General features: G+C 52.7%; 1 long non-coding RNA gene across 1 annotated transcript; it reads left to right on the forward strand.

The window, feature by feature from the left end:
• The first annotated feature begins 795 nt into the window (after positions 1 to 795).
• On the forward strand, positions 796 to 110735 carry LOC144807993 (uncharacterized). The gene is made up of 2 exons (XR_013606555.1): positions 796 to 946; positions 110605 to 110735. It is a non-coding gene; the product is annotated as an uncharacterized LOC144807993 (long non-coding RNA).
• The last annotated feature ends 25020 nt before the right edge of the window (positions 110736 to 135755 follow it).

The following is a 135755-nucleotide window of genomic DNA, read 5'->3' on the forward strand; positions in this document are numbered from 1 at the left end:
CCCATCCATGCAATGACTCATTCAACCATGCATCTACTCACCTCACCACCTCTGCACTCGCCCCATCTATGCAATGACTCAGTCAACCATGCATCCACTCACCTCACCACCCATGCACTCGCCCCTCTATGCAATTACTCATTCATCCATGCATCCACTCACCTCAGCACCCATGCACTCGCCCCTCTATGCAATGACTCATTCAACCATGCACCCACTCACCTCAGCACCCATGCACTCGCCCATCCATGAAATGACTCATTCAACCATGCATCCACTCACCTCAGCACCCATGCACTCGCCCCTCTATGCAATGACTCATTCAACCATGCATCTACTCACCTCACCACCTCTGCACTCGCCCATCCATGCAATGACTCATTCATCCATATGCACGTGCAGTTATGCACCCATTCATTACTCCTCTATCCTCTCACTCACACATCTGTTCATCCAATCACTGACTCACCTGCACATTCATCTGCTCTCAAGACTTCACACCGACCAAACTCGACAATCTATAAAGAATCACAAAACTTTTTTTTAAAGGTTTCCAAATCTACTTTACTGCTTGCTGCCTCGGGGAGGTTAAGAAATGCTTTGAGGTTCAATTTATTATCTATCATTCTGGGCATTCCATTATTTTTTAAGAAACACTTTAAGTGAGTCAGGCAGCTGCTCTTAATGTTTGAAGCAGAGGAAGGAAGGACTCAGAAAGGCAGAAGTGTCACTTCCCTTGGAGGGTGGGTGGAGAATCCACTGCGGTGACGTGAGTCTGCCGCCGGAAGTGGCGTTTAGAGAAGTCTCTGCCTTTCATCCTCAAGGAGGTGGGGATTATGATGGACCTCGAGGCGCTGCAGCGTGGAGGGAATGATGGGGAGAAGAGAGATCTGCTGTTAGAGCCACAACTTCAGCAGAGCTGAGGATATCACAGCCGCCTCTTGATGTGAGTAAAATGAGGAACAACAGATGTCTGAGAATGAAGGGCCCGGAAATGACGTGGGCAAATTGTACTGAGTGTGATGGTGCCAGGCGAGGCTCCCTCGGGCAGGGATACCCTGGGCATATTGTACTGAGTGTGATGGTGCCAGACGAGGCTCCCTCTGGCCTGGGATGCCCTGGGTATATTGTACTGAGTGTGATGGTGCCAGGCGAGGCTTCCTCGGGCAGGGATGCCCTGGATATATTGTACTGAGTGTGATGGTGCCAGGCGAGGCTCCCTCTGGCCTGGGTTGCCCTGGGTATATTGTACTGAGTGTGATGGTGCCAGGCACGGCTCCCTCTGACCCGGGATGCCTTGGTATATTGTACTGAGTGTGATGGCGCCAGGCGAGGCTCCCTCTGGCCCGGGATGCCCTGGGTATATTGTACTGAGTGTGATGGTACCAGGCGAGGCTCCCTCTGGCCTGGAATGCCCTGGGTATATTGTACTGAGTGTGATGGTGCCCGGCGAGGCTCCCTCGGGATGCCCTGGGTATATTGTACTGAGTGTGATAGTGCCAGGCGAGGCTCCCTCTGGCCTGGGATGCCCTGGGTATATTGTACTGAGTGTGATGGTGCCAGGCACGGCTCCCTTTGGCTGGGATGCCCTGGGTATATTTTATTGTGTGATGGTGTCAGGCAAGGCTCCCTCTGGCCTGGGACGCCCTGGGTATATTGTATTGAGTGTGATGGTGCCAGGCGAGGCTCCCTTTGGCTGGGATGCCCTGGGTATATTGTATTGAGTGTGATGGTGCCAGGCGAGGCTCCCTTTGGCTGGGATGCCCTGGGTATATTGTATTGAGTGTGATGGTGCCAGGCGAGGCTCCCTTTGGCTGGGATGCCCTGGGTATATTTTATTGTGTGATGGTGTCAGGCAAGGCTCCCTCTGGCCTGGGATGCCCTGGGTATATTGTAGTAAGTGTGATGGTGCCAGGCGAGGCTCTCTCTGGCTGGGATGCCGTGGGTATATTGTAGTGAGTGTGATGGTGCCAGGCGAGGCTCCCTCTGGCCTGGGTTGCCCTGGGTATATTGTACTGAGTGTGATGGTGCCAGGCACGGCTCCCTCTGACCCGGGATGCCTTGGTATATTGTACTGAGTGTGATGGCGCCAGGCGAGGCTCCCTCTGGCCCGGGATGCCCTGGGTATATTGTACTGAGTGTGATGGTACCAGGCGAAGCTCCCTCTGGCCTGGAATGCCCTGGGTATATTGTACTGAGTGTGATGGTGCCCGGCGAGGCTCCCTCGGGATGCCCTGGGTATATTGTACTGAGTGTGATGGTGCCAGGCGAGGCTCCCTCTGGCCTGGGATGCCCTGGGTATATTGTACTGAGTGTGATGGTGCCAGGCACGGCTCCCTCTGACCCGGGATGCCTTGGTATATTGTAGTGTGATGGCGCCAGGCGAGGCTCCCTTTGGCTGGGATGCCCTGCGTATATTGTACTGAGTGTGATGGTGCCAGGCACGGCTCCCTCTGACCCGGGATGCCTTGGTATATTGTAGTGTGATGGCGCCAGGCGAGGCTCCCTTTGGCTGGGATGCCCTGGGTATATTGTATTGAGTGTGATGGTGCCAGGCGAGGCTCCCTTTGGCTGGGATGCCCTGGGTATATTGTATTGAGTGTGATGGTGCCAGGCGAGGCTCCCTTTGGCTGGGATGCCCTGGGTATATTTTATTGTGTGATGGTGTCAGGCAAGGCTCCCTCTGGCCTGGGATGCCCTGGGTATATTGTATTGAGTGTGATGGTGCCAGGCGGGGCTCCCTTTGGCTGGGATGCCCTGGGTATATTGTAGTAAGTGTGATGGTGCCAGGCGAGGCTCTCTCTGGCTGGGATGCCCTGGGTATATTGTAGTGAGTGTGATGGTGCCAGGCGAGCCTCCCTCTGGCCTGGGATGCCCTGGGTATATTGTACTGAGTGTGATGGTGCCAGGCAAGGCTCCCTCTGGCCTGGGATGCCCTGGGTATATTGTACTGAGTGTGATGGTGCCAGGCGAGGCTCCCTCTGGCCCGGGATGCCCTGGGTATATTGTACTGAGTGTGATGGTGCCAGGCGAGGCTCCCTTTGGCCCGGGATGCCCTGGGAATATTGTACTGAGTGTGATGGTGCCAGGCAAGGCTCCCTCAGGCAGGGATGCCCTGGGTATATTGTACTGAGTGTGGTGGTGCCAGGCAAGGCTCCCTCTGGCCCGGGATGCCCTGGGTATATTGTACTGAGTGTGGTGGTGCCAGGCGAGGCTCCCTCTGGCCTGGGATGCCCTGGGTATATTGTACTGAGAGTGATGGTGCCAGGCGAGGCTCCCTCTGGCCTGGGATGCCCTGGATATATTGTACTGAGTGTGATGGTGCCAGACGAGGCTCCTTCTGGCCCTTGATGCCTTAGGTATATGGTACTGAGTGTGATGGTGCCAGGCGAGGCTCCCTCGGGCAGGGATGCCCTCGGTATATTGTACTGAGTGTGATGGTGCCAGGCGAGGCTCCCTCTGGCCTGGGATGCCCTGGGTATATTGTACTGAGTGTGATGGTGCCAGGTGAGGCTTCCTCGGGCAGGGATGCCCTGGATATATTGTACTGAGTGTGATGGTGCCAGGCGAGGCTCCCTCTGGCCTGGGTTGCCCTGGGTATATTGTACTGAGTGTGATGGTGCCAGGCGAGGCTCCCTCTGGCCTGGAATGCCCTGGGTATATTGTACTGAGTGTGATGGTGCCCGGCGAGGCTCCCTCGGGATGCCCTGGGTATATTGTACTGAGTGTGATGGTGCCAGGCGAGGCTCCCTCTGGCCTGGGATGCCCTGGTTATATTGTACTGAGTGTGATGGTGCCAGGCACGGCTCCCTCTGACCCGGGATGCCTTGGTATATTGTAGTGTGATGGCGCCAGGCGAGGCTCCCTTTGGCTGGGATGCCCTGGGTATATTGTACTGAGTGTGATGGTGCCAGGCACGGCTCCCTCTGACCCGGGATGCCTTGGTATATTGTAGTGTGATGGCGCCAGGCGAGGCTCCCTTTGGCTGGGATGCCCTGGGTATATTGTATTGAGTGTGATGGTGCCAGGCGAGGCTCCCTTTGGCTGGGATGCCCTGGGTATATTGTATTGAGTGTGATGGTGCCAGGCGAGGCTCCCTTTGGCTGGGATGCCCTGGGTATATTTTATTGTGTGATGGTGTCAGGCAAGGCTCCCTCTGGCCTGGGATGCCCTGGGTATATTGTATTGAGTGTGATGGTGCCAGGCGAGGCTCCCTTTGGCTGGGATGCCCTGGGTATATTGTAGTAAGTGTGATGGTGCCAGGCGAGGCTCTCTCTGGCTGGGATGCCGTGGGTATATTGTAGTGAGTGTGATGGTGCCAGGCGAGCCTCCCTCTGGCCTGGGATGCCCTGGGTATATTGTAGTGAGTGTGATGGTGCCAGGCAAGGCTCCCTCTGGCCTGGGATGCCCTGGGAATATTGTACTGAGTGTGATGGTGCCAGGCAAGGCTCCCTCAGGCAGGGATGCCCTGGGTATATTGTACTGAGTGTGGTGGTGCCAGGCGAGGCTCCCTCTGGCCCGGGATGCCCTGGGTATATTGTACTGAGTGTGGTGGTGCCAGGCGAGGCTCCCTCTGGCCCGGGATGCCCTGGGTATATTGTACTGAGAGTGATGGTGCCAGGCGAGGCTCCCTCTGGCCTGGGATGCCCTGGGTATATTGTACTGAGTGTGATGGTGCCAGACGAGGCTCCTTCTGGCCCTTGATGCCCTGGGTATATTGTACTGAGTGTGATGGTGCCAGGCAAGGCTCCCTCTGGCCTGGGATGCCCTGGGAATATTTTACTGAGTGTGATGGTGCCAGGCGAGGCTCCCTCGGGCAGGGATGCCCTCGGTATATTGTACTGAGTGTGATGGTGCCAGGCGAGGCACCCTCTGGCCTGGGATGCCCTGGGTATATTGTACTGAGTGTGATGGTGCCAGGCGAGGCTCCCTCTGGCCTGGGATGCCCTGGGTATATTGTACTGGGTGTGATGGTGCCAGGCGAGGCTCCCTCTGGCCTGGGATGCCCTGGGTATATTGTATTGAGTGTGATGGTGCCAGACGAGGCTCCTTCTGGCCCTTGATGCCTTGGGTATATGGTACTGAGTGTGATGATGCCAGGCGAGGCTCCCTCGGGTCTGGGATGCCCTGGGTATATTGTACTGAGTGTGATGGTGCCAGGCGAGGCTCCCTCTGGCCGGGGATGCCCTGGGTATATTGTACTGAGTGTGATGGTGCCAGACGAGGCTCCTTCTGGCCCTTGATGCCTTGGGTATATGGTACTGAGTGTGATGATGCCAGGCGAGGCTCCCTCTGGCCCGGGATGCCCTGGGTATATTGTACTGAGAGTGATGATGCCAGGCGAGGCTCCCTCTGGCCTGGGATGCCCTGGGTATATTGTACTGAGTGTGATGTTGCCTGGCGAGGCTCCCTCTGGCCTGGGCATATTGTACTGAGTGTGTTGGTGCCAGGCGAGGCTTCCTCTGGCCCGGGATGCCCTGGGTATATTGTACTGAGTGTGATGGTGCCAGACGAGGCTCCTTCGGGCAGGGATGCCCTGGGTATATTGTACTGAGTGTGATGGTGCCAGACGAGGCTCCCTCTGGCCCGGGATGCCCTGGATATATTGTACTGAGTGTGATGGTGCCAGGCGAGGTTCCCTCTGGCACAGGATGCCCTCGGTATATTGTACTGAGTGTGATGGTGCCAGACGAGGCTCCTTCTGGCCCTTGATGCCTTGGGTATATTGTACTGAGTGTGATGGTGCCAGGCGAGGCTCCCTCTGGGCCGGGATGCCCTGGGTATATTGTACTGAGTGTGATGATGCCAGGCGAGGCTCCCTTTGGCCCGGGATGCCCTGGGTATATTGTACTGAGTGTGATGATGCCAGGCAAGGCTCCCTCTGGCCTGGGATGCCCTCGGTATATTGTACTGAGTGTGATGTTGCCTGGCGAGGCTCCCTCTGGCCTGGGCATATTGTACTGAGTGTGTTGGTGCCAGGCGAGGCTCCCTCTGGCCCGGGATGCCCTGGGTATATTGTACTGAGTGTGATGGTGCCAGACGAGGCTCCCTCTGGCCCGGGATGCCCTGGGTATATTGTACTGAGTGTGATGGTGCCAGGCGAGGCTCCCTCTGGCACGGGATGCCCTCGGTATATTGTACTGAGTGTGATGGTGCCAGGCGAGGCTCCCTCGGGCAAGGATGCCCTGGGTATATTGTACTGAGTGTGATGGTGCCAGGCGAGGCTCCCTCTGGCACGGGATGCACTCGGTATATTGTACTGAGTGTGATGGTGCCAGGCGAGGCTTTCTTGGGCCTGGGATGCCCTGGGTATATTGTACTGAGTGTGATGGTGCCAGGCGAGGCTCCCTCAGGATGCCCTGGGCATATTGAACTGAGTGTGATGGTGCCAGGTGAGGCTCTCTCTGGCCTGGGATGCCCTGTGTATATTGTACTGAGTGTGATGGTGCCAGGCAAGGCTCCCTCTGGATGCCCTGGGCATATTGTACTGAGTGTGATGGTGCCAGGTGAGGCTCCCTCTGGCCCGGGATGCCCTGGGTATATTGTACTGAGTGTGATGGTGCCTGGTGAGGCTCCCTCGGGGTGCCCTGGGCATATTGTACTGAGTGTGATGGTGCCAGGCGAGGCTCTCTCTGGCCTGGGATGCCCTGGGTATATTGTAGTGAGTGTGATGGTGCCAGGCGAGCCTCCCTCCGGCCTGGGATGCCCTGGGTATATTGTACTGAGTGTGATGGTGCCAGGCAAGGCTCCCTCTGGCCTGGGATGCCCTGGGAATATTGTACTGAGTGTGATGGTGCCAGGCAAGGCTCCCTCAGGCAGGGATGCCCTGGGTATATTGTACTGAGTGTGGTGGTGCCAGGCGAGGCTCCCTCTGGCCCGGGATGCCCTGGGTATATTGTACTGAGAGTGATGGTGCCAGGCGAGGCTCCCTCTGGCCTGGGATGCCCTGGGTATATTGTACTGAGTGTGATGGTGCCAGACGAGGCTCCTTCTGGCCCTTGATGCCTTGGGTATATGGTACTGAGTGTGATGGTGCCAGGCGAGGATCCCTCGGGCAGGGATGCCCTCGGTATATTGTACTGAGTGTGATGGTGCCAGGCGAGGCTCCCTCTGGCCTGGGATGCCCTGGGTATATTGTACTGAGTGTGATGGTGCCAGGTGAGGCTTCCTCGGGCAGGGATGCCCTGGATATATTGTACTGAGTGTGATGGTGCCAGGCGAGGCTCCCTCTGGCCTGGGTTGCCCTGGGTATATTGTACTGAGTGTGATGGTGCCAGGCACGGCTCCCTCTGACCCGGGATGCCTTGGTATATTGTACTGAGTGTGATGGCGCCAGGCGAGGCTCCCTCTGGCCTGGGTTGCCCTGGGTATATTGTACTGAGTGTGATGGTACCAGGCGAGGCTCCCTCTGGCCTGGAATGCCCTGGGTATATTGTACTGAGTGTGATGGTGCCCGGCGAGGCTCCCTTGGGATGCCCTGGGTATATTGTACTGAGTGTGATGGTGCCAGGCGAGGCTCCCTCTGGCCTGGGATGCCCTGGGTATATTGTACTGAGTGTGATGGTGCCAGGCACGGCTCCCTCTGACCCCGGATGCCTTGGTATATTGTAGTGTGATGGCGCCAGGCGAGGCTCCCTTTGGCTGGGATGCCCTGGGTATATTGTACTGAGTGTGATGGTGCCAGGCACGGCTCCCTCTGACCCGGGATGCCTTGGTATATTGTAGTGTGATGGCGCCAGGCGAGGCTCCCTTTGGCTGGGATGCCCTGGGTATATTGTATTGAGTGTGATGGTGCCAGGCGAGGCTCCCTTTGGCTGGGATGCCCTGGGTATATTGTATTGAGTGTGATGGTGCCAGGCGAGGCTCCCTTTGGCTGGGATGCCCTGGGTATATTTTATTGTGTGATGGTGTCAGGCAAGGCTCCCTCTGGCCTGGGATGCCCTGGGTATATTGTATTGAGTGTGATGGTGCCAGGCGAGGCTCCCTTTGGCTGGGATGCCCTGGGTATATTGTAGTAAGTGTGATGGTGCCAGGCGAGGCTCTCTTTGGCTGGGATGCCCTGGGTATATTGTAGTGAGTGTGATGGTGCCAGGCGAGCCTCCCTCTGGCCTGGGATGCCCTGGGTATATTGTACTGAGTGTGATGGTGCCAGGCAAGGCTCCCTCTGGCCTGGGATGCCCTGGGAATATTGTACTGAGTGTGATGGTGCCAGGCAAGGCTCCCTCAGGCAGGGATGCCCTGGGTATATTGTACTGAATGTGGTGGTGCCAGGCGAGGCTCCCTCTGGCCCGGGATGCCCTGGGTATATTGTACTGAGAGTGATGGTGCCAGGCGAGGCTCCCTCTGGCCTGGGATGCCCTGGGTATATTGTACTGAGTGTGATGGTGCCAGACGAGGCTCCTTCTGGCCCTTGATGCCCTGGGTATATTGTACTGAGTGTGATGGTGCCAGGCAAGGCTCCCTCTAGCCTGGGATGCCCTGGGAATATTGTACTGAGTGTGATGGTGCCAGGCGAGGCTCCCTCTGGCCTGGGATGCCCTGGGTATATTGTACTGAGTGTGATGGTGCCAGGCGAGGCTCCCTCTGGCCTGGGATGCCCTGGGTATATTGTACTGGGTGTGATGGTGCCAGGCGAGGCTCCCTCTGGCCTGGGATGCCCTGGGTATATTGTACTGAGTGTGATGGTGCCAGACGAGGCTCCTTCTGGCCCTTGATGCCTTGGGTATATGGTACTGAGTGTGATGATGCCAGGCGAGGCTCCCTCTGGCCCGGGATGCCCTGGGTATATTGTACTGAGTGTGATGATGCCAGGCGAGGCTCCCTCTGGCCTGGGATGCCCTCGGTATATTGTACTGAGTGTGATGTTGCCTGGCGAGGCTCCCTCTGGCCTGGGCATATTGTACTGAGTGTGTTGGTGCCAGGCGAGGCTCCCTCTGGCCCGGGATGCCCTGGGTATATTGTACTGAGTGTGATGGTGCCAGACGAGGCTCCTTCTGGCCCTTGATGCCTTGGGTATATTGTACTGAGTGTGATGGTGCCAGGCGAGGCTCCCTCTGGCCCGGGATGCCCTGGGTATATTGTACTGAGTGTGATGATGCCAGGCGAGGCTCCCTCTGGCCCGGGATGCCCTGGGTATATTGTACTGAGTGTGATGATGCCAGGCGAGGCTCCCTCTGGCCTGGGATGCCCTCGGTATATTGTACTGAGTGTGATGTTGCCTGGCGAGGCTCCCTCTGGCCTGGGCATATTGTACTGAGTGTGTTGGTGCCAGGCGAGGCTCCCTCTGGCCCGGGATGCCCTGGGTAAATTGTACTGAGTGTGATGGTGCCAGACGAGGCTCCCTCTGGCCCGGGATGGCCTGGGTATATTGTACTGAGTGTGATGGTGCCAGGCGAGGCTCCCTCTGGCACGGGATGCCCTCGGTATATTGTACTGAGTGTGATGGTGCCAGGCGAGGCTCCCTCGGGCAGGGATGCCCTGGGTATATTGTACTGAGTGTGATGGTGCCAGGCGAGGCTTCCTTGGGCCTGGGATGCCCTGGTAATATTGTACTGAGTGTGATGGTGCCAGGCGAGGCTCCCTCTGGCCCGGGATGCCCTGGGTATATTGTACTGAGTGTGATGGTGCCAGACGAGGCTCCTTCTGGCCCTTGATGCCTTGGGTATATTGTATTGAGTGTGATGGTGCCAGGCGATTCTCCCTCTGGCCCGGGATGCCCTGGGTATATTGTACTGAGTGTGATGATGCCAGGCGAGGCTCCCTCTGGCCCGGGATGCCCTGGGTATATTGTACTGAGTGTGATGATGCCAGGCGAGGCTCCCTCTGGCCTGGGATGCCCTCGGTATATTGTACTGAGTGTGATGTTGCCTGGCGAGGCTCCCTCTGGCCTGGGCATATTGTACTGAGTGTGTTGGTGCCAGGCGAGGCTCCCTCTGGCCCGGGATGCCCTCGGTATATTGTACTGAGTGTGATGGTGCCAGGCGAGGCTCCCTCGGGCAGGGATGCCATGGGTATATTGTACTGAGTGTGATGGTGCCAGGCGAGGCTCCCTCTGGCACGGGATGCCCTCGGTATATTGTACTGAGTGTGATGGTGCCAGGCGAGGCTTCCTTGGGCCTGGGATGCCCTGGGTATATTGTACTGAGTGTGATGGTGCCAGGCGAGGCTCCCTCTGGCCCGGGATGCCCTGGGTATATTGTACTGAGTGTGATGGTGCCAGACGAGGCTCCTTCTGGCCCTTGATGCCTTGGGTGTATTGTATTGAGTGTGATGGTGCCAGGCGATTCTCCCTCTGGCCCGGGATGCCCTGGGTATATTGTACTGAGTGTGATGGTGCCAGGTGAGGCTCCCTCTGGCCTGGGATGCCCTGGGTATATTGTACTGAGTGTGATGGTGCCAGACGAGGCTCCCTCTGGCCCGGGATGCCCTGGGTATATTGTACTGAGTGTGATGGTGCCAGGCGAGGTTCCCTCTGGCACGGGATGCCCTCGGTATATTGTACTGAGTGTGATGGTGCCAGACGAGGCTCCTTCTGGCCCTTGATGCCTTGGGTATATTGTACTGAGTGTGATGGTGCCAGGCGAGGCTCCCTCTGGCCCGGGATGCCCTGGGTATATTGTACTGAGTGTGATGATGCCAGGCGAGGCTCCCTCTGGCCCGGGATGCCCTGGGTATATTGTACTGAGTGTGATGATGCCAGGCGAGGCTCCCTCTGGCCTGGGATGCCCTCGGTATATTGTACTGAGTGTGATGTTGCCTGGCGAGGCTCCCTCTGGCCTGGGCATATTGTACTGAGTGTGTTGGTGCCAGGCGAGGCTCCCTTTGGCCCGGGATGCCCTGGGTATATTGTGCTGAGTGTGATGGTGCCAGACGAGGCTCCCTCTGGCCCGGGATGCCCTGGGTATATTGTACTGAGTGTGATGGTGCCAGGCGAGGCTCCCTCTGGCACGGGATGCCCTCGGTATATTGTACTGAGTGTGATGGTGCCAGGCGAGGCTCCCTCGGGCAGGGATGCCGTGGGTATATTGTACTGAGTGTGATGGTGCCAGCCGAGGCTCCCTCTGGCACGGGATGCCCTCGGTATATTGTACTGAGTGTGATGGTGCCAGGCGAGGCTTCCTTGGGCCTGGGATGCCCTGGGTATATTGTACTGAGTGTGATGGTGCCAGGCGAGGCTCCCTCTGGCCCGGGATGCCCTGGGTATATTGTACTGAGTGTGATGGTGCCAGACGAGGCTCCTTCTGGCCCTTGATGCCTAGGGTATATTGTATTGAGTGTGATGGTGCCAGGCGAGGCTCCCTCTGGCCCGGGATGCCCTGGGTATATTGTACTGAGTGTGATGGTGCCAGACGAGGCTCCTTCTGGCCCTTGATGCCTTGGGTATATTGTATTGAGTGTGATGGTGCCAGGCGAGGCTCCCTCTGGCCCGGGATGCCCTGGGTATATTGTACTGAGTGTGATGGTGCCAGGTGAGTCTCCCTCTGGCCTGGGATGCCCTGGGTATATTGTACTGAGTGTGATGGTGCCAGACGAGGCTCCCTCTGGCCCGGGATGCCCTGGGTATATTGTACTGAGTGTGATGGTGCCAGGCGAGGCTCCCTCTGGCACGGGATGCCCTCGGTATATTGTACTGAGTGTGATGGTGCCAGACGAGGCTCCTTCTGGCCCTTGATGCCTTGGGTATATTGTACTGAGTGTGATGGTGCCAGGCGAGGCTCCCTCTGGCCCGGGATGCCCTGGGTATATTGTACTGAGTGTGATGATGCCAGGCGAGGCTCCCTCTGGCCCGGGATGCCCTGGGTATATTGTACTGAGTGTGATGATGCCAGGCGAGGCTCCCTCTGGCCTGGGATGCCCTCGGTATATTGTACTGAGTGTGATGTTGCCTGGCGAGGCTCCCTCTGACCCGGGATGCCCTGGGTATATTGTACTGAGTGTGATGATGCCAGGCGAGGCTCCCTCTGGCCCGGGATGCCCTGGGTATATTGTGCTGAGTGTGATGGTGCCAGACGAGGCTCCCTCTGGCCCGGGATGCCCTGGGTATATTGTACTGAGTGTGATGGTGCCAGGCGAGGCTCCCTCTGGCCCGGGATGCCCTGGGTATATTGTACTGAGTGTGATGTTGCCTGGCAAGGCTCCCTCTGGCCCGGGATGCCCTGGGTATATTGTACTGAGTGTGATGGTGCCAGGCGAGGCTCCCTCTGGCCTGGGTGTCCCTGGGTATATTGTACTGAGTGTGTTGGTGCCAGGCGAGGCTCCCTCTGGCCCGGGATGCCCTAGGTATATTGTACTGAGTGTGATGGTGCCAGGCGAGGCTCCCTCGGGCAGGGATGCCCTGGGTATATTGTACTGAGTGTGATGGTGCCAGGCGAGGCTCCCTCTGGCACGGGATGCCCTCGGTATATTGTACTGAGTGTGATGGTGCCAGGCGAGGCTCCCTTTGGCCTGGGATGCCCTGGGTATATTGTACTGAGTGTGATGGTGCCAGGCGAGGCTCGCTCTGGCCTGGGAAGCCCTGGGTATATTGTACTGAGTGTGATGGTGCCAGGCGAGGCTCCCTCCGGCAGGGATGCCCTGGGTATATTGTACTGAGTGTGATGGTGCCAGGCGAGGCTCCCTCTGGCCTGGGTTGCCCTGGGTATATTGTACTGAGTGTGATGGTGCCAGGCGAGGCTCCCTCTGGCCCTTGATGCCCTGGGTATATTGTACTGAGTGTGATGGTGCCAGGCGAGGCTCTCTCTGGCCAGGGATGCCCTGGGTATATTGTACTGAGTGTGATGGTGCCAGGCGAGGCTCCCTCTGGCCTGGGATGCCCTGGGTATATTGTACTGAGTGTGATGTTGCCTGACAAGGCTCCCTCTGGCCCGGGATGCCCTGGGTATATTGTACTGAGTGTGATGGTGCCAGGTGAGGCTTCCTCTGGCCTGGGTTGCCCTGGGTAGTTGTACTGAGTGTGATGGTGCCAGGCGAAGCTCCCTCTGGCCTGGGATGCCCTGGGTATATTGTACTGAGTGTGATGGTGCCAGGCGAGGCTCCCTCTGGCTCGGGATGCCCTGGGTATATTGTACTAAGTGTGAAGGTGCCAGGCAAGGCTCCCTCTGGCCCGGGATGCCCTGGGTATATTGTACTGAGTGTGATGGTGCCAGGCGAGGCTTCCTCTGGCCTGGGAGTCCCTGGGTATATTGTACTGAGTGTGTTGGTGCCAGGCGAGGCTCCCTCTGGCCCGGGATGCCCTGGGTATATTGTACTGAGTGTGATGGTGCCAGGGGAGGCTCCCTCTGGCTCGGGATGCCCTGGGTATATTGTACTGAGTGTGATGGTGCCAGGCGAGGCTCCCTCTGGCCTGGGTTGCCCTGGGTATATTGTACTGAGTGTGATGGTGCCAGGCGAGGCTCCCTCTGGCCTGGGATGCCCTGGGTATATTGTACTGAGTGTGATGGTGCCAGGCGAGGCTCCCTCTGGCCCTTGATGCCCTGGGTATATTGTACTGAGTGTGATGGTGCCAGGCGAGGCTCCCTCTGGCCAGGGAGGCCCTGGGTATATTGTACTGAGTGTGATCGTGCCAGGCAAGGCTCCCTCTGGCCCGGGATGCCCTAGGTATATTGTACTGAGTGTGATGGTGCCAGGCGAGGCTCCCTCCGGCCTGGGATGCCATGGGTATATTGTACTGAGTGTGATGGTGCCAGGCGAGGCTCCCTCTGGCCCGGGGTATATTGTATCAATCAATCAATCAAAGACATTTGTAGAGCGCACTACTTACCCGGAGGGTCTCAAGGCGCTTGGGGGGGGGGGGGGGGCGCTGCTACTGCTCGAACAGCCAGGTCTTGAGCTTCTTCCTGAAGGAGAGGTGGTCTTGGGTCAGGCGCAGGTCGGGAGGGAGGGAGTTCCAGGTCTTGGCGGCCAGGTAGGAGAAGGACCTTCCTCCTGTTGTCGCTCTTCGGATGCTGGGGACGGCGGCGAGGGCGTGGTTGGTCGATCGGAGGTGGCGTTTGGGGGCGTAGAAGTTGAGGCGGTTGTTGAGGTAGCTCGGGCCTTGGTCGTGTAGGGCTTTGTGTGCGTGGGTGAGGAGACGGAAGGTGATTCTCTTGTTGACGGGGAGCCAGTGCAGGTCTCTCAGATGTCCTGAGATGTGGCTGCGTCGGGGGATGTCGAGGATCAGTCTGGCTGAGGCGTTCTGGATCCGCTGGAGTCTCTTCTGAAGCTTGGCGGTGGTTCCGGCGTAGAGGGCGTTGCCGTAGTCCAGTCGGCTGGTGACGAGGGCCTGGGTGACCGTCTTCCTGGTCTCGGTGGGGATCCACCGGAAGATCTTCCGTAGCATGCGCAGGATGTTAAAGCAGGATGCGGAGACGGCGTTGACTTGTCTGGTCATGGAGAGGGAGGAGTCCAGGATGAAGCCCAGGTTGCGTGCGTGGTCTGTCGGTTTGGGTGCGGTGCCCAGGGCGGGGGGCCACCAGGAGTCGTCCCAGGCGGAGGGCGAGGAGCCCAGGATGAGGACTTCCGTCTTGTCTGAGTTCAGTTTCAGGCGGCTGGTCGTCATCCACTCGGCTACTTCTTTCATCCCTTCGTGGAGGTCGGCTCTGACGGCGGCGGGGTCGTTGGTCAGTGAGAGGATCAGCTGGGTGTCGTCGACGTAGGAGATGATGTTGAGGTTGTGTTGGCGTGCGATGGCCGCGAGGGGGCTCATGTAGACGTTGAAGAGGGTGGGGCTCAGCGAGGATCCTTGAGGGACGCCGCAGATGACTTCGGTGGCCTCTGACTTGTACGGTGGTAGACGGACTCTCTGTGTTCTTCCGTCGAGGAAGGAGATGATCCATTCCAGTGCCTTCTCCTGGATTCCGACGTTGCTGAGGCGCTGCACTAGGGTGCGATGGCAGACAGTGTCGAATGCCGCGGAGAGGTCTAGGAGGATGAGGGCCGCTGTTTCTCCGTTGTCCATCAGGGTTCGGATGTCATCGGTGGCGGCGATGAGGGCGGTCTCGGTGCTGTGGTTGGCACGGAAGCCAGACTGTGAGGGGTCGAGGGATCCATTCGTCTCGAGGAAGGCGGCCAGCTGTTTGTTGATGGTCTTCTCGATGACTTTGGCTGGAAACGGGAGGAGCGAGATGGGGCGGTAATTCTTGAGTTCGGTGGGGTCCGCTGTAGGTTTCTTGAGTAGGGCGCTGAGTTCGGCGTGCTTCCAGCTCTCCGGGAAGGTGGCGGTGTCGAAGGATGTGTTGATGATGTCCCGCAGGTGGGTTGCGATGACAGCGTCGGCCTTGTTGAAGACGTGGTGAGGGCAGGGGTCGGATGGGGATCCGGAGTGGATGGAGTTCATCATGCGCACGGTGTCTTCGGTGCAGATCGGAGTCCAGGCGCGGAGGGTGGTGGTGGGGGGTGGTGGTTTCGTCGTGGCGTGCGTCGGTTGAGTGCTGAAGCTGTTGTGTATGTCCGCGATCTTGTTGTGGAAGTAGGAGGCGAGGGAGTTGCAGAGGTCTTGCGACGGGGTGATGTCGTTGTTTCCGGCGTTGGGGCTGGAGAGCTCTTTCACGATGTTGAAGAGTTCCTTGCAGTTGTGTGCGTTGATGTCCAGCCGGTCCTTGAATGCAGTTTTCTTGGTGGCGCGGATCAGTTGGTGGTGCTTCCGGGTGGCAAGCTTGAGGGTGGTCATGTTGTCCGGTGTTGGTCCCCTTCTCCAGGCTTTCTCGAGGGCTCTGCAGTTCTTCGTGGAGCTCTTGAGTTCGTCGGTGAACCATGGGGCCTTCTTGCTGCCGGGTCTGCTGGGCGGGGTCCTCAGTGGGGCGAGTTCGTCCGCGCAGTTGGTGATCCACTACGTGAGGCTGTCGGCGGCCTGGCTGGGGTTCGCTGAGCTGGCGGGAGGGTGCTGGCTCAGGGAAGCGGCGAGCTGGTCGGCTGTGATCTGTTCCAGCTTCTTCATGCAACCTGTTGCTGGTGGTGGTGGATCGTCGTTCTTTTGAAGGTGAAGTGGACGCAGCTGTGGTCCGTCCAGTGGAGTCCGGTGGCGTGGTTGAAGGTGATGTCTTTGCTGGATGAGAAGACGGCGTCGAGTGTGTGTCCGGCGAGGTGGGTGGGGGTGGACACCAGCTGCTTGAGACCGAGGTTGGCGAGGTTGTCCAGCAGGGTGATGGTGTTGCGGTCGTTGTTGTTCTCCAGGTGGAAGTTGATGTCCCCCAGGAGGATGTAGTCAGCGGAGGGGAGGGCATGCGGGTTGATGAAGTCGGCGATTGTACTGAGTGTGATGGTGCCAGGCGAGGCTCCCTCTGGCTCGGGATGCCCTGGGTATATTGTACTGAGTGTGATGGTGCCAGGGGAGGCTCCCTCTGGCTCGGGATGCCCTGGGTATATTGTACTGAGTGTAATGGTGCCAGGCGAGGCTCCCTCTGGCCTGGGTTGCCCTGGGTATATTGGACTGAGTGTGATGGTGCCAGGCGAGGCTCCCTCTGGCCAGGGATGCCCTTTGTATATTGGACTGAGTGTGATGGTGCCAGGCGAGGCTCCCTCTGGCACGGGATGTGTTGGACCCGGCCTCATGGCGTGGTCCTACCCCTCCCGCATGGCGGGCCCAGGACGACATCAGCCCTCCTCCGGACCTCGGGCGGCCCCTTCTGCCCGACCCTGCACGCCCCAACACCACAGATCCGGCTACCATCCCGGATCCCCATCATCGGCCTGGCCCCAGCGTAGGCCCATCACGACCTAAGTACGAGGCCGTGCCCGACTCCATCTTGATCCCACCACGTCACGACCACGTGGCCTCGGCCCCAGCCTCGGCCCCAGCGAAGCCCAGACATCGAGGCACCAAGATCCACCCAGGTGGTCGAGTGGCCACTCGACAGATCCCGGAGGGAGAGGAGTTTCGATGGCCCTCCAGCCGTCCCCGGACGCCTGGTATCGATCGTCCTCCGGCCTCCCTGGGCGCTGGCTCCACCCCCCTGCTGGGTGTCTGGACACCTTCATCCCGGCCCCTCTGACCCCCAGGCGCGAGGGTCCGGACTTCAAAGACCTCCAGACCTATATCTGGGCCAGCCCTGGATCAGGTCTTCAGTTGTATCCTGGACTGGAAGCCCTGCTGACGCTGTCACGGCCGACACCAGACAAACTCATCCTTCCTGTAACCTGACGACCATCTGAGAGCCTGCTGGCGCTGCCGCGGCCTACCTTGCTGAAACCATCCGAGAGCCTGCTGCCGCGGCCTCCCTTGCTGAACCATCTGAGAGCCTGCTGGCGCTGCCGCGGCCTACCTTGCTGAAACCCTCCGAGAGCCTGCTGGCGCTGCCGCGGCCTACCTTGCTGAACCATCTGAGAGCCTGCTGGCGCTGCCGCAGCCTACCTTGCGGAATCATCTGAGAGCCTGCTGGCGCTGCCGCGGCCTACCTTGCTGAACCATCTTGTTAGCCTGCTGGTGCCGCCGCGGCTCGAACCTCTCGGAACCCCCCAGCTCGAGGATTGAGAGCTGTGCGTAGGGTATCCCTTCCTCCGCCCAGAGTAAGACAGTCCCGCTACCTTACCCCCCTTTACGAGACTTTCCAGATCCCTCGATCTGCTTGTACATACTGCCAAGAACCAGCAACCGTTTACTACTTATAAAGTTTGAGAACTTGACCTCCTGTGTGGTGTCCGTTTGTAGTGTTGTGATTACTCTGCTGTACGATCCTAGGAGAGGACCCTCATTCAGGAGGCCTCTCGGTAAACGCTCGGCTACTTCTCGACGGAGGGGTGGACCTAGGGGTAGTCAGTCAGACATCTTCTGTCTCCCCCGGGTCGCCTTTCTAACATTGGTGGCAAGCGCTGGGATTCAAGCCCACGCAGATCGTACAGAGAGTTATTAACTCGCTACCCAGAAAAACCCACTGCGACCATGAGCACAGAATTCCAGAAGGAGAAGATGGAAGACTACAGTCACAAGGAGCTAAAGCAATTCTGCAAAGATCTAGGCATCGCTACCACTGGCTTAAGCACCAAAGAAGATTTCAAATCGGCCCTGCAGGCCTGGGTGGACGCCGGCGAGGCGCCACCTCCGAGGGAAGATAACCCGGGCCCGAACGGAGGCCCGGAGGCCCAGCCGAACCCAGCGGGAGAAAGAGCCGCAAACCCAAACACGGGCCTCTCCCATGAAGACGCCCGAGAACGAGAAAGGAACTGGCTCCACGAGTTGGAGCTTGCTCGACTTAAACAAGAAGGAGAGATCCAACTGGCAGAGAGAAAGCTAGCCCTCGAGCAGCTACGGCTAGAAGGAGACCTAGAAGAAAAGCGAAGACAAAGAGACCTCGAGGAGAAGAAACTCCTGCTCGAGCACGAGCGCGTCCTCAAAGAACTAGAATTCAAAGCCAGGGCAAACGAGACTGCCACCTCTGGGGGTAAGACCTCACCTCCCCCAGTGGACACGAAGGTGCACATACCCAAGGATGTCGTCAAAGAGTACTATAAGACCGACGACATCCAGCAGTGGTTCAAAGCTTACGAGGTCGCCATGGCCGCCCATCGAGTACCCCTCAAGGACTGGGGCGCCGGCCTGTGGGGGAAGTTTATCAACGAAGGGAGAGACGCCCTGCTGGAGCTCCCTGATACCGAGAGGACCTCGTACGAGCACATGAAGACCGCCCTCCTCACTCGCTATGGACTCACCCCCGAGATGTACCGGCAGCGATTCAGAGACTGTAAAAAAATCCCCGGTACCACGTGGGTGGAATATGTGAACTATTACAGTAGAGCCTTCGAGGGGTGGACTTGGGGCTGCCAGGTCACCACCTACCAGCAGTTGGTCGACCTCATTCTATGGGAACACCTGTCCAATAACTGTTTCGTCGAACTCCGGCAGCACCTCCTCGACAGCAAATTGACTGAGCCACGAAAACTCGCTGTCGAGGCAGACCGATGGGCCAGCACCCGAGTTCCCCGGAACACGATGGGAGATTACGGCCGGGGGACCCCGGGAAACCACCGACCGCGAGGTGGCGAAGTAGGCCAGAGCCGGGGTCGAGACGCCCCCCAGGGGTCCTCCCCTACCTCCACGTCGCCACCCCTGGGCCGGAGAGGGGGCCCCCCAGCCAGGCCGGGGCCCCGCCCGAACGTTACGTGCCACAGATGCCAGCGACAGGGTCATTACGCGAATGACCCCCTCTGCCCGATGAACCAGCGACCCGGCACCACCAGGCCCCCAGCCCGCCAGATTGCGGCAGCTGCCCTAGGTGAAGAAAGAAGCGAGGAAGAAGACGACGACCACGAGCAGGCCGAGTGGGAGCCCGCCGCCATGACCTTAGCCTGCCTGGGTGCTCAAGACATGATCCCCCGAGGGCCGATCCCCAGCAACACCCAGAAGTACCGCCAGTGGGTCACCATCAATGGTCACCGGACCGAAGCCCTCCGTGACACTGGGGCCAGCGTGACAGCGGTCCGCTGCCATCTGGTGACCCCGGAACAGATCCTTCCCAACGTCCTGTGCCCAGTCCGATCCGCAGATAACTCCGAGACTTTGTGTCAGATGGCCCGCATCCCCTTCGAGTGGGGGGGAGTGTCGGGCGTGCTGAAAGTGACTGTCCGCGACGATGCCCCCGTGGACTGCCTCCTTGGGAACGACCTGGAAAGTTCCCCATGGGCTGGCGTCAAGAGGAGAGAGCATCTGGGGATGCTAGGCCTTCCCGAGTGGGTCTGTGCGACCACCCGCTCCATGTCCGCCCGAGCCTCCGCCCCAGCGGGGGAAGCTCCAACGGAGGAGCCAGAATGGCCCGCACCTCCGCCATCCGTCGTCCCCGAGGACGCCGACACCGAGCCCGGCCCCCAAGGGCCCGACCAAGAAGATCTCACCGAGCTCAACCACCTCCCAGAACTCGCTCAATGGCGCCAAGAAGGTGGCCCCACCCGCGAACAGTTCCGGCAGGAACAGAAAACCTGCCCCTCCCTCGAGGGGATGCGACAGCAAGCCGCCACACAAGCCGCTGGAGACCCCGCGGGGTCCCACTGGGTCTACTGGGACAACGACCTCCTTTACAGTGAGCAGAAGATTGCCAAGCTAGGGGCCGGCCGGGTGCTGGTTGTACCCCTCCGGTTCAGAGACTTCCTCCTGAACTTAGCACATGATGTGCCCCTCGCCGGGCACCTGGGGCAGGACAAAACTTACAGCCACCTGGTGACCCATTTCTACTGGCCAAAAATGCGCACTGATATCCAGAACCACTGCAGGACCTGCCCGACCTGCCAAGCCAGCGGGAAGAGCGGGGGGAAAGTCAAAGCCCCGCTCCAGCCGTTCCTTGTGGTAACCACCCCCTTCGAGCGAGTGGGAATAGACATCGTAGGGCCCCTGGACCCTCGCACCTCGCAGGGGCACCGCTTCATCCTCGTCCTGGTGGACCACGCCACCCGCTATCCTGAGGCCATCCCTCTCCGAACCATCACGGCCCCCGTGGTGGGCCGAGCACTCATAAGCATCTTCTCCCGAGTCGGCTTCCCCCGAGAAGTCGTGAGTGATCGGGGGTCCAACTTCATCTCGAAGCATATGCGGTCCCTATGGCAACAGTGCGGGGTCGCATATAAGTTCACCACCCCGTATCATCCCCAGGGAAATGGACTCGTGGAACGCTTTAACAGGACACTGAAGGGAATGATCAAGGGCCTCGAAGAGCCCCTCCGGCGCAAATGGGATGTCCTGCTGCCCTGCCTCCTGTTCGCCTACCGCGAGGTACCCCAGAAATCCCTGGGGTTCAGCCCGTTCGAACTCTTGTACGGACACCCGGTTCGAGGCCCCCTTAGCCTGGTCAAGGAAGGCTGGGAGACAGCAAGTCGAGATGCCCCACCGGATGTCTACCGGTACCTCCTGACACTCCGCAATCAGACTCGGAAGTTCAGGGAACTTGCCGAGGCCAACCTGGAGGCCAGCCAAGAGGACATGAAACGCTGGTATGACCAGAACGCCTCGTCCATCGAGTTCGAGCCGGGCCAGCAAGTCTGGGTCATGTCCCCGGTTGAGCCGTGTGCCCTCCAGGACAAATGGACGGGGCCCTTCAAGTTGGTGGAGCGCAAGAGCCCCGTCACCTACCTGGTAGACATGGAATCCCCCAGGAACCCCCTCCGGGTTCTACACGCTAACCGGCTCAAACCGCACTTTGCACGCACTGAACTGAGTCTGCTGCTGGCGACCGATGACGGAGCAGAGGACGACTCCGAGCCACTCCCAGATCTCCTCAGCACCACCGAAAAAGACGGCTCCTTCGAAGGGGTCCGGCTCTCCTCTACCCTGACCCCAGAGCAGCAACAAGACTGCCGGAAGCTGCTGGGGCAGTTTGCGGATCTGTTTTCCCTCACGCCGGGGGTCACCCGGTGGTGTGTCCACGATGTAGACACCGGAGACAGCCCCCCTGTGAAACAACGAGCTTTTCGAGTGCCCGACCGGGTTCGGGCCTGCATCCAATCCGAGGTGGCCAAGATGTTGGCCCTGGGGGTAGTCGAGCCCTCCAACAGTCCCTGGGCCAGTCCCGTTGTCCTGGTCCCGAAAGCCGCCGCCCCCGGAACAGCGCCCGAGCTCCGGTTCTGTGTTGATTACTGGGGACTGAATGCCGTCACCAGGACCGACGCACATCCCATCCCCAGGGCGGATGAACTGATCGATCGCCTAGGGGCCGCCAGATACCTTAGCACCTTCGGTCTCACGGCGGGGTATTGGCAGATCGGCCTCACCCCTGGTGCACAAGAGCGATCGGCCTTCTCGACGCCAGATGGCCACTACCACTTCAAAGTGATGCCCTTCGGCATGAAAAATGCGCCGGCCACCTTCCAGAGGCTAGTGAATCAGGTGCTGGCCGGACTAGAAGAATACAGCGCCGCCTATCTAGATGACATTGCGGTGTACAGCCTTCACTGGGATGAGCACCTGTCCCACCTCTGGGAGGTCCTGACGGCCCTCCGGCGGGCCGGACTAACAATCCAAGCCAGCAAATGGCAGATAAGCCAAGGGTCCGTGACCTATCTAGGACACCAAGTAGGGAGCGGTCAAGTAGCTCCCCTCCAACCAAAGGTAGACGCCATCCGGGCCTGGGAGCCCCCGGTCACCCAGACCGCCGTCCGAGCCTTCCTGGGGCTCACCGGATACTATTGGCGGTTTATAAGAGACTACGGGAGCATTGTGGGGCCCCTCACCGAACTGACCTCAAAGAAATTGCCCCAGAAGGTGCACTGGACCCCTGCGTGCCAAACAGCCTTTGAGACTTTAAAGACTGCCATGTGCACCGCCCTTGTGCTCCAGACCCCCGACTACAGCAGAGAGTTTGTAGTCCAAACAGACGCCTTGGAGCACGGCATCGGGGCGGTCCTGTCACAAGTTAACCCCGAAGGAATCGACCGGCCTGTGGCCTTCATCAGCCGCCGCCTCCTGGCAAGAGAACAACGGTGGAGCACCATCGAGAGGGAAGCCTTTGCCGTGGTGTGGGCCCTCAAGAAGCTCCGGCCCTATCTCTTCGGCACCCACTTCCGAGTCCAGACCGACCACCGGCCCCTGCGGTGGTTGATGCAGATGCGGGGAGAAAACCCGAAACTGCTGCGCTGGGCCATTCCTCTGCAGGGGATGGATTTCACTGTGGAGCATCGCCCTGGCAACGACCACGCCAATGCCGACGGCCTGTCCAGATTCTTCCGCCTCGGCGAGGAGAATCCCCAAGAAAGTGGGTGACTCTCCCCTGCCTTCAGCTGGGGGGGACGCGTGTTGGACCCGGCCTCATGGCGTGGTCCTACCCCTCCCGCATGGCGGGCCCAGGACGACATCAGCCCTCCTCCGGACCTCGGGCGGCCCCTTCTGCCCGACCCTGCACGCCCCAACACCACAGATCCGGCTACCATCCCGGATCCCCATCATCGGCCTGGCCCCAGCGTAGGCCCATCACGACCTAAGCACGAGGCCGTGCCCGACTCCATCTTGAGCCCACCACGTCACGACCACGTGGCCTCGGCCCCAGCCTCGGCCCCAGCGAAGCCCAGACATCGAGGCACCAAGATCCACCCAGGTGGTCGAGTGGCCACTCGACAGATCCCGGAGGGAGAGGAGTTTCGATGGCCCTCCAGCCGTCCCCGGACGCCTGGTATCGATCGCCCTCCGGCCTCCCTGGGCGCTGGCTCCACCCCCCTGCTGGGTGTCTGGACACCTTCATCCCGGCCCCTCTGACCCCCAGGCGCGAGTGTCCGGACTTCAAAGACCTCCAGACCTATATCTGGGCCAGCCCTGGATCAGGTCTTCAGTTGTATCCTGGACTGGAAGCCCTGCTGACGCTGTCACGGCCGACACCAGACGAACTCATCCTTCCTGTAACCTGACGACCATCTGAGAGCCTGCTGGCGCTGCCGCGGCCTACCTTGCTGAAACCATCCGAGAGCCTGCTGGCGCTGCCGCGGCCTCCCTTGCTGAACCATCTGAGAGCCTGCTGGCGCTGCCGCGGCCTACCTTGCTGAAACCCTCCGAGAGCCTGCTGGCGCTGCCGCGGCCTACCTTGCTGAACCATCTGAGAGCCTGCTGGCCCTGCCGCGGCCTACCTTGCGGAATCATCTGAGAGCCTGCTGGCGCTGCCGCGGCCTACCTTGCTGAACCATCTTGTTAGCCTGCTGGCGCCGCCGCGGCTCGAACCTCTCGGAACCCCCCAGCTCGAGGATTGAGAGCTGTGCGTAGGGTATCCCTTCCTCCGCCCAGAGTAAGACAGTCCCGCTACCTTACCCCCCTTTACGAGACTTTCCAGATCACTCGATCTGCTTGTACATACTGCCAAGAACCAGCAACCGTTTACTACTTATAAAGTTTGAGAACTTGACCTCCTGTGTGGTGTCCGTTTGTAGTGTTGTGATTACTCTGCTGTACGATCGTAGGAGAGGACCCTCATTCAGGAGGCCTCTCGGTAAACGCTCGGCTACTTCTCGACGGAGGGGTGGACCTAGGGGTAGTCAGTCAGACATCTTCTGTCTCCCCCGGGTCGCCTTTCTAACAGGATGCCCTCGGTATATTGTACTGAGTGTGATGGTGCCAGGCGAGGCTCCCTCGGGCAGGGATGCCCTGGGTATATTGTACTGAGTGTGATGGTGCCAGGCGAGGCTCCCTCTGGAACGGGATGCCCTCGGTATATTGTACTGAGTGTGATGGTGCCAGGCGAGAATCCCTTTGGCCTGGGATGCCCTGGGTATATTGTACTGAGTGTGATGGTGCCAGGCGAGGCTCGCTCTGGCCTGGGAAGCCCTGGGTATATTGTACTGAGTGTGATGGTGCCAGGCGAGGCTCCCTCTGGCCCTTGATGCCCTGGGTATATTGTACTGAGTGTGATGGTGCCAGGCGAGGCTCCCTCTGGCCAGGGATGCCCTGGGTAGATTGTACTGAGTGTGATGGTGCCAGGCAAGGCTCCCTCTGGCCCGGGATGCCCTGGGTATATTGTACTGAGTGTGATGGTGCCAGGCAAGGCTCCCTCTGGCCCGGGATGCCCTGGGTATATTGTACTGAGTGTGATGGTGCCAGGTGAGGCTTCCTCTGGCCTGGGTTGCCCTGGGTAGTTGTACTGAGTGTGATGGTGCCAGGCGAGGCTCCCTCTGGCCTGGGATGCCCTGGGTATATTGTACTGAGTGTGATGGTGCCAGGCGAGGCTCCCTCTGGCTCCTGATGCCCTGGGTATATTGTACTTAGTGTGATGGTGCCAGGGGAGGCTCCCTCTGGCTCGGGATGCCCTGGGTATATTGTACTGAGTGTGATGGTGCCAGGCGAGGCTCCCTCGGGATGCCCTGGGTATATTGTACTGAGTGTGATGGTGCCAGGCAAGGCTCCCTCTGGCCTGGGATGCCGTGGGTATATTGTACTGAGTGTGATGGTGCCAGGCGAGGCTCCCTCTGGCCTGGGTTGCCCTGGGTATATTGTACTGAGTGTGATGGTGCCAGGCGAGGCTCCCTCTGGCCTGGGATGCCCTGGGTATATTGTACTGAGTGTGATGGTGCCAGGCGAGGCTTCCTCTGGCCTGGGATGCCGTGGGCATATTGCACTGAGTGTGATGATGCCAGGCGAGGCTCCCTCTGGCCTGGGTTGCCCTGGGTATATTGTACTGAGTGTGATGGTGCCAGGCGAGGCTCCCTCTGGCCTGGGTTGCCCTGGGTATATTGTACTGGGTGTGATGGTGCCAGGCGATGCTCCCTCTGGCCTGGGATGCCGTGGGTATATTGTACTGAGTGTGATGGTGCCAGGCGAGGCTCCCTCGGGCAGGGATGCCCTGGGTATATTGTACTGAGTGTGATGGTGCCAGGCGAGGCTCCCTCTGGCTCGGGATGCCCTCGGTATATTGTACTGAGTGTGATGGTGCCAGGCGAGGATCCCTCTGGCCTGGGATGCCCTGGGTATATTGTACTGAGTGTGATGGTGCCAGGTGAGGCTCCCTCTGGTCCGGGATGCCCTGGGTACATTGTACTGAGTGTGATGGTGCCAGGCGAGGCTCCCTCTGGCTCAGGATGCCCTGGGTATATTGTACTGAGTGTGATGGTGCCAGGCGAGGCTCCTTCGGGCAGGGATGCCCTGCGTATATTGTACTGAGTGTGATGGTACCAGGCGAGGCTCCCTCTGGCTCGGGATGCCCTGGGTATATTGTACTGAGAGTGATGGTGCCAGGCAAGGCTCCCTCTGGCTCACGATACCCTGAGTATATTGTAGTGAGTGTGGTGGTGCCAGGCGAGTCTCCCTCGGGTCTGGGATGCCCTGGGTATATTGTACTGAGTGTGATGGTGCCAGGCGAGGCTCCCTCGGGCAGGGATGCCCTGGGTATATTGTACTGAGTGTGATGGTGCCAGGCAAGGCTCCCTCTGGCTCAGGATACCCTGAGTATATTGTAGTGAGTGTGGTGGTGCCAGGCGAGTCTCCCTCGGGTCTGGGATGCCCTGGGTATATTGTACTGAGTGTGATGGTGCCAGGCGAGGCTCCCTCGGGCAGGGATGCCCTGGGTATATTGTACTGAGTGTGATGGTGCCAGGCGAGGCTCCCTCTGGCCTGGGATGCCCTGGGTATATTGTACTGACTGTGATGGCGCCAGGCGAGGCTCCCTCTGGCCTGGGATGCCCTGGGTATATTGTACTGAGAGTGATGGTGCCAGGCGAGGCTCCCTCTGGCCTGGAATGCCCTGGGTATATTGTACTGAGTGTGATGGTGCCAGGTAAGGCTCCCTCTGGCCCGGGATGCCCTGGGTATATTGTACTGAGTGTGATGGTGCCAGGCGAGGCTCCCTCTGTCCTGGGATGCCCTGGGTATATTGTACTGAGTGTGATGGTGCCAGGCGAGGCTCCCTCGGGCAGGGATGCCCTGGGTATATTGTACTGAGTGTGATGGTGCCAGGCGAGGCTCCCTCTGGCTCGGGATGCCCTCGGTATATGCTACTGAGTGTGATGGTGCCAGGCGAGGCTCCCTCTGGCCTGGGATGCTCTGGGTATATTGTACTGAGTGTGATAGTGCCAGGCGAGGCTCCCTCTAGCCTGGGTTGCCCTGGGCATATTGTACTGAGTGTGATGGTGCCAGGCGAGGCTCCCTCTGGCCTGGGTTGCCCTGGGTATATTGTACTGAGTGTGATGGTGCCAGGCAAGGCTCCCTCTGGCCCTTGATGCCCTGGGTATATTGTACTGAGTGTGATGGTGCCAGGCGAGGCTCCCTCTGGCCAGGGAGGCCCTGGGTATATTGTACTGAGTGTGATGGTGCCAGGCAAGGCTCCCTCTGGCCCGGGATGCCCTAGGTATATTGTACTGAGTGTGATGGTGCCAGGAGAGGCTCCCTCCGGCCTGGGATGCCCTGGGTATATTGTACTGAGTGTGATGGTGCCAGGCGAGGCTCCCTCTGGCCCGGGATGCCCGGGGTATATTGTACTGAGTGTGATGGTGCCAGGCGAGGCTCCCTCTGGCTCGGGATGCCCTGGGTATATTGTACTGAGTGTGATGGTGCCAGGGGAGGCTCCCTCTGGCTCGAGATGCCCTGGGTATATTGTACTGAGTGTAATGGTGCCAGGCGAGGCTCCCTCTGGCCTGGGTTGCCCTGGGTATATTGGACTGGGTGTGATGGTGCCAGGCGAGGCTCCCTCTGGCCTGGGATGCCGTGGGTATATTGTACTGAGTGTGATGGTGCCAGGCGAGGCTCCCTCAGGCAGGGATGCCCTGGGTATATTGTACTGAGTGTGATGGTGCCAGGCGAGGCTCCCTCGGGCAGGGATGCCCTGGGTATATTGTACTGAGTGTGATGGTGCCAGGCAAGGCTCCCTCTGGCCCGGGATGCCCTAGGTATATTGTACTGAGTGTGATGGTGCCAGGCGAGGCTCCCTCCGGCCTGGGATGCCCTGGGTATATTGTACTGAGTGTGATGTTGCCAGGCGAGGCTCCCTCTGGCCCGGGATGCCCTGGGTATATTGTACTGAGTGTGATGGTGCCAGGTGAGGCTTCCTCTGGCCTGGGTTGCCCTGGGTAGTTGTACTGAGTGTGATGGTGCCAGGGGAGGCTCCCTCTGGCTCGGGATGCCCTGGGTATATTGTACTGAGTGTAATGGTGCCAGGCGAGGCTCCCTCTGGCCAGGGATGCCCTGGGTATATTGTACTGGGTGTGATGGTGCCAGGCGAGGCTCCCTCTGGCCTGGGATGCCGTGGGTATATTGTACTGAGTGTGATGGTGCCAGGCGAGGCTCCCTCGGGCAGGGATGCCCTGGGCATATTGTACTGAGTGTGATGGTGCCAGGCAAGGCTCCCTCTGGCCCGGGATGCCCTAGGTATATTGTACTGAGTGTGATGGTGCCAGGCGAGGCTCCCTCCGGCCTGGGATGCCCTGGGTATATTGTACTGAGTGCGATGTTGCCAGGCGAGGCTCCCTCTGGCCCGGGATGCCCTGGGTATATTGTACTGAGTGTGATGGTGCCAGGTGAGGCTTCCTCTGGCCTGGGTTGCCCTGGGTAGTTGTACTGAGTGTGATGGTGCCAGGCGAGGCTCCCTCTGGCTTGGGATGCCCTGGGTATATTGTACTGAGTGTGATGGTGCCAGGCGAGGCTCCCTCTGGCTCGGGATGCCCTGGGTATATTGTACTGAGTGTGAAGGTGCCAGGCAAGGCTCCCTCTGGCCCGGGATGCCCTGGGTATATTGCACTGAGTGTGATGGTGCCAGGCGAGGCTCCCTCTGGCCTGGGTGTCCCTGGGTATATTGTACTGAGTGTGTTGGTGCCAGTGGAGGCTCCCTCTGGCCCGGGATGCCCTGGGTATATTGTACTGAGTGTGATGGTGCCAGGCGAGGCTCCCTCTGGCTCGGGATGCCCTCGGTATATTGTACTGAGTGTGATGGTGCCAGGCGAGGCTCCCTCTGGCCCCTGATGCCCTGGGTATATTGTACTGAGTGTGTTGGTGCCAGGCGAGGCTCCCTCTGGCCCGGGATGCCCTGGGTATATTGTACTGAGTGTGATGGTGCCAGGCGAGGCTCCCTCTGGCCTGGGTTGCCCTGGGTATATTGTACTGAGTGTGATGGTGCCAGGCGTGGCTCCCTCTGGCTTGGGATGCCCTGGGTATATTGTACTGAGTGTGATGGTGCCAGGCGAGGCTCCCTCTGGCCTGGGATGCCGTGGGTATATTGTACTGGGTGTGATGGTGCCAGGCGATGCTCCCTCTGGCCTGGGATGCCGTGGGTATATTGTACTAAGTGTGATGGTGCCAGGCGAGGCTCCCTCGGGCAGGGATGCCCTGGGTATATTGTACTGAGTGTGATGGTGCCAGACGAGGCTCCCTCTGGCTCGGGATGCCCACGGTATATTGTACTGAGTGTGATATTGCCAGGCGAGGCTCCCTCTGTCCTGGGATGCCCTGGGTATATTGTACTGAGTGTGATGGTGCCAGGCGAGGCTCCCTCGGGCAGGGATGCCCTGGGTATATTGTACTGAGTGTGATGGTGCCAGGCGAGGCTCCCTCTGGCCTGGGATGCCCTGGGTATATTGTACTGAGTGTGATGGTGCCAGGCGAGGCTCCCTCTGGCCTGGGTTGCCCTGGGTATATTGTACTGAGTGTGATGGTGCCAGGCGAGGCTCCCTCTGGCCTGGGTTGCCCTAGGTATATTGTACTGAGTGTGATGGTGCCAGGCGAGGCTCCCTCTGGCCTGGGTTGCCCTGGGTATATTGTACTGAGTGTGATGGTGCCAGGCGAGGCTCCCTCTGGCCCTTGATGCCCTGGGTATATTGTACTGAGTGTGATGGTGCCAGGCGAGGCTCCCTCTGGCCCGGGATGCGCGGGGTATATTGTACTGAGTGTGATGGTGCCAGGCGAGGCTCCCTCTGGCTCGGGATGCCCTGGGTATATTTTACTGAGTGTGATGGTGCCAGACGAGGCTCCCTCTGGCTCGGGATGCCCTCGGTATATTGTACTGAGTGTGATGGTGCCAGGCGAGGCTCCCTCTGTCCTGGGATGCCCTGGGTATATTGTACTGAGTGTGATGGTGCCAGGCGAGGCTCCCTCGGGCAGGGATGCCCTGGGTATATTGTACTGAGTGTGATGGTGCCAGGCGAGGCTCCCTCTGGCTCGGGATGCCCTCGGTATATGCTACTGAGTGTGATGGTGCCAGGCGAGGCTCCCTCTGGCCTGGGATGCCCTGGGTATATTGTACTGAGTGTGATGGTGCCAGGCGAGGCTCCCTCTGGCCTGGGTTGCCCTGGGTATATTGTACTGAGTGTGATGGTGCCAGGCGAGGCTCCCTCTGGCCTGGGTTGCCCTGGGTATATTGTACTGAGTGTGATGGTGCCAGGCGAGGCTCCCTCTGGCCCTTGATGCCCTGGGTATATTGTACTGAGTGTGATGGTGCCAGGCGAGGCTCCCTCTGGCCAGGGAGGCCCTGGGTATATTGTACTGAGTGTGATGGTGCCAAGCAAGGCTCCCTCTGGCCCGGGATGCCCTAGGTATATTGTACTGAGTGTGATGGTGCCAGGAGAGGCTCCCTCCGTCCTGGGATGCCCTGGGTATATTGTACTGAGTGTGATGGTGCCAGGCGAGGCTCCCTCTGGCCCGGGATGCCCGGGGTATATTGTACTGAGTGTGATGGTGCCAGGCGAGGCTCCCTCTGGCTCCTGATGCCCTGGGTATATTGTACTGAGTGTGATGGTGCCAGGTGAGGCTTCCTCTGGCCTGGGTTGCCCTGGGTAGTTGTACTGAGTGTGATGGTGCCAGGCGAGGCTCCCTCTGGCCTGGGATGCCCTGGGTATATTGTACTGAGTGTGATGGTGCCAGGCGAGGCTCCCTCTGGCTCCTGATGCCCTGGGTATATTGTACTGAGTGTGATGGTGCCAGGGGAGGCTCCCTCTGGCTCGGGATGCCCTGGGTATATTGTACTGAGTGTGATGGTGCCAGGCGAGGCTCCCTCGGGATGCCCTGGGTATATTGTACTGAGTGTGATGGTGCCAGGCAAGGCTCCCTCTGGCCTGGGATGCCGTGGGTATATTGTACTGAGTGTGATGGTGCCAGGCGAGGCGCCCTCTGGCCTGGGTTGCCCTGGGTATATTGTACTGAGTGTGATGGTGCCAGGCGAGGCTCCCTCTGGCCTGGGATGCCCTGGGTATATTGTACTGAGTGTGATGGTGCCAGGCGAGGCTTCCTCTGGCCTGGGATGCCGTGGGCATATTGCACTGAGTGTGATGATGCCAGGCGAGGCTCCCTCTGGCCTGGGTTGCCCTGGGTATATTGTACTGAGTGTGATGGTGCCAGGCGAGGCTCCCTCTGGCCTGGGTTGCCCTGGGTATATTGTACTGGGTGTGATGGTGCCAGGCGATGCTCCCTCTGGCCTGGGATGCCGTGGGTATATTGTACTGAGTGTGATGGTGCCAGGCGAGGCTCCCTCGGGCAGGGATGCCCTGGGTATATTGTACTGAGTGTGATGGTGCCAGGCGAGGCTCCCTCTGGCTCGGGATGCCCTCGGTATATTGTACTGAGTGTGATGGTGCCAGGTGAGGCTCCCTCGGGCAGGGATGCCCTGGGTATATTGTACTGAGTGTGATGGTGCCAGGTGAGGCTCCCTCTGGTCCGGGATGCCCTGGGTACATTGTACTGAGTGTGATGGTGCCAGGCGAGGCTCCCTCTGGCTCAGGATGCCCTGGGTATATTGTACTGAGTGTGATGGTGCCAGGCGAGGCTCCTTCGGGCAGGGATGCCCTGCGTATATTGTACTGAGTGTGATGGTACCAGGCGAGGCTCCCTCTGGCTCGGGATGCCCTGGGTATATTGTACTGAGAGTGATGGTGCCAGGCAAGGCTCCCTCTGGCTCAGGATACCCTGAGTATATTGTAGTGAGTGTGGTGGTGCCAGGCGAGTCTCCCTCGGGTCTGGGATGCCCTGGGTATATTGTACTGAGTGTGATGGTGCCAGGCGAGGCTCCCTCGGGCAGGGATGCCCTGGGTATATTGTACTGAGTGTGATGGTGCCAGGCAAGGCTCCCTCTGGCTCAGGATACCCTGAGTATATTGTAGTGAGTGTGGTGGTGCCAGGCGAGTCTCCCTCGGGTCTGGGATGCCCTGGGTATATTGTACTGAGTGTGATGGTGCCAGGCGAGGCTCCCTCGGGCAGGGATGCCCTGGGTATATTGTACTGAGTGTGATGGTGCCAGGCGAGGCTCCCTCTGGCCTGGGATGCCCTGGGTATATTGTACTGACTGTGATGGCGCCAGGCGAGGCTCCCTCTGGCCTGGGATGCCCTGGGTATATTGTACTGAGAGTGATGGTGCCAGGCGAGGCTCCCTCTGGCCTGGAATGCCCTGGGTATATTGTACTGAGTGTGATGGTGCCAGGTAAGGCTCCCTCTGGCCCGGGATGCCCTGGGTATATTGTACTGAGTGTGATGGTGCCAGGTGAGGCTCCCTCTGTCCTGGGATGCCCTGGGTATATTGTACTGAGTGTGATGGTGCCAGGCGAGGCTCCCTCGGGCAGGGATGCCCTGGGTATATTGTACTGAGTGTGATGGTGCCAGGCGAGGCTCCCTCTGGCTCGGGATGCCCTCGGTATATGCTACTGAGTGTGATGGTGCCAGGCGAGGCTCCCTCTGGCCTGGGATGCTCTGGGTATATTGTACTGAGTGTGATAGTGCCAGGCGAGGCTCCCTCTGGCCTGGGTTGCCCTGGGCATATTGTACTGAGTGTGATGGTGCCAGGCGAGGCTCCCTCTGGCCTGGGTTGCCCTGGGTATATTGTACTGAGTGTGATGGTGCCAGGCAAGGCTCCCTCTGGCCCTTGATGCCCTGGGTATATTGTACTGAGTGTGATGGTGCCAGGCGAGGCTCCCTCTGGCCAGGGAGGCCCTGGGTATATTGTACTGAGTGTGATGGTGCCAGGCAAGGCTCCCTCTGGCCCGGGATGCCCTAGGTATATTGTACTGAGTGTGATGGTGCCAGGAGAGGCTCCCTCCGGCCTGGGATGCCCTGGGTATATTGTACTGAGTGTGATGGTGCCAGGCGAGGCTCCCTCTGGCCCGGGATGCCCGGGGTATATTGTACTGAGTGTGATGGTGCCAGGCGAGGCTCCCTCTGGCTCGGGATGCCCTGGGTATATTGTACTGAGTGTGATGGTGCCAGGGGAGGCTCCCTCCGGCTCGAGATGCCCTGGGTATATTGTACTGAGTGTAATAGTGCCAGGCGAGGCTCCCTCTGGCCTGGGTTGCCCTGGGTATATTGGACTGGGTGTGATGGTGCCAGGCGAGGCTCCCTCTGGCCTGGGATGCCGTGGGTATATTGTACTGAGTGTGATGGTGCCAGGCGAGGCTCCCTCAGGCAGGGATGCCCTGGGTATATTGTACTGAGTGTGATGGTGCCAGGCGAGGCTCCCTCGGGCAGGGATGCCCTGGGTATATTGTACTGAGTGTGATGGTGCCAGGTGAGGCTTCCTCTGGCCTGGGTTGCCCTGGGTATATTGTACTGAGTGTGATGGTGCCAGGGGAGGCTCCCTCCGGCTCGAGATGCCCTGGGTATATTGTACTGAGTGTAATAGTGCCAGGCGAGGCTCCCTCAGGCAGGGATGCCCTGGGTATATTGTACTGAGTGTGATGGTGCCAGGCGAGGCTCCCTCGGGCAGGGATGCCCTGGGTATATTGTACTGAGTGTGATGGTGCCAGGCGAGGCTCCCTCTGGCTCGGGATGCCCTGGGTATATTGTACTGAGTGTGATGGTGCCAGGGGAGGCTCCCTCCGGCTCGAGATGCCCTGGGTATATTGTACTGAGTGTAATAGTGCCAGGCGAGGCTCCCTCTGGCCTGGGTTGCCCTGGGTATATTGTACTGAGTGTGATGGTGCCAGGCAAGGCTCCCTCTGGCCCGGGATGCCCTAGGTATATTGTACTGAGTGTGATGGTGCCAGGCGAGGCTCCCTCCGGCCTGGGATGCCCTGGGTATATTGTACTGAGTGTGATGTTGCCAGGCGAGGCTCCCTCTGGCCCGGGATGCCCTGGGTATATTGTACTGAGTGTGATGGTGCCAGGTGAGGCTTCCTCTGGCCTGGGTTGCCCTGGGTAGTTGTACTGAGTGTGATGGTGCCAGGGGAGGCTCCCTCTGGCTCGGGATGCCCTGGGTATATTGTACTGAGTGTAATGGTGCCAGGCGAGGCTCCCTCTGGCCAGGGATGCCCTGGGTATATTGTACTGGGTGTGATGGTGCCAGGCGAGGCTCCCTCTGGCCTGGGATGCCGTGGGTATATTGTACTGAGTGTGATGGTGCCAGGCGAGGCTCCCTCGGGCAGGAATGCCCTGGGTATATTTTACTGAGTGTGATGGTGCCAGACGAGGCTCCCTCTGGCTCGGGATGCCCTCGGTATATTGTACTGAGTGTGATGGTGCCAGGCGAGGCTCCCTCTGTCCTGGGATGCCCTGGGTATATTGTACTGAGTGTGATGGTGCCAGGCGAGGCTCCCTCGGGCAGGGATGCCCTGGGTATATTGTACTGAGTGTGATGGTGCCAGGCGAGGCTCCCTCTGGCTCGGGATGCCCTCGGTATATGCTACTGAGTGTGATGGTGCCAGGCGAGGCTCCCTCTGGCCTGGGATGCCCTGGGTATATTGTACTGAGTGTGATGGTGCCAGGCGAGGCTCCCTCTGGCCTGGGTTGCCCTGGGTATATTGTACTGAGTGTGATGGTGCCATGCGAGAATCCCTCTGGCCTGGGTTGCCCTGGGTATATTGTACTGAGTGTGATGGTGCCAGGCGAGGCTCCCTCTGGCCCTTGATGCCCTGGGTATATTGTACTGAGTGTGATGGTGCCAGGCGAGGCTCCCTCTGGCCAGGGAGGCCCTGGGTATATTGTACTGAGTGTGATGGTGCCAAGCAAGGCTCCCTCTGGCCCGGGATGCCCTAGGTATATTGTACTGAGTGTGATGGTGCCAGGAGAGGCTCCCTCCGGCCTGGGATGCCCTGGGTATATTGTACTGAGTGTGATGGTGCCAGGCGAGGCTCCCTCTGGCCCGGGATGCCCGGGGTATATTGTACTGAGTGTGATGGTGCCAGGCGAGGCTCCCTCTGGCTCCTGATGCCCTGGGTATATTGTACTGAGTGTGATGGTGCCAGGTGAGGCTTCCTCTGGCCTGGGTTGCCCTGGGTAGTTGTACTGAGTGTGATGGTGCCAGGCGAGGCTCCCTCTGGCCTGGGATGCCCTGGGTATATTGTACTGAGTGTGATGGTGCCAGGCGAGGCTCCCTCTGGCTCCTGATGCCCTGGGTATATTGTACTGAGTGTGATGGTGCCAGGGGAGGCTCCCTCTGGCTCGGGATGCCCTGGGTATATTGTACTGAGTGTGATGGTGCCAGGCGAGGCTCCCTCGGGATGCCCTGGGTATATTGTACTGAGTGTGATGGTGCCAGGCAAGGCTCCCTCTGGCCTGGGATGCCGTGGGTATATTGTACTGAGTGTGATGGTGCCAGGCGAGGCGCCCTCTGGCCTGGGTTGCCCTGGGTATATTGTACTGAGTGTGATGGTGCCAGGCGAGGCTCCCTCTGGCCTGGGATGCCCTGGGTATATTGTACTGAGTGTGATGGTGCCAGGCGAGGCTTCCTCTGGCCTGGGATGCCGTGGGCATATTGCACTGAGTGTGATGATGCCAGGCGAGGCTCCCTCTGGCCTGGGTTGCCCTGGGTATATTGTACTGAGTGTGATGGTGCCAGGCGAGGCTCCCTCTGGCCTGGGTTGCCCTGGGTATATTGTACTGGGTGTGATGGTGCCAGGCGATGCTCCCTCTGGCCTGGGATGCCGTGGGTATATTGTACTGAGTGTGATGGTGCCAGGCGAGGCTCCCTCGGGCAGGGATGCCCTGGGTATATTGTACTGAGTGTGATGGTGCCAGGCGAGGCTCCCTCTGGCTCGGGATGCCCTCGGTATATTGTACTGAGTGTGATGGTGCCAGGCGAGGCTCCCTCGGGCAGGGATGCCCTGGGTATATTGTACTGAGTGTGATGGTGCCAGGTGAGGCTCCCTCTGGTCCGGGATGCCCTGGGTACATTGTACTGAGTGTGATGGTGCCAGGCGAGGCTCCCTCTGGCTCAGGATGCCCTGGGTATATTGTACTGAGTGTGATGGTGCCAGGCGAGGCTCCTTCGGGCAGGGATGCCCTGCGTATATTGTACTGAGTGTGATGGTACCAGGCGAGGCTCCCTCTGGCTCGGGATGCCCTGGGTATATTGTACTGAGAGTGATGGTGCCAGGCAAGGCTCCCTCTGGCTCAGGATACCCTGAGTATATTGTAGTGAGTGTGGTGGTGCCAGGCGAGTCTCCCTCGGGTCTGGGATGCCCTGGGTATATTGTACTGAGTGTGATGGTGCCAGGCGAGGCTCCCTCGGGCAGGGATGCCCTGGGTATATTGTACTGAGTGTGATGGTGCCAGGCAAGGCTCCCTCTGGCTCAGGATACCCTGAGTATATTGTAGTGAGTGTGGTGGTGCCAGGCGAGTCTCCCTCGGGTCTGGGATGCCCTGGGTATATTGTACTGAGTGTGATGGTGCCAGGCGAGGCTCCCTCGGGCAGGGATGCCCTGGGTATATTGTACTGAGTGTGATGGTGCCAGGCGAGGCTCCCTCTGGCCTGGGATGCCCTGGGTATATTGTACTGACTGTGATGGCGCCAGGCGAGGCTCCCTCTGGCCTGGGATGCCCTGGGTATATTGTACTGAGAGTGATGGTGCCAGGCGAGGCTCCCTCTGGCCTGGAATGCCCTGGGTATATTGTACTGAGTGTGATGGTGCCAGGTAAGGCTCCCTCTGGCCCGGGATGCCCTGGGTATATTGTACTGAGTGTGATGGTGCCAGGTGAGGCTCCCTCTGTCCTGGGATGCCCTGGGTATATTGTACTGAGTGTGATGGTGCCAGGCGAGGCTCCCTCGGGCAGGGATGCCCTGGGTATATTGTACTGAGTGTGATGGTGCCAGGCGAGGCTCCCTCTGGCTCGGGATGCCCTCGGTATATGCTACTGAGTGTGATGGTGCCAGGCGAGGCTCCCTCTGGCCTGGGATGCTCTGGGTATATTGTACTGAGTGTGATAGTGCCAGGCGAGGCTCCCTCTGGCCTGGGTTGCCCTGGGCATATTGTACTGAGTGTGATGGTGCCAGGCGAGGCTCCCTCTGGCCTGGGTTGCCCTGGGTATATTGTACTGAGTGTGATGGTGCCAGGCAAGGCTCCCTCTGGCCCTTGATGCCCTGGGTATATTGTACTGAGTGTGATGGTGCCAGGCGAGGCTCCCTCTGGCCAGGGAGGCCCTGGGTATATTGTACTGAGTGTGATGGTGCCAGGCAAGGCTCCCTCTGGCCCGGGATGCCCTAGGTATATTGTACTGAGTGTGATGGTGCCAGGAGAGGCTCCCTCCGGCCTGGGATGCCCTGGGTATATTGTACTGAGTGTGATGGTGCCAGGCGAGGCTCCCTCTGGCCCGGGATGCCCGGGGTATATTGTACTGAGTGTGATGGTGCCAGGCGAGGCTCCCTCTGGCTCGGGATGCCCTGGGTATATTGTACTGAGTGTGATGGTGCCAGGGGAGGCTCCCTCCGGCTCGAGATGCCCTGGGTATATTGTACTGAGTGTAATGGTGCCAGGCGAGGCTCCCTCTGGCCTGGGTTGCCCTGGGTATATTGGACTGGGTGTGATGGTGCCAGGCGAGGCTCCCTCTGGCCTGGGATGCCGTGGGTATATTGTACTGAGTGTGATGGTGCCAGGCGAGGCTCCCTCAGGCAGGGATGCCCTGGGTATATTGTACTGAGTGTGATGGTGCCAGGCGAGGCTCCCTCGGGCAGGGATGCCCTGGGTATATTGTACTGAGTGTGATGGTGCCAGGCAAGGCTCCCTCTGGCCCGGGATGCCCTAGGTATATTGTACTGAGTGTGATGGTGCCAGGCGAGGCTCCCTCCGGCCTGGGATGCCCTGGGTATATTGTACTGAGTGTGATGTTGCCAGGCGAGGCTCCCTCTGGCCCGGGATGCCCTGGGTATATTGTACTGAGTGTGATGGTGCCAGGTGAGGCTTCCTCTGGCCTGGGTTGCCCTGGGTAGTTGTACTGAGTGTGATGGTGCCAGGGGAGGCTCCCTCTGGCTCGGGATGCCCTGGGTATATTGTACTGAGTGTAATGGTGCCAGGCGAGGCTCCCTCTGGCCAGGGATGCCCTGGGTATATTGTACTGGGTGTGATGGTGCCAGGCGAGGCTCCCTCTGGCCTGGGATGCCGTGGGTATATTGTACTGAGTGTGATGGTGCCAGGCGAGGCTCCCTCGGGCAGGAATGCCCTGGGTATATTGTACTGAGTGTGATGGTGCCAGGCAAGGCTCCCTCTGGCCCGGGATGCCCTAGGTATATTGTACTGAGTGTGATGGTGCCAGGCGAGGCTCCCTCCGGCCTGGGATGCCCTGGGTATATTGTACTGAGTGTGATGTTGCCAGGCGAGGCTCCCTCTGGCCCGGGATGCCCTGGGTATATTGTACTGAGTGTGATGGTGCCAGGTGAGGCTTCCTCTGGCCTGGGTTGCCCTGGGTAGTTGTACTGAGTGTGATGGTGCCAGGCGAGGCTCCCTCTGGCCTGGGATGCCCTGGGTATATTGTACTGAGTGTGATGGTGCCAGGCGAGGCTCCCTCTGGCTCGGGATGCCCTGGGTATATTGTACTGAGTGTGAAGGTGCCAGGCAAGGCTCCCTCTGGCCCGGGATGCCCTGGGTATATTGCACTGAGTGTGATGGTGCCAGGCGAGGCTCCCTCTGGCCTGGGTGTCCCTGGGTATATTGTACTGAGTGTGTTGGTGCCAGTGGAGGCTCCCTCTGGCCCGGGATGCCCTGGGTATATTGTACTGAGTGTAATGGTGCCAGGCGAGGCTCCCTCTGGCTCGGGATGCCCTCGGTATATTGTACTGAGTGTGATGGTGCCAGGCGAGGCTCCCTCTGGCCCCTGATGCCCTGGGTATATTGTACTGAGTGTGTTGGTGCCAGGCGAGGCTCCCTCTGGCCCGGGATGCCCTGGGTATATTGTACTGAGTGTGATGGTGCCAGGTGAGGCTCCCTCTGGCCTGGGTTGCCCTGGGTATATTGTACTGAGTGTGATGGTGCCAGGCGTGGCTCTCTCTGGCTTGGGATGCCCTGGGTATATTGTACTGAGTGTGATGGTGCCAGGCGAGGCTCCCTCTGGCCTGGGATGCCGTGGGTATATTGTACTGGGTGTGATGGTGCCAGGCGATGCTCCCTCTGGCCTGGTATGCCGTGGGTATATTGTACTAAGTGTGATGGTGCCAGGCGAGGCTCCCTCGGGCAGGGATGCCCTGGGTATATTGTACTGAGTGTGATGGTGCCAGACGAGGCTCCCTCTGGCTCGGGATGCCCACGGTATATTGTACTGAGTGTGATATTGCCAGGCGAGGCTCCCTCTGTCCTGGGATGCCCTGGGTATATTGTACTGAGTGTGATGGTGCCAGGCGAGGCTCCCTCGGGCAGGGATGCCCTGGGTATATTGTACTGAGTGTGATGGTGCCAGGCGAGGCTCCCTCTGGCCTGGGATGCCCTGGGTATATTGTACTGAGTGTGATGGTGCCAGGCGAGGCTCCCTCTGGCCTGGGTTGCCCTGGGTATATTGTACTGAGTGTGATGGTGCCAGGCGAGGCTCCCTCTGGCCTGGGTTGCCCTAGGTATATTGTACTGAGTGTGATGGTGCCAGGCGAGGCTCCCTCTGGCCTGGGTTGCTCTGGGTATATTGTACTGAGTGTGATGGTGCCAGGCGAGGCTCCCTCTGGCCCTTGATGCCCTGGGTATATTGTACTGAGTGTGATGGTGCCAGGCGAGGCTCCCTCTGGCCCGGGATGCCCGGGGTATATTGTACTGAGTGTGATGGTGCCAGGCGAGGCTCCCTCTGGCTCGGGATGCCCTGGGTATATTTTACTGAGTGTGATGGTGCCAGACGAGGCTCCCTCTGGCTCGGGATGCCCTCGGTATATTGTACTGAGTGTGATGGTACCAGGCGAGGCTCCCTCTGTCCTGGGATGCCCTGGGTATATTGTACTGAGTGTGATGGTGCCAGGCGAGGCTCCCTCGGGCAGGGATGCCCTGGGTATATTGTACTGAGTGTGATGGTGCCAGGCGAGGCTCCCTCTGGCTCGGGATGCCCTCGGTATATGCTACTGAGTGTGATGGTGCCAGGCGAGGCTCCCTCTGGCCTGGGATGCCCTGGGTATATTGTACTGAGTGTGATGGTGCCAGGCGAGGCTCCCTCTGGCCTGGGTTGCCCTGGGTATATTGTACTGAGTGTGATGGTGCCAGGCGAGGCTCCCTCTGGCCTGGGTTGCCCTGGGTATATTGTACTGAGTGTGATGGTGCCAGGCGAGGCTTCCTCTGGCCCTTGATGCCCTGGGTATATTGTACTGAGTGTGATGGTGCCAGGCGAGGCTCCCTCTGGCCAGGGAGGCCCTGGGTATATTGTACTGAGTGTGATGGTGCCAAGCAAGGCTCCCTCTGGCCCGGGATGCCCTAGGTATATTGTACTGAGTGTGATGGTGCCAGGAGAGGCTCCCTCCGGCCTGGGATGCCCTGGGTATATTGTACTGAGTGTGATGGTGCCAGGCGAGGCTCCCTCTGGCCCGGGATGCCTGGGGTATATTGTACTGAGTGTGATGGTGCCAGGCGAGGCTCCCTCTGGCTCGGGATACCCTGGGTATATTGTACTGAGTGTGATGGTGCCAGGGGAGGTTCCCTCTGGCTCGGGATGCCCTGGGTATATTGTAGTGAGTGTAAGGGTGCCAGGCGAGGCTCCCTCTGGCCTGGGTTGCCCTGGGTATATTGGACTGAGTGTGATGGTGCCAGGCGAGGCTCCCTCTGGCCAGGGATGCCCTGGGTATATTGTACTGGGTGTGATGGTGCCAGGCGAGGCTCCCTCTGGCCTGGGATGCCGTGGGTATATTGTACTGAGTGTGATGGTGCCAGGCGAGGCTCCCTCAGGCAGGGATGCCCTGGGTATATTGTACTGAGTGTGATGGTGCCAGGCAAGGCTCCCTCTGGCCCGGGATGCCCTAGGTATATTGTACTGGGTGTGATGGTGCCAGGCGATGCTCCCTCTGGCCTGGGATGCCGTGGGTATATTGTACTAAGTGTGATGGTGCCAGGCGAGGCTCCCTCGGGCAGGGATGCCCTGGGTATATTGTACTGAGTGTGATGGTGCCAGACGAGGCTCCCTCTGGCTCGGGATGCCCACGGTATATTGTACTGAGTGTGATATTGCCAGGCGAGGCTCCCTCTGTCCTGGGATGCCCTGGGTATATTGTACTGAGTGTGATGGTGCCAGGCGAGGCTCCCTCGGGCAGGGATGCCCTGGGTATATTGTACTGAGTGTGATGGTGCCAGGCGAGGCTCCCTCTGGCCTGGGATGCCCTGGGTATATTGTACTGAGTGTGATGGTGCCAGGCGAGGCTCCCTCTGGCCTGGGTTGCCCTGGGTATATTGTACTGAGTGTGATGGTGCCAGGCGAGGCTCCCTCTGGCCTGGGTTGCCCTAGGTATATTGTACTGAGTGTGATGGTGCCAGGCGAGGCTCCCTCTGGCCTGGGTTGCCCTGGGTATATTGTACTGAGTGTGATGGTGCCAGGCGAGGCTCCCTCTGGCCCTTGATGCCCTGGGTATATTGTACTGAGTGTGATGGTGCCAGGCGAGGCTCCCTCTGGCCCGGGATGCCCGGGGTATATTGTACTGAGTGTGATGGTGCCAGGCGAGGCTCCCTCTGGCTCGGGATGCCCTGGGTATATTTTACTGAGTGTGATGGTGCCAGACGAGGCTCCCTCTGGCTCGGGATGCCCTCGGTATATTGTACTGAGTGTGATGGTGCCAGGCGAGGCTCCCTCCGTCCTGGGATGCCCTGGGTATATTGTACTGAGTGTGATGGTGCCAGGCGAGGCTCCCTCGGGCAGGGATGCCCTGGGTATATTGTACTGAGTGTGATGGTGCCAGGCGAGGCTCCCTCTGGCTCGGGATGCCCTCGGTATATGCTACTGAGTGTGATGGTGCCAGGCGAGGCTCCCTCTGGCCTGGGATGCCCTGGGTATATTGTACTGAGTGTGATGGTGCCAGGCGAGGCTCCCTCTGGCCTGGGTTGCCCTGGGTATATTGTACTGAGTGTGATGGTGCCAGGCGAGGCTCCCTCTGGCCTGGGTTGCCCTGGGTATATTGTACTGAGTGTGATGGTGCCAGGCGAGGCTCCCTCTGGCCCTTGATGCCCTGGGTATATTGTACTGAGTGTGATGGTGCCAGGCGAGGCTCCCTCTGGCCAGGGAGGCCCTGGGTATATTGTACTGAGTGTGATGGTGCCAAGCAAGGCTCCCTCTGGCCCGGGATGCCCTAGGTATATTGTACTGAGTGTGATGGTGCCAGGAGAGGCTCCCTCCGGCCTGGGATGCCCTGGGTATATTGTACTGAGTGTGATGGTGCCAGGCGAGGCTCCCTCTGGCCCGGGATGCCCGGGGTATATTGTACTGAGTGTGATGGTGCCAGGCGAGGCTCCCTCTGGCTCGGGATACCCTGGGTATATTGTACTGAGTGTGATGGTGCCAGGGGAGGTTCCCTCTGGCTCGGGATGCCCTGGGTATATTGTAGTGAGTGTAAGGGTGCCAGGCGAGGCTCCCTCTGGCCTGGGTTGCCCTGGGTATATTGGACTGAGTGTGATGGTGCCAGGCGAGGCTCCCTCTGGCCAGGGATGCCCTGGGTATATTGTACTGGGTGTGATGGTGCCAGGCGAGGCTCCCTCTGGCCTGGGATGCCGTGGGTATATTGTACTGAGTGTGATGGTGCCAGGCGAGGCTCCCTCAGGCAGGGATGCCCTGGGTATATTGTACTGAGTGTGATGGTGCCAGGCAAGGCTCCCTCTGGCCCGGGATGCCCTAGGTATATTGTACTGAGTGTGATGGTGCCAGGCGAGGCTCCCTCCGGCCTGGGATGCCCTGGGTATATTGTTCTGATTGTGATGGTGCCAGTCGAGGCTCCCTCTGGCCCGGGATGCCCGGGGTATATTGTACTGAGTGTGATGGTGCCAGGCGAGGCTCCCTCTGGCCAGGGATGCCCTAGGTATATTGTACTGAGTGTGATGGTGCCAGGCGAGGCTCCCTCCGGCTCGGGATGCCCTGGGTATATTGTACTGAGTGTGAAGGTGCCAGGCAAGGCTCCCTCTGGCCCGGGATGCCCTGGGTATATTGTACTGAGTGTGATGGTGCCAGGCGAGGCTCCCTCTGGCCTGGGTGTCCCTGGGTATATTGTACTGAGTGTGTTGGTGCCAGGCGAGGCTCCCTCTGGCCCGGGATGCCCTGGGTATATTGTACTGAGTGTGATGGTGCCAGGCGAGGCTCCCTCTGGCTCGGGATGCCCTCGGTATATTGTACTGAGTGTGATGGTGCCAGGCGAGGCTCCCTCTGGCTCCTGATGCCCTGGGTATATTGTACTGAGTGTGATGGTGCCAGGCGAGGCTCCCTCTGGCCTGGGTTGCCCTGGGTATATTGTACTGAGTGTGATGGTGCCAGGCGAGGCTCCCTCTGGCCTGGGATGCCCTGGGTATATTGTACTGAGTGTGATGGTGCCTGGCGAGGCTCCCTCTGGCCCGGGATGCCCTGGGTATATTGTACTGAGTGTGATGGTGCCAGGCGAGGCTCCCTCTGGCCTGGGTTGCCCTGGGTATATTGTACTGAGTGTGATGGTGCCAGGCGAGGCTCCCTCTGTCCTGGGATGCCCTGGGTATATTGTACTGAGTGTGTTGGTGCCAGGCGAGGCTCCCTCTGGCCCGGGATGCCCTGGGTATATTGTACTGAGTGTGATGGTGCCAGGCGAGGCTCCCTCTGGACTGGGTTGCCCTGGGTATATTGTACTGGGTGTGATGAAGCCAGGCGAGGCTCCCTCTGGCCTGGGATGCCCTGGGTATATTGTACTGAGTGTGATGGTGCCAGGCGAGGCTCCCTCTGGCCTGGGATGCCGTGGGTATATTGTACTGGGTGTGATGGTGCCAGGCGATGCTCCCTCTGGCCTGGGATGCCGTGGGTATATTGTACTGAGTGTGATGGTGCCAGGCGAGGCTCCCTCGGGCAGGGATGCCCTGGGTATATTGTACTGAGTGTGATGGTGCCAGGCGAGGCTCCCTCTGGCCTGGGTTGCCCTGGGTATATTGTACTGAGTGTGATGGTGCCAGGCGAGGCTCCCTCTGGCCTGGGTTGCCCTGGGTATATTGTACTGAGTGTGATGGTGCCAGGCGAGGCTCCCTCTGGCCCTTGATGCCCTGGGTATATTGTACTGAGTGTGATGGTGCCAGGCGAGGCTCCCTCTGGCCAGGGAGGCCCTGGGTATATTGTACTGAGTGTGATGGTGCCATGCAAGGCTCCCTCTGGCCCGGGATGCCCTAGGTATATTGTACTGAGTGTGATGGTGCCAGGAGAGGCTCCCTCCGGCCTGGGATGCCCTGGGTATATTGTACTGAGTGTGATGGTGCCAGGCGAGGCTCCCTCTGGCCCGGGATGCCCGGGGTATATTGTACTGAGTGTGATGGTGCCAGGCGAGGCTCCCTCTGGCTCGGGATGCCCTGGGTATATTGTACTGAGTGTGATGGTGCCCAGGGGAGGTTCCCTCTGGCTCGGGATGCCCTGGGTATATTGTACTGAGTGTAAGGGTGCCAGGCGAGGCTCCCTCTGGCCTGGGTTGCCCTGGGTATATTGGACTGAGTGTGATGGTGCCAGGCGAGGCTCCCTCTGGCCAGGGATGCCCTGGGTATATTGTACTGGGTGTGATGGTGCCAGGCGAGGCTCCCTCTGGCCTGGGATGCCGTGGGTATATTGTACTGAGTGTGATGGTGCCAGGCGAGGCTCCCTCCGGCCTGGGATGCCCTGGGTATATTGTTCTGATTGTGATGGTGCCAGTCGAGGCTCCCTCTGGCCCGGGATGCCCGGGGTATATGGTACTGAGTGTGATGGTGCCAGGCGAGGCTCCCTCTGGCCAGGGATGCCCTAGGTATATTGTACTGAGTGTGATGGTGCCAGGCGAGGCTCCCTCCGGCTCGGGATGCCCTGGGTATATTGTACTGAGTGTGAAGGTGCCAGGCAAGGCTCCCTCTGGCCCGGGATGCCCTGGGTATATTGTACTGAGTGTGATGGTGCCAGGCGAGGCTCCCTCTGGCCTGGGTGTCCCTGGGTATATTGTACTGAGTGTGTTGGTGCCAGGCGAGGCTCCCTCTGGCCCGGGATGCCCTGGGTATATTGTACTGAGTGTGATGGTGCCAGGCGAGGCTCCCTCTGGCTCGGGATGCCCTCGGTATATTGTACTGAGTGTGATGGTGCCAGGCGAGGCTCCCTCTGGCTCCTGATGCCCTGGGTATATTGTACTGAGTGTGATGGTGCCAGGCGAGGCTCCCTCTGGCCTGGGTTGCCCTGGGTATATTGTACTGAGTGTGATGGTGCCAGGCGAGGCTCCCTCTGGCCTGGGATGCCCTGGGTATATTGTACTGAGTGTGATGGTGCCAGGCGAGGCTCCCTCTTGCCCGGGATGCCCTGGGTATATTGTACTGAGTGTGATGGTGCCAGGCGAGGCTCCCTCTGGCCTGGGTTGCCCTGGGTATATTGTACTGAGTGTGATGGTGCCAGGCGAGGCTCCCTCTGGCCTGGGATGCCCTGGGTATATTGTACTGAGTGTGTTGGTGCCAGGCGAGGCTCCCTCTGGCCCGGGATGCCCTGGGTATATTGTACTGAGTGTGATGGTGCCAGGCGAGGCTCCCTCTGGCCTGGGTTGCCCTGGGTATATTGTACTGGGTGTGATGGTGCCAGGCGAGGCTCCCTCTGGCCTGGGATGCCCTGGGTATATTGTACTGAGTGTGATGGTGCCAGGCGATGCTCCCTCTGGCCTGGGATGCCGTGGGTATATTGTACTGGGTGTGATGGTGCCAGGCGATGCTCCCTCTGGCCTGGGATGCCGTGGGTATATTGTACTGAGTGTGATGGTGCCAGGCGAGGCTCCCTCGGGCAGGGATGCCCTGGGTATATTGTACTGAGTGTGATGGTGCTAGACGAGGCTCCCTCTGGCTCGGGATGCCCTCGGTATATTGTACTGAGTGTGATGGTGCCAGGCGAGGCTCCCTCTGGCCTGGGATGCCCTGGGTATATTGTACTGAGTGTGATGGTGCCAGGTGAGGCTCCCTCTGGTCCGGGATGCCCTGGGTACATTGTACTGAGTGTGATGGTGCCAGGCGAGGCTCCTTCGGGCAGGGATGCCCTGGGTATATTGTACTGAGTGTGATGGTGCCAGGCGAGGCTCCTTCGGGCAGGGATGCCCTGGGTATATTGTACTGAGTGTGATGGTGCCAGGCGAGGCTCCCTCTGGCTCGGGATGCCCTGGGTATATTGTACTGAGTGTGATGGTGCCAGGCCAAGCTCCCTCTGGCTCGGGATACCCTGAGTATATTGTAGTGAGTGTGGTGGTGCCAGGCGAGGCTCCCTCGGGTCTGGGATGCCCTGGGTATATTGTACTGAGTGTGATGGTGCCAGGCGAGGCTCCCTCTGGCCTGGGATGCCCTGGGTATATTGTACTGAGTGTTATGGTGCCAGGCGAGGCTCCCTCTGACCCGGGATGCCTTGGTATATTGTACTGAGTGTGATGGTGCCAGGCGAGGCTCCCTCTGGCTTGGGATGCCCTGGGTATATTGTACTGAGTGTGATGGCGCCAGGCGAGGCTCCCTCTGGCCTGGGATGCCCTGGGTATATTGTACTGGGTGTGATGGTGCCAGACGAGGCTCCCTCTGGCCTGGGATGCCCTGGGTATATTGTTCTGAGTGTGATGGTGCCAGGCGAGGCTCCCTCTGGCCCTTGATGCCTTGATGCCTTGGGTATATTGTACTGAGTGTGATGGTGCCAGGCGAGGCTCCCTCTGGCCTGGGATGCCCTGGGTATATTGTAGTGAGTGTGATGGTGCCAGGCAAGGCTCCCTCTGGCCCGGGATGCCCGTGGTATATTGTACTGAGTGTGGTGGTACCAGGCGAGGCTCCCTCTGGCTCGGGATGTCCTGGGTATATTGTACTGAGTGTGATGGTGCCAGGCGAGGCTCCCTCTGGCTGGGGATGCCCTGGGTATATTGTACTGAGTGTCGTGGTACCAGGCGAGGCTCCCTCTGGCTGGGGATGCTCTGGGTATATTGTACTGAGTGTGATGGTGCCAGGCGAGGCTCCCTCTGGTCTGGGATGCCCTGGGTATATTGTACTGGGTGTGATGGTGCCAGGCGAGGCTCCCTCTGGCCTGGGATGCCGTGGGTATATTGTACTGAGTGTGATGGTGCCAGGCGAGGCTCCCTCGGGCAGGGATGCCCTGGGTATATTGTACTGAGTGTGATGGTGCCAGGCGAGGCTCCCTCTGGCTCGGGATGCCCTGGGTATATTGTACAGAGTGTGATGGTGCCAGGCAAGGCTCCCTCTGGCCCAGGATGCCCTGGGTATATTGTACTGAGTGTGATGGTGCCAGGCGAGGCTCCCTCTGGCCTGGGATGCCCTGGGTATATTGTACTGAGTGTGATGGTGCCAGTCGAGGCTCCCTCGGGCATGGATGCCCTGGGTATATTGTACTGAGTGTGATGGTGCCAGGCGAGGCTCCCTCTGGCTCGGGATGCCCTCGGTATATGCTATTGAGTGTGATGGTGCCAGGCGAGGCTCCCTCTGGCCTGGGAGGCCCTGGGTATATTGTTCTGAGTGTGATGGTGACAGGCAAGGCTCCCTCTGGTCCGGGATGCCCTGGGTATATTGTACTGAGTGTGATGGTGCCAGGCGAGGCTCCCTCTGGCTCGGGATGCCCTGGGTATATTGTACTGAGTGAGATGGTGCCCGGCGAGGCTCCCTCGGGATGCCCTGGGTATATTGTACTGAGTGTGATGGTGCCAGGTGAGGCTCCCTCTGGCCTGGGATGCCCTGGGTATATTGTACTGAGTGTGATGGTGCCAGGCGAAGCTCCCTCTGGCCCGGGATGCCCGGGGTATATTGTACTGAGTGTGATGGTGCCAGGCGAGGCTCCCTCTGGCTCGGGATGCCCTGGGTATATTGTACTGAGTGTGATGGTGCCAGGGGAGGTTCCCTCTGGCTCGGGATGCCCTGGGTATATTGTACTGAGTGTAAGGGTGCCAGGCGAGGCTCCCTCTGGCCTGGGTTGCCCTGGGTATATTGGACTGAGTGTGATGGTGCCAGGCGAGGCTCCCTCTGGCCAGGGATGCCCTGGGTATATTGTACTGGGTGTGATGGTGCCAGGCGAGGCTCCCTCTGGCCTGGGATGCCGTGGGTATATTGTACTGAGTGTGATGGTGCCAGGCAAGGCTCCCTCTGGCCCGGGATGCCCTAGGTATATTGTACTGAGTGTGATGGTGCCAGGCGAGGCTCCCTCCGGCCTGGGATGCCCTGGGTATATTGTTCTGATTGTGATGGTGCCAGTCGAGGCTCCCTCTGGCCCGGGATGCCCGGGGTATATTGTACTGAGTGTGATGGTGCCAGGCGAGGCTCCCTCTGGCCAGGGATGCCCTAGGTATATTGTACTGAGTGTGATGGTGCCAGGCGAGGCTCCCTCCGGCTCGGGATGCCCTGGGTATATTGTACTGAGTGTGAAGGTGCCAGGCAAGGCTCCCTCTGGCCCGGGATGCCCTGGGTATATTGTACTGAGTGTGATGGTGCCAGGCGAGGCTCCCTCTGGCCTGGGTGTCCCTGGGTATATTGTACTGAGTGTGTTGGTGCCAGGCGAGGCTCCCTCTGGCCCGGGATGCCCTGGGTATATTGTACTGAGTGTGATGGTGCCAGGCGAGGCTCCCTCTGGCTCGGGATGCCCTCGGTATATTGTACTGAGTGTGATGGTGCCAGGCGAGGCTCCCTCTGGCTCGGGATACCCTGAGTATGTTGTAGTGAGTGTGGTGGTGCCAGGCGAGGCTCCCTCTGGTCTGGGATGCCCTGGGTATATTGTACTGAGTGTGATGGTGCCAGGCGAGGCTCCCTCTGGCCTGGGATGCCCTGGGTATATTGTACTGAGTGTTATGGTGCCAGGCGAGGCTCCCTCTGACCCGGGATGCCTTGGTATATTGTACTGAGTGTGATGGTGCCAGGCGAGGCTCCCTCTGGCTTGGGATGCCCTGGGTATATTGTACTGAGTGTGATGGCGCCAGGCGAGGCTCCCTCTGGCCTGGGATGCCCTGGGTATATTGTACTGGGTGTGATGGTGCCAGACGAGGCTCCCTCTGGCCTGGGATGCCCTGGGTATATTGTTCTGAGTGTGATGGTGCCAGGCGAGGCTCCCTCTGGCCCTTGATGCCTTGATGCCTTGGGTATATTGTACTGAGTGTGATGGTGCCAGGCGAGGCTCCCTCTGGCCTGGGATGCCCTGGGTATATTGTAGTGAGTGTGATGGTGCCAGGCAAGGCTCCCTCTGGCCCGGGATGCCCTTGGTATATTGTACTGAGTGTGGTGGTGCCAGGCGAGGCTCCCTCTGGCTCGGGATGTCCTGGGTATATTGTACTGAGTGTGATGGTGCCAGGCGAGGCTCCCTCTGGCTGGGGATGCCCTGGGTATATTGTACTGAGTGTCGTGGTGCCAGGCGAGGCTCCCTCTGGCTGGGGATGCCCTGGGTATATTGTACTGAGTGTGATGGTGCCAGGCGAGGCTCCCTCTGGTCTGGGATGCCCTGGGTATATTGTACTGGGTGTGATGGTGCCAGGCGAGGCTCCCTCTGGCCTGGGATGCCGTGGGTATATTGTACTGAGTGTGATGGTGCCAGGCGAGGCTCCCTCGGGCAGGGATGCCCTGGGTATATTGTACTGAGTGTGATGGTGCCAGGCGAGGCTCCCTCTGGCTCGGGATGCCCTCGGTATATTGTACAGAGTGTGATGGTGCCAGGCAAGGCTCCCTCTGGCCCAGGATGCCCTGGGTATATTGTACTGAGTGTGATGGTGCCAGGCGAGGCTCTCTCTGGCCTGGGATGCCCTGGGTATATTGTACTGAGTGTGATGGTGCCAGTCGAGGCTCCCTCGGGCATGGATGCCCTGGGTATATTGTACTGAGTGTGATGGTGCCAGGCGAGGCTCCCTCTGGCTCGGGATGCCCTCGGTATATGCTACTGAGTGTGATGGTGCCAGGCGAGGCTCCCTCTGGCCTGGGAGGCCCTGGGTATATTGTTCTGAGTGTGATGGTGACAGGCAAGGCTCCCTCTGGTCCGGGATGCCCTGGGTATATTGTACTGAGTGTGATGGTGCCAGGCGAGGCTCCCTCTGGCTCGGGATGCCCTGGGTATATTGTACTGAGTGAGATGGTGCCCGGCGAGGCTCCCTCGGGATGCCCTGGGTATATTGTACTGAGTGTGATGGTGCCAGGTGCGGCTCCCTCTGGCCTGGGATGCCCTGGGTATATTGTACTGAGTGTGATGTGGCCAGGCGAGGCTCTCTCTGGCCCGGGATGCCCTGGGTATATTGTACTGAGTGTGATGGTGCCAGGCGAGGCTCCCTCTGGCCCGGGATGCCCTGGGTATATTGTACTGAGTGTGATGGTGCCAGGCGAGGCTCCCTCTCGCTCGAATGCCCTGGGTATATTGTACTGAGTGTGATGGTGCCAGGCGAGGCTCCCTCGGGCAGGGATGCCCTGGGTATATTGTACTGAGTGTGATGGTGCCAGGCGAGGCTCCCTCTGGCTCGAGATGCCCTGGGTATATTGTACTGACAGTGATGGTTCCAGGCGAGGCTCCCTCTGGCTCGGAATGCCCTGAGTATATTGTAGTGAGTGTGGTGGTGCCAGGCGAGGCTCCCTCGGGTCTGGCATGCCCTGGGTATATTGTACTGAGTGTGATGGTGCCAGGCAAGGCTCCCTCTGGCCCGGGATGCCCTGGGTATATTGTACTGAGTGTGATGATGCCAGGCGAGGCTCCCTCTGGCAGGGATGCCCTGGGTATATTGTACTGAGTGTGACGGTGCCAGGTGAGGCTCCCTCTGGCTCCTGATGCCCTGGGTATATTGTACTGAGTGTGATGGTGCCAGGCAAGGCTCCCTCTGGCCCAGGATGCCCTGGGTATATTGTACTGAGTGTGATGGTGCCAGGCGAGGCTCCCTCTGGCCTGGGATGCCCTGGGTATATTGTACTGAGTGTGATGGTGCCAGTCGAGGCTCCCTCGGGCAGGGATGCCCTGGGTATATTGTACTGAGTGTGATGGTGACAGGCGAGGCTCCCTCTGGCTCGGGATGCCCTCGGTATATGCTACTGAGTGTGATGGTGCCAGGCGAGGCTCCCTCTGGCCTGGGAGGCCCTGGGTATATTGTTCTGAGTGTGATGGTGACAGGCAAGGCTCCCTCTGGTCCGGGATGCCCTGGGTATATTGTACTGAGTGTGATGGTGCCAGGCGAGGCTCCCTCTGGCTCGGGATGCCCTGGGTATATTGTACTGAGTGAGATGGTGCCCGGCGAGGCTCCCTCGGGATGCCCTGGGTATATTGTACAGAGTGTGATGGTGCCAGGTGAGGCTCCCTCTGGCCTGGGATGCCCTGGGTATATTGTACTGAGTGTGATGTGGCCAGGCGAGGCTCTCTCTGGCCCGGGATGCCCTGGGTATATTGTACTGAGTGTGATGGTGCCAGGCGAGGCTCCCTCTGGCCCGGGATGCCATGGGTATATTGTACTGAGTGTGATGGTGCCAGGCGAGGCTCCCTCTGGCTCGAATGCCCTGGGTATATTGTACTGAGTGTGATGGTGCCAGGCGAGGCTCCCTCGGGCAGGGATGCCCTGGGTATATTGTACTGAGTGTGATGGTGCCAGGCGAGGCTCCCTCTGGCTCGAGATGCCCTGGGTATATTGTACTGACAGTGATGGTGCCAGGCAAGGCTTCCTCTGGCTCGGAATGCCCGGAGTATATTGTAGTGAGTGTGGTGGTGCCAGGCGAGGCTCCCTCGGGTCTGGCATGCCCCTGGTATATTGTACTGAGTGTGATGGTGCCAGGCAAGGCTCCCTCTGGCCCGGGATGCCCTGGGTATATTGTACTGAGTGTGATGATGCCAGGCGAGGCTCCCGCTGGCTGGGATGCCCTGGGTATATTGTACTGAGTGTGATGGTACCAGGCGAGGCTCCCTCTGGCTCGGGATGCCCTGGGTATATTGTACTGAGTGTGATGGTGCCAGGCGAGGCTCCCTCGGGCAGGGATGCCCTGGGTATATTGTACTGAGTGTGACGGTGCCAGGCGAGGCTCCCTCGGGTCTGGGATGCCCTGGGTATATTGTACTGAGTGTGATGGTGCCAGGCGAGGCTCCCTCTGGCTCGGAATGCCCTGGGTATATTGTACTGAGTGTGATGGTGCCAGGCGAGGCTCCCTCGGGCAGGGATGCCCTGGGTATATTGTACTGAGTGTGATGGTGCAAGGCGAGGCTCCCTCTGGCTCGAGATGCCCTGGGTATATTGTACTGAGAGTGATGGGGCCAGGCGAGGCTCCCTCTGGCTCGGAATGCCCTGAGTATATTGTAGATCGTGTGGTGGTGCCAGGCGAGTCTCCCTTGGGTCTGGGATGCCCTGGGTATATTGTACTAAGTGTGATGGTGCCAGGCAAGGCTCCCTCTGGCCCGGGATGCCCTGGGTATATTGTACTGAGTGTGATGGTGCCAGGCGAGGCTCCCTCTGGCCTGGGATGCCCTGGGTATATTGTACTGAGTGTGAGGGTGCCAGGCGAGGCTCCCTCTGGATGGGATGCCCTGGGTATATTGTACTGAGTGTGATGGTACCAGGCGAGGCTCCCTCTGGCTCGGGATGCCCTGGGTATATTGTACTGAGTGTGATGGTGCCAGGCGAGGCTCCCTCTGGCCCGGGATGCCCTGGGTATATTGTACTGAGTGTGACGGTGCCAGGTGAGGCTCCCTCTGGCTCCTGATGCCCTGGGTATATTGTACTGAGTGTGATGGTGCCAGGCGATGCTCCCTCTGGCCTGGGATGCCCTGGGTATATGGTACTGAGTGTGATGGTGCCAGGCGAGGCTCCCTCTGGCTGGGATGCCCTGGGTATATTGTACTGAGTGTGATGGTACCAGGCGAGGCTCCCTCTGGCAGGGATGCCCTGGGTATATTGTACTGAGTGTGATGGTGCCAGGCGAGGCTCCCTCGGGCAGGGATGCCCTGGGTATATTGTACTGAGTGTGATGGTGCCAGGCGAGGCTCCCTCTGGCCCTTGATGCTTTGGGTATATTGTACTGAGTGTGATGGTGCCAGGCGAGGCTCCCTCTGGCCCGGGATGCCCTGGGTATATTGTACTGAGTATGATGGTGCCAGGCGAGGCTCCTTCTGGCCCTTGATGCCTTGGGTATATGGTACTGAGTGTGATGGTGCCAGGCGAGGCTCCCTCTGGCCCTTGATGCCTTGGGTATATTGTACTGAGTGTGGTGGTGCCAGGCGAGGCTCCCTCTGGCCTGGGATGGGGGGGAGTACAGCTGTTCAGGCAGCTGCATGTTATCGCAAAGCATGAACACAGAAGACACATACTGTGCACGTGTGACTTTACATCCATCACACTCACGGGAGAATGTCTGCGCTGTCAATGCTTTGTGAGGGGGGGTGGAAACAATGCCGGCTACTTTTAAAAACGCATTTAATTAAGACATGATGAGGGTGATATTCCAACTGAAAACTCGCAAAACTCTATAGTGAAATGAATGTTACATTTTATGTTATTGCATTTCAGTACATACAGTGGGGCAGGAGAATTGAGATGTTTGAAATATACATTAATCAAATACAAAATGATTTTTTTTTCAAAAGCAAGTAGCCTTTCTGTTTTTTATCCACCTTTAGATTAAACAACAATAAAAAAATAACATAAAAAACCTAAGAGCCTCGTGGGCCGGAGCGCTTTCCTCAGAAGGGGGGCAGGGAGACAACCTTCGTGGTTTCTAAGTTTGCACAAAAGGATGTGAGCAAACCTCAGCCGAACATCTGGACGGATTAAGAGCCGAGGGAGGAAAGCTTCACGAATTGTCTGAAAACAAACATGTGAATTGTTTTGAAAGGACAGAGGCACATGACACATGTGCGGGCACTGACTGATGCAAGCCTCTCTGGAGGGCAAAGGTCATACCTGCACCCTAAGAAGGGGGGTCCCTCACAACAAACAAGCATTGCACGAGGCGCTGCCAACATGACCCAGCAGAGCAAAGGCTAGAGGCCTCTGGAGCAACTGGAGGCTGGAGATTGAAACCAATTTAAACATATCCCTCCCATAAGCAGCACTCAGCGGGATTTTGAACTTTACAAAGATTTTGAAAAGGCCTGACTTGATATCTAACCAGTTGTGCCCACTTCTGTCTGCCCCTTTCACTGTGTTACAGGCAGACTTCCGGTGCCCTGGGGTGAACATTCGTTTTTAAACCCAAGGTGCAGCAGTGCCTGCTGCTGCGGGTTTGTTTAAACCCGCCTCGAACGCACCTTGGGGCATATTTACAAGCCCCTTGCGCCACTTTTGCGTCACTTTTCCCATGTTAAAAGTGACGCAAAAGTGGCGCAAGGGGCTTGTAAATATGCCCCCTTGTAACTTGACGACTTGACCGCTCCCTCCTTCCCTTGTGTCAGTTTTGCGCTTCCGATGCGTCACTTTTTGTGATGCATCGACTGCGTAAAACATGCCTCATGTTGCGCACTATTTACAAAGTGACGCATCTAGGTAGATGCGTCACTTTGTAAACCCCTGCGCCACATTATACCTACACCAGGTATAATGTACGCAAGGGGGAGCGCACTGACGCAAGAAAGGGTCATAGAAGTGACGCAGTGAAATCTATAAGATTTCACAGCGCCACTTTTAGGACGCAAATGCGTCAATATCTTACGCCTGCCTTACAGCAGGCGTAAGACTGACGCAGGCCCTGTGAAATGACCCATTGCTGGAGTTGCGTCACTTTTGTGACACACTCCAGCAATGCGTCATTTGTGCCCCTACAGATACGTCAGAAATACTGACGTATCTGTAACTCCTTGCGACATGATGCATCAAACTGTAAATATGACGCATCAGGTATGGCGCAAGGAGGCCGCAATGAAAGTGACGCATCGCTGTTTTCACGCAGCGATGCATCACTTCTCATAAATGAGGCCCTAAATCTCCAACACACCACACGTGGACCCCCCAAATGCTGTGGAGACACTGTAAGGACAGGTTAGACAAAGTCACCACAGTCTATTCATGTGTGTATTTACAACGTGACGCATCTGGGCCAGAGGAGGTGAGGCCTGTCCAGAGGGCAGAGGAGGTGAGGCCTGTCCAGAGGGCAGAGGAGGTGAGGCCTGTCCAAGGGTGCAGAGGAGGTGAGGCCTGTCCAAGGGTGCAGAGGAGGAGAGGCCTGTCCAAGGGTGCAGAGGAGGAGAGGCCTGTCCAGGGGTGCAGAGGAGGTGAGGCCTGTCCAAGGGTGCAGAGGAGGTGAGGCCTGTCCAAGGGTGCAGAGGAGGTGAGGCCTGTCCAAGGGTGCAGAGGAGGAGAGGCCTGTTCAGGGGTGCAGAGGAGGAGAGGCCTTTCCAGGGGTGCAGAGGAGGAGAGGCCTGACCAGGGGTGCAAAGGAGGAGAGGCCTGTCCAGGAGTGCAGAGGAGGAGAGGCCTGTCCAGGGGTGCAGAGGAGGTGAGGCCTGTCCAGGGGTGCAGAGGAGGAGAGGCCTGTCCAGGGGTCAGAGGAGGAGAGGCCTGTCCAGGGGTGCAGAGGAGGTGAGGCCTGTCCAGGGGTGCAGAGGAGGTGAGGCCTGTCCAGGGGTGCAGAGGAGGTGAGGCCTGTTCAGGGAGTGTAGAGGAGGAGAGGCCTGTCCAGGGGGCAGAGGAGAGGAGATGAGGTCTGTCCAGGGGGGTGAAAGATGGGGGTGCAGAATAGGTGAGGGCTGTCCAGGTCTGTGCAGAGGAGGTGAGGCCTGTCCAGGGGTGCAAGGGAGGTGAGGCCTCTTCAGGAGTGCAGAGGAGGAGAGGCCTGTCCAGGGGTGGGAGGTGAGGCCTGTCCATGGGTCAGAGGAGGTGAGGCCTGTCCATGGGTCAGAGGAGGCGAGGCCTGTCCAGGGGTGCAGAGGAGGCGAGGCCTGTCCAAGGGGGTGCAGGGGAGGTGAGGCCTGTCCAGGGGTGCAGAGGAGGAGAGGCCTGTCCTGGGCAGCAGAGGAGGTGAGGCCTGTCCAGGGGGTGCAGGGGAGGTGAGGCCTGTCCAGGGGTGCAGACGAGGTGAGGCCTGTCCAGGGGTGCAGAGGAGGTGAGGCCTGTCCAGAGGTGCAGAGGAGGAGTGGCCTGTCCATGGGAGCAGAGGAGGTGAGGCCTGTCCAGGGGTGCAGAGGAGGAGAGGCCTCTCCAGGGGTCAGAGGAGGTGAGGCCTGTCCAGAGATGCAGAGGAGGTGAGGCCAGTCCAAGGGGGTAGAAGAGGAGAGGCCTGTCCAGGTGCTCCAGAGGAGGTGAGGCCTGTTCAGGGATGCAGATGAGGAGAGGCCTATTCCGGGGTGTAGGAGAGGTGAGGCCTTTTCAGGGCTGCAGAGGAGGAGAGGCCTGTCCAGGCGTGCAAAGGAGGTGAGGCCTGTCCATGGGTCAGAGGAGATAAGGCCTGCCCAAGGGTCGGAGGAGGTGAGGCCTGCCCTTGGGTCGGAGGGGGTGAGGCCTGTCCAGGGGGCAGAGGAGGTGAAGCCTCTCCAAGGGTGCAGAGGAGGTGAGGCCTGTCCAGGTGGCAGAGGAGGAGGGGCCTGTCCAGAGGTGCAGAGTAGGTGAGGCCTGTCCAGGGTTGCAGAGGAGGAGAGGCCTGTCCAGGGGTGCAAAGGAGGTGAGGACTGTCCAGGGGTGCAGAAGAGGCGAGGCCTGGAGTGGGGTGCAGCGGAGGTGAGGCCTGTTCAGGGGTGCGGAGGAAGTGAGGAGATGCCTGTCCAGGGATGCAGAAGAGGCGAGGCCTGTCCAGGAGTGCAGAGGAGGTGAGGCCTATCCAGGAGTGCAGAGGAGGTGATGCCTGTTCAGGGGTGCAGAGGAGGCGAGGCCTGTTCACCTATCCAGAGGAGGAGAGGCCTGTCCAGGGGTGCAGAGGAGGAGAGGCCCGTCCAGGGGGTAGAGGAGGTGAGGCCTGTCCAGAGGAGGAGAGGCCTGTCCAGAGGAGGGACTGAGGAGGCGAGGCCTGTCCAGGGGTACAGAGGAGCTGAGGCCTGTCCAGGGGTGAAGAGGAGGGAAAGCCTGCCCAGGGGTGCAGAGGAGGAGAGGCCTGTCCAGGGGTGCAGAGGAGGTGAGGCCTGTCCAGGGGTGCAGAGGAGGTGAGGCCTGTCCAAGGGTGCAGAGGAGGTGAGGCCAGGACAGGCCTGTCCAGGTGTGCAGAGGAGGTGAGGCCTGTCCCGGGTTGCAGAGGAGCTGAGGCCTGTCCAGGGGTTCAGAGGAGGTGAGGCCTGTCCAGGGGTGCAGAGGAGTTGAGGCCTGTCCAGCGGTGCAAAGGAGTTGAGGCTTGTCCAGGGGTGCAGAAGAGGAGAGACCTGTCCAGGGGTGCAGAATAGGTGAGGCCTGTCCAGGGGGGCAGAGGAGGTAAGGCCTGTCCAGGGGTGCAGTGGAGGTGAGGCCTGTCCAGGGGGGTGCAGTGGAGGTGAGGCCTGTTCTGGGGTGTAGAGGAGGTGAGGCCTGTCCAGGGGGGTGCAGTGGAGGTGAGGCCTGCCCAGGGGTGTAGAGGAGGTGAGTCCTGTCCAGGGGTGCAGAGGAGGTGAGGCCTGTCCTGGGGTATAGAGGAGGTGAGACCGGTCCAGGGGTGCAGAAGAGGTGAGGCCTATCCAGGGGTGCAGAATAGGTGAGGCCTGTCCAGGGGGGTGCAGTGGAGGTGAGGCCTGTCCAGGGGTGGAGAGGAGGTGAGTCCTGTCTAGGGGTGCAGAGGAGGTGGGGCTTGTCCTTTACTGTGTGGTGCACTTTATATGGGGCCTGTTCAGAGTGGGTGCAGAGGCGAGCAGGCCGTGTCCAGAGGGGGGAGGGGCAGAGGAGATATGGCATGTCCGGCAAGGGGTTAGGAGGTGCAGCAGATGTGACGGCTGTCCAGGGTGTTGCAGAGGTGCAAAGGCCTGTCCAGGGGGTGCAGAGATGGTGAGACCTGCCAAGGGAGGTGCAGGCGAGGCTTGTCCAGGGGAATGCATGGAAAGTGAGGCCTATCCTGTCCTGTGGGGGCAGAGGAGGTGAGGCCTGTCAAGGGGGGTGTAGAGGAGTGGAGGCCTCTCCATGGGGGTGCAGATAGGTGAGGCCTGTCCACGGGGTGTATCCTGTTCTGCTGGGGGCTGGGAATTAGAGGCTTGTCCTGTGCACAGTGTGCAGAGGAGGTAGAACCTGTCCTGGGGGTGCAGAGGAGATGGGGCCTTACCAGGGAATGCACAGCAGGTGAGGCATGTCCACGGGGGTGCAGGAGATGCAGAACCTGTCCAGGGGGTGCAGAGAAGGCATGTCCAGAGGGAAGAGGAGATGAGGCCTGTCCAGTTGGCGCAGAGGAGAGGCTTCTCCGGGGGTTGCAGAGGAGGTGAGACCTGTCAAGGGAATGCAGAGGAGGTGAGGCCTGTCCAGGGAATGCAGAGGAGGTGAGGCCTGTCCAGGGGGCTGCAGAGGAGGGAAGGCCTCTCCAGGGGGCTGCAGCGGAGGTGAGGCCTGTTCAGGGGATGCAGGAGAGGCAGAACCTGTCCAGGGGGTGTAGAGAAGGTAAGACCTGTCCAGGGGCTGCAGATGAGGTGAGGCCTGTCCAGCGGTGCTGAGGAGGAGGTAAGGCATGTTTTGTCCATGGGGGTGCAGCCGAGGAGAGACCTGTGTGGGTGATACAGAGAAGGTGAGACCTGTGGAGAGGGGTGAGAGGCAGAGGAGGTAAGACCTGCCCCTTGCAGAGGAGGTGAGTCCTGTCCTGTTGGGGGAAAGAGGTTAGAGGAGGTAAAGCTTGTCCAGGGGGAGGCACAAAGAAGGTGAGGCCTGTCCAGTAGGAGCAGAGGCGGTGAGGTCTGTCAAGCGGGGGGGGGCTGCAGAGGAGGTGGCCAGCTGTATAGCCTATGTCCATCTGCTGCAACTGTCCTTTCCAATTCTGTATTGGGTGTTGTGATTGGTGCTGTGGTTCCTGGGATTACCCGCCTAAAAGGTTTGGGCTCTCTCTTTATTATATTAAGATAGATTCCCGTATATAATGTCTTATAGTACGTTAGTAGTTGGACTAGCCCCTACTCATGTTATATGGTATCCTTCATTACACATTGAGAACTGCACCAATGCCATCTTGCATTTTACATTAACTAGGCCCGGGCAGTGGTCACGTGTTGTTAGTCAAGTAGCCGAGCAGGCTCCAATTAGTTGAGTTATACAAGACAGCTGAATTCATGATGTTCTCTCCTCGTTCTGAGGCCCAAGGTCGCATCTGGCCTTCAAGGAGATGAACACATTCTCGGAGGCGCCGGGACGATACTCCCATGTACCGGGACAAAAGGGAGTCACCCCTCCTGACCTTCCCCAGTAATAGCAAAAGCAGACTTCTGAACAAGCTGTATGTGGAAGGCTCTTGTTTTAAGTTACCAGATGGCACAACGACAGCTGCGTACGCAATTACTACCCTGCGCACTGTAGTTGAAACATCTCAAGTTCCCTATCATTCTGCGCTGACAGATGAGTTAATAGCCCTGTTGCGAGCATGTGAGTTAAGTGAAGGACTGGAAGTAAATATCTACACAGAGAGCCAGTACGCCTTTGGTGTGGCTCATAGTTTTGGCAAATTGTGGGCAGAAAGGGGGTTCCTCACTTCGCATGGCCAGCAAATATACCATGGCCCTTTGATCTTAAGGTTGTTAATGCCTTTGGCTCTGCCTCGGAAGGTAGCAGTTATGAAATGTTGTGTGCACAAGGCCATAGTGGATACTGTGGGAGAAGGGAATGCTTTTGCGGACCAAACAGCAAAAGACACTGCTAGATCTAAAATGTCTCCAATGCATGTAAATTCCGCTAGATGGGTTGAGGAGTCTAAAATGTTCGATAACCCTATGGAAAGTGTTCGAGAGATACTGAAGGAAGCTACCTCTGCTGAACTGACCCGCTGGGAGAACGAAACAGGGAGGTTGGATGATAATGGAAGGGAGAAGGGTTTCCTCTTCCGGGTAAGTGGGGGCAGATACAGCACGAGCAGCGGATGCTGAAATCACATCCTGTCTCCCATTGAGTGTTCAGCCTGCTGCAGAGGAGGAAGGACCCCTGTCAGGTGGTTCATCTTCAGACTCTCACAGACCCCAGATCTGCCCCTGCTGCCCCCCTTAGACCCCAGATCTCCCCCCCCCCCCTGGCCCCCAGGAGGAGGAGAGAGCCTGGACATGTCTGCACAGGTCTCTCCTCAGGTAGGAGATTGTCAGCACCTTCTGCTGTGTTTGTAGAAATAGACTGAATAATCCTGGAGGGAATCTCTGCAGGAGCCGGGCTGAGCTGGGCTCTTCTATCCGGGGGCCCCTGGGGCTGAGCTGGGCTCTTCTATCTGGGGCCCCTGGGGCTGAGCTGGGCTCTTCTATCCAGGGGCCCCTGGGGCTGAGCTGGGCTCTTCTATCCGGGGGGCCCTGTGGCTGAGCTGGGCTCTTCTATCTGGGGCCCCTGGGGCTGAGCTGGGCTCTTCTATCCGGGGGCCCCTGGGGCTGAGCTGGGCTCTTCTATCCAGGGCGTCTGGGACTGAGCAGGGCTCTTCTATCCGTGGGCCCCTGGGGCTGAGCTGGGCTCTTCTATCCGGGGGCCCTGGGGCTGAGCTGGGCTCTTCTATCCGTGGGCCCCTGGGGCTGAGCTGGGCTCTTCTATCCAGGGCCCCTGGGGCTGAGCAGGGCTCTTCTATCCGGGGGCCTCTGGGGCTGAGCTGGGCTCTTCTATCCAGGGGGACCCTGGGGCTGAACTGGGCTATTCTAGCCGTGGGCCCCTGGGGCTTAGCTGGGCTCTTCTATCCAGGGCGTCTGGGACTGAGCAGGGCTCTTCTATCCGGGTAGCCTGCGGCTGAGCTGAGGTCTTCTATCCAGTGTTCCTGGGGTTGAGCTGGGCTCTTCTATCCGGGGGCCCTGGGGGGGTTTCCTACTGACCCTAGGGGTGTTTTTGGGCATCATTGGTGTTAAAGAGTGTGTAGGATAGTAGGGTCTGCTTCCTATGATTACCCCCACATTTTGCTGTGATGTACTGTTTTTTTTACTTTAGTGTGGCTGTGGGCCTGCTAATCAGACCCACAGCCCAGCTGTTCTCTCTCTAAATTGATACCATGTACTTTAGATACATACCAGATTGGGTATTTGGTCACCTCTGTGAGCCCCTGTATAGTTTACCATAGGTACCCAGGACATAAGTGCATCCAAGGCCTACCAGGGGCTGCAGCATGTATTATGCCACCCCTGGCTGGCTATCCAAACTGACACCACAGCCTTATCACTCAGCTTGGGTAAGGTGTTGTAATCACCCCTTACTTTGATATAGTATACCTTTATTTAAGCTTATATATAGACACATATGCACCTATAAGTCACTCCTATGGCAGGCCTCGACAATGCTGGAGGCAGAGTGCTTGGTTTTATGTGGGAGGGTGCTCTGGCATGAGCTGAGCCCCTCTGCAGCTTTTGGAGCCATCTCCTTATAGCTGTTCTATGATATAGCCATACCATATACTCTTAAGTGCATTATAATCCTCGCGGGTAAATGCAAACTTTGGTTTGGCTATATCAAACATGTTGTGTAAGGTGTCAAATGCTTTGGAATACTACCCCCTGCCAATTCTGGCGGCGGGGGTAGCATTCCACCCTTCTAGAGGGAGAAGACATGTATGTTACTGCTTTACCTGGTTAAAGTTAAACAGAACCTCAGCATCACAAAGTTTCGCGCCAGAGCTAGGGCTGGTGTACCCCAGCAACTGGTTTGAACTGGCCTATGCATGGAGCACCTTGTGAGCCCCAGGCAGTGTCTGGAAAAGCATCTTTCCATTCAAACCACCCTGCCCTAATACACTACTGGCTGTCTGGGGAGGTGCTGGCACCTCCCTCGACAGGAAACCTATTGTCCAGGCCTCCCTTGCTGGAGTTTCCCCCAGCTGCAGGAGGTCAGACTTGTGTCTGTGGCAGCAGCATCCATTTTGTGATCGAGGGCAGAGTCATTCGAAGAGCCAGGTCTTCAACTTCTTGCTTAACTCAAGAAGTGAGGAGGAGGCTCTGCTGTGTTGAGGGAAGTCGCTCCATGCTTTAGGAGCGATGTATGAGACGGCGTGGCCTCCGGATCTGTGTCTGTGTATGTCTGTGATGTGTCTGAGTATGAGTCTGGCTGAGGGGGGTACCTAGGGTGTTGACGGAAGGAGTTGCGGTTGTTCATGTACGCAGGGCCTTTTTTGTGTAGTGCCGTGAGTGTGTGGGTGAGGAGTTTGAACTGTGGCTGCTTCTGTATTTGGAGCCAGTGGAGCTCCCTCGGGTGTGGTGTGATATGTGTTCTGAGCGAGAGGGTGAGGATGAGTCTGTCAGCTGCGTTCATTGTGGTTTGCAGCCTTCTGGTGAGCTGTTTGATAATTTCTGCATAGAGAGAGTTCCCGTTGTCCAGACTACTGGTGATGAGTGCGTGGATGACAGGCTTCTGGTGGAAGAGGTGTGGCGCCGCGGCCAGGGCGACTGACGCTGGAATCTGGGGATCACGGTTCGATCCCCGGCTCAGGCGGCAGGTCAACCCAGCACCATGTGACTCTGGGCAATAGCTTGCTTAATCTTCCCGACGGCCCCCAGCGCCTAGAGACCCTAACGGGTGATTGTGCGCTTTACAAATGTGGATTATTATTCTGGTGTTGCATGGGAGTCATTTGAAGATTTTCTTCAGTCTTTTCAGTGTGTGAACAAAGCAATAACAAAAGGGATGAGAGACGGAGCATTTGAGCAAATCAAACACTCACCCCAGTCAACTGATCTGGGTTTAATCCATCACCATTCTTTAACTCACTCTACCACCCCAGTTCAGACATAGCCATATGCAAATCAGTCTGACCTTGTGCCTCATGGGTCGCTTTGTTCGCCCTAAGTGTGGCAGGGTATGCTCAGACGTGAGTCCCTTGTTCACTCTACCACTGGATTTAAGATAGCCTGGCTGATGAGGATTATGAATTCGAAACCGGTCCCAGGATGCTTCTTTCCAGTCCAGGGAAGACATGGCTTGGCAGATCGGGCTGGACTGTTCCCGAGAGGCCATAAAATCTGATGCCGGGACAGACGCGCAGCGGATGTGCCGCTGGCATGCGAAAGGCAAGCCCGTCTACGCCCGTCCGCGCCTAGTCGTCGCCAGCTGCCAGGAACACTGGACCTTTTGAGGTAAACAATCAGATCAGGTAATTGCCTGCTGAGAGCACAGAACAAGGCTAACACACCACTACAGCTTTTCTGCACCAACCGGTATCCATACACTCTAGAAGGTCCGGTGGCCTGTAATAATTGTCAGTTCCAAAGTGACCAGGAAACTGGTATACCACTAGAGAAATTACCCAGACCCTAAATAGTCTTCTTTGTAATGTTAGGTCACTGGTCAAGCACTCGACCGAGATATGGGATGTGATTTCCTCCCAGTCATCGGATATTTGCTTCTTAACAGAGACATGGCTAAACCCCTCCAACCACCCAACCATCGCACTAGCTATCCCTGATAACTATAAACTAATCCATCTTGATAGAGGGGAAAAAAACGAGCGGAGGCTTTGTCATAGTTTTTACAAACACAATTAATGTGACATGGGTCTCAACCACCTGCACTGACTCGATTGAGTTAGGTATTTTTGAGATAAGAGTGTCCGCAATGGAAATGTAGAATGGAGCACTGATTTACCACCGGCCCCGGGCCAGAAACCAATTTCAATCACCTTTTGATAGAACAGATAGCAATGCATGTTCTAGCTTCAAATACATTTTTCCTACTAGGTGACTTTCATTTCCATGGGGAAGAACATACCATCCCGGAAGTTAGGAAACTTCTAATAAACCTAGAAACATAAGGACTCTTCCAAAGAGTCAATGGCACCGACGCATACAGCTGGTCACACACTACATCTAATTTTTTCCAACATAGAACAGCTGGACTGCAAGACACCACTCCCCTTACATGGACTGTACATTTTCTAATTACATTTGAGGTTCAGCCCCCTCACTCCCCTACAAAGTAGGCCGCGATTCAATGCTCATAGACCTTGACACAATCTTAGTCCTGAAACCATTAGCGATGCTTTTCACCTCAAGTCACCAAATGACAACCCTGAGGTCTCTGAAGTGCTGAATTCCTTCAACTCTGCCTTTACAGAGTCACCGGACGAAACAGTTCCCTTTAAAAATCACGGTCTGACCATCAGCCCTGTGGTTCACGCCAGAACTAAAACTAGAAAAAACTAAATGCAAGATCTTAGAGAGATTCTGGCGTATTAGGAAAGAGCCTCAAGACAAGGATCAGTACAAGTGCTGTCTCAATATCATCAGAATATCAAATCTGCTAGGGGGAGCTTTTTCACTAATCAAATCGAACGAGCCGACAACTCCCCCAAAGTCTTCTTTAGGTATCACCTGAGACAGCGCATGCTGTCTCTTTGAGACATTTAGTAAGTGGCTTTTAAAAGTGCCACCAGAGGCTTTTGGTGGCCTAAAGCTTGCGTGCATGTGAGCGTGCACGCGCGCAGCCGCCATCTGCCTCTGTCATGGCTCATTAAGCCTCCTCCACCCCCTTGCTGTCTGCTCTCACTAACCCCCTCCTACCTTCCCCTCCCTTCTCCCCCCTCCCTTCTCCCCCTCCATCCTCGTTAGCTTGTTATTCTTAACTTCGGAAGCATCTGAAGTGAATTCTTCAAGGAGCAATTAACTTCCGACTAAGCCAATGCCACCTCAGACAGTAGACATTTTCTGGTGCTTGTTCCTGTTTTCATTGGTTCCATGGACCCAGCTGATGTTACTGTTTGCTTACGTTGCACGCTTTATGGCCACCTTATCTTTTAGTATTGTATGCTCCGGCCAGACTTCGGTGTCAGAGCACGCTTTAACCCTCTACACCGCAGCACAAAGTCATCGAGAGCGAGCAACAAATGACACCAACACACTGTCCCTTCTGGGGACATAGACTGTGAGAGTAACACTGCAACTTGAGTTTCACCTACTACCTCTCGTTTGTAAAGTGGAATTGCCAGCTGATGTCCAAATATTTAAGAAGCCCCCAAAGCTTTCGTAATTGTAGCCTTTGTTTAGAAATCCTGGGCAGGACGGGTTTGAGCGGCGTCCTCTGGCATATGAATGTGTAACCAGCTCGACCTTTACCCCTCCCTTGTGAGAAGTTTCAAGGTATCGATTGCTATAGCAGGCAGTTGCTGTTTTGCCATCAGTTTAATCCCTTGCAGTGTAACTTCGCTTGTGAAACAGTAACATTTCACAGACTGCCTTCCGAGTGCGTACGCTTGAATGGAGCCCCCGCCACCCTTCTGGTTTTGAAACAAATACTCAGAGGCAACACTCGATGTTTTGCACATTGACCCTTTAGTAATACATCGTTTGAGCAACTTCAGAATTATGCTGATCTGTAGGGCTACGGCACTGCATAAAGGATGTATGGAATATTGGCTGTGAGTTGCCTTTTTAATGCCTTTTCACTTGCCTTCCCTTAGTGGTGTGAAACGCACTGGTACCAGCATGCTGCACAGAGGATGGACGCATTCTTTAAGTTGCAGCCCTTTTGCTGTTTCCTACACACACTCACCTAACACTATTTTTATGCACAACAAGCATTGGCATAGCCAATAGGTCTCGCCTTTAGGACCTTATTAGTGTTTAACCATGCAACAGTTAATGTTGTTGCACCAAGGATATTGTGCTGCATAACTTAATACTTATAAGGTCCCAAAAGAGAGACCTATTGGCTATGCCAATGCTTGTTAGTATAGTTCATGCTTTTATCTCCCACAAGCATGCATTCAATCTCCTGTGGAATCCCAAGAACTCTGTGACTCTGTGCCTAATTTCAGACAAAAGTAACCCTCCACACGCTAGACAGTTTTAAGCCTATCACTGTAGCTCCTTGGATGCAGCCAAGTCTGTGTTCCCCCGGAATCTCTGTCCACTTAAAATAATATCCCTTCTAGCTACCTGCTGTACCCCAAAGATCCAAGAGAGCTTTAATTGCTCCAAATCGGGCATTATTCTGACAGAGTGGAAGGCAGCATGCATATCGCCCATATGAAAAAAACAACACTGGACCACAAAACACTCGGCAACTATTGCCCTATATCCTTGTTACCCCTTCTGTGCAAACAGCTGGAAGGCCTAATAAACAAACAGCTGGGATCCTATCCTGAACTCAATCATATTCTTGATCCCTCACAATCTGGCTTTCGCCCAGGGTACAGTACAGAGACTGCGCTCCTAGCCGTGACCGATTCATTGAGACAGGAGGTGGATGCAGGAAGGCCATTGATACTGATATTATTAGATCTCTCCGCAGCCTTTGACACCATCTCTCATCCAAGGCTCTTGAAAAGGCTGCAGGCAATTGGTGTACAGGGTCTGGCACTCAAGTGGCTTCAGCATTTCCTGACAGACAGGCAGCAAACTGTCATCCTGGGCCCGCACTCATCACGCAAAATGAGTTTAGACGAGGGTGTCCTTTGGGGCTCATATCAGAGCCTCACTTGGTTCAATATCTATATGACCCCATTAGCGAAGATTGCAGGGCACTTTGGCTTTGAGATAATATCCTACGCTGATGACACCCTGCTGATGCATAGTCAAGGCCAAGACCTGATAATAGAAAAAAAATGTTTTGCATCAGGAATGCTAGCAATCTCCAACTGGATGACCGAAAACTGTCTCCAGCTGAACCCAGAAAAGACGGCATCATGCTGCTTGGAAAAGCCCCTCCAACCGGTCAGACAACTGGTGGCCCCACCAATTGGGCGCTTCCCCCTTGCACAAATTAACTGTAAAGAATTTGGGGATAAAACTGGACCAAGCATTAACGATGAAAGATCAGATCGCGGCAACTACAAGCGCATGCTACTACAACCTGCGACTTCTGCGCAGAATTGTTCCCTTCCTCCCCACTGCGGTTCGTAGAAATCCAGTCCAGGCCATGGGGATAAGCAGACTGGACTATGGAAATGCCCTTTTGGCAGAAGCTAACGAATCACTGCTCTCCAGGCTCCAGGTGGTCCAGAATACCGCAGCTAGGCTTATTCTGGACTGCCCTTCTGGAACTCCCTCAGCGCCTTTGCTGAAGGAACTGCATTGAATACCAGTGAAAAAGAGTTCCCATTTTAAGATCTGTTGCCTCACATACAATGCCTTAAAAGGCAAAGGCCCATTATATCTCTAAAGAAAGATTACAGTTTACACCCCTAGCCACAATCTCAGATCCAGCGACAAAGCCTTACTGTGTCCACCCCGCATCCGCCAAACACACACTGGGGGAAAGGCCTTCTCCTATCTTGCTCCAAGGTCACGGAACAAACTTCCCTTAACCCTGCGATCCACTCCAAATACAGTCAATTTAGGAAACTACTTAAAGCCTACCTATTATGAACCATCTGATACGTGTTTCCTGTTAGGATCCGCATCAGCGCCAAGATGCCCCCGGGTGAGTCGTGCGCTGTAGCAAATAATGTTAACATAACATAGGTGGGTACGAAGAGTGCTGTTTCCATGCGGTGGTTGGCATTAATCTGGACTTGGTGGCCTTGAGGAGCTGGTTGTTGAGGAGGTAGTTGGTCAGACGCCTGTTGTTAGATTTGGGGGTCTCTAGTTGGCACAGGTAGGTACTTGTGACAAATAGGGACCCTCTCCTCTAGTCAGGATAAGGGAGTTACACTCCTAAAATAACCCCTGCTCGCCCCCTTGGTAGCTTGGCATGAGCAGCGGGGCTTTACTTCAGAGGCGTTGTAAGTTAAGCAGTTGTGACCACATACAGTAACTCAGTGACAACACTACAAATGGACACCACACAGGTTTTATATAAAAAATAAGTAGACTTTATATAGAGTTACCACAGGACCATAAATGACAAAAATACACACTATGATTACTCTAAGATGGTAGATTTAAGCTTAGTTCAGTTCAGTTTTTAGAAGCGACACTCTGCGTTAATGTACCTTAAGTTGTGTTGCGCTTCCACGACAAGAAATGTCGCAGCGATGGGAAATGCGGCAAAGTTCAGGTACAGAGAAATAAAGACGTGAAGATCTTCCCGATGCAGCACGCTTCTTGGGGATGCGAGAAGCTCTCGGTTCGATGCGTGGACTGCAGCGACGACAACAGCTCCAGCGGCCACGCTCTTCTCCCACGATGTGTGAAGCTTCCGCTCGATGCGACAACTACAGCGGTGACATCCAAGATGTGACAGCAGCAGCTCCGACGGCGGTGCGCTTCTCGGGGATGCAAGGTGCTTTTGGTTGATGCGGTGCAATGCGACAGTTCCAGCGCCGACACCCTCCTTCGGAGTTGCGACGGTAGGAACAGCGACGGCGACACACTCCGACCTCGCTGCGAGATTCTTCTCCTGATGCGGTGCAGTGCGACAACTACAGCGGCGACACCCTCCTTCGGAGTTGCGACGGCAGCAGCAGCGACGGCGACATGCTTCCTCTTCGTTGTGGCACGCTTCTCTCCGATGTGGTGCAGTGCGACAGTTCCAGCTGCGACACCGTCCTTTGGAGTTGCAAAGGCAGGCACGGCAACACGCTTCTTATTGTTGAGTCACACTTCCAGCTCCTTGTGACACGCAGTTCTTCGGAAGGCCCAAAACAGCAGCAGGCACTTCCAAAGAACTCTGGGGAGATGGGGAGTGAAGTATGTTGTCCCTGAGACTTCATCAGGAGGCAAGCTCTTTTCCGAGCCCGTGGAGATCCTTCACAAGTTGAAAGCAAAGTACACAAAGTTCCTTTCTCCTTCCTTTGGCAATAAGGAAACCACTGCAGGCCAATCCCCCAAGCAGCACCGCAGCTTGGGAATAGTCTCTCCTCAGTTTCATCAGGTTCCTCTCCTCAGTAAAGGTTTCTTCTTGTAGCCCAAAGTGATCTAATTTCATGGGATCAGGGTACCAGTATTTATATCCCAAATTCTTTGTTCTCTGAGGGGAGAGGGGCCTTTGCCAGTCCAAACCAGTCATGAAACACTCTGTTTACCAGACTTGTCCATTCCTTTCACAGTGCAGGGCATTCACATCAGCCGCTCCCCAGGAGGTGGAGCCAGCATTGTGGAAGACAGGCACAGCCCTATTCAAGGTTCAGGTGCAAATCCTCCCATCTAGATGCAGATCTCCCTATTCACCACCGGGTGACTCAGCCTGTCTCCTGGAATTCCCCAGCCCTGTAACTTACAGAAACAGACATAGGAATACACAACCTAGCCGAGACAGGTTTGAACGGGGTGCTCATTGTGATTACCGGGCCACTTTTCCCCCCGCTGTGCCCTGTCTGTGGGGGCTAAGGAGAGCGCTTGCTCACGCCATCGCGAGGGAAGAAGACTACATCCCCCAGGTGCCCTAGCGGCGTGACTGTCACCGATGGAGATCGAACGCGCCAGGAGGCGTATAAGAGGGCGTGAGAGCCCCCGCACAGCGGGAGCTCATTGTGATTACTGGGCCACTTTTCCACCCGCTGTGTCCTGTCTGTGGGGGCTAAGGAGAGCACTTGCTCACGCCATCGTGAGGGGAGAAGACTACATCCCCAGGTGCCCTAGCGGGGTGACTGTCGCTGACGGAGATCGAACACGCGAGGAGGCGTATAAGAGGGCGTGAGAGCCCCCGCACCAAGGGAGCTCATTGTGATTACTGGGCCACTTTTCCACCCACTGCGTCCTGTCTGTGGGGGCTAAGGAGAGTGCTTGCTCACACCATCGCGAGGGGAGAAGACTACATCCCCCAGGTGCCCTAGAGGCATGACTGCCACCAACGGAGATCGAACGCGCCAGGAGTCGCATTAGAGGGCGTGAGAGCCTCCGCACCCCGGGATGCGCGCGAGCGAAGCCGGGGCCAAGGGCGGGCTCGTCCTTGCTCGTCAGTGACTGTCAGAGGCTGGGCTGGGCCACATCTCTTACGTCCCGGTTGGACCCTGTGAGTTAAACTCCGTATATACGTGGGACTGTTACTGGAGCTATCTTGTGTATTTAAGGAGAGATAGCATTGGTATCATTAGTATTGTATAAAGTCTCAGGCTGGAACTTAAGTGTTATTAAGGAAATAGTGTATTTTAACTATTTCGGATGGGTTAAGTCAGGGTGAGACACCGAGTAAATATGGCCAGAAGGAAAACAACTAAGGCGCAAATGGAAAAATCCTGCACTGAGATAGATTAATTTCTTGTTAAAGCAGTTAGTGCCCTAACTGAGGAGATAGACCTTACAGAAAGATGGTTATCTTTAGGGTCTAGCCACGTAGAGAGAGAACTGAACAACAAGTCCAGAATGAGTTGTAATGGGGCCAGATCAAGGGATTTAACCTCTGAGCATTATATAACGGTTGAAGGACCAATTGAGGCCCCTAGCAATATGACTAATGTTATTAGTCCTGATATAGAAAACTCCCATATTTCCATGACCCCGACAATGTCCATTCCAGACACACCCCCCTCACCTAAAGGGAAGAGAAGTTGTAGGAAGAAATTAACAGTTCAGGGTAACACTAAGGTAAATAAAGGGAAAGTAGAGGCGACTAAGAGGGCCACAGATATAAGCAATAATAGGAAGGTACTGGCAGATCTCCCCAAACCCATTTTAACTTTAGATGATAGATTGGACAATCAGGCTAAAGAGGTCCATAAAATGAGAGATTCTCTTGATACAATTGATAATAGATTACATCATGCCCAAGGCCCAACTAAGGCTGTCCAACTAATTGATGGCCCCAAATTAGCTTCCACTTCTAAAGGCATTGGCAATACCTGCATAGCTACCAAGACGTGTAGCATATCTAGGGAAACTCGCCCTGAGTTAAACATAGGGATTCAAGATAAGCAATGTGAAACCCCAACTCAGTCAGAAAGGGTAATCCCTAGTGAATCAACCCAGTCAGAAAGGGTAATCCCTATTGACCCAACCCAGTCAGAAAAGGTAATCCCTAGTGAATCAACCCAGTCAGAAAGGGTAATCCCTATTGACCCAACCCAGTCAAAAAGGGTAATCCCTATTGACCCAACCCAGTCAGAAAGGGTAATACCTATTGACCCAAATCACGGCAGTGTACGACGGGACAGGTTACCTAGTATGGAGGCTCTGAACAAGGTTAACCAAGGTATAAACCCACATCATGAGGGAAGGGCTCCAAGACTTATAAACTTACCCCCAGAAAGCGATGCGTATGTCGCTGTTCTGGTAAATGTATCTACATTACGACCAGGACAGGTGGAAAACCACAATATGCTTAAAAATAAGATAATGTACTGGCTGATGAAAAATTGTGGCTTCCCCATGGCCAAGGCAAATCAGATTTTGCTAACTGAGAGAGTAGAATGGATTGGTCCCTTAATAAAACCATTTGAGGGGGACTGTATAATTATAAACTTCCGTTCACCAAAATGGGCACGTAATTCGCTAAATAATGCCCCATTACCATCTAGGAGAGATTATAATAATACTCTTTTGCCTTTGGGTTATTTTTATAGACACCCAATGATGCCCCACAATGATGCATCCCCTAGTCCCATTAATAGACTACCTCAATTCCCTGTGCTACCTATACCCCCCTACTTCAACATTCCAGTTTTTAATAGATTCCAGAACCTGAGTCATATGGATGCAATAGATAATAATAATAATAATAACAATCCACATTTGTAAAGCGCGAACACACACCCGTAAGGGTCTCCAGGCGCTGAGGGCCGTCGGGAAGATTAAGCAAGCTATTGCCCAGAGTCACATGGTGCTGGGCTAATCTGCCGCCGGCGCCGGGGATCGAACCGTGATTCCCAGATTCCAGCATCAGTCACCCTGGCTGCGGCGCCACACCTCTCCCACCTGACGTAGGGGTGCAGATAGACAGGGACAGGAGAGTCAGGAAACGGGGGTTAGCAAAGGGATGGTGGAAATGTTGGAGGTGGTTTCATCCCCACTTCAGCCACCGGATGGGACCTCAATTTTGTTGGTAGATTCGTGTCTGGATAGTCAATCTGCAGGGCTATCTACCACCAGCCCAGGGGGAGTTTCTAACAGCCCAACAATGGAGTCATCTGTTGACCATAAGGGTATAGAAGCAAGTAACATAAGAAAGGGGTATACTATTACTACCTGGAATATAGCTGGTTTTAAGAAGAAACAGGGTATCCCAGCTTGGGTGGATTTCATTGCTTCCAAGCATTATATTATATGTTTACAGGAGACGTGGTGTATAGAACCTATCTATGTGGAGGGGTTTACTTCCTATTGGCTCCCTGCTGTAGCATCAACAACTGGTAGAGCTGAGGGAGGCCTGCTAATTCTTGTTTCCATTAAATTGACTGCATTTAACATGAATAAGTGCGTTACAGTTGGGCCCATAGTCAGATTATGTGGCTTCGTTTCGTTCAGAGAGGTCTGGTAGCTAAGTTGGTTACTAGACTTTCCGGTTGCTCGGTCCTGCTTGTGGTGTTTTGTTCCGTGTAGAGTTCGACGCTGGGTCCTCAGTTCCCCAGTGTACTTGGTTGCTTTGGTTGCCGGTTCTTCTCCTGCCCTTGCTTCTCCCGCCCCGGCCTAAAAAAGTCGGTCTGTAGGTGTTTGGAGGGTAGAACGGTTGTTGGAAAGGGGGTTGCCAACCATACATCTGGAAGTCATGCGGGTGATTGTAGGGACCGGGATAGCCTTGTATAGGTATTGGCTTAAAAGGGGGCCAATTGCCTTGGGATCTTCCACGACCTCCACTGTAATCAGGTGTCGTAGCACACCCCGTTGGCATTCGGCCCGCAGGGTGGGACCCCGATGATGAAGCATGTCACCAACCAGGTTGGTGAGTGAGGGGTCTTCTTAAGGACTACTACTGTCCTTGACTGGTTGGGCACAACGTGCACCACAACATAGTTCCGAGGCTCATCCTCTACAGCCTCACGGGGGTACTCCTCCTTTTTTTTTATATAAATATTGAATAGGGGATCAGGAGTTCCCTCTACACATATTGTAAAACCCTCTCTCTCTTTTTGTTTATAACAACCATTCGTTTTAAAGAAGGCAGCGATATGATTTTGGTCAATTTTTATAACAATGTATTTGTCAACGATCAGGATTCTGTTATCCATGCATTGGAAAAATAACTTGATAATATGTTGGAACATATTAGGAAACCAGTTATTATTGTCTGGGTGGGCGATTTTAATATACAGCTATGCCCTCTAGCTAAGACAAATGTGTCTGGGTTTAGGAAAGGAAATAATAATGTACATGATGATGAAGATTTTTTACACTTCCCCCACTGTGATTATGGCATGGCATTGAATATGTTAATATCCAAATTTCATCTGGACCTTCTCCCATGTCTTACAGATAGGGAAAACGTTAATCGCCCCACTTTTACAGGCAGAAATGCGGCTACTAATATGGACCATATATTGATTTCTTGTAATAATGAGAAATTGCATTCAATCCCCTGGATAACGGAACAGGCTGTCAGTGACCATAATAGTATATCCTTGTCCCTATTTTATTGGGATTGTGATTTTATAGTAGAGGAGAGATACCCCACTGACATTGTTCCAATTAGACCTAATGGAATGCGTCTAAGGTGGGCTGGCATTGAACTAGTGAAGTTCCAAAGAGAAGTTATTATCTTGGGAGCGGCTGAAATTAATTATTGCCTTAGAGAAGACATTAGCCCAAAGTTGTTAATGTCTAACTATTTAAAGATAAATAGTATAGTAGAGGGTCTGTTAACCAAACCTTTTAAAGGGGATAATTATCGAAATGTGGGCTGGTTTGATCAAACTTGTTCTAATGTTTACGTAGCCTGAAAAAAGCCCTGGATATGAACCCCAGGGATTCAGCCGATATTAAGAGACTTCGTTTAGACTATAAATTGGCTTTAAAAGCTTGGAAAACTGAGCTTCAAACTGAAGCATGGGAAAAGGTATGCTCTGCATCTGAATTGAAGAACAGTAAATTGTTCTGGGAGACAATTAATTCCCCCTTTTTGAAGGAGGATCATATCCCGGAATTGATTTCCCATGTTAACAGTAACGCCGGGTTGAACATTTTTCTACTATTTTTAACCCACCAGATAGGGATGTTTTATGTACTTCATTTTTATTGGATACTGTGTGGCAGGCATTGCCTATGTCAATAAGTATTGAGGAGGTTCGTCACGCTTTAGCTAGCAGTAAGGGAAACAAAGCACCGGGCCAGACGCTGTTCCGGTAGACCTGTATAAATGTGAAATGGATCTGTGGTCCCCGATAATGGCCAGAGTTTTTAACGTTGCTGCTGAGAATGATTTCCCAAATTCCTGGAGCGAATCCCTTATAATTCCAATCTTTAAGAACGGTCTAAAAACTGAAGCCTGTAACTAGCGTCCAATATCCGTGCTGGATTCTTCAGTCAAGGTTATGAGTAGGGTGTTATTAAAGAGATTGGAAACCTGGGTGAATGACAATAAGATCTTGTCCTGGTCCAGTATGGGTTTAGAAAGGGCCTAGGAACCCTTGAACAATGTGTCAATCTTGATTTATTGTTAGAAAAATATACCCTGGCTAAAGGAGGAAATCTGTATCTTTGCTTTGCTGACCTCAGCAGTGCTTTCTACCTGGTCGACCACTCTATACTGTGGCCAATACTGCTAGAACTTGGAGCTCCCAAGGAAATTATTCAATTTTTAGCAAGACTATATGCGAGCGACGCTCTCTAGCAAAGTACGTTATGGGTATAAGGGAGAATGTACACCATCCTTTAGGGTCAGAAGGGAAATCCGCCAGGGTTGTGTCCTGGCGCCTTTATTATTTTATTTATTTATTAATCGTGTGGATGCAGCCTTGAGATTGATACCTGTGACGCCCCAATGGTCAAGGGAAGTGCTATACCCAGTCTACTATATGCAGACGATGCTGTATTAATGTTGCGTACACCCATTGGATTGCAGCGTCTGATTAATGAGTTTGTTTAATTTATCGAAAACAGGAAACTTTTAATTAATAAGACAAAGACATTTGTTATGGCTTGTGGCATGAAGCCCAAAGCCAATAGCTCCTTTTATATAAAAAATTCAAGTAGTAAAGTCTTTCTGTTACTTAGGCATTACTTTTGCAGGCATGGGGAGATGGGTGTGCGAACAGGAAAATATACGCTCTAAGATGACTAGGAACACCAACGGGATTTTTAGATTTGCGACAAAACTGGGTAACTGCGCATCGTGGACATGGTAACTATCTATAATGCAAGATGTGTTACCTCTGCCCTTTATGGTGCAGGATATGGGGCCATAGCCAATTTGATCTATTACAGCAGGATGAAAATACTTTTCTTAAACATCTTTTATGTGTTCCACAATCAGCTTCGACGGAAATCATACACCGCGAAGTGGGTATTAATTACATTATAGATCTCGCTGCCCTTCGACCGCTTCTCATATGGAGATCTATTTGGGCTAAGAACAAGACTGCTTTGACCCAATCTATAATTAAAGACTGTTTGAGATCAGATAATTGCCTTAAAAACCCTTGGCTAAATCACATTCACCATTGGTATGGCCTCCTTTTTAGGTCTCGCCTGTCGATGCGCATGCGCATCGAGCAAGCGAGACTATGGTGGCTTATCCACTCTTTATCCAACTTGCAAGGAATCGTGGCGATTCCTTGCAGTGCACGAGAAATTTAAGCTCAATGCGCATGCGCATTGAGCTTAAAAGCGCGTGCACATGCCCCCAGCCGCCTGCCTTGCCTACTCTCCCAGCTGGTGCCGCTCCACCCCCTGCGGCATCAAAGGCTTTCACGGCCGGCCGGCCATGCTTTCAGTTTCACGACCGGCCGGCCGTGTGAAGTACATTTCTAAGCCCGCTCTCCCTGCTCCGCCCCCTGCTCCAGCCGAGACGCATTTCTCCTCCCTCCTCCCCCCTCCTGGGTCAGGTTACCCTGCTTTCTCTTTCTTTTCACCCGGTGACATTGTTGCCTTTAGCCCTTCCCTCACCTCCTCAAGCCGTTACTCGTTGTGTGTACAGGGCTGTGTGTATTAGCGCTTGTGCTTGTCCTGGTTTGTTTGCAGGTGCACACATTACACAAGGCTCTGCTCACTGACCCTAGAGGTAGGCCTCTGACCCGGCACACTCGAGTGAAAGATTCCTCACATAACCCACCGCTCCAGCTGTCTCTTCCTTCAGGCTGCCAGCCTTGAGCGTGGGGGGAGGAGGGGCTGCATACACTTCTGTCCCCGCCGACACGTCAGGGCATGCTGGAATTCAGAGGCCGCCCTCCACTCTGCTTTTCAGTGTACCGTCTGTCATGGCCACAAGCCAGCACCCCCACTTTCGCTGCAGACGAGCTAGGGCTTGTCTTTCTCCAGAGGCAAACAGGGCAGCCTGACTTACGAGAGCCCCCGCAGGCTCACCAACCCAAGGAAAAGCTGTACGAGACAGACGTGTGCCACTCACCTCACCTCTTCCTGGAAGCCGGACTGTGGATAAATGCAGCCGTGGGAAGGCCCCATCCTACCTCAGGTTTAACATTTAATTCTACACCTCTTGAGGGTTCCTGTGATTAACCAACCAAAACCTTGCTGCTGAGCTCATAAACAGTCTGCAACTGAAACGGAGGCGGGCAAATTGCCGTGTGAATTCTCTCCGGCGCCTGCAAGTCAGCTTAACACCTCTTACAAAACAAAACATCACAACTCATCAGTGGCTTGACCTTTGAATATCTGCGGTGTAAAGGTTTATTAATTAATTCATTCAAAAGCGGCCCTTCTATAATTAGCTGTTTCTTGCCCACTATTCATGCCCAGCCCACAAAACCGGGGAACTAGCTGTAGAAACCTGATGAGAGCTGTTAGAACTCCTGGTAGCTGCCCTGAGACCCGAGCCATGCATGGGTGCAAGGATCGGGAACAGAGAATGCAAGGCTCTCGTTTAAGCTTATGACGCACTTGTCTTCACAAGAAAGTCAGATACTTCACAACAACCAGGCCTCATCAGCTGTACCTCAAAACAACCAGGACTCATCACCCCTCTCTCACAACAACCAGGCCTCATCACCCCTCTCTCACAACACTCACTCTCACTCACCCTCAACCCCTCAGCCTCACCCTCACCCTCACTCACCCTCACTCACCCTCAACCCCTCACCCTCACTCACCCTCAACCCCTCACCCTCACTCACCCTCACCCTCACTCACCCTCAACCCCTCACCCTCACTCACCCTCAACCCCTCACCCTCACTCACCCTCACTCACCCTCAACCCCTCACCCTCACTCACCCTCAACCCCTCACCCTCACTCACCCTCAACCCCTCCCCCTCAACCCCTCACCCTCACTCACCCTCACTCACTCACCCTCAACCCCTCACCCTCAACCCCTCACCCTCAACCCCTCACTCACTCTCACTCTCACTCATCCTCACTCACCCTCAACCCCTCACCCTCACTAACTCACTCTCAACCCCTCACCCTCAAACCCTCACCCTCACTCACCCACCCTCAACCCCTCACCCTCACTCACCCTCAACCCCTCACCCTCACTCACTCACCCTCACTCACCCTCAACCCCTCCCCCTCGACCCCTCCCCCTCGACCCCTCCCCCTCAACCCCTCACCCTCACCCTCACTCACCCTCACTCACCCTCAACCCCTCACCCTCAACCCCTCACCCTCAACCCCTCACCCTCAACCCCTCACCCTCACTCTCACTCATCCTCACTCACCCTCAACCCCTCACCCTCCCTCACCCTCACCCTCACTCACCCTCAACCCCTCACCCTCACTCACTCACCCTCAACCCCTCACCCTCAACCCCTCACTCACCCTCACTCTCACTCACCCTCACTCAGCCTCAACTACTCCCCCTCACCCTCACTCACCCAAAACCCCTCACCCTCACTCACCCTCACCCTCACTCACCCTCAACACCTCACTCACCCTCACCCTCACCCTCACTCACCCTCACCCTCACTCACCCTCAACACCTCACCCTCAACCTCAACCCCTCACCCTCACTCACCCTCACTCACCCTCACTCACCCTCACTCACCCTCACTCACCCTCACTCACCCTCACTCACCCTCACTCACTCACCCTCACTCACCCTCACTCACCCTCACTCACCCTCACCCTCACTCACCCTCACCCTCACTCACCCTCACCCTCACACAGTGCAATAGTTCTCAGACCATTTCAGTTAGAGCTTTTAGAAATGTTTATGGCTTTTTTTATTTGTAATACTTTAGCATTGGCTACAGGAAACCAAAATGCTAAACATTTACAAAAAAAACCCATAAACAATTCTAAAAGCACTAACTCTAATGGTGCGAGACCTATTGCATTTCCAATGCTTGTTAATTATGATGCCCAGACTGAACTAGATTATGCACCTTTAATTGCCAAATCGGAGATAAAAACCTCTTTCCTTAAATATAAAATAAAGACTCGTTCTAGAGCTATTGGTGACCAGTCAACTTTTATGTTCTATCAGCAATTGGGTCTTGATGGTTTTCAGGATTACTTACCTATTGTTTCTAAACCATCTCATCGCTTTGTTTTGACCCTTCTTCGGCTGGGTATTGCCCATCATCTTGTGGCATTCCCAGTCATGAAAAAACGTTCATCGGCCGTCTGCCCTTGTGACAATATATCACGACAAAGCTGCTGCCATTTTTTATTATTTTGCAAATTTTATCTTTTTATAAGGACATTTTACTTAAAACCTATCTTTTTAAAGTATAATGTAAGATCGACAACAACTGCAATGAATTTGTTGATCTCTTTGGACAACCCAGGATTATGTTTTCATGTAGCATCTTATTTATTACATTCTATTGCTATCAGGAAATCTATTGTAGTCTGACAACTGAGAGGGTATAGCTAACTGCTCCTAAATCACTGATCCTTAATGTGGACAATGTTATGGCACCACTAATGTAAATGGCACAATGCACTTTATTTTTTAATATTTAGTATGTATAGTACTGTCTAAACAATAGAAAACTGAAAATCTGAATTGCACAATACACTTTCCCCTCTTGTTTTTAACAAAATTATGAATATATGATCTTGTTTGTTGATTTATGTATTTACATTGTCTCTTAACTGTTGGTATATGCTGTCTGTTTTGTATTTTATTATGTTGTATTGCTTTTTTGAAGATTATATGCACTGTTTATATGGTTGTATATTACACCCGAATAAAAGCGTGTGAACTGAACTGAACTGAATGGTTAGACAAGCAAATACCTACTTTCTAAAAGTGGTATTTGCAAACACAGAATATTAAAACCAACTTCATTAAAAGATGTATTTTCTTATTCTGAGTTCAGGCATACTAACCTCGAATTTCTACCATGTTCTCTGAGATAGTTAGGATTATAAAATGTAATAACTCTAACAGCCCATTCTGGCCTATGGAGAACAGGTAGCTTTGTAATAGTGAAAAATGAAAATGGCTTTAATTCACTATTAGGACATGCCACACACATCAGGGCTTGTCACACTTTATACCTACAATGCACCCTGCCCATGGGCCTACCATAGGGGTGACTGATATGAAGAAAAGGGATGGTTTAGGGACTGGCTAGTGGGTGCACTTTCCCAGTCAGCATGACAGTACCAGACTGCACGCAGGCTCTGCAATGGCAGACATTAGACACATCTTACAAGGCTGCTTCTGTGGGTGGCACAACCAGTGCTGCAGGCCCACCAGCAGTATTTGGATTTACATGCCCTGGGCACACTCAGTGCACTAGACTAGGGTCTGACAAGTAAACCAAATAGCCAAACATTGCACTGTGGCACTGGATAGCAGTGGCACAGTGCCCAAAGCATCTAACACCAGCAGAAATACATGAGGCAACAGCAAAAATGGAATGGAGACCCACGCCAATGGTGCCAGGTCTAACACCTGTTGATGGTGGTCAGTAGGACTTTGGCCGTGTATGGTAGGAGGAAGCTCGGTCAGTAGTTGAAGAGTTTGGTGAGGTCCATGGAGGGTTTATTCGGCAGGGCTGTACCAGCTGCCTGTTTCAAGGCTCCTGGGAAGAGGGATGCATTGATGGAATCGTTCAGGATGGGAGGGAGGACTTCACTGATAGTGTTTAGGCCTATTTAGGTCTCGCGCCTAGCATTGCAGTGGGCAACATTTCTCGCGCAGTGAGAGACCTCTTATACAGGGTTCTGAAAGCTGACCACACGCTCGTGCATGTGGTTTTGCTTTCGCTGGCTGCCACTGGCTTTAGCGTATTGTTTTAAAAAAAGAATAAGGCACGCAATTGGGCAAAGGCGGGCGCATGTCCCGCCTTTGCTCCACCAAAGTCCCACCGGTGTCTGTTACGCGCTTCAGCACGGCACAGACAACAGGCTCCCTCGCCCCCGCACCACTGGTTTTCTTTGTTCCGTGCCCACTATGAACTCAGCCTTCTCTAGGAACAGCCTCTCCTCTCCATCCTTTCCTAATCCCGTCTAAAGCCACCCACGCGCCAATGTGGAAGCTGCCACTGCGGATGTATGGCGTTACAACGCCTGCATTCACAACACATGCCATCACAACGCAACTATTACACCGTAGGTGCCATTACAACGCATGCCTATTACAACGCATGCCATTACAACGTGAGTATAGTGAGTATAGGTAAGTATTTAATTGTTTTAATATTAAAAAATTTATTAAATCATTTTAATTAATTTCTATTTTTTTAAAATATATTTAAATTTACTATTCTAACACCAGGGGGGTGTAATAGTAGGGTAAGTGTTGGATAGTGTAGGGGTAAAAATTACTATTCTAACTCCAGAGGGAAGTAATAGTATGGTAAGTGTTGGATAGTGTAGGGGTACAAATTACTATTCAAACTCCATGGGGGTGTAATAGTAGGGTAAGTGTTGGATAGTGTAGGGGTAAAAATTACTATTCTAAGTCCTTGGGTGTGTAATAGTAGGGTAAATGTTGGATAGTGTAGGGGTAAAAATTACTATTCTTACTCCAGGGGGGTGTAATAGTAGGGTAAGTGTTGGATAGTGTAGGGGTAAAAATTACTAATCTAACTCCAGGGGGGTGTAATAGTAGGGTAAGTGTTGGATAGTGTAGGGGTAAAAATTACTATTCTAACTCCAGAGGGATGTAATAGTAGGGTAAGTGTTTGATAGTGTAGGGGTAAAAATTACTATTCTAACTGTAGGGGAGTGTAATAGTATTGTAAGTGTTGGATAGTGTAGGTGTAAAAATTACTATTCTAACTCCAGGGGGGTGTAATAGTAGGGTAAGTTTTGGATAGTGTAGGGGTAAAAATTACTATTCTCACTCCTTGGGTGTATAATAGTAGGGTAAGTGTTGGATAGTGTAGGGGTAAAAATTACTATTCTCACTCCAGGGGTGTGTAATAATAGGGTAAGTGTTGGATAGTGTAAGGGTAAAAATTACTGTTCTAAAATAAATGTAATTTAAAAATAAAAAAATAATTAAATAAATGAAATTATATTTTTTTTAAATATTAAATGTATTTAAATTGTTATAATTATTTTAAATAAATTAATTTATAAATCAAAAAAGTTACATTAAAATTAAACATATTTTAATTAATTACATTTATTTTATAAAATTAAAAGAAATTAAAATTAAATTAATATTAATAAAATTAAATACTTACCTATACTTACGTTGTAATGGCATGCGTTGTAATGGCACCTGCGTTGTAATGGCATGCGTTGTAATGGCACCTACGTTGTAATGGTTGCGTTGTGATGGTGCTGCGTCGTAAAAGTTGCGTTGTTATGGTTGTTCCCCGCCACTGCAAACAGTGCTTTCATCGGATTTTATCCTCCCTAAATAGAGCCTCTCAGTGCTACCACTACCCAGGCCCCTTCTAGGTTGACTCAGTGGCCTCGCGTGGGCTAGCGCGGCGTCCTGATGTGTGCAGCCCAGCATTTTAAGGTGGGAAAATAGAGAGGGCAAGCGGGAACTCTGCCAGTTTGGCTCCGTGCTTTGAAAATGTAGCCTGTTGTTTACCCGGCAGCGGATGCATAGCTTTGAATTCATCTCTGCGCCTGACAATGGGACGGCCCAACAATGGGGCTGTCAAACTCGCTTAATTTCAGTCCGTCGTGCCACTTTCCCATCGCATGCCACCCCCCACCTTTCCGCCTCGAACCCCATTTTGCAATCTTTTATCTCCCCCGATCTGGTTGTGCGGTGCCGGCTCGGTGTCAGGCCGGGTTCCCAGCCCGTCACACAGGTGTTTCCGCCGGGCTGACCACCGTTTGTCTCACCTCCAGCTCATCCCACGGTGTCTGCGCAGAGAAAGTTGAGAATTGATCACCTGCCTTGCCGTTAAGCCGAGAGAACAACTTATCGATTAGAAATGCCTGTAACGTGTATATCAAGCTGACGAATGCCTCGTGTCCAGAGCGCGCCTGGTGTGTTTTATGCCCCATCATTTGGACTGTGACTGCGTTTGCTTTTTTTGCTGTTGAAGTTCTTGATGTCTTCCGTTAGGCTGCGCCTGTGCTTGAAGGGGTCCAGGGTGTCGGTGCAGGTGGTGATCCATTCATTGAAGTACTTGATGTCTTCCGTTAGGTTGCTGCTGGGATGCTTGAAGGGGTTCAGGGTGGCGGTGCAGGTGGTGATTATTCATTGAAGTTTTGATGTCTTCTGTTAGGTTGCTGCGGGGATGTTTGAGGGGTCCAGGGTGTCGGTGCAGGTGGTGATCCATTCATTGCAGTTCTTGATGTCTTCAGTTAGGTGTCTTTTATGCCCCATCAATGGACCATGACTGCTGTTGGAGGAATCTCCTGGTTGTTCTGGCCATAGAAAGAGCCTTGTCTCACCACTTAAGAAGTGCTCTGAAGGCTGCAGGAGTCCCGCATGATGTGTACGTGGCAGTCGGTGCAGAGGTGGCATAGTTTCAAAGGTGTTGTGTGGCTGAAACATATGTTTGTTATTGGTCTATTTCCGCTTACAGCTTTGCGCACGCGAGTGGGTTCCTCATGTGCCGGTAAATACCAGACTTAAGGTGCCCGTGCAGGGTGGCCACTTGAAGGCCTTCCCAACAGAGGGCATTGCCTGCAGCCACCTTGTGCAATGTCCTGGTTAGGGCAAAACCAACATTTTTGTTGCACTCCACACCACCCCAGGTCAGAAACCGGTCCTTGGATGCCTGGTTCCAGTCCAGGGAGGACCTGGCTTGGCCGTTCGGGCTGGACTGTTCCCATGGGGCACAGGGTCAAGACTGATTTGCATATGGCTGGGTTCAAACTGGAAAGGCATGGGGAGCAAAAAAACGATGGATTTAGGCCCAGATCTCTGTACTGGGGTGAATGTATCACCTGTTGTTTTTGCCAATGTCCTGGTTATGCACCTTTACTTCCCACCAGAGGGCATTGCCTGCAGCCTCCTTGTGCATTGTCCTGGTTATGCACCTTTACTTCCCACCAGAGGGCATTGCCTGAAGCCTCCTTGTGCATTGTCCTGGTTATGCACCTTTACTTCCCACCAGAGGGCATTGCCTGCAGCCTCCTCGTACATTGTCCTGGTTATGCACGCTTACTTCCCACCAGAGGGCATTGCCTGCAGCCTCCTTGTGCATTGTCCTGGGTATGCACCTTTGCTTCCCACCAGAGGTCATTGCCTGCAGCCTCCTTGTGCATTGTCCTGGTTATGCACCTTTACTTCCCACCAGAGGGCATTGCCTGCAGCCTCCTCGTACATTGTCCTGGTTATGCACGCTTACTTCCCACCAGAGGGCATTGCCTGCAGCCTCCTTGTGCATTGTCCTGGTTATGCACCTTTACTTCCCAACAGAGGGCATTGCCTGAAGCCTCCTTGTGCATTGTCCTGGTTATGCACGTTTACTTCCCAGCAGAGGGCATTGCCTGCAGCCTCCTTGTGCATTGTCCTGGTTATGCACCTTTACTTCCCAACAGAGGGCATTGCCTGCAGGCCTCCTTGTGCATTGTCCTGGTTATGCACGTTTACTTCCCACCAGAGGGCATTGCCTGCAGCCTCCTTGTGCATTGTCCTGTGTTATGCACCTTTACTTCCCACCAGAGGGCATTGCCTGCAGCCTCCTTGTGCATTGTCCTGCGTTATGCACCTTTACTTCCCACCAGAGGGCATTGCCTGCAGCCTCCTTGTGCATTGTCCTGGTTATGCACCTTTACTTCCCACCAGAGGGCATTGCCTGCAGCCTCCTTGTGCATTGTCCTGGTTATGCACCTTTACTTCCCAGCAGAGGGCATTGCCTGCAGCCTCCTTGTGCATTGTCCTGGTTATGCACATTCACTTCCCACCAGAGGGCATTGCCTGCAGCCTCCTTGTGCATTGTCCTGGTTATGCACCTTTACTTCCCAGCAGAGGGCATTGCCTGCAGCCTCCTTGTGCATTGTCCTGGTTATGCACATTCACTTCCCACCAGAGGGCATTGCCTGCAGCCTCCTTGTGCATTGTCCTGGTTATGCACCTTTACTTCCCACCAGAGGGCATTGCCTGCAGCCTCCTTGTGCATTGTCCTAGTTATGCACCTTTACCTCCCATCTCCTGTTGCTGTGTTCTCTATGTTATTTGATATGCTGGGACACATTCTCATACGTCACTTTATTTTATTTGAGTTTGTTGGCGCTACAAAGGTTGCATCAGAAAACTAGAGAGGGGATTGCCCAAAGACCAGAACCTGCACTCGAGGCTGTCTTTCCAGATAAGAGTCTCCATGCTGCTTCTGGAGAAACCCATGTTGTCATATTACAGTCTGTTATTATATATTTCTGTGCTCAGTTGTATATTATATTCCATAATCCCTATTTTCCGCAGCCTATGCTATATTTTTCTATACATAAAGTTATACATTTTATCAGAGGATAAACTGCTTGGAATGTTCCATAAGAAAGATTCTTCATCACATTAGGTTTGGGGCTGGTTCCATCACACTTTTTCTTCACATGGGGTCCAATGGCCCCCCTCGTGGGGCTGCACGTGCTCAGCACTGGAGCCGGCCCCCCTCTGGGGCTGCACGTGCTCTGCAGCTGGAGCCGGCCCCCCTCATGGGGCTGCACGTGCTCAGCTGCTGGAGCCGGCCCCCCTTGTGGGGCTGCACGTGCTCTGCAGCTGGAGCCAGACCCCCCTCGTGAGGCTGCACGTGCTCTACCGCTGGAGCTGGCCCCCCTTGTGGGGCTGCACGTGCTCTGCAGCTGGAGCCGGCCCCCCTTTGGGGCTGCACGTGCTCTGCAGCCGGCCCCCTCTGGGGGCTGCACGTGCTCTGCAGCTGGAGCCGGCCCCCCTTTGGGGCTGCACGTGCTCTGCAGCTGGAGCCGGCCCCCCTCATGGGGCTGCATGTGCTCTGCAGCTGGAGCCGGCCCCCCTTGTGGGGCTGCACGTGCTCTGCAGCTGGAGCCACCCCCACCCCTGGGGCTGCAAGTGCTCTTCAGCTGGAGCCGGCCCCCCCTCGTTGGGCTACGCGTGCTCTGCAGCTGGAGGTCGGGGGAGGAGGGGGTACAATGGCCCCCTCTGGGGCTGCACGTGCTCTGCAGCTGGAGCCGGCCCCCCTCTGGGGCTGCACGTGCTCTGCAGCTGGAGCCGTCCCCCCTCGTGGGGCTGCACGTGCTCTGCAGCTGGAGGTCTGGGGGAGGAGGGGGTTGTGAAAGCTTTTCTAGCTGCAGAAAGGGAAGTGAAGCCATGTGATGCTGCGAGGAAGGAGGAAGCAGCGCAGCCTCAAGCGCAGTGTGACGCCTGCTCTGAGCTCACCACACACTGGGCCACGCCCCACTGCTCTGGGAACAAGGAACACTTGAATGTCGAGAGAGCTTTGTACCACGCCTGAAGCCACCTTTGACGACTGGCAGAAGAGGCAGGTAAGCAGGGCTGACATGACAGGTCAATGTATGGCAGAAGAGGCAGTGAGCAGGGCTGACCTGACAGGTAAATGTATGGCAGAAGAGGCAGGTAAGCAGGGCTGACCTGACAGGTCAATGCATGGCAGAAGAGGCAGGTAAGCAGGGCTGACCTGACAGGTCAATGTATGGCAGAAGAGGCAGGTAAGCAGGGCTGACCTGACAGCTCAATGTATGGCAGGAGAGGCAGGTAAGCAGGGCTGACTTGACAGCTCAATGTATGGCAGAAGAGGCAGGGAAGCAGGGCTGACCTGACAGGTCAATGCATGGCAGAAGAGGCAGGTAAGCAGGGCTGACCTGACAGGTCAATGCATGGCAGAAGAGGCAGGTAAGCAGGGGTGACCTGACAGGTCAATGTATGACAGAAGAGGTAGGTAAGCAGGGCTGCACCGACCTGACAGGTCAATGTATGGCAGAAGAGGCAGGTAAGCAGGGCTGCACTGGCCTGACAGCTCAATGTATGGCAGAAGAGACAGGTAAGCAGGGCTGACCTGACCTGACAGGTCAATGTATGGCAGAAGAGGCAGGTAAGCAGGGCTGCACTGGCCTGACAGCTCAATGTATGGCAGAAGAGGCAGGTAAGCAGGGCTGACCTGACCTGACAGGTCAATGTATGGCAGAAGAGGCAGGTAAGCAGGGCTGCACTGGCCTGACAGGTCAATGTATGGCAGAAGTGGCAGGTAAGCAGGGCACTCCTGACAGCTCAATGTATGGCAGAAGAGGCAGGTAAGCAGGGCTGCACTGGCCTGACAGCTCAATGTATGGCAGAAGAGGCAGGTAAGCAGGGCTGACCTGACCTGACAGGTCAATGTATGGCAGAAGAGGCCGGTAAGCAGGGCTGCACTGACCTGACAGGTCAATGTATGGCAGAAGAGGCAGGTAAGCAGGGCTGCACTGGCCTGACAGGTCAATGTATGGCAGAAGAGGCAGGTAAGCAGGGCTGACCTGACCTGACAGGTCAATGTATGGCAGAAGAGGCAGGTAAGCAGGGCTGCACTGACCTGACAGGTCAATGTATGGCAGAAGAGGCAGGTAAGCAGAGCTGCACTGGCCTGACAGGTCAATGTATGGCAGAAGAGGCAGGTAAGCAGGACTGCACTGGCCTGACAGATCAATGTATGGCAGAAGAGGCAGGTAAGCAGGGCTGCACTGACCTGACAGGTCAATGTATGTATGGCAGAAGAGGCAGGTAAGCAGGGCTGACCTGGGCTGACAGGTCAATGTATGGCAGAAGAGGCATGTAATCAGGGCTGACCTGACAGCTCAATGTATGGCACAATAGGCAGGTAAGCAGGGCTGCACTGGCCTGTACTGCCGTCTGGCAGTGCCTGTAGAGCTGAGCTGACCTGACAGGTCAATGTATGGCAGAAGAGGCAGGTAAGCAGGGCTGCACTGACCTGACAAGTCAATGTATGGCAGAAGAGGTAGGTTAGCAGTGCTGCACTGGCCTGTACTGCCGTCTGGCAGTGCCTGTAGAGCTGACCTGATACGTAAAAATGTATGGCAGAAGAGGCAGGTAAGCAGGGCTGCACTGACCTGACAAGTCAATGTATGGCAGAAGAGGTAGGTTAGCAGTGCTGCACTGGCCTGTACTGCCGTCTGGCAGTGCCTGTAGAGCTGACCTGATAGGTCAATGTATGGCAGAAGAGGCAGGTAAGCAGAGCTGCACTGGCCTGACAGCTCAATGTATGGCAGAAGAGGCAGGTAAGCAGGGCTGCACTGACCTGACAGGTCAATGTATGGCAGAAGAGGCAGGTAAGCAGGGCTGCACTGACCTGACAGGTCAATGTATGGCAGAAGAGGCAGGTAAGCAGAGCTGCACTGGCCTGACAGGTCAATGTATGGCAGAAGAGGCAGGTAAGCAGGGCTGCACTGACCTGACAGGTCAATGTATGGCAGAAGAGGCAGGTAAGCAGTGCTGCACTGGCCTGTACTGCCGTCTGGCAGCTGCCTCTGTGTGCCAATTGACTTGTATTCGTGATATTGAATAGTTTTGCTGTGCTTGAGGGGGTCCAGGATGTCGGTGCAGGTGGTGATCCATTCATTGTAGTTCTTGATGTCTTCCATTAGGTTACTGATGTGCGTGAGGGGGTCGGTGCAGGTGGTGATCCATTCATTGAAGTTCTTGATGTCTTCTGTTAGGTTGCTGCTGTGCTTAAGGGGTCCAGGGAGTAGGTACAGGTGGTGATCCATTCATTGAAGTTCTTGATGTCTTCCGTTAGGTTGCTGCTGTGCTTGAGGGGTCCAGGGCGTTGGTGCAGGTGGTGATCCATTCATTGAAGTTCTTGATGTCTTCCGTTAGGTTGCTGCTGTGCTTGAGGGGGTCCAGGGTGTCGGTGCAGGTGGTGATACATTCATTGACGTTCTTGATGTCTTCCATTAGGTTGCTGACGTGCTTGAGGGGGTCCAGGTTGTCGGTGCAGGTGGTGATCCATTCATTGCAGTTCTTGATGTCTTCGGTTAGGTTACTGATGTGTGTGAGGGGGTCCAGGGTGTCGGTGCAGGTGGTGATCCATTCATTGAAGTTCTTGATGTCTTCTGTTAGGTTGCCTCTGTGTTTGAGGGTCCAGGGAGTAGGTACAGGTGGTGATCTATTCATTGCAGTTCTTGATGTCTTCCGTTAAGTTGCTGCTGTGCAAGAGGGGGTCCAGGATGTCAGTGCAGCTGGTGATCCATTCATTGAAGTTCTTGAAGTCTTGCGTTAGGTTGCTGCTGTGCTTGAGGGGGTCCAGGGTGTCGGTGCAGGTGGTGATCCATTCATTGCAGTTCTTGATGTTTTTTATTAGGTTGCTGCTGGTATGCTTGAGGGGGCCAGGGTGTTGCTGCGGATGGTGATCCATTCATAGCAGTTCTTGATGTCTTCCGTTAGGTTGCTGCTGTACGTGAGGGGGTCCAGGGTGTCGGTGCAGGTGGTGCTCCGTTCAATGTATTATTTGATGTCTTCTATTAGGTTGCTGCTCTGCGTGAGGGGGTCCAGGGGGTTGGTGGAGGTGGTGATTCATTCATTGTAGATCTTGATGTCTTCCGTTAGGTTGTTGCTGTGCTTGAGGGGGTGCAGGGTGTCGGTGCAGGTGGTGATCCATTCATAGAATTTCTTGATGTCTTCCTGTAGGTTGCTGCTGTGCTTGAGGGGATCCAGGGTGTTGGTGCAGGTGGTGATCCATTCATTGCAGTTCTTGGTGTCTTCCGTTACGTTGTTCCTGGTATGCTTGAGGGGGCAAGGGTGTTGCTGTGGGTGGTGATCCACTCATAGCAGTTCTTGATGTCTTGCGTTAGGTTGCTACTCTGCGTGAGGGGGTCCAGGGTGCTGGTGCAGGTGGTGATCCATTCATTGTAGATCTTGATGTCTTCCGTTAGGTTGCTGCTGGTATGCTTGAGGGGCGCCAGTGTGTTGGTGCAGGTCGTGATCCACTCATTGCATTTCTTGATGTCTTCTGTTAGGTTGCTGCTGTGCTCGAGGGGGTCCATGGTGTCAGTGCAGGTGGTGATCTATTCATTTAAATTCTTGATGTCTTCCGCTACGTTGTTGCTGTGCTTGAGAGGTTCCAGGGTGTCGGTGCTGGCGGGGATCCATTCATTGCAGTCTTGATGTCTTCCGTTAGGTTGCTGTTATGCGTGAGCGGGTCCAGGGTGTCGGTGCAGGTGGAGATCCATTCATTGAAGTTCTTGATGTCTTCCGTTAGGTTGCTGCTGTGCTTAAGGGTGTCCAGGGTGTCGATGCAGGTGGTGATCCATTCATTGCAGTTCTTTATGTCTTCCGTTAGGTTGCTGCTGTGCGTGAGGGGGTCCAGGGGGTTGGTGCAGGTGGTGATCCATTCATTGCAATACTTGATGTCTTCCTTTAGGTTGCTGATGCGCGTGAGGGGGTCCAGGATGTCGGTGCAGGGGCTGATCCATCATTGCAGTTCTTGATGTCTTCTGTTAGGTTGTTGGTATCCTTGAGGGGGCCCAGGGTGTTGGTGCTGGTGGTGATCCATTCATTGTAGTTCTTGATGTCTTCCGTTAGGTTGCTGCTGATATGCTTGGAGGGTCCAGGGTGTCGGTGCAGGTGCAGGTGGTGATCCATTCATTGCAGTTCTTGATGTCTTCCATTAGGTTGCTGCTGTGCTTGAGGGGGTCCAGGGTTTCGGTGCAGGTGGTGGTCCATTCATTGCAGTTCTTGAAGTCTTCCGTTAGGTTGTTGGTGTCGTGGGGGTGAGCTTTGCATTATACACGATGTTAAGTTAGCATGGCTTATTAGAAGTTTAAATGCCATTTTTCCTTTTCCGCCTCTGCTTTGCACATGGCACGCAATGGCGCTATTGTTTAGAGAAGTATGAGTATTTTCACTACACACAAGAATAACTTGGTTTTATGCACATCCACACAGTCTCATGAGTTTAGTCTATACAGTTAGTGCCGCGACAGTCAAGGTCGTCTTGAACACCATGTCTGTTGTTCAGAACGATCAGCACACGTTCTAGACATAACACACATGCAGCTGCGGCCATCTGCGATACTGGAGCGTTTAATAATGCACTGTGCAGGCATGATCACACACACTTGGAGAACATTCGCAAGCTGGGAGCTTGTGCAGAACTCAATGTGATCCACTTCTGCTGATACCTGAGGTATGGGGCCGTCCATGTAAGCCTATGAGACCTTTTATAGATATAAAATAATCTACTTGCAAGGGAGGGCGAAATATAGGTATATTTCAGACCTGTTTCCACATTGCATTATAATACGCTTTCTCCCTTTGTATTTTATGGAGTAATAACTATGCTGACAACCTTGTTGCTAATAGTATGTTTATTTGTACTTGCTAAGATGCTGCACCTGAGATCACAGCGTTAGAAATAAATATTTCAAACTTGCATGTGTCTCCTTTACTCCATGTTTTGGACTGGTATGAGAGTGTGACAAAAGAGTGTTCTTGTTTTCCACAACTCCTAAGGTACCCTAAGTCGCCTGTTCGGGGTGGTCTAATCATTGGTATTTTTGCTATAGGAGAAGAGCCAATGAGACACTGATGCTAGTTTGCTAAGGGGATGTTGGGCCCTAAGGTGAGTTTTGGCACACCCTAATTCACTAAGGTTCTACGCCTCTTTTGCACAGTTCTGTGTAGGAGCAGAATCTCTGCTACAAGGGGTCCAGGTTGTTGGTGCAGGTGGTGATCCATTCATTGAAGTTCTTGATGTCTTCCGTTAGGTTGCTGCTGCGCATGAGGGGGTCCAGGGTGTTGTTGCATGTGGTGCTCCATTCATTGCAGTTCTTGATGTCTTACGTTAGGTTGCTGCTGTGCTTGGAGGGTCCAGGGTGTTGGTGCAGGTGGTGATCCATGCATTGCAGTTCCTGATGTCTTCTGTTAGGTTGATGCTATGCTTGAGGGGGTCCAATGTGTCGGTGCACGTAGTGATCCATTCATTGCGTTTCTTGATCTCTTGCGTTAGCTTGCTGTTGTGCGTAAGGGGTATTACAAAGTAGACTTGTAGATTTGGATGAATAAGTATTTATTTAAGTTACATAGAGCAGTCCCTAGGCATGTCTGCATCTGCATCAACTGCCTTCATCCTCTGAGCAGCTCCTCAGAACATTCTTAGATAACATGGTAACCATCACTAGGTAACATCCACAATAAGGATGCTGGGATACAACACATCTCCCCTTCTTAAATTTAATAAACAATTTATACAGAAAATTACACTTGTTTTTCAAATATAACATTTAACTAATGAATACATGAAAAATGGATAGTAAACAATGTAACATATTGTACACCTATCTATGAATAAATGTGCACTGAATAAGCTACTAACATTCGTAATCATCTTGCCACTTTGGACATTTCTTAATGCGTGGTACTCTGTTTATTGCAGGCACTTTTTCATTTTTCCCACTTGATGTTCTGCCTTCTGGTTTTCCTTTCAAAATAGGTCTCACCACAGAATTGCACAATGTGACACTACGAACATTCCAATTCTTTCCATCCGAAAACCATACATTACTTCCCTTCATCCTGACAATGCTTTTAGGTTTTGACCACTTTGACATTAGAGACCCATGGGTGGTGAATACCTTAGTTCTTATCCAATCACCAACAGCGAACTCTCTTCTTTCCCTTTTTAATTTGTCATTATGTCTCTTAGTGTATTTATCTTGATGTTCACGAACCCTGTCCATCAAACCCTTCTTGTCTAGGCAATATGTACTTCCTTTAAGCTTCCACACTGGAGACACTCTGGTACCTGCCTGCCTTCCCTTTAAAAGCATGAAAGGAGATTCCTTGGTGACCGAATGGGGTGTAGACCTATAGCTCCCTAACATCTCCTTCACGGCTTCCCTGCAATCACCCCCACTGCTCACACACAACTGAACACAATCCTTCAACACTCGGTTAAACCTCTCGACTAAACCATTCTCCCTAGGATTCTAGACTGCTATGGTGTGGTGTACGATACCCATCTTGGATAAATACCTTTCAAACACTTCCGCCGTGAATTGTGGTCCATTATCAGTGACAAGTGTGTTTGGACACCCTTCTCAGCGGAAAATTTGATCGCAAAATTCAATGACATTAGACGCCTTAATCTCCTCAGAAAAAGCCACCTCAGGCCATTTAGAGTGATTATCTATCATCACAAGTGCAAACTTATTCATTATACCTTTTTAACTAAATGGCCCACAAATATCCATCGCTACTCTTTCCCATGGTTTATCAGGAAATTTGGTAGGAACAATAGGAGACTCCTCAACCCGATGGGACTTGTCGCTACACAAGCACTCCAGGCAATCCAGTACGCATCCCTCTACATCTTTGTCCAAACCCGGCCACCAAAATGTCATCCTTGCTCTTCTCTTCTTCCACGACATTCCATTATGCCCTTCATGCAACAACTCAAGTAATCTGGCACGTAAACCGCTTTGTACTACCAATCTACCATCTCTGTGGATAATTTTGTCTTCAACAGATAACTCTGACCAAACCGTCCAATATTCGCCAATTTTGTTTCTCAAATCCACACTGGAATTAGTAGGCACACTAAGATGTTGCATGAGTTCCACTAGAATGGCATCCTCCTCCACTGCAGCCTTCCACTTACTTTCGTGATGACTCCATTGCATGACTCAGAGACACTGGCCAGCACATACTCATCACCAATATCATTATCATCACCTACACACTGTAACGGTAGCCTTGACAGGCATTCAGCACTAATGTTGCGTATACCTGATACATAATTCAAAGTAAAATCATATCCTTTTTAGACTAAACAACCACTTGGCTATCCTGGGTGTGGCCTTCCCTGCGCCCTTAGTTGTAAAAATATCAATGAACGGTCTGTGGTCCGATCTGACCTTGAAATGCGTTCTCCAAACGTAATTCTTAAAGTGATCAACGCCCCACCAAGACGCAAGGGCTTCCTTTTCGATGACTGAATATGTTGACTTTGCACCCTTCAATGTACATTTATTTATTTATGAAATTTTTAATGCGCAAACAAATACCCGGAGGTGTCTCGGCGCAGGTGTGGGCTAGCAGGACCGCAGCAACAAAATTCACTGGTTAAACAACCATGTCTTTAGGAGCCTCCGAAAACTCATCAGGTTGGGGGCATGTTTGATATTTAATGGCAGTAGGTTCCAGAGTTTTGGTGTGGCAACCAGGAAACGTCTGTCTCCCCAGGTTACCGTTCTTGTGCGTGGTACTGGTAAAAGGCAGGTGTTAGCAGACCTTAGTGACCTTATGGGGATGTACAACTGAAAGGCCTCGGTCAAAAACTTGGGTCCGACGCCGTGTACTGCTTTATAGGCAATGCATGATGCAAATGCTTTATAGGCAATACATGATGCAAATGCCACTACCCGCTCTTGACCCAGGTGTTTCTGCATAAGTACTCAATCAATCAATCAATCAGGTCATTTATAGAGCGCACTACTCACCCGTAGGGTCTCAAGGCGCTAGGTGGGGGGGGGGTGCCGTTACTGCTCGAACAGCCAGGTCTTGAGCTTCTTCCTGAAGGAGAGGTGGTCTTGGGTCAGGCGCAGGTCGGTCGGGAGTGAGTTCCAGGTCTTGGCGGCCAGGTAGGAGAAGGACCTTCCTCCTGTTGTCGCTCTTCGGATGCGGGGGACGGCGGCGAGGGCGTGGCTGGTTGATCTGAGGTGGCGCTTGGGAGTGTAGGAGTTGATTCGGTTGTTGAGGTAGCTCGGGCCTTGGTCGTGTAGGGCTTTGTGCCCGTGGGTGAGGAGACGGAAGGTGATTCTTTTGTTGACGGGGAGCCAGTGCAGGTCTCTCAGATGTCCGGAGATGTGGCTGTTTCGTGGGATGTCGAGGATGAGTCTGGCTGAGGCGTTCTGGATCCGCTGGAGTCTCTTCTGGAGCTTGGCGGTTGTTCCGGCGTAGAGGGCGTTGCCGTAGTCCAGTCGCTAATGACGAGGGCCTGGGTGACAGTCTTCCTGGTCTCGGTGGGGAGTACTGCCCCCAAACCATACGCGCTTGCATCCACTACTACAATGCTAGGATCTGCTGGAGAAGTGTGGCTCACTGGTTAGAGGAGGCAGACCTGGAAGCAGAGGTCAGCCAAGGACCAGTGTTCAATTCCTGGCTCGGCGGGGTCTTGAGTCCTAAAATGTCCATGGACTCGACAATTCTCGCTCCGGTGCCTAATCGATTCATGGGTTCACACTCTGCAACTCTGGGCAATAGATTGCTTAATCTCCACAACGGCCCTCGCGGCGGGATGCCTGGCTTTCACCTTGCGGATACCCTGCCGGGGTTATCTCACAGGGAAATACCAGGACGGGTTCCCTAAGCAAGCGCTTAGAAACCAGTGGTGATTTGCGCTATACAAATCCATGTACATTTACATCTAATGGATTAAAGGGTCTTAAACCACAGCCTTCAAAATCTGTTCCTTTATCGTTTCGAATGCTTTCTGACACTCGTCCGTCCATGCAAATGTATTCCCTTTTTTCATTTACACTCTTAGGACATATACTTTATCAGCAAAATGCTGAAAAAATTTCGAATAAAATTCCGCCAACACAAGAAACGAGCGTATTTGTTCCTTGTCTTGGGGAGACGGTGCATTAGCGATGGCATTCAATAATTTTTTCTTTGTTTGAACTCTCGTTTTTGATAACGTGTGCCCTAAATATTCAATTTCTTCGACTCCAAACTTGCACTTGTCCATTAACACTGTTAATCCTGCATTCTGCAATTTGTTAAGCGTTTGATCTAAAATCATGTCATGTTCCTCCTTGTTCTCACCCCACACCAACACATCATCTTGAAATACTAGGACTTTGTGTGATTTCTCCAATATTTAGCACATTACTCTCTGGAATACAGCAGAGGCAGACGCCAGTCCAAATGACATCCGCACAAATCTAAACACCCCCTCTGGTGTTATGAACGATGTGAGGTGCTTCGATGCAGGGTGTAGACGCACTTGGTGATATGCACACGAGAGGCCTATTAAAGAAAAATACGCTGCATTGGTAACTGAGGACACCATCTCATTAATATGTGGCAGAGGATAGCGATCGACTAAGATGTTACGATTGAGGTCTCTTAAGTCGATGCACATGCGCAAATTTCCATCCGATTTGCATGCTAAACCTATGGGACTAAGCCACTCTGATGATTCGATTGGTTCAATCAATTGTGCCTCGCACAACCTCTGCAGTTCCTTCGATTTTTCTCTCAGTGCAAACAGGACATTCCTTGCCTTGTGCACACATGGAATGTAATTTGGTTTAAGGGCAATGCGATGCTCAAATTTGGTTAAGCACCCTATTTCACTTCTAAATAACCTAGGATATTTTAAACTTCACTTGTCTTTCTATGAATTCTCTGTTACTAGCACTTGATCAGGATGATTCGGATCCAATTTCATCCCTAACATTTTTTGTTCGTGCCACCCAAGCAAGGTTCTTCCATTTTCTACTACATAGACTTTGCTAGTTGCTTCCATATTCTTGTGAGATAGTTTGCAATAAAAAAAAAAAACTATCAAGGGTAACTTGACCCCACAACAACCCACAGGTTCAATGTCTGGGGAATTCAGCTTGCATTTACCAATTTTTATCCATGCATCCTTGTCTATGACCGTGTATGGCGAGCACGAATCCGCCCACACTAGGATTTTAGTACCATTGATGCCCAGCATACACTTAGGAGGGTTGTATCCTTCATGAATTTAATTCATTTCATCATCAGAGATCACACACACATCTACCATTTCTCTTTCATCAGAAAACTCCTCTTCACTGTCCTCTTGTATGGCATGTACAGTACGCCGTAAATAGTATCAAAAAGGGGGAGTGAAGAGGTGGGGCTCAACGGCACCTAGGTGGGCGCATCCTCCTCTCCTGTAAGTACGGGTTATCAAAAAGGTCCACCTCAGACTGAGTTACTGTGTGTCCAGATGTTCTTGGAATACACAGTATGTGTTAAAATACCCCTCACACACAAAAGGGCCCTTGGTGTCATGCTTCATCATCGGGGTCTTCCCGCCTCGCTGCGGGACGGGGCGTGCTACGACAAGCGACTATGCTGGAGCACCTTACTTTTGTGGGTGCTATGTGAGTGTATTGGAGTGAGTGTCAGTAGGGTCAGGGGTGATATAAAGAGTGATGTTAAAATAATACCTGGCCTTGTGGTAGAATTTTTTTTTTAATAGTCACAGGCTGGTATAGTTAAAAAGAGTGGATCGGAGAGATAAAGCTAGTTACTGGGCTTACTCTCCTGTGCGGGTCAACATGTTTTGGGGCGCTATCCCCCTTCGTCAGGACCGGGGTCAGATCTCCCTGTCACTCACTAATGTTTTACCACAAGATAGTGTATGTACAATGGTGTGAGATAAATCTATCAAGGCATGTGGTCCTTGAATGTATCTCTTTGGCTTTAAAAAAGAATTTCTTTATGTACGAAGACACGTACTATCTACAAAAACACGGCACGAGCATGGGGAGCACCTGCGCCCCTAGTTTGGCAGGCCTGTACGTGCACCACTTAGAGCCAACAAAAATCCTCAGCGTACAAAACCCCTACCGGGACCACGTGGTGACATGGAAACGGTACATCGACGATGTGCTGGTCATCTGGAGGGGGGACCAAGACTCAGTTACCCATTTCATGGCCTAGTTGAACCAACAAGACAGGTTCTTAAAATTTACACATACAACTTCTAAGGAGAACCTTGTATTTCTTGATCTGAATATCTACCCTAGTGAGGGTAAATTACAGAGTAACATCCGTTTCATTTCATAAGGCTTTATTTGGAACAAAGAGCAAAGTCCATAAAAGCACATTAAAAAGAAAAACATTTTAGACAATTTCCAATGTTAAAAACAAGATATACAGGCAAGTGGTTGAATAAATAATTTAAAAACTCATACTTTTCCTTGCATTGATTGCTTTAAGAAGGAAGGTAGCCGTGAAAAAACAAACATCGGGATGATGCAAATTAAAGAGCAATTTCATGGAGTCGTTTACAGTCCTGACTCCAAACTTCACAAAAATAGGTTTTAAATAAACAATTCGTAAATACCTATACATTTGACACAACAGAAGAAAGTGCATAGTGCTTTGTACTGGGGTATCTGCCACCTACCACACTGCTGCAAGCGCGCTGGACTAGCGCTGTGGAAATTTTAACCTTTTGCTCGTTTTTGTTTGCATTACCTTTGTGTTTGTAGTGGGTTTATATCTACCCCTGTTTTTAACTTCTGGCATCCTCCATTCATTCCGCTCCCCTTACTGCATTTAAAAAGGGCACCTCTGTGCCTCCAAATCACCACTACTTTGTGGGTCCGGGTCCTGGGTCTCCATTTCGGGCGCCATCTTTGATTGGGGATTGGTATTCGGCGGCGGCCGCCATCTTAGAGCGGACTCGCGCGCCTAGGGCTCATTGGAGAGCCTATTTAAGGCGGTCCTTCGTGGGGTAGGGGTCTCTGCCACCTACCACACTGCTGCAAGCGCGCTGGACTAGCGCTGTGGAAATTTTAACCTTTTGCTCGTTTTTGTTTGCATTACCTTTGTGTTTGTAGTGGGTTTATATCTACCCCTGTTTTTAACTTTTGGCATCCTCCATTCATTCCGCTCCCCTTACTGCATTTAAAAAGGGCACCTCTGTGCCTCCAAATCACCACTACTTTGTGGGTCCGGGCCCTGGGTCTCCATTTTGGGCGCCATCTTTGATTGGGGATTGGTATTCGGCGGCGGCCGCCATCTTAGAGCGGACTCGCGCGCCTAGGGCTCATTGGAGAGCCTATTTAAGGCGGTCCTTCGTGGGGTAGGGGTCTCTGCCACCTACCACACTGCTGCAAGCGCGCTGGACTAGCGCTGTGGAAATTTTAACCTTTTGCTCGTTTTTGTTTGCATTACCTTTGTGTTTGTAGTGGGTTTATATCTACCCCTGTTTTTAACTTCTGGCATCCTCCATTCATTCCGCTCCCCTTACTGCATTTAAAAAGGGCACCTCTGTGCCTCCAAATCACCACTACTTTGTGGGTCCGGGTCCTGGGTCTCCATTTCAGGCGCCATCTTTGATTGGGGATTGGTATTCGGCGGCGGCCGCCATCTTAGAGCGGACTCGCGCGCCTAGGGCTCATTGGAGAGCCTATTTAAGGCGGTCCTTCGTGGGGTAGGGGTCTCTGCCACCTACCACACTGCTGCAAGCGCGCTGGACTAGCGCTGTGGAAATTTTAACCTTTTGCTCGTTTTTGTTTGCATTACCTTTGTGTTTGTAGTGGGTTTATATCTACCCCTGTTTTTAACTTCTGGCATCCTCCATTCATTCCGCTCCCCTTACTGCATTTAAAAAGGGCACCTCTGTGCCTCCAAATCACCACTACTTTGTGGGTCCGGGTCCTGGGTCTCCATTTCGGGCGCCATCTTTGATTGGGGATTGGTATTCGGCGGCGGCCGCCATCTCAGAGCGGACTCGCGCGCCTAGGGCTCATTGGAAAGCCTATTTAAAGTCGCTCCCCTACGCGCAGCGGTACGCGCAGGTGGACGCCTTCCCTGTGCCTGAGTCGTGCCGGAGTCCTGCCCGTCTGCGCCCGTCAGCGTCCCGGAGGCGGCAGGGCGGTGGAGGACTCTGGTCAGGGGAGGGTGAGGATGATTCATTATTCCTCGGCGACTCTCCACGCTATGCGTACTTCATCTAGCTGGTGTCGCTCTGTATTCCCGGGGCGTCATAGGGGGAAACGTCATTGCCCGGCCTGCGGCTGGTCGCCCACGGGGGCACAGTGTAGTGCTACTAGGACACCCGAGGCTCATGCGAAACATCGCTGCTTGTTGCTTAACACTAGATCGGTAGCAAGGCATGCCCAGCACATTCATGATCTACTTGTCAGGGAGAATCCGTTATGCCTGCTCCTGACCGAAACCTGGTTGGGAGAGGCGTCGAACCCAGATATTTTTACTGCGATCCCCCCAACCTATAACATCTTTCGCCAAGATAGAGCCAAGGGTAGGGGGGAGGAGTCGCCGTGGTGGTGAGGAAAAACATTTCCTGCTTAGTTCTTCCTGTGAATTCCATCGAGGGTTCTGAATCCCTGAGTTTTATGCTTAGACTGTCTCCTGGTCAAGCGCTTAAGGGATTGTTGGTCTACAGGCCTCCCGGCCCGCTGGGCTCTTTTTGGGACGACCTACAGACAGCCATCTCGGAGTTGGCACTGTCGGCGCAGCATTGCCTGCTGGCAGGCGATTTTAATTTTCATCTTGATGTCGGGGATGATCCGGATGGGATCAAATTCCTAGACATTACATCTTCGCTTGGCCTGGCTCCGTTTGTGCTAGGGCCTACTCACGAGAAAGGGCATACCCTCGACCAGGTGTTCTCTTCTGTCCCTATTGTTGACATCGTTGCACGCCCGGTGCTCTGGTCGGATCACTGGCTGATTGGGTTTTCCGTGTTGGAAATCGGGCGATCTGGTATCTGTGCCCCTGCGGTGCCCAGAGCTGCCTCGAGAGCTTTGCACAGAGTGACGCCTGCCATGTTGGAGCAGGCGCTCATAGAACATCCGTGTTCTCTTTCGGGCGACCCGGAAAGAGACACTGAGGCCCTGCAGCGATGGCTGACGGAGAGGTTGGATACTCTCGCCCCAAAGGTAACCCCCCGGTCCACCGCGATACGGCAATCTGCGCCATGGTTCACCGAGGCGCTGCGTGTGACTCGCAGCCATTGTAAGGTTGCTGAACGGGCGTGGCGCCTTCAGTACGACGCGGAGGCAAAACTTGCCTACAGGTCTGTGGTGAAGGCCTGCCACCGGGATATCCTTGGTGCCAAGCGGGACTATCTTGCTAGGAGGATTGAGGCGTCGGTGAACTCCTGCAAGGAGATCTTCACGATAGTGAAGGAGTTCACGTCCCCGACCTCTTATTCACCCCCGCCTGTATCACCTGAGGCGTGGGCGTGTGATCTTGCCACTTTTTTCACCAACAAGATTAAGGCAATTCAGGCCTCCTTCTCGGAGAACTTGATGGAGGATGGTTGCGGCTCTGGGGTAGGACCTGGAACTTCGCCCGCGTCCATGGCAGTACTGGCTGACTTTCCACCTGTCTCCAGTGACATGTCTCGGACTCTGCTGGCCAGCCTTAAATCTGGCTCACCACTGGACCCCTGCCCCGCCAAATTCTTGGCGGGGATGGCGACAGTGGTGGATCCCTTGGTCAACCCAATCCTCAACGCCTCCTTGCGGGAGGGGATTGTTCCTCGCACCTGGAAAAGGGCGTTGGTGATCCCCCTCCTGAAAAAGCCTGGTCTTGATGCCGAGGTATTGGCCAATTATAGGCCAATCTCACTTCTCCCGGCCTTGGCTAAGATCACGGAGAAACATGTCCATGGTGTCTTGTCGAGCTTTCTCGAAACCAACAATTTGCTCCATCCATCCCAATCCGGTTTCCGTCCGAATTTCAGTACGGAAACAGCGTTGGTGGAGGTCTCTGAGATCATCAGGGAGACCTTGGATGTGGGTGGCAAGGCCATGCAAGTCATGTTGGACCTGTCGGCGGCCTTCGACACCGTCCCCCATGAGGCGCTTCTCGCCAGGCTTTATGACATCGGCCTAAGAGGGACGGTGTTCAGATGGTTTACATCTTTTCTGGAAGACCGCCGCCAGACGGTCTGGGTTTCCCGGAGCTCTGCCGAGATGCCGCCATTGGGAGTTGGGGTTCCACAGGGATCTGTGTTGAGCCCAACATTGTTCAACATCTTTATGTCCCCACTGGCGGCTGCGGTGGAGGCCTACGGAGCCCAGATCGTGTCCTACGCTGACGACACGCAACTCCTCTTCACATGTGGCAAAGATCAGCCATTTGATGGGGAGAGAATTCGGGACTGCCTGGATATGGTCTTCGGTTGGTTCCAGCGTAATAGCCTGAAGGCCAATTCCAGCAAGTCGGAGGTTTTATTCTTCGGCTGTGACATCGATCCCGAATGGCGGCAGTGGTGGCCGGCCGCAATGTGCCCTCCGGCGCAGTCCTCCCAGGTTGCTAAGAACCTCGGTGTTAGGCTTGACAACGAGCTCTCTTTGAGAGCGCATGTCCTCGGCCTGTCCGGCACTTGCTTTGGTGTTCTGAAAATGCTCCGCAAGTTTCTTCCTTTACTTTCTGCGGAGCATAGACGGATCACAGTGCAGGCGCTAATCGGATCAAGGCTGGATTATGCCAATGCCCTCTTTTTAGGCCTACCGGACTATCTGGTTCAGCGCCTGCAGGTGGCACAGAACTCCGCAGCCCGTGCGATCTTTGGTCTGCACAGATGAACACGGGCCTCTGGGCTGCTGCAGACGCTGCATTGGCTGCCAATCCGGAAACGGATTATGTTTAAATCCCTGACGCTGGTACACAAAGCTCTCTTTGGTTCAGGTGCGGGATATTTGCAGAAGAGATTGGCTTTTTATCGTCCTGCACGCTCTCTGCGCTCTGAATCCCTTTTTACTGTGGTGGTCCCACGTGTGAGGAAAGCCCGCACGGGGGGGCGTTCTTTTAGCTTCAAGGCCTCCAAGTTGTGGAACTCGCTTCCATTGGCACTTCGTAGCACTTCCAATCTGCTTCAATTTAGGAGGAACTTGAAAACTTGGCTTTTTAATCTTTCTGTTTAGGTGGATTTTCCTTTCTTTCCTGCTGTGGGATCTGTTCTTCATGTTATGTTTTTACACTGTAGCTGACTGTGGAAAGCGCCGGGACACTCTTTTAGAGTAGCCGTGCGCTATACAAATGCACTTTAACATAACATAACATAACATGGACAAGGACCAACTGGGTGTTTGTTCTGGAAAGGGAAAGCCACCAATTTGTGGGCAATCCCAATCCTTAATCTTGTTAGGACAAACCGATGTGATGCTCTAGTCACTTGGGTCAAATAAGGTTGATAGCCCACAAATTCATTTAAGCCATTATAGGACACACAGGTGGATAGGTTGCCACTATTACCAAGCCGCCTCTCAGAAAGAAGATTCAAGAAGGACTTCTTCATTTCGGATTTGGATAAATCAGAGGCCCCATAATTGTCTAATTTGATATCGAGGCCATAGATCACTTGGAAGCTATCTAGATTGTATTTAATCCATGGGATCTTTAAATGGTTATCCGTAGAGAGGCAGTCATTGATGATGGCTCTACATAGAGATGTTTAATCTTTCATCCAGATCGATCGCCATAACATAAGGGGTCTAAGGAGAATCAAATCGGTAAGATGTTGAATGCCGAGTTCTCTATGTACTAGTTCATTGGAGGCAGATTTAGTCTTTTTAAAAAGACGTTCTCCTCCACTTGTAGGCTCCCGGCCGGGGCAAAGCCCCAAACCCCGGCACCATACAAAGCAGTAGAGAGACATCTAGACTGGAATATTTTAAGCATTTCTTTAATCCGCCTATCCCCTAGTTTCGTGGCTAATGTAAACACTCCATGCGCACTCTTCGCCATCTTGGCCCTCACATTTTTATGCTCGCTAGTCCAGCTGCAATTGTTAGAAAACGTGATACCCAGATATGAAAAGTTTTCAATTTGTTGAACCTTATGTCCATCGATAAAATAAGAAGATGACTTCCTTTTACGCCTCTGTCCACATTCCATGATATAAGTCTTGGATTTGTTAATCACACGCTTTCTCCCTTTTATAAACTGTGAAAACCCATCCATCAGGGTGCATGACAATAAAACGGCGTCATCCGCGTAAAGTAATACCAGGACGTCGACATCGTTAATTTTAGGGGCATCTGCTGCAATGGTTTTTAGGACGGAATCCACTTCATTAATAAAAAGGGTAAAGAGCAAGGGGGCGAGAACACAACCTTGTCTAATACCCCGCCCAATCCTAAACTTAGTTGAACACTCACCATGGGTACCGTATCGTACACAAGTACGTAGTTTGGCATAAAGGCGTGCTAAAAAATAAACAATACCCTCCGGTGCCCCCATTTCAATCAGCTTGGCCTAAAGAATTGCGTGGTCCACCAAGTCGAAAGCACTACTCAATTCTGCAAAGCAGAGATAAATAGTGCCCGGCTTGGCCTGCGTATACTTTCCGATCAACAGTTCGAGATTTAGACACTGTTCGATCGTCCCCCGCCCCTTTCTGAACCCAAATTGACATTCTGCCAGAATGCCATTGGCCTCTACCCATTCTTCCAGCCTGACCAGAGGCACCCTACTCATAACTTTTACTGAAGAATCTAGCAAGGAGATCTTCACATCCCCCCGGTCTCCTTTCTTGTAAATAGGAACTATGATTGATTCTTCCCAAGTAGGGGGCACCCCATTATAAACTTCTGCATTAAAATTTTTAGCTAAAATAGGGCCCCATAGCTCTGGTACTAATTTATAAATATCGATAGGCACCCCGTCCGGGCCCTTTGCTGGCCCTGATGCTATCTAAAACTTCAGTGACAGTAATGTCCAAAGGGACGATGGGCCAACTGTCCTCTTCATGACCCATAGCTTTATCTGAATCACAAATACTAGACAAATGAGAGATCCAAGTTTCCCTGTTAACCTTGGATGTTAATTCTGGAACCTTCTCATCTTTAAGGAACGGACAATTCACTGTGGCCCAAAACAAGGTACAATTATTAGTTTCGGCTGCCTGAGCCAAATTATCCCAGGACTCCTGCTGAAGTTACAATTTCCTTCTTTTTAGGGTAACCCTGTAGCTAGCTCTAAGTTTAAAAACCAGGTTCTTATCTCTAGGTTTGGCTGCCAGTGCCCTTTTTAGCTCTTTGAGCGCAGAAGTACATGCTTGGTCAAACCACCCCCTTAGGAGGTCTGACTTGCGCTTAACTGAAGTAGTAAGCTTGCAATCAATGACAAAGTTAATTCAAATAAAATGCCGAATTATTTCGGTAGTGACGTCAATATCTTCAAGAATCTCAGTGATTTCAGATAAGCAGCTATTTATAATAAAATCAGACGTCATTTCTGCTTTATCCCCTTTCCATCTTAGTCTTGTCCCATTAGGTCTATAGGGTTCAATATTCTCAATAAGCCCCATACTAGATATCCTATTCTCTTTCCAGAGAAAGTCCTCTATAGTTAGACAGTTATGGTCGCTGAGCAAAATGTCAACGACTTTAGGGGCCAAAGTCCAGGGCACAAGGATGGAGGAAATACAAATAAAATCAATCACAGTGTTGGCCCCCCGACCTGTAAAAGTGGGGATTGTCTCACCTAGATCATTTTTCTCAATGCCCAAAATATCCATGTCATATGTTGCTAAGAGATTGTTCAGAGACTCCCCATACTGATTGTGTTGCAAATGGTGATCTCCGTCTCCATAGCGATTGACCACCCCACATGTATTAAGGTTAGAGAGGGGGCAGACCGACGTATTAAAATCCCCTGCCAAAAGCAAATCAAAAACAACATTGAAGCCCATTGTTATGTCTTTCAGGGCGCTTGCTAAGGCGTTAACCACCTGTACCCTGGTACTGCCAAAAATATTATTGTAGAAATTAATTAAAAGAATGTTTCTACCCTCCTTCTGGGAGAGCCATAAAATCTGGGAATGTGCCCCAACCAGTACATGTTTTTTAACAATTAAGGGGATTTTGACAGAAATCAAAACCAAGAGCCCTCCTTTAGCTCTACCGGAGGTAGATACCGTAGCAGGTAATTGATATGAGACAAATCCATTATAACCTTTAAAATCTTTCCACCATGTTTCCTGGAAACAGATGATATAAAAAAGGGCCATAAATTCTGACCACCCCAGGCAATCAGATTTGGACGTTAAACCCGGGATATTCCAGCTAGCATATGGCAACTAGAAAATCCAGTTGCCATATTGATACAATGATTACCCCGTAAACTGGTTATGGACGGGTGAATGATGCTTTGACTATCATCTTCCGGCAATTCCTCGTTACATCCCCCTAATTCACCCTCTATACTGGCTATCGTACAGTCTGCATGAGTCAGAGTTTCTTTAACTACAGGCCCTGAAATTGTTACAACGGGTCCTACTCCTGGTAATACGAAATCCTCACAGGATAAGGAGGAAGCCAGACCATAATCCAGTCAATCGCTAGAGTCTTACCCACTTAAACATTGAAAACGATTGGAGGTAGCCACCTGGAACCCACTCGGCATACTAAACATTCTGGGACCTCTCACTCTGCCCCACTCATGATCATTATTAGGCTGGCCAGAGTAATGTTTATAAAAATAACCCAGGGGACGGAGTGAGATACCCTGGTCATTCGGTGGGCGAGAGGTGGCTCTAATCAAAGAGGTGGTAGCAAGATGGGGACTTTTAAAATTGACAATTATACAATCACCCAAAATGTTCTTATGTGAAGTTCCTATCCAGTTAGTTCTGGTGGTTACCAAATTCTGGTCTGCCAAAGCAACTGGAAAACCACATTCTCTGTTAGCCAGGCCACAGTTTTATTCTTTAACGATTCTTGTGTTTCATGGATACCGTCAGGTCCCTCCTCCCCTACTGGTGGGACATTAGTCCGGACTGCCACATATGGTGCGCAGTCAGGTGGTAGATCAGGCAGTAAATAGCCATAACGCTTTGTCTTCACGATATTAGTTCTCGGGTTATTCCCTATAGTCAAAGTAGTGGGTATAATTGGGGACACAGGGTTGGTAGCCACTACCGTATCAGTGCTTGGATCCCCAATAAGTGACTTCAATGGCTCACTGGTGCTGCCCTGAGCCGTATTAGTAGATACCACACAGTGGTTAAGGCCAGGATGGGTTTGCACGAGGCCTCCTAGCCGTTTCAGTTCCCCGGAAACAATATCAAGTTTGTCAAGTAGGGGTTGTATAATTTTATCGAACTTGGCATCTATGATACCAATCAGCAACTCTAACTGCTCAGGTTCTAGTTTCAGGTGGGTATTGTTCGAAACAGTGTCAGAGTCATTGATAGTCCCTTTAGGAGTTGGTTCAATGTTTTTTTTAACTTTTACGATTACCCCCCGTTTGGACAAAGCAGGCCTACTTGCATTTCTTCCAGACCTTAACACCCTCTGGACTTTTGGGGTCAGTGAACAAGATACCACAGAATCGTTAAGAGTCTCATTCACCGCCAGTGTGGGCTCTAAATCAAAGGATGTCGGCATGATAGCAGGGTCTGGGGAACTTATAGCACAGCTAACATCCACAGAGGAGGTAGACAGAGGAAGAGATGCCTGAGTTGGAATAGGGAGAGGGTCTGAAGAACTCCCTCGTCCTAAAGATTGTCGGCGTTCCTTGTTGATTTTATCTACCACTTTGACAAGATAGTTGTCAAGAGTGGCTACAACAGGGCGGATATTCCCTCCATTGGTTTTAGACATTGTAAATGTAAGGAAAGATGGCCCTTCCCACGTACAAATGGGATTAACTAAATTAAGTTAAGACACACACAGTGTTTACTTTCAATTAACAGCTCTCTTCCCTTCAGGCTCCACTGGACGAGTTAAGACACACACGGTGTTAACTTTCAATTAACAGCTCTCTTCCCTTCAGGCTCCACTGGACAAGTTAAGACACACACGGTGTTTACTTTCAATTAACAGCTCTCTTCCCTTCAGGCTTCACTGCACGAGTTAAGACACACACGGTGTTTACATTCAATTAACAGCTCTCTTCCCTTCATGCTCCACTGCACGAGTTAAGACACACATGGTGTTTACTTTCAATTAACAGCTCTCTTCCCTTCAGGGTCCACTGCACGAGTTAAGACACACACAGTGTTTACATTCAATTAACAGCTCTCTTCCCTTCAGGCTCCACTGCACGAGTTACGACACACACGGTGTTTACTTTCAATTAACAGCTCTCTTCCCTTCTGGCTCCGCTGCACGAGTTAAGACACACACGGTGTTTACTTTCAATTAACAGCTCTCTTCCCTTCAGGCTCCGCTGCACGAGTTAAGACACACATGGTGTTTACTTTCACTTAACAGCTCTCTTCCCTTCAGGCTCCGCTGAACGAGTTAAGACACGCACGGTGTTTACTTTCAATTAACAGCTCTCTTCCCTTCAGGCTCCGCTGCACGAGTTAAGACACGCACGGTGTTTACTTTCAATTAACAGCTCTCTTCCCTTCAGGCTCCACTGCACGAGTTAAGACACGCACGGTGTTTACTTTCAATTAACAGCTCTCTTCCCTTCAGGCTCCACTGCACGAGTTAAGACACGCACAGTGTTTACTTTCAATTAACAGCTCTCTTCCCTTCAGGCTCCCCTGCACGAGTTAAGACACGCATGGTGTTTACTTTCATCTAACAGCTCTCTTCCCTTCAGGCTCCGCTACACAAGTTAAGACACGCACGGTGTTTACTTTTTCAATTAACAGCTCTCTTCCCTTCAGGCTCCGCTGCACGAGTTAAGACACGCACGGTGTTTACTTTCAATTAACAGTTCTCTTCCTTTCAGGCTCCACTGGACGAATTAAAACACACACACGGTGTTTACTTTCAATTAACAGCTCTCTTCCCTGCAGGGTCCACTGCACGAGTTAAGACACATACAGTGTTTACTTTCACTTAACAGCTCTCTTCCCTTCAGGCTCCACTGCACGAGTTAAGACGCACACGGTGTTTACTTTCAATTAACAGCTCTTTTCCCTTCAGGCTCCACTGGACGAGTTAAGACACGCACGGTGTTTAGTTTCAATTAATAGCTCTCTTCCCTTCAGGCTCCACTGGATGAGTTAATACACACACCGTGTTTACTTTCAATTAACAGCTCTCTTCCCTTCAGGCTCCACTGCACAAGTTAAGACACGCAAGGTGTTTACTTTCAATTAACAGCTCTCTTCCCTTCAGGCTCCACTGGACGAGTTAAGACACGCACGGTGTTTACTTTCAATTAATAGTTCTCTTCCCTTCAGGCTCCACTGGATGAGTTAAGACACACACGGTGTTTACTTTCAATTAACAGCTCTCTTCCCTTCAGGCTCCGCTGCACGAGTTAAGACACACACGGTGTTTACTTTCACTTAACAGCTCTCTTCCCTTCAGGCTCCGCTGCACGAGTTAAGACACGCACGGTGTTTACTTTCAATTAACAGCTCTCTTCCCTTCAGGCTCCACTGCACGATTTAAGACACACACGGTGTTTACTTTCAATTAACAGCTCTCTTCCCTTCAGGGTCCACTGCACGACTTAAGACACACATGGTGTTTACTTTCACTTAACAGCTCTCTTCCCTTCAGGCTCCACTGCACGAGCTGAAATACAAGAGCTGCCTAATTCGATTCCTTCACTTGACTCTGCTGCATGTTTACTTTTCAATTAACAGATTCGAAACACAGGCGCTGCCAAATTCGCACTGAAGACAAAGTTTATTTTCAATTCAACACTTACTCAGCTTCCATTTACAATTAATTCATGCTGAGCCACACATGTCGTAGGCTTTGCTTATCTTTAAATAAAGCTTCTTTCGCCTTCACGCTTGTAAGATGATTGTTTCTTCACACTTGACTGCACACTTTGCTTTTAAAGTATAGTTTCTCTTTGGCGCGAATTATCCCTTCACGGTTGGCTGCACACACAGAGCTAAAACGATTCAAAAAGGGGGGTGGTGATGGACAGAGTATCTGAATTAAGCAGAACACTCCTACCCAGTCAAAAGATCAGGGCTTGATCCATTACCGTTTTTTAGCTCACTGCACCATCCCAGTTCAGAACCTGGCTACATGCAAATTAGTCTGGCCCTGGCCCAGTGCATCATGGGAACAGGGCAGACCAAACTACCAAGCCAATTCTTTACTGGAAAGGAAACAAGCTTCCGGGGACCGGTTTCTGGCATTGCAGCTGTCTTCGGCCCGGCTTGCTTGAATCCTGATGGTGCAGTGAGAAAGGGACTCACATCTGAGCATACCCTTCCACACTAGTGGTGGCTAAAACGATTCAAAAAGGGGGGTGGTGATGGACAGAGTATCTGAATTAAGCAGAACACTCCTACCCAGTCAAAAGATCAGGGCTTGATCCATCACCATTTTTTAGCTCACTGCACCATCCCAGTTCAGAACCTGGCTACATGCAAATTAGCCCAGTGCATCATGGGAACAGGGCAGACCAAACTACCAAGCCAATTCTTTACTGGAAAGGAAACAAGCTTCCGGGGACCGGTTTCTGGCATTGCAGCCGTCTTCGGCCCGGCTTGCTTGAATCCTGATGGTGCAGTGAGCAAGGGACTCACATCTGAGCATACCCTTCCACACTAGTGGTGGCTAAAACGATTCAAAAAGGGGGGTGGTGATGGACAGAGTATCTGAATTAAGCAGAACACTCCTACCCAGTCAAAAGATCAGGGCTTGATCCATCACCGTTTTTTAGCTCACTGAACCATCCCAGTTCAGAACCTGGCTACATGCAAATTAGTCTGGCCCTGGCCCAGTGCATCATGGGAACAGGGCAGACCAAACTACCAAGCCAATTCTTTACTGGAAAGGAAACAAGCTTCTGGGGACCGGTTTCTGGCATTGCAGCCATCTTCAGCCCGGCTTGCTTGAATCCTGATGGTGCAGTGAGCAAGGGACTCACATCTGAGCATACCCTTCCACACTAGTGGTGGCTAAAACGATTCAAAAAGGTGGGTGGTGATGGACAGAGTATCTGAATTAAGCAGTACACTCCTACCCAGTCAAAAGATCAGGGCTTGAACCATCACCGTTTCTTAGCTCACTGCACCATCCCAGTTCAGAACCTGGCTACATGCAAATTAGTCTGGCCCTGGCCCAGTGCATCATGGGAACAGGGCAGACCAAACTACCAAGCCAATTCTTTACTGGAAAGGAAACAAGATTCCGGGGACCGGTTTCTAGCATTGCAGCCGTCTTCGGCCCGGCTTGCTTTAATCCTGATGGTGCAGTGAGCAAGGGACTCACATCTGAGCATACCCTTCCACACTAGTGGTGGCTAATACGATTCAAAAAGGGGGGTGGTGATGGACAGAGTATCTGAATTAAGCAGAACACTCCAACCCAGTCAAAAGATCAGGGCTTGATCCATCACCGTTTTTTAGCTCACGGTTGTAGCCAGGTTCTGAACTGGGATGGTGCAGTGACTCAGATACTCTGTCCATCACCACCCCCTTTTCTGAATCGCCCACACAGAGCTGGCATTTAATCTTCCACTCGTTTTTAGGTCTCTGGCCTTCGCAACGCGCATGCGTTGCAAAGCATAAAGACCTTTTCCGAGCACTAAGGCTTTTCAGCCAAGCACGTGCACGCGTTCCATTGCCTTCAATGGCAACACGTGCACGTCAGGAGATTCACTTGCGGGAGCACGTGGCCCATCTGGTCGCAATTATCGCTCCGGCGAGTGAATCCCTCCCCCCTGCTGCCGTGCAAGCGCTTTTTTTCTTGTTTATATTTTGGAGTCCTTGAGACCTCCCTCTCTCACGTAGAACTTCTGGTAAGTTGCAGGATATACCTACATGATGTGTTTTAATGTAAACTGGACACCCTTACTATAAGCTCGGCAGACATTGAGCTCTACTCACCTGTATGCATATATTGCACGTGCCATTGTAAGCTCTGCAGCATAGAACACACTCATTTGTGTCTGTGTAATGTGCGTTAGCAGAATCTGCACGTGGCTAGGTGTTCCTCCTCGCTGTAGCTACATGGAGTTCCATTCATCTTTTCAATACAGCTGCTAGTGTAAACTCAGTGTATATTTATATTAATAAAAACGTATAGAAAATATTTGTCAATACATCATAAAACAATTCATATTGTAAGAATAAAACTAAATATTATGGATGTACAAAATAAGGAAAAGGGATTCTTGTCTTTTGTTCATCACAGGTGGAGAAGGCATTCAGGATTAATAATTTCCAAGGAATACATCTTCAAAAAGAAAAGCAGATATAAGCTGGTGTTGCATTTAGCGCCCTTACCTGATGTCCTTCTTCGTCTACCGCATTACTGCCTGAAAGGTAAGGGGGAAAAAGTTAGCCTGAGAGCAGCATTTTACACAGGGAGAAGTTTTATATTTGTCCACTGCTCGCCCCATAATGATGTACACAGCATTGGTAACTCCTAGCAATATCCATTACCCCTTCTCAGTTTGCCTTGTTTGTCAGAGGCAAAACCCGGACTGATGTTTTTTTCCATGTCCAATCACTTAGTTTTACTGAACTGCGTGTTAACCCACAGGGAGCACTGAGGGCAGCGCCTTGATGCACTGGTGGTCTGAGCGCTGCGTGTTTAACCACAAGGTGCACTGAGCGCAAACACTGGGTGCAGCTAGTGCAGCGTGAGTGACAAATGGGGTGCACTGAGCACTGCCTGTTAGACACAGGGGGTCCACAGAACGCAGCGTATTTAACACAAGGCGTGCACCAAGCGCTGCGTTTTTGACACGGGAAGCTCTGGGCGCTGTGTCTTGAACTCATGAGGTGCACTGAAAGCAAGAGTTTAACACACTGAACGGTGCATGGTTAACACACGGGTGCACTGAGCGTGGCTTGTTTAAAATATGGGTTTACTGCGTGGTTAACACACGGCGTGCACCAAGCTCTGCGTGTTTGACAAGGGGATCTCTGGGCGCTGTGTGTTGAACGTCACGAACAACATTTAAGGGAATGTGTTTATATATCCAGAAATGCTTGTCTCAAGACAAAAAGTGGGGTTTGTGGGTAACTGCATTTTTTATCTAGCGGTATGCAAGTGGTATAGAACTTAAACATCTATTTTAGAGATTGGTGTAATTGATAGGGTGTTTATTATGGTAGATGTATTTTAATGCCCATTGACGATACTGCTTTGGTAAAAGCGCAGCAAAACATACTAGTATAATTATAATAACTGGTATTTATTCCAACCAACAAGCGCCTACAAAGAATACATATGGGAACACAACGATAACTATCCTGAGTTACAATTTGTAAAAATCAACAGTGATGAACAGTGTCGACAGTGTTTGCTTTATCTCCACACGCTGTTGTTTCAATGCATTTGTAATGCTGCAGCTGCACGTTTGCTTTGCCATTAACAGCAAAGCTAACAAGCATTGGCATAGCTAATAGGTCTTGCCTTTGGGACCTTATGAGTGTATAACCATGCAACAGTTGATGTTGTTGCACCAAGGATATTGTACTGTATAACTAAACATAACTTAAAGGTCCCAAAGGCGAGACCTATTGGCTATGCGACCTATGATCCTGCTCGCAGGCAGGTCGCTCCCCACGCTGCTGCACGGCTCTGCCTGCATTGTTTTTGCCTAATCCTGTATTTTTCCCCTCTGCCTAACTTGCTTTCTTGCCCAGACTTGTTTTTATTCCCCTGTGCCTGTACTTGATTTCTTGCCCAGACTTGTTTTTATTCCCCTGTGCCTGTACTTGCTTTCTTGCCCAGACTTGTTTTTATTCCCCTGTGCCTGAACTTGCTCTCTTGCCCAGACTTGTTTTTTTTCCTCTGTGCCTGTACTTGTTTCCTTGCCTAAACTTGTTCCTTCCGGTGCCCAGTTCTCCCGCGGCCCCTGCCCATTTTTCCCACCATTGCCTCCCTGCGGCCCCACCCACCTGCAATCCCATTCACCGCCCTACTCCCACCTCCCAGCTGCTCCTCCCTCCCACATCCCCTCATATGGAAGCCGCTACGTGGCCACGTAGCGGCTGCGCTCAGCGGGGGCGCCGCTGGCGCACCTACGGGAAGCCCGTCTGTGCCCGTCCGCACCTGGACCGCGCCCAGCGCCAGAACCCCTGGCCCCCGCACCCCCACCGCACCCGACCCAGACTCAGCTACGACGCCGACTCCCTCCATGCTCTCAACACCGGCCGAGACCAACGCTGCAACCAAGCCGCCCCAAAACACACCCACGGACCCTTCTCCTGCTGCAGCTGCAGATTCACCTGCGACAGAACCATCAAACCACCAAGAGCCAGACCCAACCTCCTCCGCAGCATACTCCTCAACACCCGCTCCGCACGCAAACACGCCATCGAGCTCTGGGACCTGCTCGACACCACAGGCCCGGACGTAGCCTTCCTGACCGAGACGTGGTGGAACAACTCCTCTGCACCAGACATCGCCGTAGCCATCCCAGACGGATACAAGATCACTCGCAGGGACCACGCCAACGGCATCGGAGGAGGAATAGCCATCGTCCACAAGTCCACCCTCAAGGTCACCACCCATGCAGACGACTCCCTCAACTCCGCCGAACACCTGCACTTCCGGATCCACACCGACCCCAACACCACCCTCAGAGTAACTCACATCTACAGACCTGCTTCAGCGACTCCATCTCCGACCTCGCCAGCACCCACGCACTCGTCTCCACGGACTACATCCTCCTCGGGGACCTGAACTTCCACAACAAGAACAACAACGACGCCAACTCCTCTACGCTGATCGGCACCCTCGCCAACCTCGGCCTCAGACAACTCGTCACCGCGCCCACTCACACCGCCGGCCACACGCTGGACGCCATCTTCTCCACAAGCACCCACGTCACCTTCTACCACACAACCGAATCCCACTGGACCGACCACCGCTGCATTCACTTCTGCTTCAAAAAACCAACCATGCACCATCGCATCCAACAGCTGGCTCGCCGCTGCTGGAGCAAAGTCACCGAAGATCTGCTGATCACCACCCTCTCCAAGAACACACCCACCGACCCCACCAACCCAGACGCCGCAACCCGCAACCTCAGATAGTGGATCAACGACTGTGCCAACACCCTCGCCCCACTGAAGAAACCCTCCAACAACCACGCCAGCAAGAGAGCCACCTGGTTCACCGAAGAGCTCCTGGCCTCCAAGCGCGCACGCCGGAAACTGGAGAAGAAATGTCTCCACGAAGGCACACCGGACAACCACGCAGCCCTCAAGGACGCCACCCGCAGACACCACCACCTCATCAGATCAGAGAAGAGATCCTCCTTCAAAGACCGCCTGGATAACAATGCACACGACAGCAAAGCGCTCTTCCGCATTGTAAAAGAACTCTCCAACCCCAGCGCCAACACCAACGACATCCCGCCCTCCCAGGAACTGTGCGACTCGCTGGCCATCTTCTTCCACCGCAAGATCGCCGACATCCACGAAAGCTTCAACACCATGACCGACCCGACCACGCCAGACTCCACCCCTCTCCCGAACACCAACAGCACCAACCGCCTGACCTCCTGGTCCAACATCAGCAACGTCGAGACAAGCAAGGTCATGAACTCCATCCACTCAGGATCACCGACAGACCCGTGCCCACACCACATATTTAACAAGGCAGACGCAGCCATCACACCCCAACTACGGAAGATCATCAACATCTCCTTCGAAACAGCGGCATTCCCGCAAAGCTGGAAGCACGCCAAAATCAACGCCCGCCTCAAAAAGCCCAAGGCAGACCCCAAGGACCTCAAGAACTTCCGGCCCATCTCCCTGCTCCCGTTCCAGGGAAGGTCATCGAGAAAATCATCAACATGCAACTGACCCGCCACCTCGAAGACAACAACATCCTGGACCCGTCCCAATCAGGTTTCAGATGAAACCACAGCACCGAGACAGCCCTCATCTCCGCCACAGATGACATCAGGCACCAATTAGACAAATGCGAAACATCTGCCCTCATCCTCCTGGACCTCTCGGCCGCCTTCGACACGGTCTGCCATCGCACTCTAAAAACATGCCTCCAAGAAGCCGGTATCCAAGAGAAAGCCCTCGACTGGACCACATCCTTCCTCTCCGACAGATCCCAGAGCGTCCGCCTCCCACCGCTCCAATCCAAAGCCACGGACATCATCTGCGGTATCCCCCAGGGCTCCTCCCTCAGCCCGACGCTGTTCAACATCTACATGGCCCCCCTCGCACTAGTGGCCCGGCACCACAACCTCAACATCATCTCCTAAGCTGACGACACTCAGCTCATCCTCTCCCTCACCAAGGACCCACGCACCGCCAAAACCAACATCCACAACGGAATGAAGGCCATCGGTGACTGGATGAGGAGCAGCCGTCTGAAACTGAACTCAGACAAGACAGAGGTCCTCATCCTCGGACCCAACCCCTCAGCCTGGGACGATTCCTGCTGGCCAACCCCTCTAGGGACAGCACCGACACCCACCGACCTCGCACGCAATCTTGGATTCATCCTCGACTCCTCCCTCTCCGTGTCTAAACAGGTCAACGCCGTCTCCTCCTCCTGCTACAACACCCTCCGCATGCTCCGCAGGATCTACAAGTGGATCCCGACCGAAACAAGAAGAACGGTGACACAGGCCCTTGTCAGCAGCAGGCTGGACTATGGCAACGCACTCTATGCCGGAATCCCAGCCAAACACCTACGACGACTACAGCGCATCCAAAATGCCTCCGCCTGACCGATCATCAACGTCCCCCGCCGCAACCTCATCACCCCCCACCTGAGAAACCTACACTGGCTCCCCGTCGACAAGAGGATCACCTTCAAACTCTTCATCCACGCACACAAAGCACTCCAGACCGCCGGACCCGCCTACCTGAACAGCAGACTCAGCTTCCACACCCCTTGCCACCACTCTGATCCACCAGCCTTGCCCTCACCACTGTCCCCCGCATCCAACGAACCACCTCAGGCGGCAAATCCTTCTCCTACCTCACCGCCAAGGCCAGGAACACCCTTCCTACTCACTTACGGCAGACTGAAGACCTACTCGCCTTCAGAAGACTCCTCAAGACCTGACTCTTCGAACAGTAGTGAAGCTTCCGCCCCCCCCTCCCCCCTCAGTGCCTTGAGACCCTCACGGATAAATAGCGCGCTCTACAAATAGATTTTATTGATTGATTGATTGATATGCCAATGCTTGTTAACAAAAATCGAAGTGATTTACTTAACAGTAAACCTTACGCATAGCAGGACAATCTCAATCTCTTTTCTATGCAGTAATTCATGTATCACAGTGGAAGTATAATTTATTCTCAGTGTTTCACCAGTCCTCGCGCCAGACGATTAATTAAACAACACGCCTTCCTTCAAATCGCAGATGCATATTTTCTTTAATTAACACGATGGCAGCCGCTGGTGCTATCAAGGCACAGTCATCACACACTTATCACTAACCTCAAATCCACTTCTTTATATCAGGTTCCCAGGTGATTTCCACGAACCAGCAACTCCGAGCACTACACATCAAATGCTTCTGGATTTGAATACTTCTTTCGCCAGGGGTTGTCCAACTCAAAATAACCAGTAGTTATAATTCTGTCATCTTCTTCTCCAGCCCATCCTCGTCGCCCTTATTACAAAGTAGACTTGTAGATTAAGATGAATAATGTATTTATTTAAGTTACATGGAGCAGTCCCATGGCATGTCTTCATCTGCATCAACTGCCTTCATCATCTGAGCAGCTCCTCAGAACATTCTAAGATGGCATGGTAACCATCACTAGGCAACATCCACAACGTGGATGCTGGGATACAACACTTGGGGATCCCTGACTTTATGTACTCGAGGACAATTAACCAGATTCAAACATTATCAACTTTCTGCTTGGTGGGCTAGGCAACATTGGGAGGAGCAGAGGGATGATGCCTGGCTAATTCAAGCGATGAAAACGGGGAATATCAATAAAGAAGTGGCCTTGTGGTATCCAGCCCTGATTAAAGCTGAAGATGATATGAATCAGGATATCCAAAAGCTTTGGCGTAATGATGTGGAAAATATTAATCTGAGTGAGGCTTGGTTGGGCTCTTTGCATTGCTTCGAGAGACAGTTAAACCTGCGTATCTCAAGCATAACTATCTTTTCACCCTTTATCGGGTCTACTGGTCCCCTGCAAAATTGAAAAAATGTTCCTGAGTATGTTTGTTCAAGATGCCAAGATCCCCTAGCAAATGACTGTCATATGTTTTAACTTGCCCAGTGATTACCAAATTTTGAAGGGGCATATGTGAATTTTTGACGGATGTAACAGACATTCAGATAGAAGTAACATTGGTACTTATTTTTTTGCGGACTAGGCCAAGATAGCATTTTGGCTTCAAATAAAATGGCCACTAGATTCATGTTTTATGTCATTTTATTGGGTAGACGAGAGATCTGTAAAGCTTGAAAATCGGCTGTTCCACCCCATTTCTCTGAGTGTAAAAACAACATCATACGTACAAGTCAACTAGATATGTCGTGTGACCCTAGAGGTCAAGAGAAGGTGTGGGCTATGTTGGTTGACGGGTGTCAGAGGAACGGGATCCAATGATTAAGTCAATAAGTAGCTGTTGGGGTATACAACCTTTACCACGCAACTTTTACCACGACCTACCTTTACCACGCAACTTTTACAACGCAGGACCCTTTACCACGCATACCATTACAACGCTGGTATTTACAACGCAGGTACCTTTACAACGCATACCATTACAACGTAAGTATTGGTAAGTATATAATTTTATTTAAAATATTTTAGGTTTGGGTTTTGGGTAAATGGGTATTTTTAGGGTTCAGGGCCAGTTTTCAGTTTTTGGGTAAATGGGTATTTTTAGGGTTCAGGGTCAGTTTTCAGTTTTTGGGTAAAGGGGTATTTTTAGGGTTCAGGGTCAGTTTTCAGTTTTTGGGTACAGGGGTATTTTTAGGGTTCAGGGTCAGTTTTCAGTTTTTGGGGTACAGGGGTATTTTTAGGGTTCAGGGTCAGTTTTCAGTTTTTGGGTACAGGGGTATTTTTAGGGTTCAGGGTCAGTTTTCAGTTTTTGGGGTACAGGGGTATTTTTAGGGTTCAGGGTCAGTTTTCAGTTTTTGGGGTACAGGGGTATTTTTAGGGTTCAGGGTCAGTTTTCAGTTTTTGGGGTACAGGGGTATTTTTAGGGTTCAGGGTCAGTTTTCAGTTTTTGGGGTACAGGGGTATTTTTAGGGTTCAGGGCTGGGTTTGGGTTTTGGGGTTCAGGGGTATTTTTAGGTTTTAGGGCTGGGTTTGGGTTTGGGGGTACAGGGGTATTTTTAACATATATATTTAAAAAGTAATAAATAAATATTAATATAAATAATTAAAATATTAAATATTAAAATAATAATGTATTAATTAAAAAAAATATTATTAATAATTAAATTATTTTACCATATTATTTACTTACCTATACTTACGTTGTAATGGTATGCGTTGTAATAGTACCTGCGTTGTAAATACCAGCGTTGTAATGGTATGCGTGGTAAAGGGTCCTGCGTTGTAAAAAATGCGTGGTAATGGTCTGCGTGGTAAAAGAACGCGTGGTAACGTCATATATCCAGCTGTTGGTTCCGGTCCCCCTCATCGGCATGCTATGCGTGTGAGGGGCAGGAGTGGAAGCAGCTGGATTTCTTGTGTGGAAAGACTCTATTCCCATCCGGCCCTCAGTAAGGGAAAGGGAGTATTGCCAACTAGTCAATTGGCAGAATGAGGACCAAAAAAAAACCAAATCCTTCTACCTCCACATCGACCCCAGGCCACCAGAAATAAATTCTTATCCTCTGCTTCGTGGCATTCATACCCAGATGGCCAATATGAGCTGTCTCCAAAGTCTTTTGGTGGAAAACTCCTAGTGCAATCAATTTATCACCCCTCACCAACAATCCTCCTTTCACAGATAACTCATCCGCCACCTTGCAAGAAGATTTAGCAGGTTTTTTCCCTGCTGACCCAAATTTACCAAAATTCATAATCGCGTTGAATACAGAATCCTCCCTCAACCGATCCCACAATACCATCATTTCGGAACAAATGAACAAATCTTCAACTATGGCAATGATACATTCCTTAATTTCTTCCTGTACATCCACCTCACAAAAATCTCCATCAACTGGTAAACGAGACAGAAAGTCAGTTCTAACACTCTTTCCTCCCACAATGTGAATCCCTCTAAAAATTGAACTCCAATAATTTGATAATCTGGCTGTGGCTTTCTTAATTTTGTTTCCAGACAAAATATCAACGAGTGATCTGTGATCTGTCCGTAAACAATATTTTCCTTCCAGAGATATGGATTAAACTTGCCAAGACCCCATACACATGCCAACATTTATTTGATCTATTATGGAATATCTTGTTTTCAATTCTTTCATCCTTCTAGAAGCAAACCCTACAGTGACTTCCTTCCATCCTTCACTTGTGGCAAAACAGCCCCCATGCCATATGCACTAGCAGCACAGTCACCAAAATATTGCGTCCTTCCACACAAGGCTGTAGTGCGGGAGCAGAGTTAATACTTTATTTGATGGGATCAAAACTTTGTTGACATATTGCAGACCGTTCAAATTTTACATTTTCTTTCAAATAAATGCCTAAAGCACCAGTCAGGTTTGCAAAACTAAATGTTTAAAAAGACAAAAATGTACACAGCTGCCACACTTACACACACTAGGCCCCAAACTGCTTGAATTCAATGCTAAATACTGTGTATTTATAAAAATACTAACACGTGAACTTTGTTAAAATTAGATCATGCCGAAAAGATGTAACAAGAATGTCTACTCTTGACCCTCGCTCATGGATGCTTTTTCTTAATAAGTTTGACATTGTATAACATGATTCACATATTTTCTAGAAATGTTTCTGATCAGTAGAAGAAATTTATTGTTTTTTTTTTTTTGATTTCAAGAAGATTTTATTGAGAACGAAAATTATGCAAATAGTAAAACCAAATACAATATAAGTGATACAGTCGGCCATAAGCTGAAAAAATACAAACATGAGCTCAACTTGGGAAGTAAGTAAAATATCCGTGAATAAGATTAAAAAGAAATCAATGAGAAATAGAGGATCTGATCCAATATAGGCCTTCCGCAAGCGAAGGCAAACCGTATCACTTCCTGATTTGGGAATGGGGACAAGGGACGAAACAGAAGAAGAGAAAGATAAGTAGAAAAGCAAAGAAGATAGTAGCAGAAAAGATGAAAGGGGAGAGAGGACAGGAAAGCAGAAATAAGAAAAAGAAGGAGTCCCACAGGACTAACCCAATCTAGAACAAAGAACAGATAATAATTAGACAGACAAATCAACAGGGAACTGAGGGACTAACCCTTTCGAGGAGAGTTCCATATAATCATCCAAGGCTGTCCAAACCCCTTTAGAAATGGAAGGCGTAAGGTGTGCTAAATCGACCGAGGTGTGGGCACTGCGTAAAAAGGATATCCACGCCCACCACGTATGGTAAGAGACAGACGAAAAGGATTTCCAGTCCATAAGAATGATTTTAACCGCCACAGTCAAGAGAAGATCTAGTAACTGTAATTCCAAAGGGTCCAAAGGGAGAGGGGTAGGAGCAGCCAAGGGACCTAATAAGACTAAGGGAAAGGAGAGATGGAGCTCAATGTGAAAAATAAGAGATAAATGTTTCTGAATGAGGTCCCAAAAAGGTTTAAGTAAGGAGCAATGAAAAAACATATGGGGAAAATCACCAGCTTCCAAACCGCAACTCCAGCAGAGATCATCGTCTTTAAGGTTGAGCGAATGAAGACGTACAGGCGTCCAATGGAGGAGATTAATCGAGAAAAACTTGGATTGCATAAGGGAGGGAGCTATTTTATTACGGAGAGCTAATTTACCAATGGATTGCCAAGCTTCGGATGAGATATGATCCGTGATGTTATGATCAAAATGACGTGACCATTTTTGTTGTACAACCGTCTGATCAGGAAGCGAAGTAGAGGACAGCAATTTATATATTTTAGAGGCAACATGACCAGATTTGATCCAGATGTGGAAAAGCGAAACGGTGGAGGAGGAGGGGTGAAGACGGACTTTAGAGACGGCAACCTTGATTTTAAGAAAGGTATAAAAGTCGAGATTTGTCAAAGAGTGTTTGTGAGCCAAGGAAGAGAACGGTAAGGGGTCCCCAGAATCACTATACAGATGCTGAACAAGAGAGATACCCTTTGCTGCCCAATATGCCATGAGGGTGGGAGAAATATTAAGCTTGATTTTGGAGTTTCTCCAAATAGAAGACCATCTAGTTTTATGCAGAGGAATGGCCGCCCTCCTATCTAACTTCTTGACCGCAGCAATTGTATCAATAATAATAGAACGGGAAAACAAAATATGCAAGGACGATGTAGTACAAAAAGAGGCAATAGGTAAAGGTGATGCTAAATCTTGTTCTATGAGCAACCAAGAGGGAACATGACGAGTTGGAGGAGCGAACCACAACGCACCCTGAGAGGCCAAGAAAGCGGTTTGGTACTTCTCCCAATCAGGAAAGTTACAACCTCCCATATCACAGGGTCGACGCAAATATTTGTATGCTATACAAGCTCGTTTGCCATTCCATAGGAATTTAGATGTTAGAGCATCAATTTCTCGAAAGAAGGAATCAGACAATTTAAGCGGGAGCATGGAGGAAACAAAATTAATAATCGGCGTGATCATCATTTTTAGAGTTTGTAGGCGACCCCACCATGAGATATGTTTTGGAGACCATGTATCCAAAAGACTACGCAGTTTGAGGAGAGTCTGAGATTCATTATAAGCCACAGTGGCATGAAGAGTAGAACAGAAATAAATTCCCAGATACTTGAGATGTTTAGATTGCCACTTAAAACCAGCCAAACCCATATGAGCAGGAAAACAATAGGCATTTAAAGGGAACATCTCCGTCTTATCCTTATTTAGGGTGTAACCCGAGACCGTTGAAAACAAGGAGATGGTGTCAGATATAGCAGGGATGGCCAAGGCGATATTGTCCGAGAAAATAAGAACATCGTCCGCGTAAGCGGCAGTTTTTAGACAATGAGGGCCAAAAGAAAAACCTTTTATGTCTGGGTGTACGTCAATCATCCGAAGAAGAGGATCAATAGATAATAAAAATAAGAGAGGGGACAAGGGACATCCCTGTCTCGTGCCCTGACGAAGATTAAAAAACGAAGACGTAGCACCATTAACTCTAATATTAGCTTTAGGTTGGGAATATAGGGACATAACCATATTAATGAAAGAGTCTCCGAGGTTATGCGCGCATAAGACAGCTCGAAGGAATGGCCAAGAAACCTTGTCAAAGGCCTTTTCCGCATCAAGGGCCAAGGCCGCAGCAGGGCGATGCGATCGCTTGGCAGCCCCGATAATATGACAGAAAGTGCGTATATTATCCCTTGCAAGACGACCTTTTACAAAACCAGTTTGGGAAGGATTTACCAGATGAGGAATAAAAGATTCTAACCGTTTAGCTAGGATTTTAGCAAAAATCTTTGCTTCCATGTTTAGGAGGGAAATAGGACGGAAGTTTTTAGGATCCGAATGATCTTTCCCCTCCTTCGGAATCACAACAATGGTGGCTTCAGCAGCCGAACCAGAAACAGATCCATCCTGGACAAAAGAATTAAAGACCGATTGTAACTGAGGGACAATCGAAGGAAGAAATGTTTTATAAAATAATATTGGATAGCCATCAGGGCCAGGGGCTTTACCAGAACGGGTGGCCTTAATCGCAGTCACTATTTCTTCAGAAGAGATAGGATCATTTAGAATAGAGCGATCTTCCTCAGAGACTGACTGAATCGGAATTGATTTCAAAAAATCCTGACATTGGTCGAAAGAGGATTGGTTAGAAGGAGTATATAATTTATTATAGAAGTCGCGAAAAACTTCAAGGATTTCTTCTGTTTGGAATTTTTTAGATCCGGTGTGATCCGTAATAGAAGAGATTTGCGAGGACTTAAAAGAACAATCTTGAAATTTTAAGGTAGCAGCCAGAAGTTTCCCAGCTCTATTCTTTAATAGTAGCTTCTTGGACTTTTGTGCTTGGACACCAATATGAGCCCTTTTAGTAACAATCGTATTATATTTGTACTTTAGGAATTTTAATCGTTGTAAGCAAGACGGATCCTTAGTATGCCGGAAGGAGACTTCAAGAGCTTTGATTTCAGAAGATAAATCTGTAAGTTCTTTTTTAATCGATGAATTACGCTTGGACATACATTTGATAACCTGACCCCGGAACGTGCATTTAAAAGAGTCCCATAAAACGATCGGGGAAGACACAGAACCCTCATTTTCACGGAAAAAAGTATCTATAGCTGTAGAAAATTCAGCAACCTGGGAAGAGTCATGTAGCACTTCAGTATTTAATCTCCATGAACGAGAACGTGGTTTAGGGGCAAAGGATGATAGCGTGAAACTGACCGCAGCATGATCAGAGACCACAATAGGGTATATAAGCGGAGCGGAAGAAGAGGAGACAAGAGAAGAGTGAACTAGGAGATAGTCAATACGAGAGAAGGAAGAGTGAGGCGAAGAGAAGAAAGAAAAATCACTACCAGTGGGATTATGAAGACGCCAGATATCCTGAAGATGAGAGATGGAACACATGTTAAGCATTTGTTTGTGGGATTTTGGAGGACGAAACTGAAATGAAGAATTCCTATCTAAGAGAGGGTCCATCGGTAAATTAAAGTCGCCACCAACAATGAGACTACCAGCATGTGGGGTGTTATTCAATGTGTTGGTAATGGATTTCCAAAAAGTGGGATCATCAGCGTTCGGAGCATAGATATTCATAACATATAAATCATGCTGACCATCCGACAATTTAGATAACAGCCACCGACCCTCAGAATCGTGAGTAGAAGAAGTTATTGATAAACCAGAGTTCCTCGAGATTAAAGTAACAACCCCATTCCGTTTGCTAGAGGCATCAGAACAAGAAACATCCGAAACCCAATCCTTCTTCAAAAACAAGGCTTCTCTATTAGTGATCTTGGACTCTTGAAAAAGAACCAAATCTGCAGAGAGAGACTTGCAATAAGCCAAAATTTTCGACCTCTTCACCGGATGATTCAACCCCTTAACATTGAGGGATAACACATTTAAGCCTGGCATGTAGAAGGAGAGGGGTAAACAGAAGACGACACTGATAGTAGAAATAGAAAATACGTCATAAAGACAAAGGCCCAACCATGGAACAAAAGAAATACAGTGGGAGCGTGCCTGTGGGAGAACCAGGAGAAAAAAAGAGAAAGAAGAGATGACAAGAGAATAGAAAGGAGAGAGAAAAGAAGTAGGAGGGAAGGTCTAAAAAAGACCCACATAATGCAAGGGAGAACGAGGAAAAAGCGAGCAAGGGACCCGTACAAGGAGCAACAGTGGGTAAAAACACTAGCCCAATTCTAAAATATAACAGCTGATAGCAGGAAAAACAGAACTGGTAACAAGGAACAAGTGCTATCGGAAGACATCATTACCATGTAAAGAACAAAAGTAATAATGAAAGAGTGCCACATTGCAGGGTAGGATATGTCACAATAATAGACTAAATAACAACAAAAACTCATATGAGAAAAAGCCTGAATAGTATATAAAATTGAAGTGAATAAAATATATATCGTAAAAGCTAACCACATATTTAAAGAACAAACTCTAATAGCATATGTCAGTACTATGAAGTTGAATTATAGAAGTAAGAGAATAGAGATGCATGAGAAAGGAACGGTCAAAAAAACAGCACCGTAAATGAATAAAAGAGAGAGAGAAGAGAAGTAAAGGAACAAGAGAAATAGAAATCAAACCTAATATTGCAGAGAACTACACCAAATATAATATACCAATATCTTAGCAGTAGATATATGTATAATGAATAAGATTAGTAAAATAAGTAATAACACAGTAAATATATAAGGTACATCCTAAACAGTAGATAAATGCAAGGCATATAATATACTCATTGTAAAAGGTAACATCATAAATGAGGAAAAGGCATAACTGTAGAGGATAAGAATAAGCAAGTCAGAATAAATACGGAAGAAAGTAGGAATGTAGGGGAGCAGATATGGAGAAAAAGAGGAGAAATGGTAGATAAAAAAGAGAAAAAGACCCGGACTAGAAAAAGGAATGAAATGTTAGAGAAGTGATTAGGAGGGACAGAAAAGGACAACAGTTAAGAACTAACAAAGCGAGGATGTGGAAATGAGTAGAATACAAAAGAAAAAAACAGTGGAGAGACAAAAAGCGTTCACACAGAAAAAGAAAAACAGACGAAGAAGAGAGATAAAATCAAAAGCGTAACCAACAAGACTCAGAAAGAAGGAGAGAGTACAGAGATAAGAATACGCAGGAGAAGGGTAGGATATAAAAAGACAACTATAGTAAAAAACAAGCAACCAAAGAAAGCTGTCCTGAAAAGAAAGTAGCGTGAAATATACACCCCAAGGGGAATCTGAGAAAGAGAGATGAAAAATAATGATTGACTGAGAAGCAAACAATGAATATATAGTGATAGAAGAAAGCAAGAAAGAGAAGTGAGAGAAACATCACGGAGTATACGACATGTCTATGAGGAAAGGAAAAAGTACGAAACAAAACAGATAAACTCCAATACTGAAGATAAAAGTCAATGTATCATGAGACTATCAGCAAGAACAGAAAGAGAAAAACATAAGAATGCAGAAAACCACCCTAAAGGAAACCGAAGAAGACAGTTCAAGTGCCCGAGGCACCAGGATCCTGTGAAGTCGCCCTTTGAATCTCCATCTGTATCTCCATCTGATTATCCAGGAAGGTAGCTAAGTCCGTCGGCTCATCGAAGATTCTGGAACGTCCCTTGTAGGAGATGCGGAATTTGGAGGGACCAGCAAAGGAAAAGGGAATGTTCATCTCAGAGAGACGTTTTCTCAGATTAAGGAAGCCCTTCCTCCGTATGACTGTGTCCCTGGCAAAGTCTTGAGAGATTGAAATCCGATGACCTTCCCAAATGACATTTTTAATCTTGCGCATGTGAAAAAATTTGTTCCGTATGCTGGTGACGCAGTGGCTTAAAAATGATTGCTCTCGACTGGGTGGCAGACTTAGAACGAAAAGTTGGAACACGATGTGCTCTTTCTATCTCAAAGTCTCTCTGAAATGAGATTTGTAAAGTATCAGGAATCCAATGGTACAAAAACTCAATCATAGAGGAAGATGAATTCTCTGCATCTTCCGGCAGGCCAAAAATGCGTAGGTTAGATCTACGATTACGGTCCTCCTGCTCAGTGAGATCTCTACGCAAAGCTGCCATTGAACGCTCCAAGTGGCTGAGAGACCTGGTTTGCTTCTGTATAGTATCCTCAGAGGAACTTATACGTGACTCAGTGGCCGATACCCGAAGCGAAAGGGCTTTGAAGTCATTCCTAATGGCGGACACCTCTACTTGCAGTAAGTCCGTATTAGTCTTTGTAGATTGGGCAATATCATGCACCTCATTAAGGCGCGCTAATATCGCGTCAAGAGTTGTGGTGTCTGACTGAACAGTCTCAGGTGTAGGAGACAATGACTTAAGGCGTTTAAGCGAAGCGCCAGCATCCTTTGGGTCTTTATGAGTTGTGGACCGACCCATACTTGCAGCCATGAGAGACAGACCCTATGAACAAAAAAATACACTGCCACTTGAGAGAAAAAAAAAAAAAAAAAAAAAAAAACTGCGTAGTTGCACCCCCAAAAAAGAAATACAACACGCCAGACTTAAGGAGCGCTAAATCAATGACAATGGCGGGCTTATATGGCGAGCAGGCATCAAAATGAATGGCAAAGCCTCTTATAAATCGAGAGGACACAGCAAGAACATTGTGAGAAAAAAGCAGTTCCAGCCACAGAGAGCAATGGCGAAGTAAGAGAGAGCCTGCAACACAGTATCTAGCCACTGAGCACAAAAAGCATAAAAAAGGAAAAAAAAAGACGTTACCAAATCAGCACCGTGAGGAATAGTTGCCAGAATTACCCCACACCGGCAATATTGTATCCAAACAGGCCATTTGATGTCAGGGCGCCGGCTCCGTCACAAGCGGGAAGATGGCGGCCAGCCGTGAGGAGATCCAGCTTCAGGGCAGCTGACCGGGGAAAAACATGCAGCCGGCCGGCAGAAAGCGCCGAAAATGGTATCAATCAGCTGTCGTCACCTTCCGGCACCAGGAGATGTCATGTCAATGAAGAGGGGCATTGAAGAAGCGGCTGGTAAGCTCCGACATCCCCCGCTCGCTGAAGAGCTCAAGCGCGACCCGCCATGTTCCAGCGGCGCGCAAGCCACGCCCGAAGAAATGTATTGTTAAAGTTTGATTCAAAGTTTAGTTTAAATATAAGCTAAGCAACTTCATATGAAGAAAAGACATTTTCAATGGTGACCCCTTGAACTAACTCGTAATTCCTTTTTCAAGTTACGTCAATGTAAAATGGGGGGGATTAAAGAGCCATGAGGTGGAATCAAGAGTGAGATAAAGGAGCCTGGAGTGTCTTGGGTGGATTAAAGAGCCATGAGGTGGAATCAAGAGGGAGATAAAGGAGCCGGGAGTGGCTGGGGTGGATTAAAGAGCCATGGGGTGGAATCAAGAGTGAGATAAAGGAGCCGGGAGTGTCTGGGGGTGGATTAAAGAGCCATGAGGTGGAATCAAGAGGGAGATAAAGGAGCCGAGAGTGGCTGGGGTGGATTAAAGAGCCATGGGGTGGAATCAAGAGGGAGATAAAGGAGCCGAGAGTGGCTGGGGGTGGATTAAAGAGCCACGAGGTGGAATCAAGAGTGAGATAAAGGAGCCGGGTGTGTCTGGGGGTGGATTAAAGAGCCATGAGGTGGAATCAAGAGTCAGATAAAGGAGCCGAGAGTGTCTGTGGGTGGATTAAAGAGCCATGAGGTGGAATCAAGAGTGAGACAAAGGAGCCGGGAGTGTCTGGGGGTGGATTAAAGAGCCATGAGGTGGAATCAAGAGGGAGATAAAGGAGCCGGGAGTGGCTGGGGTGGATTAAAGAGCCATGGGGTGGAATCAAGAGTGAGATAAAGGAGCCGAGAGTGGCTGGGGGTGGATTAAAGAGCCACGAGGTGGAATCAAGAGTGAGATAATGGAGCCGGGAGTGTCTGGGGGTGGATTAAAGAGCCATGAGGTGGAATCAAGAGTGAGATAAAGGAGCCGAGAGTGTCTGGGGTGGATTAAAGAGCCATGAGGTGGAATCAAGAGTCAGATAAAGGAGCCGGGAGTGTCTGGGGTGGATTAAAGAGCCATGAGGTGGAATCAAGAGTGAGATAAAGGAGCCGGGAGTGTTTTGGGGTGGATTAAAGAGCCATGAGGTGGAATCAAGAGTGAGATAAAGGAGCCGAGAGTGTCTGGGGGTGGATTAAAGAGCCATGAGGTGGAATCAAGAGTGAGATAAAGGAGCCAAGAGTGTCTGTGGGTGGATTAAAGAGCCATGAGGTGGAATCAAGAGTGAGACAAAGGAGCCGGGAGTGTCTGGGGGTGGATTAAAGAGCCATGAGGTGGAATCAAGAGTCAGATAAAGGAGCCGGGAGTGGCTAGTGGTGGATTAAAGAGCCATGAGGTGGAATCAAGAGTGAGATAAAGGAGCCGAGAGTGTCTGGGGTGGATTAAAGAGCCATGAATCAAGAGTGAGATACAGGAGCCGGGAGTGGCTGGGGGTGGATTCAAGAGCCATGAGGTGGATCCAAGACTCCGCAGCCTTGATATTCAGTACCCGGCATTCAATAGCACCGGCTGTGGGCTTCTTAGCACAACTTTGAGCCCGGCTCTCATTCTTTTACAAATTAAGCACCGTATGTAATAGTGTACAGCGCAGGACAGCAGGACCCTGCAGCAGCAGAGAGTTGTCTCTCCCCATACACCTGGACATTACTTCTGCTGAAGGGGGGGACAGAAAGGAGGGGGATTATTAGGACAAGATGAAGTGACACCCCCGCTCCAGTGGTAGCGATATAGGACTCTGTGGTACCAGTGGCTCCTGCCTCCGCGCGGCCCTTGCTACCCGGGCGGGACTGGGAACCAGCAGCGACCCTGGCAAAAATGCTCTCTTCTGCTTCTTGTGCAATCTCTCTTTCTCTCTTTCCATCCATCCATTCACCCATCCAACCACCCACCCATCCATCCATCCATCTATCCACCCATCCATCTATCTATCCATCCACCCATCCATCCATCCATCTATCCATCCACCCATCCATCCATCCATCTATCCATCCACCCATCCATCCATCTATCCATCCACCCATCCATCCATCCATCCATCTATCCATCCACCCATCCATCCATCCACCCATCCATACATCCATCTATCTATCCATCCACCCATCTATCTATCTACCAATCCATCCAACCATCCATCTACTCATCCATCCACCCACATGTCTATCCACTCACCCATCCATCCACCCACCCACACATCCCTCCACCCACCCACCCATCCATCCATTCATCTACCCACCCACCCATCCATCCACCCACCCATCTGTCCACCGACCTATCCATCTGTCGATCCATCCACCCACCTATCCATCCATCCCTCCATCCATCCATCCACCCATCCATCCATCCATCCACCCACCCATCCACCCACCCATCCACCCATCCATCTCCACGTCTTTTCTCTCTCTCTGATCGCTTTCTCTCCACCTCTCCCCCCTCTGTTTCTCCCTCTCTCTCCTCCCAGAGACGTTTTAAGGCCTTGGCAAATTTGGCTCTTGCCCCGGGCCCCAGCCTTTCAGGGGCCCCTGATATACCTGGCTCTGTTCTCCACAAAGCCCTGCCCTGATGACCTTGAATGGTTTTTAAACACAGTTTGTTTTCATATATTTGTATTACGGGTGGGTGGCAGGGATTGCGCGCAGTGACCTCAGTGAGCTGCTGCTGAGTCATTGGACACACTTAAGAATCTGGAGGAGTCTGAATGGATCATGAATTCACAACTGGTCTGAGCAGGGGCTCCAAAATGTTTGATCCAGGGCCCCCAAAATCCTTAAGATGTTCCATCCTCCAGTCCCCCTTCCTCTTCCTCTCTTTCCATCCATCCATTCATCTAACTCCCTCCCACCCCCGCAAGGAGCAGAGGGCCCGTCCCACAAGGAAAAAGACATGGGCCCCTCCCACATGGAGAAGCAGGGGTCCCCTCCCACATGGAGAAAGAGAGGGGGCCCTCCCGCAAGAAGAAGAAGCAGCCCCCACCCACAAGGAGAAGCAGAGGGGCCCCTCCCACAAGCAGAAGCAGAGGGGCTCCTCCCACAGGAGCAGCAGAGGGGCCCCTCCCTCAAGGAGAAGCAGAGGGGCCCCTCCCACAAGCAGAAGCAGAGGGGCCCCTCCTACAGGAGCAGCAGAAGGGCCCCTCCCAAAAGAAGAAGCAGAGGGTCACCTCTCAAAAGCGGAGGGACCCCTCCCACAAGGAGAAGCAGGGGGCTCTCCCAGAAGCAGAGGGGCCCCTCCCACAAGGAGCACCAGAGGGGCCCCTCCTAGAAGCAGAGGGGCCCCTCCCACAAGGGGAAACAGGGTGGCCCCTCCCACAAGGAGAAGCAGGGAGGCCCTCCCAGAAGGAGCAACAGAGGGGCCCCTCCCACAAGGAGCAGAAGAGGGGCCTCGCCCACAAGTAGAAGGAGAGGGGCCCCTCGACAAGGAGAAGTAGGGGGCCCCTCCCTCATACAGAAGCAGAGGGGCCCCTCCCCCAAGCAGAAGCAGAAGGGCCCATCCCACAGGGAGCCGCAGAGGGGCCCCTCCCACAAGCAGAAGCAGAGGAGCCCTTCCTAACCTTCTACAGGGGTCCCCAGGGAGAGGCAGCAGCAGTCCCCCAAGGAGGCAGGCCTGCCAAGTATCACGCATCAGGTGTGACTCTACTGCATTTCAGTGTGGTTTTCCGCATCGCCATACTGAAATGCCTCGTCACGCATTTTTAATGCCAGTCTGAATGGCAGACGGCGGTGCCAGTGCGCCGGCTCTGTTGCTCCCCACAGACTTGCCAGAAGGAGCTGGCTCAGTGAGGTGATAGTTAAAGATCTTAAAGAGTCTGCTCAGCTCTGGAGTCAGGCTCTCAGGGGGGCGGGGGGCTGGCCTCATCCGTGGTTGCTGCTGGCAGCTTTAGCACTGTTGGGGGCCCCGGGATTGGATGTGGGTGACCTCGTGCCTCGTCACCTCCTGGAAGAAGTGAGGTACGGTGGTAGGCAGGTCAGAGAAGCAGCGGGGGCCTCAAGAGTGGAGGAGTTCTGGCGGTGGTGAGCTGCTATCTGGCATCAAACATCGGTGAACAGAGGCATGATTGGGACTGTCTGAGAGCACCATGAGGAGGTGAGTCTCCTACAAACACAGACTTTAAAGTGCTTCCCCTGGAACTATCACCCAATGGAAGCCCAGAGCAGCAGCGATGCACGAGTGCTGCTCCAGAATCAAACACTGCACTGGGTACAGTGCGGGAGGCGGCCAGCCTTGAGTCACTGGACTCATCCTCAGAGGCAGCGCCATCACCATCCTGGGGATCGCCACGTGCGCAAGCTAAGTGCGGCCTACCGGGCAGGGGCCGAGTCATTCAGCAGCTGGGAGAACTTAAGAATGCATCATGCAGTGAGCTGTGCTGTGTGCACACAGCGGTCTCTGTGCAGTCCATTTATAAAGTAAGTCACAGTGTACTTTGGCCAACGCTGCGGGCCAGGCAGAGCTGTGATACGGGTGCAGTGCAGTTTGTGTTGTTGTCACACACAGCATCTGCCAGGCCGGAACTCACTCTCTGTGCAAAATTCAGCACAGAAGAGCACCGGCCCGATGACACCCTAGCTTCCATCCTGGCAGAGTTACTGAGGCGGCACTGCAGGTGAGGTGTGCTGTTAACTGGATAAGCACCGGTGGTGAATGATAGGCCACTATGACCACCCCCTATCGCTGGATAAGGACCGGTGGCGAATGATAGGCCAGTACGACCACCCCCTATCCCTGGGTAAGGACCGGTGGCGAATGATAGGCCAGTACGACCACCCCCTATCCCTGGATAAGGACCGGTGGTGAATGATAGGCCAGCACGACCACCCCCTTTCCCTGGATAAGGACCGGTGGTGAATGATAGGCCAGGAATACCACCCCCTTTCACCCTGATTAATAAATCACTTTCTCCATTTTTGAAGATTCTTCAAAACCCAAGACTTGATAAACAAGATCTTATACAAATAGTCCGTATTACTTTTGAATGCTGCTTTTCTGCCTTTTACTACTTTATCTGTCCTGGAGAATCAAAGCAGCTCTCCCAACTCCTGGCCTGTGTTATTGCATTGTTTGCCTAAGATTCTCCTAGTGCCTCGCTCGTGTTATTGCATTGTGTCCAATAGATTCTCCTAGTGCCTGGCCTGTGTTATTGTATTTTGAGCGTCAGATTCTCCTTGTGCCTAGCCTGTGTTATTGCATTGTTTACATCAGATTCTCTTTGTGCCTGGGCTTTGTTATTGCACTCTTTAAATCAGATTCTCCTAGTGTCTGGCCCGTGTTATTGCATTGTTTACATCAGATTCTCCTCATGCCCGGTTTGTGTTATTGCATTGTTTGCTTCAGATTCTCCTCATGCCTGGCCTGTGTTATTGCACTGCTAACATCAGATTCTCCTTTTGTCTGGCCCGTGTTATTGCATTGTTTACAGCAGAGTCTCCTCGTGCCCGGCTTGTGTTATTGCATTGTTTGCACCAGATTCTCCTTTTGCCTGGCTTGTGCTATTGCATTGTTTACATCAGATTCTCCTTGTGCCTCGCCTGTGTTATTGCATTGTTTGCATCGGATTCACCTAGTGCCTGGCCTGTGTTATTGCATTATTTGCATCAGATTCACCTAGTGCCTTGCCTGTGTTATTGCATTGTTTGTGTCAGATTCTCCTAGTGCCTTGCCTGTGTTATTGTATTCTTTGTGTCAGATTCTCCTAGTGCCTTGCCTGTGTTATTAGCATTTTTTTCGTCAGATTCTCCCAACGCCTGGCCTGTGTTATTGATTTGTTTAAATGCGATTCTCCTTGTGCCCGGCCTGTGTTATTGTATGTTTGCGTCAGATTCTCCTCGTGCCTTGCCTGTGTTATTGCATTCTTTGTGCCAGATTCTCCTAGTGCCTAGCCTGTGTTCTTACATTGTTTACATCAGATTCTCCTTGTGCCCGGCCTGTGTTATTGTATGTTTGCGTCAGATTCTCCTCGTGCCTGGCCTGTGTTATTGCACTGTTTACATCATATTCTCCTATTGTCTGGCCCGTGTTATTGCAGTGTTTGCATCAGATTCAACTAGTGCCTGCCCTGTGTTATTGCATTGTTTGCATCAGATTCTCCTCGTATCTGGCCTGTGTTATTGCATTGTTTACATCAGATTCTCCTTGTGCCCGGCCTGTGTTATTGCATTGTTTGCTTCAGATTCTCCTCGTGCCTGGCCTGTGTTATTGCATTGTTTGCATCAGATTTCCTAGTGCCTGGCCTGTATTATTGCATTGTTTACATCAGATTCTCCTCGTGCCTGGCCTGTGTTATTGCAGTGTTTGCGTCAGATTCTCCTCATGCCTGGCCTGTGTTAATGCATTGTTTGCATCAGATTCTCCTAGTGCCTGGCCTGTGTTATTGCACTGTTTACATCAGATTCTCCTAGTGTCTGGCCCGTGTTATTGCATTGTTTGCATCAGATGCATCTAGTGCCTTGCCTGTGTTATTGCATTGTCTGTGTCAGATTCACCTAGTGCCTTGCCTGTGTTATTGCATTGTCTGTGTCCGATTCACCTAGTGCCCTGCCTGTGTTATTGCATTGTTTGTGTCAGATTCTCCTAGTGCCTTGCCTGTGTTATTGCATTCTTTGTGTCAGATCTCCTAGTGCCTAGCCTCTGTTATTAGAATTGTTTTCGTCAGATTCTCCCAACGCCTGACTTGTGTTATTGCATTGTTTGCATCTGAATCTCCTAGTGCCTGGCCTGTGTTATTGCATTGTTTACATCAGATTCTCCTAGTGTCTGGCCCGTGTTATTGCATTGTTTACATCAGATTCTCCTCGTGACTTGCCTGTGTTATTAGCATTGTTTGCCTCAGATTCTCCTCATGCCTGGCCTGTGTTATTGGATTGTTTACATCAGATTCTCCTCGTGCCTGGCCTGTGTTATTACAGTGTTTGCGTCGGATTCACCTAGTGCCTTGCCTGTGTTATTGCATTGTTTGTGTCAGATTCTCCTGGTGCCGTGCCTGTATTATTAGCATTGTTTGCTTCAGATTCTCCCAACGCCTGGCCTGTGTTTTTGCATTGTTTATATCAGATTCTCCTAATGCCTGGCCTGAGTTATTGCATAGTTCGCGTCAGATTCTCCTAGTGCCTAGCCTGTGTTATTGCATTGTTCACATCAGATTCTCCCAGTATCTGGCCCGTGTTATTGCATTGTTTGCGTCAGATTCTCCCAACGTCTGGCCTGTGTTATTGCATTACTTGCATCAGATTCACATAGTGCCTGACCTGTGTTTTGCATCATTTGCATCAGATTCTCCACGTGCCTGGCCTGTGTTATTGCATTGTTTGCATCAGAATATCCTCGTGCCTGGCCTGTGTTATTGCACTATTTACAGCAGATTCTCCCAATGTCTGGCCTGTATTATTGCATTGTTTGTGTCAGATTCTCCCAACACCTGGCCTGTGTTATTGCACTGTTTACATCAGATTCTCCTAGTGTCTGGCCTGTGTTATTGCATTGCTTTCGTCAGATTCTCCCAACGCCTGGCCTGTGTTATTGCATTGTTTACATCAGATTCTCCTCGTGCCTGGCCTGTGTTAATGCATTGTTTGCATCAGGTTCTCCTAGTGCCTGGCCTGTGTTAATGCATTGTTTGCATCAGATTCTCCTAGTGCCTGCCCTGTGTTATTGCATTGTTTACATCAGATTCTCCTCGTGCCTTGCCTGTGTTATTGCATTGTTTGCATCAGATTCTCCTAGTGCCTGGCCTTTGTTATTGCATTGTTTGCATCAGATTGTCCTAGTGCCTAGCCTCTGTTATTGCATTGTTTCCGTAAGATTCTCCTTGTGCCTGGCCTGTGTTATTGCACTGTTTACATCAGATTCTCCTAGTGTCTGGCCCGTGTTTTTGCATTGTTTACATCAGATTCTCCTTGTGCCCGGCTTGTGTTATTGCATTGTTTGCGTCAGATTCTCCTCATGCCTGGCCTGTGTTATTGCATTGTTTACATCAGATTCTCCTCGTGCCTGGCCTGTGTTATTGCAGTGTTTGCGTCGGATTCACCTATTACCTGGCCTGTGTTATTGCATTTTTTTCATCAGATTCTCCTCGTGCCTTGCCTGTGTTATTAGCATTGTTTGCGTTAGATTCTCCCAACGCCTGGCCTGTGTTATTGCATTATTTATATCAGTTTCTCCCAATGCCTGGCCTGTGTTACTGCATTGTTCGCGTCAGATTCTCCTAGTGCCTTGTCTGTGTTATTGCATTGTTTATATCAGTTTCTCCCAATGCCTGGCCTGTGTTATTGCATTGTTCGCGTCAGATTCTCCTAGTGCCTGGCCCATGTTATTACATTCTTTACATTAGATTCTCCTCGTGCCTGACCTGTGTTATTGCAGTGTTTGTGTCAGATTCACTTATTGCCTGGTCTGTGTTATTGCATTGTTTGCATCAGATTCTCCCAACGCCTGGCCTGTGTTATTGCATTGTTTAGATCAGATTCTCCCAATGCCTGGCCTGTGTTATTGCATTGTTCGCGTCAGATTCTCCTAGTGCCTGGCCCGTGTTATTACATTCTTTACATCAGATTCTCCTCGTGCCTGACCTGTGTTATTGCAGTGTTTGTGTCAGATTCACTTATTGCCTGGCCTGTGTTATTGCATTGTTTGCGTCAGATTCTCCCAATGCCTGGCCTGTGTTATTGCATTGTTTGCATCAGAATCTCCTTGTGCCTGGTCTGTGTTTTTTGCACTGTTTACATCAGATTCTCCTAGTGTCTGGCCTGTGATATTGCATTGTTTGCGTCAGATTCTCCCAACGCCTGGCCTGTATTATTGCATTGTTTACGTCAGATTCTCCTTGTGCCCGGCCTGTGTTATTCCATTGTTTGCTTCAGACTCTCCTCATGCCTGGCCTGTGTTATTGCATTGTTTGCATCAGATTCTCCTCGTGCCTGGCCTGTGTTATTGCATTGTTTGCGCCGGAGTCTCCTAATGCTTGGCCTGTGTTATTGCATTGTTTGCGTCACGTTTTCCTACTTCCTTGCCTGTGTTATTGCATTGTAAGCATCACGTTTTTCTAGTACCTGGTCTGCGTTAGTGCATTATATGCACTGCTTTTGGTATGTTATTA

This window comes from Lissotriton helveticus, chromosome 1_2 (genome assembly GCF_964261635.1).
Source record: "Lissotriton helveticus chromosome 1_2, aLisHel1.1, whole genome shotgun sequence".
NCBI lineage: Eukaryota > Metazoa > Chordata > Amphibia > Caudata > Salamandridae > Lissotriton > Lissotriton helveticus.